General features: G+C 34.4%; 4 protein-coding genes and 1 long non-coding RNA gene across 12 annotated transcripts; 3 read left to right on the forward strand and 2 right to left on the reverse strand.

The window, feature by feature from the left end:
* Positions 1 to 8,526: 8,526 nt before the first annotated feature.
* LOC127874997 (uncharacterized) lies at positions 8,527 to 22,165 on the reverse strand. 4 transcript variants are annotated; one of them, XM_052419722.1, is made up of 7 exons: positions 22,052 to 22,165; positions 21,384 to 21,713; positions 13,002 to 13,127; positions 12,682 to 12,712; positions 12,326 to 12,443; positions 11,958 to 12,174; positions 8,527 to 10,949 (listed from the first exon to the last, which is right to left on the reverse strand). In XM_052419722.1, the coding sequence occupies exons 1-6, from the start codon at positions 22,110 to 22,112 to the stop codon at positions 11,986 to 11,988; spliced, it is 855 nt and encodes a 284-aa protein (XP_052275682.1). In that variant the 5' UTR covers positions 22,113 to 22,165; the 3' UTR covers positions 8,527 to 10,949; positions 11,958 to 11,985. The 4 variants fall into 4 exon arrangements, 3 of the variants coding, with proteins under 3 accessions (XP_052275682.1, XP_052275681.1, XP_052275680.1); XM_052419721.1 differs by having other exon boundaries at positions 8,527 to 10,955; XM_052419720.1 differs by having other exon boundaries at positions 8,527 to 12,174.
* Positions 22,166 to 29,196: 7,031 nt separating this feature from the next.
* On the forward strand, positions 29,197 to 40,452 carry LOC127874998 (uncharacterized). 2 transcript variants are annotated; one of them, XM_052419723.1, is made up of 8 exons: positions 29,197 to 29,339; positions 29,560 to 30,207; positions 30,579 to 30,923; positions 32,120 to 32,422; positions 32,574 to 32,711; positions 33,060 to 33,072; positions 38,608 to 38,773; positions 38,933 to 40,452. In XM_052419723.1, exons 1-8 carry the CDS (start codon positions 29,279 to 29,281, stop codon positions 39,107 to 39,109), a joined length of 1,851 nt encoding a protein of 616 aa, XP_052275683.1. In that variant the 5' UTR covers positions 29,197 to 29,278; the 3' UTR covers positions 39,110 to 40,452. The 2 variants fall into 2 exon arrangements, with proteins under 2 accessions (XP_052275683.1, XP_052275684.1); XM_052419724.1 differs by having other exon boundaries at positions 38,647 to 38,773.
* A 9,095-nt stretch (positions 40,453 to 49,547) lies between these two features.
* On the reverse strand, positions 49,548 to 63,312 carry LOC127875007 (copper chaperone for superoxide dismutase-like). Of its 2 annotated transcripts, none has more exons than XM_052419737.1 (7): positions 63,246 to 63,312; positions 60,773 to 60,845; positions 59,908 to 60,042; positions 57,920 to 58,091; positions 52,438 to 52,474; positions 51,420 to 51,583; positions 49,548 to 50,978 (listed from the first exon to the last, which is right to left on the reverse strand). In XM_052419737.1, the coding sequence occupies exons 1-7, from the start codon at positions 63,261 to 63,263 to the stop codon at positions 50,843 to 50,845; spliced, it is 735 nt and encodes a 244-aa protein (XP_052275697.1). In that variant the 5' UTR covers positions 63,264 to 63,312; the 3' UTR covers positions 49,548 to 50,842. The 2 variants fall into 2 exon arrangements, with proteins under 2 accessions (XP_052275697.1, XP_052275696.1); XM_052419736.1 differs by having other exon boundaries at positions 57,920 to 58,100.
* On the forward strand, positions 63,263 to 116,505 carry LOC127875002 (uncharacterized). 3 transcript variants are annotated; one of them, XM_052419727.1, is made up of 10 exons: positions 63,263 to 63,309; positions 65,871 to 65,935; positions 67,487 to 67,590; positions 68,941 to 69,045; positions 88,656 to 88,780; positions 92,700 to 92,862; positions 93,133 to 93,239; positions 96,691 to 96,807; positions 102,938 to 103,059; positions 110,794 to 116,505. In XM_052419727.1, exons 2-10 carry the CDS (start codon positions 65,905 to 65,907, stop codon positions 113,385 to 113,387), a joined length of 3,468 nt encoding a protein of 1,155 aa, XP_052275687.1. In that variant the 5' UTR covers positions 63,263 to 63,309; positions 65,871 to 65,904; the 3' UTR covers positions 113,388 to 116,505. The 3 variants fall into 3 exon arrangements, with proteins under 3 accessions (XP_052275687.1, XP_052275689.1, XP_052275688.1); XM_052419729.1 differs by having other exon boundaries at positions 63,283 to 63,313; XM_052419728.1 differs by lacking the exon at positions 63,263 to 63,309 and adding an exon at positions 63,324 to 63,444.
* On the forward strand, positions 101,329 to 102,035 carry LOC127875008 (uncharacterized). The gene is made up of 3 exons (XR_008047215.1): positions 101,329 to 101,402; positions 101,558 to 101,711; positions 101,928 to 102,035. It is a non-coding gene; the product is annotated as an uncharacterized LOC127875008 (long non-coding RNA).
* Positions 116,506 to 144,179: the final 27,674 nt, after the last annotated feature.

Here is a 144,179-nt window from a genome sequence, read left to right on the forward strand (position 1 = left end):
GAAGTGATAAAAAGGTAACAAACCACTTGAGTTTAGCGGTTTAGTTAAAAAACAGTTGCAAGTCGTGTCAAGGTCACTTTTCATATAAATACGAAGACAGTTAACGGGTAGTCTCTGGTCTATAACATCAGTTTTCATCGACCATTCTTGATAAAACTTGTATGGACATCTAGCTTGATCATTTTTGCTGGCATCGTCAGCTGTGGCCAGTCAAATCAAGATCAAGGTCACTGATACCAAAAATAGAAACATTGTTTAACTTGAGTTTGGATGGATTTACTACAGCGACATTGTGTGTATATGTTGCTTTAATGCATACTTAGAATAATAGTTCATTTAGGGTCATTTGTGTCAATGCCAAAGTCAAGGTCACTGTTACAAACAAAGGTTTCTGTTCAATAACTTGAGTTTGAAATGAGGTATTGTGCTAAAGTTTTGTATGTAGGTAGATTTGATTTATACATTATTTGATAGAACAAAAATAGAACAAATCCGCTGAATAGCTTGAATTTGTATCCAGGTTTTGTTCTAAAATATATTATGTGTGTTGAAAGCTTGCATGCGAATCCACGGTAGTTTTGGAATGCATTTGAGACCTGTTGGATCAAGGTCAAGGTCGCTGTTGTTTGAAGTAGAAAATCCGTTATTCCTCAATATTTTGAATAACCTTGACTTCAAACCAAAACCAAAAATGCAAGTCGAGTGTTTTTTATTATAGGAATAGTAGGGTTTGTTATGAAGTTGCTCAGTGGGGCTCGTAGTGTTTGGCTAACCTGAGCACATAGTGCTTAAGGGGAACTTTAAGGATATTAGTTTGCTCATAGTCCGATATTGCTTAGGTGCTTTGCCTTTTTCATCTAACAACTTTTTGCAAATTTTAACGAAACGTCACATGAATGATCTTTGGGTGACCCTCTTTTAAAGTTCCTCTTATCATTTCAGCCCATGGAATATACCTATCACCAAAATAAAAAATAAATAAAACATAAATCTTCGCTAACACTATGGCTTTTATATTGAGTGTTTAAATTATATATTTGTCCTCTTATTTGTCTGTTTTTATTATGCCCCTTGGGTCACAACTTGCAACTCCCAATAGGTCACATGGTTTAAATAGCAAAATGATCCAAAAGTCTTCTTCTCTCAAATGAAAAGATTAAGTGGCGCAATACATTTTATTGTAGTCTTATATCTATTTTCTTCACATCATGACCGATAGATAAAACTTGCCCTGCCATATAGCTATCGTGTTTCCCTTACATATTATATTACTGTTATGGTTACTTATATGATACATTGATTTATCAACACTACTTTTAATAAATTTAACATTGTTATCAACTTTGTTTACATTTATGTAATCTTATTAAAAACCGTGTTACCGGTATAGTAAATAAACAAACTTATTTAACATGTAAAACAACTTTGATTTATATTCAATACACGATAGCCACAGTGACTCCCCTTTGATTGTAATGTTTTAAATGACTTGTGAATAACACGTGTGTGTTATTGTTATTTAAGGTTCAATTTATTGTATAAAACATTGCGAAGAAGTGGGCATATGCCAGTCGCACTGTCCGTCCGTACGTCTTTAAATCTTTTTAAGCTAAAAATAAATTTTAAAAAGGAAAACTTAAAAATATTTTCTGAAATAATAAGGTTAATGATTGTTATATGTTGTGTAACTTCGTATAGAGGTCATCTATTAAATTTTTATACCATGCCCCTGTATCAAAACAAGACTTAAAAATAAATAACTGAAAAAAAACTTGCAACTGAAATTATAAGCGGTTTTTAGTCAAAATATAAAACAAACATACCTTTTAAAAGAATATTTAGAAATGTTTTGAACGTCTTCTACGTGAAATATCCTAGCCTCTAAACATGGTTGTTTTGGAGAAAATTTTAAGTGCAATATCATACAGTCATTTACCGGTATAGTGTTAAATATTTGGCAATTTACAGTTAAAGTTTAAGTAGTTGAAAACAAACTGTGCATTTATTGTATTTATATTTCAAGTATTTTAATATATTTTCATAATTTCTGACAAGACCTTGGTTCCCCATTTATTTGCATTCTAACACTTTTCTATTAGTTGAAGTTTAAAAAAATCATTTTGTATTTTAATTGTTGGTTATCAAAATAAATTGTCAAATTATTTGTTTACCTTAATATACAAGCCGAGTATGATTCTGCGTCACGGGCGTCGAATTACTAGGTCACAAAGTCAAATGTTTGGAAGACCTCATTATCAGGATGAAACTTGGTCAAAAAGTATTTGCCATGTCACGTCCGTTCCAAAACAATGTCATCATGACAATTTTCGACAATTGGTTTATCTTAAACTCAGGTTAAAATTTAATTTCTATCAGGGCCCTCTTGTTTAAGAAGTAAGTTTTATGGTCCTCTTCACTGTGAAGCATAACAAAATATACCAAGAAGTTGTAATTGCATGACAAACAGAACGGTGCGAGATTAGACATGTCGATCTCCGATCATGCCATAAGTTATTAAATGCATCATAAACTTGCTGACAATCAGAAAACATGAGAACCTAACATAAAAATGATAATTTAATACTTGGAATTTATTATAAAAGTTTAAAATTATGGCGGACTAATATATCCACCATAGATTTATGAAACGACTGACAATTTGGTAATCAAGCGTTTAGCCTGTCGTGTCTGACATATTTCGTAAATGCTGTAGTCAGGTAGCATTCGATGATAGTTTGGGTCGTAATATACATAACAATATCCAAATATCAAATTACTTGCAGACTGCAAAATAATTGTCCCAACTAGAAAATGTATTTGTTGATAACACAACTGCCAGTCAAATATTCGTGTTTACATAGAGCATGACTGAGGACAAACATTGTGATAATACACTGAAATAAATAAATGCACGCACGTATCAATTTACTTTAAAGACTTGTTTTGGAATGAAAGTAAACCACATACCACAACATGCTCTTTTCTGCTATTTGCCGTGCTATTTAGAATAAACCCTTCACCTTTTGAGATGTTATTACAAACTAAATCATTACAAAAGCATAACTTTAAATATTTAATATTAATAGTTTTGATTATGATTGAGTTTTAGTTTTGCCAAGCCAAACGAAAACGGATACTGTGATGTAAGAGATAAGCTTTTACACAATGCCTCTCTCGGTCCTCTGATACGCAATCTTTACTTTACTATAGACCTGTAGATTGTAACAGTCACGTATTACATATGCATAAATGGATGCGTTCAGTTAATAAATTGATAAGAATTTACGAAATAATAATTACGACGCGTAAGTTGTAATAAGCAGATATTATATTAAGTTCCAATATTGTATATTTTAATAAATATATTTTTATCCTCATAAATATACGAGTAAGTAATTAGTTTCTTTTATCATTTCTGCAGTTAAATAAAAGCAGTTAAAATAAACAAATCGTTTTTTTTACCGATGAAAATAACAAATTTTCGGAACTTCTATTTCGATTTTATATATATTCTATCATCACGAGTGAATTAAAATCGATATTCCACCGAATTCAAAAAATTTTCTTTTTATTTTAATCTTTTTACCGTTTATTAACATTTTATTTAATGCTTTCCGGTGGTTTATAGAGAAATATCAGTGAATTAAAACTGATAATTTCACTGTTTCAAACAGTGAAAATTATGAGTGAGAATAATCGATAATTTTCATTGTTTACTGTGAAATGACGTCATTTTTTTGACGAAATGACGTCATTATCCCAGCAAAATTCGTTAGTTAAACTCTTGAACAATGTATATAAACTGTGAAAAATGCATTAAATAAAAAGAAAATTTGTTGGATTCGGTGGATTATCGACTTTAATTCACTCGTGATCATAGAAAACATATATTTTCACTCGTGGCTGCGCCACTCGTGAAAATATTATTTTCTATGATCACTCGTGAATTAAAATCGATAATCCACCGGATCCAACAAATATCCTCTATGTAAAAGAGTTTAACTGTACAATTTCGCTGGTAAAATGACGTCATTTCGTCACACTAATGACGTCATTTTGTGTTTTGAAATTTATTGAGGCACGGGAGAAAGAGTAACTTTTCAGCGAAAGGGAACAGCTGTTTTCTTGAAGAAGGGGCATAAAAGAAACAGAAAATGTGTTCATGTAAATATAAGATCGTTTGTTTTTTCATCACACGTGAAATAACAAACGATCTTACTCTGACATGAACAAATATCCCCTATATCATATTAAAGGTTTTCTCTATAATAATAATAAACATCAAATTTTCACTGTGGTAACAGAATAAAATAAAGTAGCCGTACTATTTTCTGTACAAATAATTCAATATATTAAATTACAGAAGACAGAACAACATGTTATGAATTTTGAAAATATAGATGCTAGAAATTAAAGGGACTGTCAACCACGACGAAGAAGAAAAGAAAAATTGTAAAATACCGTATTTTTTTTACAATTATTAGTTTATATTGATTAAAATATCATGACTGGAATATTACATTACTTGAAAAAAGTCGTTAAGTTTTCATATTTTCAGTACATTTGGTGATAAATTTTACTGGGTATGTCTACCAGGTAACTATTAGTTAACTATAAATAACGCCAGTAGATTGATAATCATCGACACGTGGTTAACCCAGGAATGCAAATTGTGCATGCGTTGTGAATTGTATATATTTTATATATAAAATGATCAATCTACTTGCGTTATTTACAATGTGTATATCGTTATGGTCACCTATTTTCGCGCTGTACTTTCGATTTCACATCGCGAAATTTTATAACCAAATATACTGAAAATATGAACTTTTTTCAAGTAATGTGATATACCAGTCGTGATATTTTAATGAATATAAACTAACAACTGTAAACAAATACGCTATTTTACAACTTTTCTTTTCTTCGTTGTCGTGGTTGACAGTCCCTTTAAATTGTAATTATCAATGTACCGGGAGTTATTTCTTCATTAACGATCGAACGTGTAAGAGGTTCATTGTATCAACCATATAAAGCCCTATAACATACAAAGAACACAACCGTTTTTAAATGCGCTATAAACAATCTTTTACAATTTATTATAAGAGATAAAGTATTTTAACGTACAACAGAAGTTATGTCAAATACGGACCCTAGTACTAAAGAATTTAACAAGCTCTGTTTGGTTCAGGTCTACAAACCGACCTACTAAGTGACCAAAGAAAAGTTTCTTTTAAACATATTGTTTGTTTTGTATTGATAGGATCCTCTCTAGACAATGCTAACTAGCATGTTTTAGGATATTTTGCGATTTTCAAAATATTCAAATTAACAATTGCATTAAATAATAAACTGTTTATGCACGCGTCCTTATCTAATTTCCTGGTCGTCCTTAACGAAAGAAATATGTTTTCAAGTTTGGCCTTTTTTGACTGTTTATCAGATCTTAAACAATTTGGTGACGGTTTCTTACTTAATACGGATATGTGACTTTGATTTACCAGTTCTAAACAGGAAGTACGGTATCTGTGACTGCCAGAGTGATTTTCCTTCTTAATACGATGGTTGTAGCAAGGGCCTGCGGGGTCGTAAGTTTTCTATGACATCCCTATGTATGTAAATAAGATACAAATAAACAATATAGTCATTCTTTTTTCTTATCTATATAAACCCAGACAAAACATACTGGTTGATGAGTACATTTGAACAAGTATGTACATGAGGACATAAGAGGTTATTTCTCACCACTTATATCTTCCATTTAGGGCGTTTGAGGATGTACCATCGTTTCCACTTTACTGTACTTTATTTATTTGTTATTTAGGCTCAAATAAACGTCATAATACTTGAAGCCTTAAAGTAGTAATGATTAAGGTTGTTGCCTATAGACCAGTTGATTGTTATTTATTACAGTCAGTATTTTCCGCGCATGCGCACTGACTGCTTATATAATTGTTTGTCGTGTAGTTAAGTGATAAGTTGTTAAAACACGAATGTAAAGAAACTCAGATTGTTTATCGAATGTTCGTTAAACATCGACTCATACCGTATGATAGTAAAGAAGGCTGATTCGCCTCTACATTATCCACATGATATTTGGTATTATTGTCTAGTTGTTAATACATTAAACGATTTCTTTGAAAATTCAACGTTTTATTTACCTGTTATGCTTTATTTCATATATACGTTGTATTATTAGTTTGATAAGAAAATGTTATGTATTCATTATCGTATGAATGCAATACCTAATTACCGGCGTATTACAAGCGCATTCTGTTTTAATACATATGGTATTATATATTAAGTTACGCTATTCATCGTTGATGTTGACGCGTCTTTGATTGTTTATAATATATTAACTTGTACGATAATTCAATTCCATGAAGATGCAACTGCAGTATAGTACACTGTATATTGATTAATTTCATGGATGAACGTCATTTATTACATATGGTGTATGGTTTCTGTCATATGTTTCTGTTCGTCCACAAGCATACACGAAAGAAAGACAAATAAACCCACCGGATCGACAAAAAAGCGCCGATACGACATTAATGGCATTTTTCGTTTATCGATTGACCCATGAATCGCTAGCACGCAGTAAAGTATTGCCAATTTGATAATTGCATTCATTATCGCATTAACATTTTAATCCTTAAACATGCAGCAGTTATATGAACATGGAATTAACATTACATATGAATGGCGTTTATTTGCATTTGTTGTGCTAAAGATGTGTATCGTGTATGATATGGGACAATTTGGCATCCATAAAACAGTCAAGCCCTAAATGATCTGTTGTCAGATACAGGAATAAATATGTAGACATTGTTTTGGTACAATATCTACCCTAGGAAAAGTATCAGTTGGTGATATCAGTTATAATTAGAGATTATTCACCGGACAAGAAAGGCTTGTAAGTCATATTGACCCTGCATATCACTATCGACCCGAGAGCTTTCGCTTGAAAGCCAAAGTTGCGACGACGGGCCGATTTGGCCACCCGACCTTGCTTTCACGGTGTATAAACTTTTTATAGCATAAAGTGAGCATGTTATATGGCACGTTCGGTTCAGTGAAAATCATGTAATCAAGCATTTTCACCGTTATTTGGTACTTAAGTAGAACAAATAATGATAGTTTGTGTTCTAACGGGAGTGTAAGTCTTTGATTACTTGGGAACTTCATAACTTTTCTGTCCGTTATAACTGTAACAATCTCCTGTCGCAATCTTCACAGATATTTGAGACTTATTGAAATATACCTTTCAACAAAACATAACATGTGACATCACTGTTGTATTAAAGGAATACGGCATTAAATTGCGCGAATAAAGTGACGATATGTTGTGTTACTTCCTGATATGAATCTTTTGTCCGGGAAATGGACTTCGAACTCTCGCCCACCGACCCGAACGAAACCACGCTCCCGATTTAAAACGCTCGCATACCCGAACTAAAACGCTCGCCCGCTCGAACTAACACGCTCGCCCGCCAAAACTAAAACGCTCGCCCGCCCGAACTTAAACGCCAGCTCGCTGCAGATGTTCCCATAAAACGGCTCGTCCTGTATAACGAGCGTATAAAAATACTGGTATTGTATACATGTAGAACTATGGCGACATGTAAACACAAATCAAAAATTTCTTTCCTAAAAATGTTTCTTGAGTTGAATTATTCCTATTTTATGTCAGAAACAAAGTTCAAGTTCATAGCAGTAGAATCAAGTTTTTTTCATAGCTATTTGCAGAATATCTCCGTTTGATCCGATTAATTTGGTATACGCATAAGACTTAAATTGATGCACGACGAAACAATATGTTTACGACGTTTACGTTTGTGTTTGCCGAAAGAAAAGTTGTGCAATGCCATTGGCAAGATATGCGGCGCCCGAACAACGAAATCGAGTCGTTTCAAGAACCTTATGACAAATAAAAATCGAGTATTTTGTTGATAAATTGTATTTGGTTTACTTAGGTATAATAAAGAACATGCTTGCATAATAATACATTCGCAAAATATGTACTCGCTCGAAAACATTATAAAAATTCACAAAACACGTCCTTTTGACTCAGTCCACAAACCGATAACAAAGTGTTCAATTTGGTGAGGACTAAAACACTATTGACAGATTTGTGTAACGGAAAATAAGTATTCTTTAAGGAAAGCCTTACAAAACGACGGCGCAAGTTGAGAAAGTCTGGAACCCGGCCATATGTATCAAAACAGTTCGCAAAAAAACAGGTGAGTTATGGTCACGCACAAGGCGTGTGAAACGTCATGAGTCACTTAAATGTTACTTTTTACTCAAATAAACGTTGTTTTGTTATTATTTAAATGCATTTTGGAATTTCGAGTATCTTATTTCGTGAATTTATGGGTACACTATTGTAGTAAATATTTTGTTAAATACTGTGCATTTATAATAAAATCACTTTTTAGATGCAACGTCTCTATCATCAGCATTCGGTAATGCTGGACATCAAGAAACAATACGAAAGTAGGTTTTAATAAAACAGCAACACATATCTGAAGTATTCTACCTGTTTTATTGTGATCATGTTATAGACATGAGTAGTAGATTAGATATAATGAAGCTTTGTATAATAAACTAGATATATAAAACAACAACAACACGAAATACATTACATAATTATGAAAGCTGATTGATTCTGGTAATAGAACTCATGTCGTTGATGAACAACTTGACAGTATTGATGGGTGGGTGGGTGGTTGCGTTTGGGTGTTGGGTATTTTGGGTGGGTGGGTGGATGGATGGATGGATGGATGGATCGATCGATCGATAGATAGACCTCTTCATTAAACAGGCATGCGAACATTTAGGAACACTTGTAGCAATGTTACTGTAAGATGTAGGTTTGTTTGAGTGATACAAATGGGTGACATACCGTTTTATCTTCTCAAGTCTTACACACAGGGCTCAGAAAAAACATTTATATATGAGTATATGATTTCACACACGCAAACATAATACAGAAAAAGGGACTTGTCCACTGTTTTACGAAATTTTGAAAAAATCATTGAAAAATGTTTTAACAAAACGGTGTTCCGAGGAGCAAATTCGGAACCTAAAGTAGCAAAAGCCAAATCGTTATCTCTAAACCACACATGATTGTAAAGTATTTAAACCATGTGTCTGTAATACAGGTTTAAGCTTAATTCATCGATGAAAAAACGTTAAAGACGCTTTATAATTATTACAATTTATGTATTGTTATTATAATGTATATATATGTATGCAAGCACTCACATCCTAATAAAATAAACTGAGGACCGTATCAGTCACATATAAATACTTAATTGTCTTTTTAGATATGCTAGGACAACAAAATTGGAAACACTTAACACTAAACGTATGCAATTCTTAGTTAATTACACTATATAATATCAGGAGTCAAAATATTTAATTGAATGAGAGAAAACCTCGAAACACTAATTGCAATAACCGCTAAAAAAACACATGCAAAAACAACACTGGTGTTCATTCAAGTTAATGTTAGCAAAGTACTTCATAATAATTGATGCACAAGCAAACATTACAATCCTGAAATCACTGAAACAAACATTGGAAAAGCAGGTTCCACCATAGAAGCAAACTTGCATATGTGTTTTTAATTGCAAAATATAGGAAAACCATAATTGCTTTCAAGAAAGTGTAGACACGCATATCTTATAACATAACCGAAAGACAAATATAGATAAAATACTTTTCTACATGTATGTCTGCAATAAAAATACAATGTGTAATTTGTAAGCACTACATATCCTTTCAATCAATTTAATATAAGCTTTACATTAAAATTCCTAAATGCAAATGAATGCAGCATATAAAATATTTCAGTCAAGCAAACATAAACATACATAGACAATACATAATTGTAATATACAAAACAACAGAACATTTGTCCTTAATTTTTTAAGTTATATTGTCGCAACTTTGATAACACATAATTAAATATACCAACAATAAACTGTGAATTTTCTTTTCTTTAGAAAACCAGTGGCAGGAATATAATTATTATCATAATAATACTTTATAGCAAATGTAAGCAAATTAAACTAGAAATGGCGCGGCAGAGGCCGACGCGTATCCCCACGCCGCATGTTTGATCCAGGGGCGCCCCAAGGTTGGTAATAGGGCCATGCATAGTTGAGATTGACCGTATTGTCATGAGAGATGTTCAGTATCAATTTGAAGTAAATCGGTGTCGAAATGAAGAAGTTAATGTAAAATGACATAAAAAAATGAGTGAAAATCTTTGACCCGGCCCCAGCCCAACCCCCATAACTTTTGACCAAGGGATCAAATCAAAATTCCAAATAGTGCTGTGTCGCACATATGCTCATAGCTACCATATGTGTAAGTTTCAAGCTTCTAGTGCTCATAGTGTAGGAGGAGAAGACATCACGGACGGACGGACAGACGGCGGAGATAAACACAATATCCCCACGCTTTTCAAAAAGCGTGGGGATAATAACCGTAACACAAATCAGCAGTTTTTTATGCGATTTATCACTATTTAAATTTTTAAGCACCCGAAAGCAACTTTTCAATGCATACATATGTTACACAAGAAATGCGTCCATAGGACACATATGCCCACTCTTTCCACTTTTGTCTAAAAACTCCACATAAAAACTCAATCTTAGTCTGAAAGTCATGCAGGTAGACTCACTTACCAATAATCAGGTAAATATCTGTAAGATTATCGCAAATAATAATCCGAAAACGCGTTATTTAAGATAAATTTGTTTGGAGAATAAAGTCCTAGATCCGTAACTTCGTCAAAATCAATGGGCCGGAATGAAATTCAAACTTGGTCTGTATGTCATGTAGATAATGTCCCACGCCACAAATAAGGTAAATATATGCAAGTCCAAGGCCCATAACTTCGCCAAAATCAATGGACCAGTACACAAATCGAACTGTATCTGTAACTCATGTAGGAAGACACAAATACCAAAAATTAGGCAAATATCACAAAGCGTTTCGGAAAAAAATCCAGAAAAGTATTATTTTAAAGAAAATTCCTAAGTCCAATTCCCGTAACTTCGTCAAAAGTCAATGGACATGAACGAAACTCTAACTTGATCTGTGCGGCATATAGATATACTCACACACTATAAATAAGGTTAATATGTGCAAGCGTTTAGCAAAAAAATAAATCAGGAAAACATTAATTGTCCAGAAAATGTCAAAGTCTAAGGTCCATAACTTCGCCCAAAATCAATTGACCTTAACGAAACTCGTACTAGATCTGTAATTTCACATATCTAAAATCAACTAAATGTACCAAAGCGTTAAAAAAAAACACTTCGGAAACGGAATTTCAGACAGCCAGACAGACGGAATTACGAACATTCCGACTACAATATGCCGCCCTACCGGGGGGGGGGGGGGGGGCATAAAAACCTAAACAACGGCAACAGATAGTTGACGTTCGTAAAAAACAACAATAATCACTAGATTCTGAAGGGCTGAGCATATAGTCAATAAGATCTTATCACATTACAGTCCCACGAGAATTTGATTTTGATTTGAGTGTAACATTACACTCAGCAAATGGGGGGATAAGTGATTCCACAAATACTGAAAACAATGTGTGTTGATATCGAGTGTATAGGCGATACATAATAAAAAATATAATATAATTATGCATTGGTTAAGCATAAACAAATCATTTGGGGTAATCGATTTGTCTTTTTAAATCGTGAACAGTATACTTATATTGCACACTTATATTTAGTCTCTTAAATGACTTCATGCTAACATAATGTACAATATACAATCAAGTTACAAAAAAACACATATGGATTAATGTTTGGTTATTATACATATAATAATTTTTAAGCATGTTGTGATGACGACCGTACAGAAACATACTTAAATTATTTCATTGTTATTTTTTATGTATGTGTTGAACATTGAAATGGCCTTACTTTGTTCACCATGTCATTGATGCACTCCTCACAAACGATTGTCCATCGGCGTCAAATACCCATCATCTACATTTCTTCTGAGTGGCATTCCCCTGTCGCCTTGAGGCGGAGGAAGTGCCATTTTGGGTCGCAGACCGCTCTCAATTACATAGTCATACGTATGAACGTAGTCATGCGTAATATCGGGTTCCAGCTCAAGATGAGAGTGAACGGGAATCTGTAAACATATTCTTTTAGGTATGAAATCTATTATTTGTCATGAGATATATTATTCCCATGCCTACACGATGACAACAGCAATTATCAATATATCTTTCGTTATCGCCTATAGTTTAATACCCCAGCGGTCTGATCGAATTTGCGCTTACCGATGGGAGGTCCACATCCGGATTAGGAATTCGATCTATCATGGCCTTGCGGTTGTTTGAATCTGCGGCGTTAAATGCGCTTGTATCGATGGCGTTTGCAGGGTCACCCGCTTTCTGTCTTTGAAAATATCGTGCTCCAATAATTAGTTGCACTTTAGCTCTGCACATGCAAGTGAACACTTTTATCGTAAACCATACTTTGAGAAATAGTATGTACACTTTGAGACTTTTCTACCGAAACACGTAATTGAATACTTTTTAACGCAAAATACATTTTGCGTTATACTAATCAATTATCGTGTTTCGTACGAATATTGTTATCGAAGTCATTTTATTAATAATTAAACAATACATACGGAGAAGCTGATGACAATCCTTCACAGACTCCTGTAAAAGCGCACTTATTTGTTGAATTCCACATGATAAATATTTTAAATATTTGTTCACGTGAAACATGTTTTAATAATTGCTGCATACAATAATAGCAATATAACAACGAGCGAAATAACAGTAGGGCGGTAAAGGCACAGTTTATAAAATCCATTCTAATCAAGAACATCAAGAGAAATGACTAGCGCTTAACTAACGGTTTGTTGTTGCGCGAATGATCAAATGCACAACTGTCTCACTAGAAACATGATAGTAAACGCTATAGAACTCTAAACTTGGAAACAACCTTTCTTTTTGAAGTTGCCAGTCAGACGTTTGTAAACCAAACCCACTAACACGACAAGAAGAAGAATCCCTGCCACAGCTCCACCAACAATTGGCCCAATCTGTGACATCGATTGTTGGGTGACATCTGAAAAATAGATAAACAAAAACTAACACATTTGCGAGATAACTTAACCTTCTTTTTGCTGATATGCATGCTTCTTTTGAACATGCTAACATTAAACGATAACATCAATGGAAATGAATATCTAATTATTTCGCAAGACTGCTTTGCACGCACCGTCTAATATTGCGATCGTTATAGGTTCGGAATTTTGTTATACTCAGATCGTGCTCTTGACATACATCCTTGCTTGGTATTCTGTTGATGGGCTCAGGTTATCAACAGTTACGTTCATTAATACACACGATGTGGATTTCTCTTCGTCAATGGAAACATTATTCCAAAATAGTCGAGTCAACTTTCCTGTATTCAATGTAAACGGTCTACGACAGACCCTCGTGATATCCAGTAAGCCAATACAACTTCACCGACGCAGCGGTTTGGTTCGCACAATGGAATTATTTCGGTGTTTCTGGTTTTACTGTAAAAAGGTCTAATGTTTATGTTCGAAAATATAATTGAGACATTGACCATTGGAGACCATTGAAATATAAAATGTATTTTACAAGGTGTTAAATCTGTGCTGGTCATCAAACATTTGTCCGACGTGTATTGTGGCACTGGAAAGGCTTAAGCATGAAAGGCTAATATACATATACAGACAATATAATATTCACTTCTTGTATTATTTCAGATTTCTATCGCCGAAGACATCCTTGATGCACCTGTTCCAATCGTCACCATGCAAAATATTATTTGCATAAACAATACAACACATAGATACAAAATTTAGTATATTTCGAGTTGTGTTATTGTTTTTGGATTCTCTTTTGAGTTAAGTAAATATATTAACCATATTAATAAACTCATATGCTTAACAATATATAAACATGTATATGTTATATAATTCCATCATAATCCATCATTACTTCATGATATCAATTGTCAAGTTATTATGCCCGTTTTTTTTTCAAAATAAAACTTGAGTTTTGTTGTGATTTTAAAACAAGTTAATAGTGTTGTTTGTGATTTTGGTTGAACAGAAATACATTATTAAAAAGAAGCTTGAAAGGAGTATCAAGTTTTTTCCGCCCATTAGATTTCTCCATGGATATGCATTTTTGTACATGTACAATTAATTTCCTTTAGTCCAAATAAACAGACACACTGTTTTTTTTTAAATAAACATACTATCATACATGTATGGCATTTCTATTCCTTATTACAGTGAATTCGTTAACGTGCATCCCGTTAAAAAGCATAAATTTCAGTCAAGAAACTTACGTTATAAGATGGGAATGTCCGATAGAGCAACGTGATAATTGCAGCGCTCTATATTATATTAACTTTGACCGGACGTGTATATGTCGGATTGGGAGGGGGATACACGAATGACAGTGTTGTTTTCGAATGCATTCAATGTGCACAAATAGACCAACAATAGTTTTTATTATATAATTGTTACACTGGTGGTATTTATATAATACTTATACCTACTTATATTGTTCCACGAGTGCGGGTTCGTTAATGTTCAGGAAGATTTAAGACATGTAAACCTTTTATAAGGTTGTTTTATACTTTATTATAGTGCTACATATTAAATATTCAATATTCAATATTGAATTCCAGATATGAAGACAACCTGAAATTAATAATAACACAAATTATAGTAAGATAACGTACATAATAATATGATGGTCATCTAGTGGCTTTTATACAAAGTTGCATAGAAAACCATATAATGATCAATATAAAACATACATATCCGCTTTTATAATACATTCATGACTTTAACAATATTTCAATATTATTAACATTTATGGAATGGCTGCTTTACCCTCACACACTGATCTTACACACAGGATTCTCCGTGAAGAAGGTAATCTCTGCAAGTTAAATGCATGTGCTTATAAAGCATGCAGAAATAGTGACTAAGATAGGAGAGAGCTATTCTGAGAAGTGCTGCCATTTTTCCAAGTCGCGGAAACACATTACAAATTAATATAAATGCATAATATATTAGATAATTACTTGTACAACACAAATCAATTATCCACAATCATTATAAAAACACTATTGCAACCAAGAGACTTATACTAACCTCAAAGAAGCACGGCTCTTAAATTACATTTGAAAAAAAGATGTCCTTCCAGCTCAACCCATGAAATACTACTGCCAGAGCGGGAAAGAAAAACTTGCCCAACAGATTCAATGTACAAAAAAGAAAATAGGCTAAAAACAACTATGCACACAAGGGAGACAACTTTTAAATAGAATTTGTGACTGGTTAAATAAAAAAAATCACAAACGTCGTCGAGTCATGCCCTAGTGCTCATCCCCAAAAGAAACCTTACCCGGTTGCTTATATCTACACCGTACGTACCTGTGCATCTTGTTTAAAACATGTTTATTTAAGTACTATTTTAAATTTGTTGACAGAGATTCATATTTATTGTATACATTTAGGTAGCTAAATATTATTAGTTTCAGTTTTTTGGAAACATGCAACACGATTATGTATTAATTCTACCAACGTAAGGGTTTCTTCCTGTTAGTGTTTTTAAAAGATCTTAATATTTATCTGTATGATGCTTTATCGCTTGTAAATTAAAGACTATATGAAGTTTTACTTGTTTTTGCTTAATTTCATTGCGCTTCATGTATTTCCATTTACTATATAATTAGTGTCCTGATAAATAGATGAATGAGGGTATAGATTGGTTCTATTTACAATTGTAAAATCAACATTTTTCAAAACAAATATTCAGTACAAGGGTCCAATTGTATTTGAAGGTCTCAGTACAAGAAATACATATTGGGAGAGTTCGAACAATGATAACATACAGAAACAAATGTGTTATTAACTGGTTGACCTGCTTATATTCCCAAAATATATGTTGAATTATTTCATATTCAGTTTTGTAAAAAGATACAGTTGGCTGAATTGGCATATTCAATTTCAAATAAGAAAATGTGTTTACCTACGTTTCGTACTCAAACTCTGTCCTTAAACCTGTGTGTTTACTAAGATGAACCGTAGATTAATTTGAATAAACGGCACACTAAAGAAAGTGTCAAATCGCAACCGAAATGAACACCTTAGCCAAACCATTTTAAAGAAGTGAAAATCTATCTGCTATAGCAGTATTGCATTCTAATTATATACAATGTTTTGCTTATTTATTTCTTTATTTAAGGCAAGTGACCAATTGCCAATCCAGTACGAAACAGCACAATACGAAACAACATACACACATAGAAGAATAAAGCTGGGGTCACCGCCTTGGAACGGTCAATGCAAAGCATTGGGGGTTTGAACCGGTTTTAGAGCGCTCAACCTCACACTTGGTCCAGCAATCTTCATGATACATGTAAGTGTAAATAAAAGTTAACCTCATAGCACTGCAAATCAGATAAAATAATGACAAGAGTTCCGCGGTCGGAGACATATGACTCCCAAACAGTGCTTTAATTTAAACATATTTATTTCAAACAATACACATTGTGTTACATTGAATTACATACAACATTTATACAGTTAAAATGTTTTAATAGGATGGGAACGAAAGACAATGTCCTCCATATACAAAAACAATAACATGTTGTTAGACGAACATAGTTGGTTTTTTATGATTACACAATAATATTAGAATGCAAAAATGAAAGAGAAACTCCGAGTATAGAGTTTCATTTATTAGAAAGAAAACACACATGTTATAGGTTTACATTTTAAAGATGAAGGGAAGAGACTTGCAGAGTTATTGGGAGAGAATATAAGAAGTTTTGAAATGCATGATTATTGCAAAAGAGGAAAAGAAGGTTGAGAGCCGTTCTGTAGCATATTTACGAATCGAATCGATTGCTTTTTACAATATATTTGTGAACTGCATCAGCTATTTTAGTATTTGTTAAGAAGGCACGAGTGTTGTCTCCATATAGAATAATTTCAATTCAGGGGACAGAATATACGGATATTGAGTTTAAAAGTTCGTCGCGAATATGTGCATACTGAATTCATTCGAGAAAGTAATGTGACGTCGTTTCATGACGTCCGCATTGACATAACGCGGATGTAATAATATTGCGTCTGAAAAGATGTTCTTTAAAGGCACTACACTTTGTTCTTAGGCGCGTGTGAAACATTTGAGATCGTCTTTCGCCGTTTGAAAATAGGGAATTTGCAATTGGTCGATCTGTGTTAATGAGCCTTTTGAAGGAATGGATCGATTCAGCGTTTTTGACGACATCGGGAAAATTATTCCATTCAGATACAGTGGACGGAAGAAACGAATTTGAATAAAGTGACGTTCGCGCTTGAATCGTTCGGAAATGTGACGAATTTCTTAATGAGTAATTGTTACTCGACCCAACTGTTGCGGGCAAGAGAGACTGTAAGTAGTTTGGAACATTGTTCGAGTTCATATTGTACATTAATATAAGTTTATGTCTGTGTGTTCGCTGACTGAGAGTTTTCCATCAAAATTCATTATAAAGTTCTTCTAATGAGACTAGACGTTTACATCCGGATGTAATTCGAGGGGGTTCGATTTGGATTATTTCTAGTCAATTTTTTTCATATTGCGTACAATTATCAAATACAGCGTCTGAGTACTCAAGAATTGGTCATATAAACGATACATATATTTTCTCGAGTGTTTTTCTATCAAACATTATTTTTAATCGACACATTATATGAACTCGTGTCCATGCCTTTTCCTTTACGATGGATATATGTGCATGCCATGTACAGTCATTGGACACAAAAGCACCTACAGCAATTTGGACAAGTGACCCCAATTTCAATAAGGGTCATCTACTGCCCAAGGCAAATGCACATGTGAAGTAGCAAGCCAATCGGTCAGTTCGTTGACGAGTTATTGATCGGACATTTGTTTCACAATTATTTTGACAATCACCAATGACCTAGTGACCCCAATTTCAATAGGAGTCATCTACTGTCCAAGGCCAATGCACATGGGCAGTATCGTGCCAATGGGTTGATTCGTTGACGAGTTATTTATCCGAAACGATTTTCCCACTTATTGTGACAGTGACCATGACCTTTGACCTAGTTACCCTTATTTCAGAAGGGGTCATCTACTGCCCAAGTCAAATGCATATCGGAAGTATCAAGCCAATCGGTCAAAGCGTTCACGAGTTATTGATCGGAAACGAGTGTCACACTTATTGTGACAATGACCTTTGACCAAGTGACACCAATTTCAGTAGGGTCATCTACTGTCCAAGGCCAATGCATATGTGAAGTATCAAGCCAATGGGTTGATTCGTTGCCGAGTTATTGATCAGAATCGATTTTCCCGCTTATTGTGACAGTAGCCATCACCTTTGACCTAGTTATTCCAATTTCAATATGGGTCATCTACTGTATAAGCCCAATGCATATGGAAAGTATCAAGCAAATCAGCCGATTCGTTGACGAGTTAATGATCAGAAACACTCTTAACACTTATTGAGAAAGTGACCTTGACCTTTGACCTAGTGACCCCTTTTAGAAGGGGTCAAGTATTGTCCAATGCCAGTGCACATGTGAAGTATCAAACCAATCGGTCTATTCGTTGACGAGTTATTGATCGGAAACGATTTTTACACTTTATGTGACAGTGACCTTGACCTTTGACCAAGTGAATACTATTTCATAAGGGGTCATCTACTATCCAAGTCCAATGCACATCTTAAGTATAAAGCCAATCGGTCAATTCGTTGATAAGTTATTGATCGGAAACGATTTTCACACTTATTGTGACAGTGACCTTGACCTTTGACCTATTGAGTCCAATATCAATAGTGGTCATTTACTTCCAAGGCCAATGTACATGTGAAGTATCAAGCCAATCGGTCATTTCGTTGATGAGTTTTTTATCGGAAACGAACTGGTCTTCCGACAAACCGACCGACATCCTGCAAAACAAAATATCCTCTCTTCTTCGAAGGGGGTCATAATAAAAGGGAATAAAGACGCATTCAATTTTATTACCATTTAATAACGAGATTGTAGGAAAGATACCAGGGCAAGAGATTTGCAACTTTTTGAGGAACGATGAAATGAAATTACGAACAAGTGCCAACTAAATCCATTCTTTTTAGAAATAGAGTTCATAATATAGCATCATATAGTTAATATTTCAGATCGTCATCGTGCAAATACATGAATAAGTAGCAAAATTGGTTGTACAAGATCCAAATTATATAGCTTGGTTGTTTATGTGATTGTTTAAAAAATACATAAATCGAGAAACGAAAAAGAAAAAATTTAAAGAAAATAAACGATATAAACCCGATGACCTATGCATGTGAAAGTGATCGGATGACGTAATAAAGAAGAGATTAATCAAATATTATTAAAGGGGCAGTACTGTAAGCTCAAACATTATTGAAGGGGCAGTACTGTTAACTAGAATTACCAATAAAACCAGCTTTGTTTATTAAATATTTTAGAAGCAAACGTATAAAATTGTCATTCCATTAATAATTCCAAATTATAAGAGAAGAAAGATATAATGAATCGAAAACCAACAAGCAAGTGTTTTAAGTATGCTACGTCAGCATCATATCCTTTTGATAAAAATGAGATCATGACATTGAAAAAAATGATATGAACATTTATTTCAGATGTTTAATTGGCGAACAAACATCCCCATAAAATGATGGGTGGGAAATTCCATTACTTTAATGCCATTTTAAAGAAACATTATATTTTGAATCAAATGCTGGTAATTAAAGGGTTCTTTTCTATTAAGCTAAACAAACGACATCAATGTACCTTTTCAAAATTCCGTTTGTATGTTGTTAAATAAATTTTTACGATGGTGACTTCCACATTTGCATAATTTTTGAAAATCAATCATTGTGTTGGTTATATAAATTTATTAACCATATCTGTCACATTTTGACGGATCCTTAAGGACGTCATAGAACAGACAAAATATTTTCATAGTATTGCTAATTTGTGGCTAACCATTCCACACAAAATAAAAAAAAATAGTTCATTTATCTCTGCTTACAAATTATGTGTTGGATTTGGCAAGGGAACACAGAAATGATTAAACACCAGTTATGCTCAAGTTTTATTAACTCGACTTCTTCCTATTAGTGTTAAAGTCTGTCCTTCTAGACCTTTTTTCTAAAGTTTTATTAAAACTATTTTGTCACATAATTTTGTTTTATAACTATTCAAACATCAACGTTAATTGTTAAGCCATGTCGAATGTTTGTTTGTTCCAATTTAGTTTCCATCTTCTTTTGATGCTTTCGGAGTTAAACATTACTTCTATAGTTTTGTCGAAATTACCATTTTACCCTGAGAAGTTGGAGAAGTGTGACAATACATCTAAAATTATACTGAGAGATGCAGAAGTGTCATCCAGGAGTATGGACGTGTCTTCGGCAATTATAACAATTTGTATTCTACGTCGTTAATGTTAATTCCCTTAATTTCAGGATTTGACCTTAGTTTAATATATATTATTTAAGCACAAAGTATGATAATGTAGTAACTAGCTGACACTCATGTCTCCAACCACGTTTTATACACGTTACATTATACTTAAACAATTTTATTTTGTCACTACACAAATTAAAGAAATATAGAGTCCGATTAAAAAATGCCCATGACAAAAAGTCATTTAAAACCTATTAGCAACAGAAGACCCGAAATAGCGTTTTCATATGTGTTATTAAATTTGTCTGGTGTTCATTGCTATAAAACTAACCTTGATAAATCCCAATTAGGCATTATTTAATGTATGTATCTGTATAAAGTGTCAAGCTGTTTGCAATGCGTACACAACCGATTTTATAAACAGTAGTTAATTAAGTTGTAAAGTACTATGAGGTCGATAACGTTTCAATAAGCCTAAGGCTTTCGATGCAATCGAGCTAAAATAAATAGGTTTAAACTAAGAGGTCATAGGGGAGATAACTTTCTATTTCTTGATCATAGCACTAACCTTGAATTACATCCACTTTTTATGATTGATACTAATTATTATACGTAATATTATAAACACAAATGTTACTTTAATAAAATTGATACAATTTTCTATTTTATTGTAGTATGATTTTAATTGTGATGTGTCACGAGCTCAATTAGCAGAAGTAACATTTGCAGAAGTTATAAGGGTAGCAGCAGCAGGTTGAGTAGTAGCAGTTGTTGAAGTGCATATTAAACAAAACTTAAACAGATTTTTTCAAAACAATAAATATCATAATTCTTTTATATAACACTTACATGCAATCTAGAATACAAATTAATATGTTTACCTTGAACCTTGAGGGTAACGATGTTGCTATATAAAGTTCCACCGTTTATCCAGGAATCGCACTTCCACTGATCCCCATTCTGTTCACGTTTCACCTGAAGGATGGTCAAAGTGAAGACAGTTGAACTGACACACGTGTAGATAAACCCCTGTGGTGGTGGAGATGGCTTATTGCATGTCCCGTCATCCAGTAGCGCCGTTTCTGTCCTTACACCATTCACAATCCATCCCGTATTTGCCCCATTAGAAGGCAGGACACAGGTCAATTTCATTGGATTGTTTTCTTCTACCACAGACACATTAGACGTCAGCAGTAGGTGTTGACACAAAACTATAATAATTACAATTACAATAATAATAATAATAATAAGATTAATAATAATAATAATAATAATAATAATAATAATAATAATAATAATAATAATTATTATTATTATTATTATTATTATTATTATTATTACTATTTAATTATTATTATTATTAGTATTATTATTATTATTATTATTATTATTATTATTATTATTATTATTATATTAATAATATAAATAATAATGATAATAAATAATAATAATGGCATTAATTTCGTATCTTGTGTGCGTTTTGTTTCATCTAATATGCGATAACTCTTACGATCTGAAAAGTTACACGAGTATAACATAAAGAAAATACCTGATGAATAAACACATATGCAACTACAAAATAAATATATTTTCAAAAAAGTTCTATCCATTTTGATTTTTATATACACATATTGACTTCTTATGATCAACCATATAACACGTAAATTCAAAATAACGGATGTAATCTGTTAACATTCCTCGTACATTATTAAACTGTGCTCCTATCTATGGCGTTCCGTTAAGGTCACTCGTTGTTACAAATCGCCGATCTTTGGATCACAAATGCGAAAACACGAAAACATTATACGAAGGAGATAAATCACGATGCAATTCCACGAGATCACGATGCAAGAACGCGAGGTTACGATGCAAAATCGCGATAATAATACCGAAATATCGCATCGTATACTTTTTTTTTCTCATCATGTTTTCGCAACCTTGCCGTTGATTTTCAAAGTCGAAAATACGGAAAAAACGATGCGAGACCGCAATTTCAATATCGCGATCTTGCATCGTAATGACGCACCTAAGCATCGTAATATCACAACCTCGCATCGTGTTTTCTGGCCCTTCTTATTCTAAGGTTGATATATTACTATAGTGATCTCGCGTCGTGTCTTCGTGATCTTGACTGAGCATATCATCATCATCATCATCATCATCATCATCATCATCATCATCATCATCATCATCATCATCATCATCATCATCAACATCATCATCACCACCACCACCATCACCACCACCACCACCACCACCACCACCACCACCACCACCACCACCACCACCACCACCACCACCACCACCACCACCACCACCACCACCATCATCATCACCATCATCATCATCATCATCATCATCATCATCATCATCATTATCATCATCATCATCATCATCATCATCATCACGATGTTTACTTAATACCTGATGAATAAATACTTATGAACATTACAAATAAATATATTTCGAAAAAAAGTAATATCCATTTCGATTTTTCAATTGCACACATTATCATCTAATGCTCAAGCATAAAAACACGTACATTCATCATAACGTGTGTAGCAGTGAAGCATACCTCGCGGCAACGTTTATTAAACGATGTATAGCAAGAACGTGCTCAACGAAGCGTATTGCTCAATTCAAAACCTAACTTATTCCGCTTTAATATTATTAATGTAGACGTTTACCGGCGTCTAGAAAAAATTACCACATTATGTAGTACAATTTCTGAATGCGTTAAATAACTGTTTGTTTGTCATTTAAGAATGATTTTCTGACAAAAATATTTTCGAATTTACGAGCAAAGCCGTGAGCCTTAATGTTCCAATAAAATACCCAGTCTTGATTATGAATTGATATATATCGCAGTATTGTACACGACGCTGTTGAATTTTTTTTATTACATAACATTCATTAAATTAATTGAATTATTGACATTCGATATACATTTAAGCATCAAGTCCGCGAAAGAGCGCGAGCGTTCCCGTCATTTGATAACGTTGTGTCACTTAAGCTGTAAACATGTGTTTCTCAAAAAAAGTCATCAGAGTATATACAGAAAGTTTAAGCATATCGACATTGGGGACTTATTATTCAACCAAGTAATCGCGGGTCTGCAATAAGTCTACATCAACAACATGTAGAATAGACCTTTTTCGTTAATGAAGGGCAACGTTCGGACGTGACTTGAACATTATCGATTATACACGGCTCGTCCAATACGGAACATACTGGACGCACATGCTTCCAAAAGGAAGTATATTTGGCGGTCACGTCTTACGAATGACGGAATATGTTAATAACACAACTGCCAGTCAAATATTCAAATATTCGTGTTTACATAGATATTGACTCAGGACAAACATTGTGATAATATACTGAAATAAATCATTACACACAAATATCAATTTACTTTAAAGACGTTTTGGAGTGAAAGTAAACCACATACCAGAGTTTGTTCTTTCTGCTATTTGCCGTGCTATTAAGAATAAACCCTTTAACTTTTCAGATTTTATTGCAAACTTAATCATTACAAAAGCATAACTTTAAAGACTTAATATTAATAGTTTTGATTATGATTGAGTTTGTTTTTGCCAAGCCAAACGAAAACGGATACTGTGATGTGAGAGATAAGCTTTTACACAATGCCTCACTCGGTCCTCTGGTACGCAATCTTTACTTTACTATAGACCTGTTGATTGTAACAGTCACGTATCACATATGCATACATACATGCGTTTAGTTAATAAAATTGATAAGAAGTTACGAAAAAAGCATTAAAGCACGTAAATTGTAATTAACAGAGATCATATTCAGTTTCAATGTTGTATATATAAATATATATATTTATTTTAATAAAACTGTAAGGTAGCCGTTTTATTTCTTGTGCAAGTAACTCAATTAATTAAGTAACAGAAAACATCAAAAACACATTATGAATCTTGATAATATAGATGCTAGAAATGAAATTTTAGTTATCGATGTACCGGCTGGGCTAGTATTAGTTATTTTTTCATGCACGATCGAAAGTGTAAGAGGTTAATTTTATCAAACATAAAGAAAAGCCTCCCAAAAAAGAACTCAACACTATTTAAAGGCGATATCAAACATATTTTACAATGGATTATAAAAATAAAGTATTTTAAGGTACAACTGAAGTAATGTCATATACGGACCCTAGTACTAAAGAGTAACACTAGTTCTGTTTGGTTCAGGTCTACAAACCGACCTACTAAATGACCTTTTTTCACATATCAACTGTGTTTTATTGATAGAATCCTCTTCGAAAGATTTATATAACATGTTTTAGGATATTAAGCGAGTTTCTAAATAGTCAAAGTATTAATTGCATGAAATAATAAACTGTTCATGCACGCACCCTTATCTAATTTCTTAATCGTGCTTAACGAAAGAAACATTTTTCAAGTTTGGCCAGTTTTCTATTTATCAGATCTTAACCATTTTGGGCGGTTTCGTACTTAATACAGATATGTGGCTATGATTCATCAGCTCTAACACAGGCAGGACGGTATCTGTGACTTTGCCAGGGCGATTTTACTTCCTTAAGATGATAGTTACAGCAAGGGCATGCGGGGTCGTTAGTTTCCTTTTACATCCTTATGTATGTTAATACGATACAAGTAAACAAGATAGTCATACTTTTTTCTTATCTATATAAACCCAGACAAAACATATTGGTTGAACAAGGATGTACATAAGGACCTAAAAGACCACTTTTCACCACTTATACCTTGCACTTTGGACGTTTGCGGACGTAACATCGTTTCCACTTTACTGTACTTATTTGTCATTTAACCTTAAACAAACTTCATATCACTCGAAGCCTTAAGTGAGATTGATTTTAGGTTGTTGTATGAAGATATTGTCTAAAGACCAGTTGATTGTTCTTGATTACAATCAGTATTTTCCGCGCATGTGAATACGTCCATTAAAAAATCGAAATAAAAAATCAGTAATACAACTTATATAAATATATCATATTTAGAACCATCGTCAAATGTATTTATTTTAATTTTTTATGCGCATCACTGTAAATGTGTTTTCAATACTGCATACCGACAATTTCCATGTTTACTGTTGTTTAGACAAAAATCTAAGAAAATCTATAATTAATATGACAATTACCATGACATTACAATTAATTATCATGTATTTTGTAAAAATGAACTGGCAGATGTCATCCACCTGTGGTTTATAACATCATGTTGTTATTAAGTGTGTGAACAATAATACTACTTTATAATGGCTATATAATTCGTTTGTGCTCAACAATGGGGCAATTAAACTAAGGATTATTAATGCTCTAATGAATGGTGTCAGGAATGGTGGTGACAGCAATTTATTCTAAGACAAAAGTCAAACACACAAGTCGAGAAAATTGTTAAAATGTGTGTGGGGGTAGGGGGGGGGGGGGGGGGGGGTTCAGCAAAATCGAGGTTTAACTTACTTAGTATTGTGTACATAAGATCGATCTATTAGCTGTTTTTTCTTCCATTATTTGTTATACTACATTAACGTTACTTTTACTGAATCAAGTTCGATGTCTGAGTTTTTTCTTGTAACAAAAAAGGTCGCGAAGATAAGTAAGCTAGCTACAGAGAGTTTTGTGGTAACTTCATAAATGCCGATCACATTGTTTTCAATGAATAGTTTAGTATCAGAAACAACAACAATAAACGTGTCTAATGCTTTTTCTTTCACTTTTATACTTTATACATACGTCAAATGTCCGATTTTTTTTATAATTATTATGAATAAACTTTGATTTGTTAACACTTTTTCCATGCGCTTAAATTAATACCACCACGTTTTGCCAAACAGTGGACGGAGCACTATGTTGTATAGTCTGTGTTGAATCGCTCACAAACGCATGTGTATGGTAGCACGGAACAGCCATAAAGAACTTGTTCACTAGATGGCAGAACGATTATTTTTTAAACTAGCTAAGAACGAAGTTTAAAATATATGTTCATTTATTGATTATCTTACAATTTCAATCGGAATAATAATAATAATAATAATGTGTAACGCTCATCGATAACATTAAAAAAAATGTATGCCGACATACGTTTCAATTTTATGTATATTGAATTTCTGACATTTTTACTCGTTCACTTGTTGTTATAACCCTCTGTATAATAGTATCATATTCGTTAGGTGGTTTAAAGAGATCTATCCACGGTATTACCCCAACATTAAGTCACACCTATTAAACATCAAATGGAATATAATCCTAGCATTCCAATCACCTGCAATAAGTACTTTACCATACCGGTCGTAAAAAACGCATTTTTATATAAAACATCAAATAGGTCTCTATTGACAATATTAGAAATAAGTGAATCGTCAGACCATAAATAATGACCACATACGTTAGTATAAGAAATTAAAGAGTAAACGTTTTGTTAATTTTAAGCAAATATTATCCAAATTGTTTTAACGATCGAAATACCATCGGATAATTTTTAATTTATGTAAACCACAATTCCTCCACTATTTCTTTTATCATTTCTATGTTTAAACTTGATACTTGATATAAATTATAGCATAAATAATCATTATCTATCATTATATATGGCGGAATAATTATAAGTCCATGATTCAGACATAACAGAAATATCGCTAATTTGTTATCAAATCAACATATCTTAGTGAGTTGAACCTAAGTCCACTCTCCAACAACGGTAACTTCTGTTGAACTGGAATGTCGTTGACGTACAGGCTGTCGTGAGCAAGCCATGCTCTCGCTCCTGCCGCTGCGCCGCACGTAACTTTGGAAACAGTTTGCGCCTGCGCTCGACGATCGCATGTGTGAACTCATATGTGAACAGTTCTCTGTATAGTTAATGTCTTTCAACCGGCGGCCCTGTTTTCGAATGGTCGCCCTGTCATTGAAGTTCGCCAACTTGCAGAAAATCATTCGTTGGCGAATTCGATTCTGGTCTAAATCATTGGCTCCGACCCTATGCTGTCGTTCAATCACCATCGAGTTGATCAGCTCTTGAGCTAGCTGAAATATGTCAACAACAAACGATAGAACGTTCGCTTCCACATCCTGTGTGCGTTTATTTTCAGGTTCGTCTATGCCCCGAATTAAAAATTACTGCGCATGCTCTGACACCTAAATGTGAATGTTCTCCGGGTACTTCGGAGTTATGCCGTGACAAATGCTAGATTTCAAACATATTTGAGATTGCCAATGCTTGACTAAAAATGCTTACGCGATCTTTGAAACCTTTATTAAAATAATCAAGTTTGCATCACAATTTGTAAAACTCCTTCTCAAAGATTTCATTTTTTTGCAATCGTATTTAATGTTTCTAACTTTGATTCAATCACAGTAAGCCAACAAAATATAGCCTGTAGTAAGAAACCCGAATCGCCTTTATTCAGGGCAGTTGATGTTAAAGTTGTTAGATCGCGGGTTGCGTTGCTAGCCATACTGGTAGACTTTGCAGGAACGCCCGCCGCTTATATGCACCGCCAAATCGTCAAACACTGGGGCGTTTTCGTAGAGGTCAGTGATTGCTACACCGAGGATATCACTAACGGACATCTCACTGTCATCACCAAGCGATACTCCAGACGGGCCTCCTTTCGCCTATTTGCACCATTGTTAACTTAATCTTCATCAGTACTACTGCCTTTTTTACATTTACTTTTTTTAATTTCAAGAGTTTACATTATACTGTATAATATCCTTTAGTTCAATGCTTAATTTTGGAAGAAAATATTTTAAATTATGCTAAAACTCTTAACAAAAGTATCTACTAAAAGTTTAAACATGTCAGCTCGCTATGTCATGGCTTTGACCGACATGTTCCGTTCATACGAAATTCACTCTCCTTCCTTGCATATTGTATATACAACAAGAAATATGAATGTTCCACACTGTTACGAGATATTATTAGGTATAATATTTTCCATCCGAATTCTGAATGAGAAAACGAAACATATGTTGCGTCTTTAACTGCCTATAACCTATGCTGTTTTCTCATTGTTTCGCTTGTTCAGTACAAATACATTATTTTTATATATGGGTATTTCAAAAGTGGACATTGGGCCTGAACTGATGCATTCAATCGACAATTAATTAATGTCAACACCTTACACAAATATCCCTAAATTTTGATTTGTATATCTTTTTTATCAATTAAGGTCCACGTATTAAGTGCGTCATGAAACTGTATAACAGAACTTTATGACAAAAATACAATGATATTACATGTCTGCGCACATTAAAACTGAAAGGCGAGATTGCAAAGCTTATATTATCACGAAGACACGACGCGAGATAACTATATTAATATATCGACATTTGAAAGGGCAAGAAGCCGAACACATGACGCAAGGTATTACGATACGAAGGTGCGAGATCGCGATATTAATATCGTGCTCCAGTATGTTCGACTTCCACACAAATGTGAGATTGCGAAAAAACGATGAAAATATATTACGATGAGCTATTGCGCTAATAATATCGCGATCTCGCATCGTAGTATCGCGTTCTTGCATCGTGATAACGTGTTATCGGATCGTGATTTCGTTCCTTCTTATCTCGTTTTCGCTTTTTTGCCATTGTGATCCAAAGGTCGGCGACGCGAACCAACGAGTGACATTAACGGAACACCGTAGCATTGAACACAGATTCATTATATACAAGGAATGTGAACATCCTACTTACATTCGTTATCATAAATGTACGTGTTTACATGATTGAGCATAAGAAGCCAATGTGTTCAATTAAAAAATCGAAATGGACATTACTGTTTTAAGCATATATTTAGTTTTTATTTGCATAAGTATTTTTTCATCAGGTATTTGCTTTACTTTATGCACGTGTAACTTTTCTGATCGTAAGAGTTTTCGCGTATTAGATAAAAACAATTATTATTTCTTGAACACAAAATAAACAGTTATGTATATTATAATAGTTATAATAATAATAATAATAATAATAATAATAATAATAATAATAATAATAATAAAAATAATATAAATTATTATTATTATTATTATTTTTATTATTATTTATAGTTTGGGGTCAAAACCTACTGCTGACGTCTGATGTGTCTGTGGTAGCAGAGAACAATCCACTGGTATTGACCTGTGTCCTTCCTGCTAAAGGGGCAAATACGGGATGGATCGTGAATGATGTTAGAACAGAAACGGCGCTACTGGATGACGGGAGATGCATACAGCCATCTGCACCACAACAGGGATTCGTCTACACGTGCCTTAATTCAACTGTTTTTACTTTGACCATCCGTCAGGTAAAACGTGAACAGAATGGAGATCAGTGGAAGTGCGATTCTTGGATATCAGGTTCTACTAGGTATAGCAACACCGTTAACCTAACGGTCAAATACCAACTTCTGACGTCTAATGTGTCTGTGGTAACAGAAAACAATTCACTAATGTTGACCTGTGTCCTGTCTGATAAAGGGGCAAACACGGGATGGATCGTGAATGGTATTAGAACACAAACGGCCCTATTGGATGACGGGAGATGTATACAGCCATCTGCACCACAACAGGGATTCGTCTACACGTGCCTTAATTCAACTGTCTTCACTTTGACCATCCTTCATGTGAAACGGAAACAGAATGGTGACCAGTTGAAGTGCGATTCTTGGATAAACGGTGTAACTTTATATAGCAACAACGTTACCCTTAAGGTGCAAGGTAAATCATATTAATTTGTATTCAAGTCTGCACTCAAGGGATACGTTATGAAATTATGTTATTGGTTGCTTTTAAGAATAATCTATCTATGTTCTGTTTATGTGTGTATTTCAATAACTACTAATACTCGTTCTACTGCTAATGCTGCTTCTGCTGATTAAGTTCGTGAAATCACAATTCCGATCATATTGGTAAAATGGAAAGAAGTCTGCAAAATGGGATATATTCTATGATGTACTATGCAAGATTGTGTTATGGTCGAATAACCCACGGCCGAAAGTTCTTCTTTATTTATATGAAATTTGGCACGTGCCGTGTTAGAATATGTTGTAGTGTTCAAAATGAAAGGTGAATTCAATACTTTTTTTCAGTACCAATATCGAGCGTGTCCTTGACCGATCCTGCAACAGACAACGGTGTAGACGTAGCTGAAAACGGCACTCGCACATTCACATGTCAAACATCTGGAGGAATACCATCTGCTAATGTCACGTGGTACATGAGAAACGGATCGTCTGAAACACAGATCCTGACGAGCGCGACAATTGGCATGAGCTCATCCAGGTACACTTCAGAAGACAATTCGTACATTGACACCAGCACTATGACTTACACTGGTATGCGAGTGGATAATGGAAGTAGAGTGTTCTGTAGAGCGAGTAATATACAGGATGAGGTGAATAAATCTACGAGAGAAATACTGCTGAATATACTATGTACGTATTTCTATTATAGTTCAAGTTGATAATATGTTACCACTGATTATGAGTCAATTAATAAGTCAATATATAATGAATGATTATCTATAACACTGCTACATAATGGAAAAGGACTCATTGCAAGACTCATTGCAATATGATCTTTTGGTTAACTGTTTAAATTGGAATTGTTAATCATTTCGACCTGGAAAATTAATTCGTAAAAATTCATGCCTATTCGATGAGAATCGTCTTACACGCTGTAAAATTTTGTAGAGATATTTGTTAGTTCTATTGTATTATGTATAATATGTTTGCCCTTTTCATGTTCATTAAGTGCCTCGAAAAAAGACGACCTGTGCTTACGTATATCTCCCTCCCAATCCGTCATGAACACGTCCGGTCAAAGTTAATATCATATAGAACGCTGCAATTTTCACTTTGCTCAATCGAAATTATTACCGCAAGAAATAACAATTTCTCAAATGATATTTTTCATCCTTTACGGGAGAACGTTCATTTTACACATTCACTTTAATATGAACTAAACAATTATTACATGTATGATCGTATGCTTATAAAAACAAATTTTGTGTGTGGTATTTGAATTAAAGGAAATGCAATGGCAATGTATATGCTGACACACAATCAACCCCTCCCAAGCTGTTGATGTATAATATTTTAATTCAGCGAAAATCGCAAACATCAGTGTATGATTGCTTTAAAATCACAACAAAACTTAAGTTTTCTTTTTCATAAACAGGATAAACCACTAGACCGAGGATATCCTGAAGCGATGATGCGATTAGATTGCAAATGAACTTTGACATATTTGATATAAGTAAACGCGTCTATTTATATGGTGCTTTTATTTACTTCACACAAAAGATAATCTAAATAATATCACAATGCGAAATATATTTGATTGTATATTATTTAGACCTAATTTGTATTGTTACCGTTAGAACAGTGGAACCAAGGAAGTCACAGTCGATAGCAGTCTACAACATTATTAGCAGCCCATTGTCTGACTATTTAATAATTGCTTTTCATGTTAAAGTCTATCCGGTGCAATCATTGAAGTTGCCAAATGTTTGATGACCTGTACACATATCAACCCTTGTTCAAAATACAATGTATGTTTCAATTTTCTGGAATAATATAGTGTTCGTCGCAATTATGTGTTGATGCAAGCATTTGACCTTTTTTTACAGTAAAACCAGACACACCGAAATATTTCTTTTCTACGAACCAAGCCGCTACGTCGGTGATGTTTTATTGGCTTACTGTATATAACGGGGGTCGGTCGCAGACCTTTTACATAGAATATAGGAAAGTCGACTCGACTTTCTGGAATAACGTTACTGTTGACGAAAAAAAATCCACATCGTGTGTAATGATGAACCTGACAGTTAACAACATGAGCCCATCAACAGAATATCAAGCAAGGATGTATGCCAAGAGCACGATCGGAGTATCTCAGCCTACCGAACCTATAACGTTTAGAACATTAGAAGGTGCGTGTAAAGCAGTCTTTCAAAACAATGAGATATTGATGTGCATAAATTGTACGTTATTAATGTCAGCATGTTTAAATTTAGTATGTATATCAGCAAAAAGAAAGTTAAGTCATCTCACTAAATTGTTGTTGGTTGTACTATTTTCCAGACCGCATCGACAGTGCCAATCAAAAGTCGATGTCCCACACTGGGCCAATTGTTGGTGCCGTTGTGCCAGGAGTACTTCTTGTTATCGTCTTAGTGGGCTTGGTTTTCTTATGTCTAACTTACAACTTCAAAAAGAAAGGTGGGTTTCGAAATGTTAAACGTTTTATAGAGTTTACTATCACGAAGTTTGTGAGACCTTGAAATAGCTGCTATGGAAAATGCGGTAAAACGCCGCAACGCCCCAGTACAAGGCTCTTAGTAAGAAACGCATTTGGTTGTCTTTTAAACAAGTATTCGTCAAATATACACATAACAAATACATGTTTGCCTTGCATGTAACTAGAAGTAATACGCAAGTTAATTGTGATTGTATTTAATTTGAGTACATGTAAGATATCGATTTACATAATCCCAAGTGAAAGGCACAGTCATGATAACATTATCCATACGTTTAAATCTTATTATGAACTATTTTCTATCTTGATAGCACCTGGCGAAAGGTGAGTGTATTTCTAACCACACGTATGTATTCATTGTAGATTATTATAAACTGAAAAACTTGGTTCATTATCGCATGATAGTTTGACTGCCATGTTTTGCACGTTTTGGTTATTATCGCATGTTAGTGTGACTCTCATGTTGTGAACTATTTGGTCATACTCTCATGAAACATTTGCTGCCATGTTGTGAACTGTTTGGTAATTATCGCAAGGTAGTTAAATCGCCATGCTGTGCACTGTTTGTCAATTAAAGCAAGGTAGTTTGACTGCCATGCTCTGCACTATTTGGTCATTATCGCGTGGTAATTTGACTACCATGTTGTTCACTGTTTGATCATTATCACACGGTAGTTTGACAGCCATGTTTTGCACTGTTTGGCCATTACAGCAAGGTAGTTTGACAGCCATGTTGTACATTGTTTGGTTATAATAGCATGGTAGTTTTACAGCCATAGTGTGCACTGTTTTAGCATTATCGCAAGGTAGTTTGACTGCTATGTTGTGCATTGTTTGGTTTTAATCGCATAGAAGTTTGGCTGCCATGTTGTGAACTGTTTGGTCATAATCGTACGGTAGTTTGACCGCCATGTTGTGCATTGTTTGATCATTATCACACGGTAGTTTAAATGCCAAGTTGTGCATTGTTTGGTCATTATCGCATTTTAGTGTTATTCTCATGTTCCGGATTTAATCTTCGATATCACGGATATTGTTACATACTTATTCATAGTCTGATATTGTCATTCAAAAACTTTAAGAGAATAAAATAACGGTTGGATTTTTAAATTTGATCTGCTTTGATTACTTTGAACATATTGGGATTTTTACGCAATTGGGTAATTTCATTCCATCCAATTCAAACGAAGATTGTATAAAATATACATTCCGTTTACTTTACTCCCCGCATATGTATAACAATCGTATTTTCTTTGCATGTTTTCTGTTCAGATTAAAACAATGTAGCATTTTGAGTCTTCAACAAAGAATTACATATTAAATCTATAAAAGGTGAACACAATTGAGCTTTAACCCTATTTGTGGCTGTTCAAATGTTTTTCTCTGTGGCACCCGTCAGAAACTTCAGCAGGTTGTATTAAACAACACAAACATATATTAAAACATTTCTACTCTCCAATCGACCATAAGAAATAAGCCTTTTCTTTTATACCTAATACAAAATATGACATTCCTGCAGTGAAATAACAGAAGTGAAAATAAACAAATTGTTATTTTCACCGGTGCAAATTACACATTTTCATAACTACCTTTTCTATTTAAAGATTATCATTTCAAGATTTACTTCAAGATTTATATATATTTTTTATGGTCACGAGTGAATTAAAAACAATATTCCACCAAAACCAACAAATTTTCTTTCTATTTTATGCTTTTTCACAGTTTATTTACATTGTAAAAGAGTTAAACCGGAGAATTTCGCTGGTATAATGACATCATTTTGTTTATTGAAATGTTTTGAGGCACGCCACAGGAGAAAGGGTAACTTTTCAGCGAAAGGGAAACAGCTGTTAATTATTTTCTTGAAAAAATGGGCATACAAGAAACAGAAAACTCGTGATCATAGATAAAATAATATTTTCACTCGTGGCTGCGCGACTCGTGAAAATATATGTTCTAAGATCACTCGTGAAATAACAAACGATCTTACACTGACATGAACAAATATCCTCTATATCTTTTATATGGACTGTAGCCTAAGAAGACGATTGCAAACCGGTCGTAAAAGCAGCTATTTGGTTGAAAACAGGCTCTAACCGCACGTGCACCACATGTTTAACGCAAGAATATCGATATTGATGTGTTTAATTATAATTCATTTTATCAATATTCAAATCGAATACAATTTATACAAAACAATAAATATGATGTATTTTGTAAAAATTCAAATTTCGTTATTTTTTTAATAGAGATATTTACAAATATGTTTCGTAAGAATACCATCATGTGTATGACTTTAAAGCCTCTATAACGCCCAAAATCAACGAAAATTTCATAAAGTATTTCGTAAAATAAAGTTAACACCTAAACAATCAGTGTTCCTTACAGCAATAGCCACAATTTCAGTGCTAGATGTGGTATGATTTTTGTAGATACAAAATGTTAGTTTTTATTTATTTGTGACACAATTATTTCCATTTTAATTTCCCGCGAATATATCTTTTCATACGACACACGAACATCATGTTAGTGTTCATGTGTCGTATGAAAAGATATCATTGCGGGAAAATAAAATGGAATTAAATATGCAAAACGAAAACAAAAACGAGCATTTTTTATCTACAAACATATATTTTACCAGACCACATCTGGCGTTGAAATTTCGGCAATTGCTATTAGGAACACTGATTTTTAATTGGTTAAGTTTCTTTTACGAAAAATTTTACGAAATTTTCGTTGATTTTGAGTAGTAATGTTATTTTAAAGGCAAAGATGCAAAGTTAATAATGTGAACATGTATTTACTAATAATATATCATTATATATAAACTACGACAAGAATCGTTCCACGACTTTGGTTAAGGATTCTATTACTAAAGAATGCAATGAGTTTTTAAAAAGCAATGATTCAAAGGGGTAAATGGTCACTTCCCGGTAAGTATTTGTCAAATATATTAAAAAAGCTTGAGATTTTGCAGGGTCGTATCGACGGTATTTCTACCTAAATATTTACAATCATTGTATAACATTTTATATCATCAAATCATCTGTTGATATTCGCCCCATGTGACCATCCATTATTTTACCGTATTGGGCGCGCATTTCCTAGTTTACTCCGAAAATATCCTTCACGTACAATCGGTAAAATCTAAATGCTATTTAAAATTAGACATATTGCAGATCTTTAAAAAGTGGTTAAATAATTAATTCAACATTTAAAACATGACTTAAATATAGTTCTGCATATGATATGCATATTTCTCGACAAACACGATATCTGCAAATATTTACCTCCCGAATGTCATTAAATGACGTAAATGTTCGCGCTCTTTCGTGGATTATTGTTGTTATATGTAATGAACATGGCTAAGGCAAATATAAATTGGTTACCTCCCCATATCTATCGCATACTCTATATAAATTATTATCTTAATTGTCGATAACAAAAATAAATGCAGATCTTTAAAACGTGGTTATATAATTAATCCAAAATTAAAAACATGACTCAAAAAACTAAATATAGCTCTGCATATGATATGCATATTTCTCGACAAACACGGTATCTGCAAATATTTACGTCCCAAATGCCATTCAATAAAGTAAGTGCTCGCGCTCTTTCGTGGACTTAATGTTTTTATTTGTAATGAACGTAGCTACGGCAAAACAGTTCAAGATTATCTTAAATGTCGATAACAAAAATATAATTCAACAGCGTTGTGTTCATTTATGTTTTACATCCCGACCTGTTTACAGCTCGCGTATCGAGCCGGCTCGTCCAATATGGTATGTGAGCTGTGTACTCGTCCAAATATGGAACCAAATGGTACGCAGCGCTGTTAAACATACTTATAGTATTTAACAATGACTAATCTCTTTTTGAAACATATATATGCATGGTAACAATATTGCATTAATGAAATCGTGAATTCAAATATAGATCATGCCAAACCTTTTTTCAATACATGTCTTCAAATGGAATTCGAGCTAACGTCTACAAAATAGCCTCACACTTTTATTGCATTTTTGTTCCTTCATCCATACAACGCATGCGTTTGGCTATACTTTAAAAACGTTTTATATGGCACAACGATTGTACTACAACTACTACTGTTTTTTTCCGAAACCGGTTGAAGTGTCCCCTTGAAAAACATGTAATTGTGAATATATTCTAAATATGTTAAAGAGCGTTTATGAAAACGAGATATATGCATAAAAAACTATTAAATACGTAGTGTTTAAACGATAAGATTATTTTTGACAATATTACACCGAGTTGGCCGTCTATATGTCCCTATAACGCATCGAACGAAAGAAATATAAAATAAATGTTGTTGTTTTTTCACATTGAAAATAAAATTATGTACACTTTAATATTAACATCATGAATTATAAGCTATTCAACTTAATAAGCCTATACATAACTTATTTGAGACACGATTTGTAGTCAATTTTGACCCCGTTGTTATCCCCACGCTTTTCGGAGAAAAAGGGGATTATGTGGTTATCTCCGCCGTCTGTCCGTCCGTCCGTCCGTCCGTCCTGGCCACTATCTCCTCCTACACTATTAGCATTAAAAACTTGAAACTTACACACATGGTAGCTATGAGCATTTGTACGTCGGTGAGCTATTTGGGATTTTGATCTGACCCCTGGGTCAAAAGTTATGGGGGTTGGGGTGGGGCCGGGTCAGAGATTTTCCTGCGACCGCGATTCGAAAAAGGCTCATAACTACTGTGTCCCTTCAGATATTCATTTCATAGTTGGTACGCATGTGTATCTAGACAACACCTTTCCATGCGCATACATTTTTTCACCCCTGTGACCTTGACCTTGAACTTTAGGTCAGTGTTCAGGTTTCGAAATCTGCGTCCGCGATTCGAAGAGACTCATAACTACTGAGACCCTTCAGATATTGCTTTCTATTTTGTATGCATGTGTATTTGGACAACACCTTTCCATGCGCATAAAATGTTTGACCCCTGTGACCTTGACCTTGAACTTGAGGTCAGCGTTCAGGTTTCGAAATCTGCGACCGCGATTCGAAAAAGGCTCATACCTATTGTGTCACTTCAGATATTGCTTTCATATTTGGTACGCATGTGTATCTAGACGACACCTTTCCATGCGCATACAATTGTTTACCCCTATGACCTTGACGTTAAACTTTAGGTCAGCGTTCAGGTTTCAAAATCTGCGAACGCGATTCAAAAAAGCTCATTACTTCTGTTTGTTTTTCACATATTGCTTTCATATTTGGTACGCATGTGTATCTGTATTTGACGCCTGTGACCTTGACCTTGAACTTAGGGTCCGCGTTCAGATTTTGAAATCTATTATGTGGTTATCTCCGCCGTCCATCCGTCCTGGCCACTATCTACTCCTACACTATTAGCACTAGAACCTTGAAACCTACACACATGCGCATATGTGAGACAGTGCAGTTTTTGAAATTTTGATCTGACCCCTGGGTCAAAAGTTATTGTGTTGGGGAGGGGCCGGGTCAGAGATATTCACTCATTTTTTAGGTTAGTTTACATTAAGATCTTCAACTCTACACCGATTTACTTCAACTTGATATTGAACATCTCTTATGACAATACGGTCACTCTCAACTATGCCCCATTACCAACCCTGGGGCGCCCCTGGGTCAAACATTCGGAGTGGGGATCCGAATCGGCCTCTTCCGCGCCATTTCTAGTTATTATAGTAACGAACTTGTAGAGAAGAACGAGGTTTTACTTTTCAAATCTTTTCATCTACGTGTGTATTAAAAATTGTCCCCCGCTTTTTAAAAACAAACACACACATTTATATTTCTCAAAGTATAGTTTGCGATAAACGTTTTTACTTGCACGTGCAGAGCTAAAGTACAGCTTCATAGCGGACCACGATATTTTAGGAGGCAGCCCAAAGGTGACCAAGCTAACATCATCGATACAAGCGCAGAAAACGCCGTAGACTCAAACCTTTACCAGGCCAAGTTGGATCACATTCCTGAGCTGACTCGCGATGTGGACCTCCCAGAGGTACGCACAAATACGTTCTCTCCGTTGGGGTTTAAACTAACGGCGAAAAAAATTAATGTTTTGGTAATTGATGTTAAAAGTCTGCATTAACCATATATACATCTTAAATAACAAATAATGTCATAAAAATATTCGATAGCTATAAGAATATGTTTGCAGATGTCGAATGATGGGAGTCCGTATGACTACATTGGCGGTCACCCGAATCTGCAACCCAAAAGGGCACTTCCGCCGACTCCTGACAGCAAGGGAGGGACACTCACGGGTAATGTAGATGGTGGGTATTTAACTGCGGTGGACACATGTACTTCCAAGAGTGCTTCAATTAAATGGTGAACGAAGTAAATCCGTTTTAATGTTCCACGCATTAAAAATAAAACAATTCGAATAATATAATTATTTATCTATACTGTGTTGATTAATAACGCTGAATGTTAAAAGCCCTTGTACGGGTTTGTGTCAGCTCAATTATGCATATGTTTTCTTAATATGATTCGCAGTATGAAAGCAACCATTTAACTACAGATCATTATTATTTTGTAAAAAATTGTTTGAGTACTTTGTAAAAAAAATTGAAACAAAATCGGAGCGCGCGCTCCCGACAACAAGGCATCAATGGTTTGTTTAATGAAATTATTTCTGCCAGTGATAAGTTTGTTCGTGTTGTTGTTGTAACTAACGTAATTTTGTATGACTGTTATATGATATATAATCATATATGTAAATAACTAATACTGCTAAATGTACCTGATATGTACTTTTATCGGATATGAAACACTTTGTCATTCCCACGTAAGTTTTTCTTTATTTTATCTTTAAAAAAATAATTATTGTTTTAATATTGATAAAGTCACCTAGATTTAATACACTTTTGTGTGCGTGTTTACTCATCTAATGATTTTATTCCGATCTATACATTTTTAGCATTTAACATATATTTTTTAAATGTATTCGAAAAATACTTTTCAAATTTTTAATTAACACTTTTTAATATATAATTCCATGTTATTACGCTATAATTTACATTTTTCTTCGAAAGAACCCACTCTCTGATCTTTTATCATCTTAGTCAAATAAATTTACACGTTTTAATATAAAGCAAATGTATTCATGTAAATGCTAAATGTAAATGTATTTGAATATACTCCAATATTACTTTATTATAATTTAATTATTATTGTATTTTTATCTGATTCTGAATATACGTACTTCAAATAAATGATCTTTTATCATCTTAGTTAAATTTAGAATTTACACTTTTTAATTATTAATTCCATGTTGTTAATCTATAATTTACATGTTTCTCCGAAAGAACCAAATCTCTGGTCTTAGACAGATAAAGGTTAGATTGTTTCCTACCATTGCTTCCAAACGTGTTTTATAATCGAAAAAAAAATTTTGCTGTATCTTTAAGTTACCATATGTATGTACAGATACCTAACATGACGTAACATGCCTCACCATTAACTAGTTACAAATTTCTTTGTATTGTGTTATATGACATTGTGGAATGTTGGGCATATTGCCTTTTTCCCGAATAAAGCATATCTATCTATGTAAATGCAATGTAAGTGTATTTGATTATACTCCAATATAACTTTATTATAATTTAATTATTATTGTATTTTTTTCTGATTCTGAATATACGTACTTCAAATAAATGATATTTTATCATCTTAGTTTATTGGTGATGTTTATGACCTTTGCATGCAATGTGTGTAAGTACATAGGAATAATATTATGGTGCATTGTACACGACGCGTATTACTTGATTTCATTAAATGTTTAAACTGCAATTACAGTTCCAAATTAAGTTTCACATAAATAATTAAATTTAAAATTATCGCATTGAAAAATCAGTTTCAATATACGTTCCTCCCCACTACTGTAAATTCTTCTAATCGCATGTCTTGTGAGTAAATTAGTAAATATTGCATGTGCAGTTGCAATATTAGATGCAATTATTTATTCCCTTCATTACTTACCATGTTAACCAGTTCATAACGCTATCGTCAAAAATGAAATTGAAGTATCGTCACAAACATGACCAACAACCCGCACCGATTTGTCCTCTATGTTCAGGGGAAAATAACTCAGGAATGATTGGATCGCAGAGGATGAAAATAAAAGTATTTTAAAAGTGTAAATTATAAATTGAAAAAAAATCGGAGCAGGCGCTCCCGACAACCAGGGCATAAATGGTTTGTTTACTGATATTATTTCTACCAGTGAAAAGTTTAGTTTAAACCTATTTATTTTAGCTCGATTGCATCGAAAGCCTTAGGCTTATAGAAACGCTATCGAGTCCGTTTCCTGGGCCCTAGAACCAGTACTTGGTGTCTTTGGGGAGGTCTAAAGAACGCTCCCACGGTGGGGATCGAACCCGTGACCTCCCGGTCCCTAGGCGGACACCATATCCATTACACCACGGCGACTGATAAGTATTTTTTTGTAAGTAAATATTTATATGTGTATATGTGTAAATAACTAACGAAATTTTATATGACTGTTATATGATTTATTATCATGTATGTAAATAACTAATACTGAAAAATGTACATGGTATGTACTTTTAACTGAAATGAAACACTTCGTCATGCCCAAGTTAGTCTTTCTTTATTTTTGGCTTTCTCATAAGGAATATACAATTCAGATCTGGAAAAAAAATTATTGTTTTAATATTGATTAAGTCACCTAGATTTAATAAACTTTTGTGTGCGTGTTTACTCATCTTTTGAGTTTCTTCCGATCTTCATATTTGGAGCATTTAACATTTATGTTTAACATGTATTCGAAAAATACTTTCAAATTTTAAATTTTTAATATATAAGTCCATGTTATTAAGCTTTAATTTACATTTTCTCCGGAAGAACCCAATCTCTGATCTTTTATCATCTAAGTCAAAATTTAAATTTACACTTTTTAATATAAAGCAAATCGATGGTCCCAATTCAAAATGCCGAACCTACATTTTTTGGCATTTCGCGATTTTGATACTGTGCAAAGCGGGAAATCAATGCGCATATACCCCCAAAATAACGAACTAGTTAACCAATCGCAACAGCTCAAAAAAGTCATGTGATGTAATGACGAACCGCAATTGAATGAAGTCAAAATGACGAAGCTGCAAACAATTGTAACTTCGGCATTTTGCGCGCTAATTATATTATTTAAGTATCAATATAGCCATGTATGTTTAAGGTAAATTGACGAAGCTATGGATCCCAGGATTGAGCCCCTGTTTGAGCACTTGCCTTGTTAGCGACTGGGTTCAGGATTCCATCCCTGGTCTGAGAACTAGCAACGTAAGCGTCGGATCCCGGTTTCGAGTCCCGAAGCACTCGCTTCATAAGAGAATGGTCCATGGATTTTGGATTCGAACCCGGGACCCTTCTTGTAAAGGGCGATTGCTCTGACCGGGGCTCGATCCCGGGAACCATCGTTTACGTGGGGAGAGCTAGATGCCTAAGTTTTCGGCGGTCCCTGGGTTTGAATCACGGTGGAGCATTAGCCCTGAAAGCTTTGGGTCTCTAGATCGAGCCTCGGTGCACCAACAGTGACAGGTCCCGGCTTCGAGCCCCAGTCTGAGTACTAGCCCTGAAAGCTATGGATCCCGGGTTCAAGCCTGTGTCTTACCACTTGCCCAGTAAGGGAAGGATCCCGTCTGCGAACCTCAGTCTGAGCACTCGCACCGAAAGCTACGGGTTCACACAGGGACTCGAACCAAACAGCCGTCGCTAACATACCATACTGAGCACTCGCCTTCTAAGCGACCGGTTGCCGAAATGAGCACTAGCTCCGTAAGCAACATTTCCTGGTTTCGAGTCCCGGAATAAGAGCTCGCCTTGCAAGCGATGGGTGTTCGGGTTCGAGCGCCGGTCTGAGCACTAGCCCTGTAACTATAAATCCCGCATTTTTCGGGTCCGGCGCTTAGACTATGACTTGGATCAGGGTCCGTTCGCATAAATGGTAAGTACTTAGCCGGGATTTTAGCCCGGGGCCCATAGCATACAGGATGAGTGCTCGGGCAGGGCCTCCAAACCGGGACCCGTTACGTAGAGTGCGAATGCTCAGACTGGGGTCCCAGTCGCTTACAGGGAAAGTCCTTGGACTGGGGCTAAAACCCAAAGACCCATCGTTCAAAAAGGGAGCTATCAGGCCTGGATTCGAAACCGGAATCCGTCGCTTATGTGGCTAGTTTTCACACCAGCGTTCGAACCCTGAGCCCAGTCGCTAACTTGGCGATTGCTCAGATAGGGTCTCAAATCTGGGAACCATGGCTTACATGGCATGTGCTCAGACAGGGTTCGAATCGGGGATCTATAGCTTACAGGGATAGTGCTCAGACCGGCGCTCGAACCCGAGCACCTAGTAGTATAAGGGGTACTAATTGTGATAAAACGGTAAAGATGAAACGCCGATCTGATTGGTTAAACTTAAAGTAGTGGCCTCAACTTAGTAGGTCCCACAAGTTATTTAGTTGAGGCAACAACTAATAAGTTGTGGGAACAAGTTATGAAGTTGTCTCCACAAGTTTCTAAGTTGAGGCCTCAACTTGCAAAGTTGTTCCCGCAAGTTATTAAGTTGAAGGAATAACTTAGTAAGTTAAATGAACAAATTACAAAGTTGAGGCTTCAACTTAATAAGTTTTGGGAACAAGTAAGGAAGTTGTGGCCACAAGTTACTAAGCTGAGGTCTCAACTTAATAAGTTGTGGGGACAACGTACTTAGTTGTTTCCACAAGTTATTTTAAAAGTTGTTTCCACAAGTTATTAAGTTGAAGCCACAACTTATGAAGTTGTTCCCTCAACTTTATAAGTTGTTCCCACAAGTTACTTAGCTGAGGCCACAATATAAATAAAGAATTGCGGTTGTCACCTCTGTGCCACCGTGTAAAACAGAAAAACACGCATTGCTTTGCTATATCTAATGGAAAACAGTGGAATAATTTATTCTATTGAAACGATATCTATTACAATTAGCTGTCCAATTTGCCGAAACATCACATAAATGCAAGTCTAAATGACGAAGATACATTTTACAGCAGATTTATTAACTTAACGTCAAATTAATTCCATACGAACATGCTCTATCACGAGACACTTTTAAAAATGTTAAAAATAATATTTATTTGATTTTGTGCAAGAAATGTTTAACAAAAATACGTCTCTTGAAAACTTGTGTTTTTGTAAGTTCGGCATTTTGAATTGGGACCATCGAAATGTATCTATGTAAATGCTATACAAGTGTATTTGATTATACTCCAATATTAATTTATTATAATTTAATTATTATTGTATTTTTTCCGATTCTGAATATAAGACCTTCAAATAAATGATCTGTTATCATCTTAGTCAACTTAAAAATTTACACTTTTTAATACATAATTTCATGTTGATAAGCTATAATTTACATTTTTCTCCGAAAGGACCTAATCTCTAGTCTATGACAGATAAAGGTTAGATTGTTTCCTCCCATTGCTTCCAAACGTGTTTTATAATCAAAGCAAAATGATGCTGTATCTTTAAGTTATCATATGTACAGATACCTAACATGACGTAACATGCCTCACCATTAACTAGTTACATATTTCTTTGTATTATGTTATATGACATTGTGGAATGGTGGGCATAGTGCCTTTTTCTCGAATAAAGCACATCTTTCTATGTAAATGCTATATAAGTGTATTGATTATACTCCAATATTACTTTATTATAATTTAATTATTATTGTATTTTGTCTGATTCTGAATATACGTACTTCAAATAAATGATCTTTTATCATCTTAGTTTATTGGTGATGTTTATGACCTTTGCATGTAATGTGTGTAATTAAGTTTCACATAAATGATTAATTTTAAAATTATCGCATTGAAAAATCAGTATCATATATGTTCCTCCCCACTACTGCAAATTCTTCTAATCGCATGTCTTGTGAGTAAATTAGTAAATATTAAATGTGCAGTTGCAATATTAGATGCAATTATTTATTCCCTTCATTACTTACCTTGTTAACCAGTTCATAACGCTATCGTCAAAAATGCAATTGAAGTATCGTCACAAACATGACCAACAAATCGCACCGATTTGTCCTCTATGTTCAGGGGAAAATAACTCAGGATTATTTGGATCGCAGAGGATGAAAATATAAGAATTTAAAAAATGTAAAAAAATAAATTGAAAAAAAATCGGACCAGGCGCTCCCGACAACCAGGGCATCAATGGTTTGTTTACTGAAATTATTTCTACCACTGATAAGTTTGTTGGTGTTGTTGTTTTTTGCTGTAAGTAAATGTTTATGTGTGTATATGTGTTAATAACTAACGTAATTGTGTATGACTGTTATATGATTCATAATCATATATGTAAATAACTAATACAAATAAATGTACATGATATGTACTTTTAACTGAAATGAAACCCTTCGTCATGCCCAAGTAAGTTTTTCTTTATTTTTGGCTTTCTCATAAGGAATATACAATTCAGATCTGAAAAAAATTAGTATTGTTTTAATATTTTTATAAAGTCACCTAGATTTAATAAACTTTTGTGTGCGTGTTTACTCATCTTTTGAGTTTATTCCGATCTTCATATTTTGAGCATTTAACATATATTTTTAACATGTATTCAAAAAATACTTTTCAAATTTTAAATTTACACTTTTTAGTATATAATTCCATATTATTAAGCTATAATTTACATTTTCTCCGAAAGAAACCAATCTCAGATCATTTATCATCTTAGTCAAATTTTAAATTTACACTTTTTAATAAAAAGCAAATGTATCTATGTAAAATTTATACAAGTGTATTTGATTATACTCCAATATTACTTTATTATATTTAACTATTATTGTATTTTTTTCTGATTCTGAATATACGTACTTCAAATAAATGATCTGTTATCATCTTAGTCAACTTTAAAATTTACACTTTTTCAATATAATTTTATTATAATTTCATGTTGATAAGCTATAATTTACATTTTTCTCCGAAAGAACCCAATCTCTGGTCTAAGACAGATAAAAGTTAGATTGTTTCCTGCGATTGCTTGCAAACGTGTTTTATAATATAAAAAAAATGTTGCTGTTTCTTTAAGTTAACATATGTATGTACAGATACCTAACATGACTCACCATTAACTAGTTACATATTTCTTTGTATTGTGTTATATAACATTGTGGAATGGTGGGCATATTGCCTTTTTCCCGAATAAAGCATATCTATCTATGTAAAGCTATATAAGTGTATTTGATTATACTCCAATATTACTTTATTATAATTTAATTACTATTGTGTTTTTTTTCTGATTCTGAATATACGTACTTCAAATAAATGATCTTTTATCATCATAAATAATTGGTGATGTTCATGACCTTTGCATGTAATGTGTGTAAGTACATAGGAATAATATTATGGTGCATTGTACACGACGCGTATTACTTGATTTAATTACATTTTTAAACTGCAATTACAGTTTCAAATTAAGTTTCACATAAATAATTAATTTTAAAATTATTGCATTGAAAAATCAGTATCAACATATGGTCCTCCCCACTTCTGCAAATTCTTCTAATCGCATGTCTTGTGAGTAAATTAGTAAATATTAAATGTGCAGTTGCAATATAAGATGCAATTATTTATTCCTTTCATTACTTACCATGTTAACCAGTTCATAACGCTATCGTCCAAATTGAAATGTTGTTCTTTCTGTAAGTAAATGTTTATGTGTGTATATGTGTTAATAACTAACGTAATTGTGTATGACTGTTATATGATTCATAATCATATATGTAAATAACTAATACTGATAAATGTACATGATATGTACTTTTAACTGAAATGAAACACTTCGTCATGCCCAAGTAAGTTTTTTTTTATTTTTGGCTTTCTCATAAGGAATATACAATTCTGATCTGAAAAAAATATTATTATTGTTTAAATATTGATAAAGTCACCTAGATTAAAAAAACTTTTGTTTGCGTGTTTACTCATCATTCCGATCTTAATATTTTGAGCATTTACCATATATTTTTTACATTTATTCGAAAAATACTTTTGACATTTTAAATTTACACTTTTTAATATATAATTCCATGTTATTAAGCTATAATTTACATTTTCTCCGAAAAAACCCAATCTCTGATCTTTTATCATCTTAGTCAAATTTTAAATTTACATTTTTTATATAAAGCCATTCATTTGATTGTATCTATGTAAATGCTATACAAGTGTATTTGATTATACTCCGATATTACTTTATTATAATTTAATTATTATTGTATTTGTTTTCTGATTCTGAATATTAGAACTTCAAATAAATGATCTTTTATCATCTTAGTCAAATTTTAAATTTACACATTTAATTTTCAATATATAATTCCATGTTATTAAGCTATAATTTACATGTTTCTCCAAAAGAACCCAATCTCTGGTCTAAGACAGATTAAGGTTAGATGTTTTCCTCCCATTTCTTCCAAACGTGCTTTATAATCAAAACAAAATGTTGCTGTATCTTTAAGTTATCATATGTATGTACAGAGACCTAACATGACGTAACATGCCTGACCATTAACCAGTTAAATATGTCTTTGTATTGTGTTATATGTGGAATGGTGGGCATATTGCCTTTTTCCCGAATAAATATCTATGTAAATGCTATACAAGTGTATTTGATTATACTCTATAATATTATTTTATTATAATTTTATCATTATTGTATTTTTTCTGATTCTGAATTTATGGACTTCAAATAAATTATCTTTTATCATCTTAGCTTATTGTTGATGTGTGTGTGACCTTTGCATGTAATGTGTGTAAGTACATAGGAATAATATTATGGTGCATTGTACAAGACGCTTATTACTTGTTTTAATTAAATTTTCGAATTGCAAGTACAATCTCAAATTAAATTTCAATATGCTCCTCCAACTACTGCAAATTATTTTAATCGTATGTCTTGTAAGTTAATAAGTAAACATTAGATGTGCAGTTGCAATATTAGAAGCAATTATTTTTTTTATTTTTTTCCCTTCATTACTTACCATCGCATGTGTTAAATTGTAATATATTGATAAACAAGGGCTGTTTGTAAAACATGCATGCCCCCCATATGGGCTGTCCGTTGTAGTGACAGCCATTTTGTAAATATGTTTTTTGTCACTGTGACCTTGACCTTTGACCTAGTGACCTGAAAATCAATAGGGGTCATCTGCGAGTCATGATCAATGTACCTATGAAGTTTCATGATCCTAGCCATAAGCTTTCCTGAGTTATCATCAGGAAACCATTTTACTATTTCGGGTCACTGTGACCTTGACCATTGACCTAGTGACCTGAAAATCAATAGGGGTCATCTGCCAGTCATGATCAATATACCTATCAAGTTTCATGATCCTAGGCATAAGCGTTCTTGAGTTATCATCCGGAAACCATTTTACTATTTCGGGTCACCGTGACCTTGACCTTTGACCTAGTGACCTGAAAATCAATAGGGGTCATCTGCTAGTCATGATCAATCTACCTATCAAGTTTCATGATCCTAGGCATAAGGGTTCTTGAATTATCATCCGGAAACCATTTTACTATTTCGGGTCACCGTGACCTCGACCTTTGACCTAGTGACCTGAAAATCAATAGAGGTCATCTGCTAGTCATGATCAATCTACCTATGAAGTTTCATGATCCTAGGCATAAGCGTTCTTGAATTATCATCCGGAAACCATTTTACTATTTCGGGTCAGAGTGACCTTGACCTTTGGCCTAGTGACCTCAAAATCAATAGGGGTCATCTGTGAGTCATGATCAATGAACCTATGAAGTTTCATGATCCTAGGCCTAAGCGTTCTTGAGTTATCGTCTGACAACCACCTGGTGGACGGACCGACCGACAGACATGAGCAAAGCAATATACCCCCTCTTCTTCGAAGGGGGGCATACGGACCGACCGACAGACCGACCGACCGACAGACCGACCGACAGACCGACCGACATGAGCAAAGCAATATACCCCCTCTTCTTCGAAGGGGGGCATAAAAATATGTTACAATAACACAAAATAATCAAGAAAAATTATTCATTGAAGACGAATTTCATAAAATGCGGCAAAGACAAATAAGCGCCGCGAGCCGATTGAGACGAAGATAACTATTTGACAAAATTGTATAGTCTCGCTTTAATGCAACGTTATTCCAACCAGTGTGCCATCATGCCAAGCAAAACAGAAAAAGCCAAAATCCAATTAAAACAAAGCTGAAATAAATCGATGGGGGTATATTAATACCAGTTAGGAAATGTGTAATTACTTACTTTATATTATTATTAAGTGACAGAAAAACCTCAGTTAAAACTGAAGGATTTTCGTTACATAGAGGATATTTGTTGGAATCGGTGGATTATCGATTTTAATTCACGAGTGATCATAGAAAATAATATTTTCACGAGTGGCGCAGCCACGAGTGAAAATATACATTTTATATGATCACGAGTGAATTAAAATCGATAATCCACCGAACCCAACAAATTTTCTTTTTATTTTATGCTTTATTTCACAGTTTATATACATTGTTAAAGAGTTTAACTAAAGAATTACGTTGGGAAAATGACGTCATTTTGTTCAAAAAATGACGTCATTTAACATAAACAGTGAAAATTTTCGATAATTTTCACTGATAATTTTCATTGTTTGAAACAGTGAAATTATCAGTTTTAATTCACTAATATTTCTCTATAAACCACCGGAAAGTATAAAATAAAAAGATGCAATTATTCAACAAGTAAAGTCATATATGTTTATCTGTTAAATCATTTATCTTATATATCAACATGTTTTTGAAGCAAATGATTATTCCTTGGTACCGCCAGAATACCGGGTTTCAGGCCACACTCTAACTGCGTCTGTGGGATATAATAACAATAATCACTATGTTTCAATATTTAATATATTATTTATTATATATTTAAAACAAGAAGTAACATATGACGTTCAGTATAAATAGATATAAATATACATGACGTTCTGTATAAAATATAAATTAACATAGAATTTTGTCATCAATAACTTAGGAAATACAACAACATGTTACTTAAAATATCAACATTTAAAAACCCACTATGTGTTTAAAAAACACACTGACATCAATTTTCGATTGTACTTGACATTAAGTGTAATTTTTATCGAGTTGGTATTCACAAAAAAGGTCAATCGATGTAAACAGACACAATTCTGGGACATATCCATAGAAGAACATGTTAAATAATTGTTGCATCAATACAGCTTTAGTGCCCCCAAATTTAAAACACGTTTTTATTGTCGTTTAAATTGTCAATAAACAGTTTTGTGAACATGTGGCCAGAATTGTTTTTAAAATTCGGGTAACCGTGGCCATGTGCAGCGTCATAACATACTAAACATTTGACAAACTCTTCTAGTTACAATAACAGCAAATTCATCTTATAGCTTGTGTCAAATTATAAAGTAAATTATCTGGACAATTTTTAATGAACACATCGAATTGCAATAAAATTCAACCCAGAGTTAAATTTAAATTCTTGTTTACACTTTAGGTTTAATTTTTGTGCATGTCCTCTTGAATTTGCCATAAACATACAGTGTACATATAAACGGTCGAGCTTGGTCGTCAGACATTTTTCTTTATGGAAGTAATTCTTGTTTACACTTCATATTTTATGTAGTTATACAATATGTCCTCTTGACTTTGCCATGAGCATACAATCACATATAAGCGTCGAGTTTGGCCGATAGACATAATTATTTAGTGATGTGTTTGCGTTGCAAGGAGTGATTCATTCTGCATTCGTCTATTTTGAGTTACCTTCGTCACGTTTCCGATGAGTGTTTTAATATATATGGTGGCTGAAATCAAGCAGTTAGTAAGTACACCTCAGACAAACAGAGAGATCGGATTCATTTTCTTGGTGTCACTAGGTCCGCGATGGTCTTGTTTGTATTGTGTTGATTACAATATTTTTCAACTTGGAAAGCGTCGTGTAAATCAACAATTCAACAAGTTGTGTTTTTACGCCATCGCATTATGATACATATGGTTACATCACAAATGTGCTTGCCGCGAGTGTCCAGCTGCGGGGACGTTCCTCTCCTCCCACTGTGTCACCCCATCACATGCGCATATCTTCTTGGAATTCTGGAACAAGCCAGCTGATCTAGCGATTATACCACACGTCAGCCTAAATTGATGAAAAATTATACCATGAAAACAAACAGACCTTGTCGATGATATTGTGTAATTCTGAAGCTTCAGTTACCATAGCATAACAACACTTGCTTACACAAAATATTGTATCCATATAAAGCACCAGTATTAACTCACAATACGTTCTTAGAACCACAGTACTTCCAACAAAATTGTCATGACAATATGCTACAGCAATCTGATTACTAGTACAACAAAAGAGTGCTTAAGTCGCAACTTCAGCTAATCCAATATTTTTCAGAAAGTGTTGATTAAGTCTACATTTTAGCAAACCCATCATATTACACACATTATTGGTTCAACGTAAAGTACAGCACATGCACCGTTTTACACAAAGCATTATTTCAAGCAAAATTTTAGCAAATCGAAATACCTTTAAAATTTCTTATTTCAATCAAAAGCACATCTGCAATACCTTTGGTCTCTGCTGTTGTTTCTTTTGATCTCATCGATGCTGCCGTTGTGAATGATCAAAGACCGACCAATCATCTCCCATACCTTCAGCCTGTCACTCACAATTCGAAACTCCGCCCTCCCATCTGGACCCGCCTTTATGTCCCCTAACTCGCCCATGGACACCTTAAAATGTATATAAAGCATTTTCATCAGAAAGTTTGAAAACAAATAAACTTGATTTACACGTTTAAATAATGTATCAAGTTTAAGGGACATATGTATAAATACTTACTATGACTGAAATAATTTGAACAAAGTTTAAAGACAGTATATATAATTTTAAATGTCAACATTTTATTTTTGCAATATCAAACCAACACTTGAATATAAATGATTGCGAATATTAGTTCCATTCGTATAAATCTCTAATTTTGTTGATGGTCTGTTACTTTTCATTTTGAGCTTTCATTTAAGTATTTTTATACATCATCTTTTTATCTGCTGAGAAAAAAAGATTGCAATTATGCTTTTCCTTATACAAATGACATAAATACATAATAGTAATACATAAATTCAAGGATTAACATATTTTCAGATATCAAACATCATTGAAATTGCAGTTCGATGTTGAAAAAAGCATTAGTAAACATTTATATATATATATATATATATATATATATATATATATATATATATATATATATATATATATATTTGTTTCCTGTTGACTTTGGTACATATTCTGGAGAAAGAAAAAAATAAAAAAATACAGATGTTTATAAAACATTATATAAATTATATATTTCTATATTTATTAATGATGATTGTATGCATGTTAAACTTGTATCCACAAGAAAACTACCATTTACTAAATTCATATTTACTCATACTAGATAAACTCTTAATTTAAATATTATACACATGCAAATATGCACTGGTACATGCTAGCACATGCCGAAATCGTAATTATCCAAAACATGTTTTTTTCATGTACATGAACCAAATGGTCATGTATAATCTGACCATTGATAACATACCTGTCCAGACACATCACGACCATATATATCACCACAACTGAAATAGAAAAAGGGATGTATACATGAAATTCTAGTTATTCAGATCAACTGAAAAACACACTGAGAATATTGGTAGAACAAACGGATATTTTTCTGAAATAAAAATCCAAAACAAGAGGGCCATGGTGGTCCTGGGTCGCTCACCTGAGTAGTATTAACGTTAAGCAGGGTTGTTAACGTTGTTTGTTGTTTCGGCAGATATATACATATATGCGTTATTAGTATCTTTGTGTGAATGTGTGTGTTTATGCATTTTTAAAATAGACTATTGTTTCCTGTGGTGACAAAGCTATATTTTGGATAAAAGTAATATGAAGGCAGTAATTTAATAATGGAAATCAGCAAAAGAAAATGGAAGTACATTTGTCCACAAATTGTTGTCCAGCTTTGAGATCATGAGATAAGCATTGCAGCATCGTTGGATGTTATATGGGATGATTGATTACAACATGTTTTGCAAGAACACTTTTAGATACTGAAAACAACTATATTTTTTCAATACATTTAGTTTTTATGAAATAGTTTTTGCATTATTAACTACAATATTTTTAATTGTTATCATATATCAAAGTCAGTTATAAAAAAGTAAATGAGTATGAGAATATGTACTTGAAAGTCAACATTGATCTTCTTTTAAGGTACAAAACGTCACTTGATCTTTCCCATAGATACAAATGTGTGCAAATATACAAGTAAACAAACACAAGACATCGGAAGAGCTATCATATCAAAACATTTGTCAATCTATTGTAATTTAAATGCACAAAAAAATCTGTAGCATGAATACATTATTTTTGCAAATTAACTGCAAAACAACTTTACTTTTAAACCAAACAGTTTTTGTGCTTCTAAGAAGATGCGTTAAATTGCTGTTTTTCTCAAACAAATTGTTCAGATTTTTGACAAAGTGTTTTTAAACAACTGGAACAATTTTCAGACTCATCTTGCAATGATATTTCAAATTGAAACAACAATAAACCTGCTAAAATCACAAATCTTTGATAATCACACACAAACTACTGACTGACTAAAATCTGTAAGCCTAAAACATTTCCAGTTGTAATCTATCTTATGAATGGTGTCCAACTGACAGCAAGACAGAGGTCTTTTATGGAAGTGCTCAGTTAATTGGGGCCAAGTTCCAATAGTGTTACATAATCACCACACGACAACAATGCAAGCCAAGGTATAAATGAGTTTTTTTATTGAGTAGGATAAGTGAATGAAAGGTCAAATAATATTCATATGTAACAATTCTTGTTGTTGTATTGGTTTTACAACTATGTTGAATTTTGTGCAAAAGAATATAGATAACAATCTGAAGTAGTTATGCAATAATTATAATTAGATATATGGGTTGTGGTAAATTTTTCTGAATCCATTACCAGTATCATCAGTATCATCATCACAATCATCACCATAAACATCATCTTTATCATCTTTATCATCATCATCATCATCATCATCATCATCATCATCATCATCATCATCATCATCATCATCATCATTGTGCACCAATATCTGCATTACAACTAGAGTGTTAACATGGTTTTAATATAGTAATATTAGAAAAACTGCACCGCCCCTGACGGCCATGTTTTTCAAAAGACCGGAACCATTTTCAAACTCAGCCAAGATATCATAAGAACAAATCTTCGGACCAAGTTCCACGAAGATTGGACAATAAATGTAACATCTAGAGTTTTAAGAAGGTTTTACTATAGCCATATAAGGAAGACTGACCCACCCCTTGGAGGCCATATTTTTACACAGACCAAAACCATTTTCAAACTCAGCCGAGCTATCATTGAGACAAATAATATGACAAGGTTTCATGAAGATTGGACTGTAAATGTGACTTTCATGAAGATTGGACTATAAATGAGTGTTCACAAGGTTTAACTATAGCCATATAAGCAAAACTGCCCTGCCCCTGGCCATGTATTTCAACGAACTGGAACCATTTTAGAACTCAGCCGAGATGTTTTTAGAACAAATGAAGATTGGACTATAAATAATACTTCTAGGGTGTTAACAAAGTTTTACTATAGCCAAATAAGGAAAATTTCCCCGCCACTGGTGGCCATGTTTTTCAACTGACCAAAACCATTTTTGAATTCAGCTCAGATATTATTGGGACAAATGTTCTGACAAAGATTGATGAAGAGCAGACCATAAATGTGACTTCTAGAGTGTTAACAAGCTTTTTCTTTAATTTGGCCTTGTGACCTTGTTTTTGTTCTCTAGTGACCCAGTTTCAAACTCGACCAAGATATCATTGGGTTAAATCTTCTGACCAAGTTTCATGAAGAGCAGACAATAAATGTGGCCTCTAGAGTGTTAACAAGGCAAAATGTTGACGACAAACGACAGACGACTGACAAAAGGTGATTCCAAAAGCTCACCATGAGCACATTGAGCTCAGATGAGCTTAAAAAAATGTATGTGCAAGAATTATGCTGTTCTAATACACAAGTATGTGTTGTCATGTTTCAATGGCCAGAATATTTATTTAAACGGCTTCAAAATATATATATATATATTAAGAGTCTATAACTAGATTGCTAATTGTAACAAAAATGTAGTCCTTCCAACATGTTAAGATTTTTATTGATCAAAATATCACAGTTTATATAGCATACCTTTTTGGGTGATTGATTTGAGAGTATTCATACATCTATGGAATTAATTATGTCTTGTTTTATACAATTAATGACGTATCATCACATCAAAATCTATTGACAGAAGCTCTAAGAATTAATATATCAATAGCATACTGTATCTTACATTTGCATCAAGGGTAGATTTAAAGAAATTTTGATAATACTTGAATATTACATATAGGATCTTGCATGAGTGGTCGTTTTGTATTGAACTTATTAAACAAGTCTTTTAAATAAAGATAAAAACGAGGCTTGCCGAGTTTTTATCTTTATTTAGATGACGAGTTTAATAAATGCAATACAAAATGACAACGATTATACCATTCTATTTATAACATCACTAACAAATTTTATTTTTAATTCTATGCTCTTTTCACTGTTTATTCACATCGTAAAAGAGTTGAACTGAAATAATTCATTGGAATAATGACGTCAATACTTCAAAAAAATGACGTCATTTCACATTTATAGAACTAGTGCAATAACACCCGTGTAATAAACAAAATTGAGCATTACATTATTTCACTACTTGAGGTCATGTTATAAACATTTTTATACAAATGTACAATACTCTCAAAAATATCTCCTGCATGATGAAATCAGTCAACATTGATACTGGTTATACTAAATTAAGGGAATCAGTTTTAATGCTTATGATGAAATAATTAAGTTACTAATACTACAAGAAATAAAAAGAGCCTTTAAATGAGAAAATGGGGCTAAATGCATATGCAAAACAAGATATGTGTTTGTCAGAAACACTATGTCCCCTTTTGCGCCGCTTTGAAGCTATATATTTTAACTTTGACCTTGAAAGATGACCTTGACCTTTAACAACTCAAAATGTGCAGTTCCATGAGATACACATGCATGCCAAATATCAAGTTGCTATCTTCAATATTGCAAAAGTATTCATTAAATGAGCAATTTTGACCCATTTATTTGACCTTTAACCTTGAAGGATGACCTTGACCTTTCACCACTCAAAATGTGCAGCTCCATGAGATACACATACATGCTAAATATCAAGTTGCTATCTTGAATATTGCAAAAGTTATTGCAAATGTTAAAGTTGGGGCAAACAAACAAACAAACAAACACACAAACCAACAGACAGGGCAAAAACAACTATAGTGGTGGGGGACATAAAAAGGCTTAATGCATAAGCATTATGTGTTGTCCCATATCAGCCTGTGCAGTTAGAACTGGCTTATTGGGAACAACACTTTACGCTTTTATGGATCTTTTGTTTTTAGGAATTTCCTTCAAAATTTAGTCTTATCCAAATGTGTCGTCCCTGATTAGCTTATGCTGACTGCACAGGCTAATCTGGGACGACACTTAACGCTTATGCATTAAGCCTTGTTTTCCCAGAATGCTGAACAGATGAAATCAGAATAATGGCACTGCTGAAATTATGAAATCGGTCAAACCTGAAATGATGATATTATTTAAAGGGGCCGTCCAACAGATTTTGGCAAGTATTTAAGCTTGTCATTATATGCTTTAAATGCTTTATTTTGATAAATTGAAACATTTGAACTAAAAATCTCCAGTAAAAAAACAAGAATAGAAGTTACAAAAAGGAAAAAAAGTAACCCTCAACAGGGCTCCAACCACTGACCCCTAGCTGGATTCCTGGAGTAAAAAGCCTCCTGCCTAGACCACTCGACCATCCACGCTCATGTTAAAAGCGGATTTTTTTTTATAGCTATATAAGCAATACTCGTAGTTTCCCAAAATATCGTTTCGCGTCGATACAACGCTTTATCTGTTGGACGGCCCCTTTAATCTGCTTAACTTATAACACTGGGAATACACATTCAGTTTACCTGATGAATCATGATGCTTAAAAAATATTAATCAGTTTTATTGGTAAAACTAAAAAAGCAAAATAAAACATGGGAAAGTGATGCTTTTATAAAGATTAGTTCTGATAATTCTGAAATTAAATGAGAAAATTCACAACCATGTCTTTATACTCCGCAACTCTATTTCAACTATGCTCCAGAGTCAGTAACACATGTGGATCACTTCAGTTGATGACATATTTTTAAGTTTTTTCCTTAGTTAGTTTAACAATTTACCGCTTTGATACCTATTTTGACGCATTTGCAGTCCTTAAGACAGTTACATTTAATTAAATACCTTTATAACTAAATTCAAGTTTCATTTCCAACCCTTAGTTACTGATGAGCAGCAATCAGCATAAAACCTGAACAGACTGCGAGTTACTCGCGACTGCGAGTTACTCGCAGGCTGTTCTGGTTTTATGCTGGCTGCAAAAGCCATTTTCACATTGCTTCTTATTGGGAAAAGGTTTAAATCTATTTATTTTGGCTCAATTGCATCGAAAGCCTCCGGCTTATCAAACGCTCTCGAGGACACCATATCCATTACGTCACGGCAAACTGTTTTTTCTTGAAAAACGTAACACAAACATTAAGGATACTGTCATGCTTAAAGATTAAGTTTGAGGGAACAACAAGAACGTGTTTTAATAAGGCATGAAGAAAACGTCATGCACTTCTACACTTAATTTGATGTAACATACTTTAATTTCCAATTTAATCGGTTGAGAAATGTGGCAGTAATTTGCTTCATACACTCATAACATTTTTTTTTTGAAAACCAAAGAACCCATCGAGGAACTCAATATACACTCCCTTGGTGCACAATAACATCAATGTTACAAGTATCTCTTTTACAAGAAATGAGACATTAAAGAAAACCCTATAACTGTAAATACTGAAAAACTACCATCGTTGTAATGCTTATACCTGTTACAGCCCTCGCTGATGTCCCCACACTCGTGAACACACAGGCCATGCACACCTGGGGTAAGTCCATCCAACGTCCCGTCAATGACCAGTTGGCGTTCGTCTGTCTGTACCAGCCTGATCAGTCCTCGAATAGCCTCACTCCCTACATCCATGATTGAGACAGCAGCACCTAAATGACCTAAGACATATGACAGATATATCCCTTTGATTTACCTACATCCATGATTGAGACAGCAGCACCTAAATGACCTAAGACATATGACAGATATATCCCTTTGAGTTACCTACATCCATGATTGAGACAGCAGCACCTAAATGACCTAAGACATATGACAGATATATCCCTTTGATTTACCTACATCCATGATTGAGACAGCAGCACCTAAATGACCTAAGACATATGACAGATATATCCCTTTGATTTACCTACATCCATGATTGAGACAGCAGCACCTAAATGACCTAAGACATATGACAGATATATCCCTTTGAGTTACCTACATCCATGATTGAGACAGCAGCACCTAAATGACCTAAGACATATGACAGATATATCCCTTTGATTTACCTACATCCATGATTGAGACAGCAGCACCTAAATGACCTAAGACATATGACAGATATATCCCTTTGAGTTACCTACATCCATGATTGAGACAGCAGCACCTAAATGACCTAAGACATATGACAGATATATCCCTTTGATTTACCTACATCCATGATTGAGACAGCAGCACCTAAATGACCTAAGACATATGACAGATATATCCCTTTGAGTTACCTACATCCATTATTGAGACAGCAGCACCTAAATGACCTAAGACATATGACAGATATATCCCTTTGATTTACCTACATCACTGATTGAGACAGCAGCACCTAAATGACCTGAGACATATGACATATATATCCCTTTGATTTACCTTCATCCATTATTGAGACAGCAGCACCTAAATGACCTAAGACATATGACAGATATATCCCTTTGATTTACCTACATCACTGATTGAGACAGCAGCACCTAAATGACCTGAGACATATGACAGATATATCTCTTTGATTTACCTACATCCATGATTGAGACAGCAGCACCTAAATGACCTAAGACATATGACAGATATATCCCTTTGATTTACCTACATCCATGATTGAGACAGCAGCACCTAAATGACCTGAGACATATGACAGATATATCCCTTTGATTTACCTACATCCATGATTGAGACAGCAGCACCTAAATGACCAGAGACATATGACAGATATATCCCTTTGATTTACCTACATCCATGATTGAGACAGAAGCACCTAAATGACCTAAGACATATGAAAGATATATCCCTTTGATTTATACACTTAATTTAACATTACTTTAGGAAATATTTGTTTTGTTTTGAATTCAAAAGCAAGAAATCAAAAGGTATGATAATAAGGTATTCTTGAAGACATCTATAATTCTCAGACATTTTCCACTCGTTTTAATTGAGGATGCATGCACTGTTTTGTTTATGATCTTTAAAAAGGCAGTAATGTGGGAAAAAAGGATAAAAACTTATTAAAAATATTTTGCTTCTGTCTAGAAATTCCATATGATGAAACATCTTTTAAAAATAAAATCATACTCTAAGAATCAAAATCATAAATGATTTTCTCCTTTTACTTATTCCGTGTATGTATTTTATTACGCACCAGTTTTCATCTTATGCTGAGCTATTATCAACAAGTCTAAAAATCATTGGTTTCGATATTTCTATTCTACAGTTACCTGCCCCTTCTCTTCTGTCAATATTTTGCATAAGAGAATATCAATATTATTATAAAATATAATATTATTTTGAAATATTCTATACACTGCCCATAAGATATATTTGACACAGTCAGCTCTCAATCTATAGTGGTAAGTTCAGTTTTAAAGCGTTCAGAGCTTTGATTTTAAATGAGTATTTAATATGAGGAAAAACATATATTTTTGTTGTACAACACAATACCTTTGGAGCCACCCATGCCTTTGAGCACAGCTTTCTTTCCAGTGCTCTCAATCACTGATTTAACTTTCTCTGTTCCAAGGTTACACTCCACTATAACCTGTCCCCTCAACAAATTGACATCCAGTGATTTCACACCTGCAAATACAGGTGGTCAATAGCAGTAGTATTATAATTTTTCAAAATTATAAATAAATGTATAATATAAAACTTTTATATAAATTATTTGATAACAATTTAAATACTAAGGACTACCTGAGGCTTACATTTTCTTTAATAAAATTTACCATACAACATTGAAGTGCTTTTGATTTTGGCTGTTTTTTTTAATTTATTGCGTAACCAAAGATTAATTACTTTAGGTAAAATTTTCTAATGTGATGCCATTGGCTAATTTGGCAAATAAAAGTAAAACCTGAAATATCCTAAAGAAAAGTAGTTTTTTCAATTTGGTAGCCTTCAACAGTAACAAAATAATTGATTACAATATAATTATGTTTCAAATATCATACTTCATCTTGATTGCGATAATAGTATTGCATAAGCATAACTGAAGTCCTGGAATACATTGACAATTCTCTTGCATACACGGGTTAATTACAGCGAAATTTGTAAGTTTTGTGTTATTCAGAACTTCATGGGGATATAAGTCAAAGATGTACATGTAAGATTGAATGTGTACACGAGAACAAAATTATACTATGGCTATATTCAAATCAGTTGTTCCAATTTCATACTGCTTTAACCACATAATTGTACAAATATTTGAATAAACTCTATTAACAACACTGTAATACTTCTCATACGATAGGAACTCAACAATATTATAACATTATATACTATTTAAAGTGCACACATTTTTAAATACCTTCTATGCCCTTGAAAGCATTTTCAATTTTTTTCACACAATTTCCACATGTCATGTCAACATCAAATTCGAGCTGAAAAAAATATAAGTATGTGTTTGTTGTTTATTCTTGATATTTTATCAACTATTAAATATACACAGTCACACGTTATATATGACAATTATGAAAATCAATACATATAAGCCTAGCTTTGGGAAAATGGAGCTTAACGCATGTACAAAATTTGTTGTTCCTGATGCCTGTGCAATCTGTCTAATAAATTGGATTTTTGCTTAGAAGGGACATTATTTAAACAAACAAAAAGGCACACAGTGCATGTACATGTCAACAAGTTATTATTTTGCCTTTACTCTAGTTCAACATTTTCAGAAAACATGAAATTTTGGGAATATTATTTATATTTCACAGGCAATTTCATTAGGTTTGTAAGTCATCGATTCTCATATGAGAAACATGTCACCATTCTTTTGACAACAAATCAGCAACTTTTCAGCACCTTATGCAATATGTATGCATGATCGGTATTCATTTAAGATATCTTTTTTAGTTCCATGGTATACTATACTGCTATCTGCAAATACATGCACATACATTACAATAAAATTACTTCATAAATCCAGCACATCACAGAGATTTCATCAAAATAAATAAAGGTGATTTTAAAAGGTGTGTGTGGTGGGGGGTGGGGGGTAACAAGGCAAATGCAGGGGGGGGGGGGGGGGGGGGGGGGGGGGTGGGTTAAGGTAAATGCACTCCTTTGAACTGTATTCTAGTGTGAGTAAGAACAATACCACAATAAGCACATAATTTTTCTTTAGTATTTAGTTTAATGGTGCTATAATGAACTACCTAACGTGGATAATATCTTTTGGAAAAGTACCTGCAGCCAGGTAAGCTCAGTAAAACATGTAACAGTGCTGTGGTTGTGTTATGGAGGTGGTTATTTAATAAGCAGGGCATCCCTGCACCGGGCATACTATATTATAGTATATAGCTTCTTCACCATGGACCACTATCTAGAGCTTACAGTGAAGATTGAGCAGATATCTTTTTTTCTTGTTTGAAATATTGTTCCGGTCAACATAAGAAAATCTAATAAACATGTATTCGAGGGATAAGAGCATCCTTATCCACACCGTACGGAGTTGACAAGTTATATCTGCATATTATAGGAAATTGTGTATGTTCTTCTTCTTCTTCTTTTATAAAAATGGCTATGTTCAATACTGATACATTATGGCCATGCGTGGGGGGTTAAAAAGAAATAGATTGATATGTTTCCCGAGTTACTCAATCCACTCAGGAAAATCCTATCAGCAGTGATAAAAAAAGGTGCAAAACCTAACACCTTAAGCCCTTAAGACTTAAATATATACATATACAACTGTGCATGTGGTGAGAATATTAGTCGAGTTAAAAACAGGATAAAAGCAGAAACATGTGATCTAAGGAAGGAACACTGATGTAGACAGCACTGATTTAAATCCTGGGATCGCATCAGCGCTGACTACATAAGATGGAAGTGTGTTCCATTGTACAACTGTTCTTGGAAAGAAAGAAAATTTGTGGTAATCAGCTGTACTTGGTGGTATTTGGTATGCCATTTGATGGTGATGGCGTGAGTGTCTAATGTATGGAGTGAGATAGTGAAGGGGATTGACGTCAAAATAATTATATCCTATTTTATAGAACAAAATGAGTCTAGCTTGTTGTCTTCTTGATTGCAATGTATTCCAATTCAAATCCTTAATTATATTTGTGACCGTGCCCGGTGTCTTGCTGTAGTTATTCGTTACAAATCTGGCAGTTTGACGCTAAAATTTTTCAATTTTATCAATATCTTTCTTATTGCAAGGGTCCCACACACTAGAGCAGTATTCCAAGGATGGTCTAACAATGCTGTTATATGTCGCTACCTTAGTTAACATTTTAGAAGAATGAATGTTTCGTTTTAAGAATCCTAAGCTCTGGCTTGCTTTACTTCTTATTTTGTTTCCGTGAGGTGACCAGTTTAAAGTTGAGCTTACTTCAACGCCAAGATAAGTGGCTTGGTTTACAACAGACAGAGGTTAATTGTGAAGAGTGTAGGCTGTTTTTAATGGTATACGGTTTTACAAATAAAAGTGTTTACATAACAATATAAAATTAACAATTTTTTTTAATTAACACCACAATACTTATTTAGTCTAATACAAAACCTATCGGAGAAGAGGTAACAACAAATTCCTTTTACTTTAGTAGATGTATTGATATCACTGTCGAAAACATGAAAGGAACAAAAATACAGGATCGAAATGTATTGGTACGAATCTACAATTCCAATATGTTATAGTAAATATATCATCAGACTCTTTTTTAACCATTTATCTTGTTTAAAAAAGAATGGACTGTTTCTTCTTCCAATTTCACATACAGACAAAGACAATTTAATAGTTTTACACTGCATATAATTTTTGTTCTTAATTTACCTACCTTAGTGGGCGCCGCCATTTTGAAATGTGGTATCACGTGAGCCAGACATCCGCGCGGTTTGAAAGTTGGTAAACTGCGTATTTACGTTTATTCTATTAAATGTGAAACCATCGCCCACGGTCTGATCGAAGGGTAACAATCTAAGAGTGAATCATCTTTATAAAACAGCTACTCCGCTAAAAAATCGAGATTCTTTCAAGTATGTCAACTTTTACATTGTCGCATATTCGCCCTCGTGTTGTTTCGAACCTTGAATCTTGTCTAACCCGTTGTCAACAAATCCAACTGCTGCATAATAATATTTAACACTATACTGCAGATAAAAAGTTAAGGTTCTATATATGAAACAATGCTATTTACGCCATAGATATTGTTATGAATTTTGAAATAAAATTAGATTGGATTTTATGGAGGTTGAAAGTTAAAAAAACTTGAATAGGTGATCTGGTGCCTTAAATATACTTTTGTTTTCCAAGTTTACAGAGATCGGGCACATAGAGCAGTAATCTGTAAAAAAGCTTTATCACTAATAATAGGGCTCTAGTCAACTTGATTGTATATCATGCAGGCCCGCCAATACGGTAGTTCAAATAATTAGACATAATCTACCCACAGGTACTTGAAAAAAAATTTTTGTCCTTACATATATAATAAGAGTAAAGGTATCCAACGATGATTTCACAGGTGTATTGAATAACACAATGCAACAGCATAAATGATCAAACAATGCACATATATGTCATTGTGGTTGCCAGCAGGAAGGGTTAAAAAACCATTTCCCCTTCAAAAATATAATATTTTGCCTTCAAAGAAATGTGTTTTTTTCTTTTGGGAAGTCGACACTTATCCAATTTGTACCATGTACAACAATCTCGCTCTCTCTCCCGACGAACACTCAAATCTGGGAATCCCAGTGATTCTATATATAGCTCTTAAATTACGTCATGGAAACCGGGCAACTAATCGTATTAATCATGTGACTATTTTACTGGATTCCGGTCTTGCGCGAGAAGGGTGTTTCGTCAATTAATTACCGGAAACCAGTCGAATTTTCATCCGGGTTATGTGAAAGCCAAGATATAAACGTTAAAACAGAAAAAAGTCTCACAATTGGCGTTCATACACGAACAAAATAAAACGTTCCGACTCGGAAAATATTAATTGCGTTGACGCATTTTTTAAGAATGAATCTTGAAAAACCGTTGAAACCCAGCAGGATTCGGAGGTACATGTAATCAACATCGATTAATACTGTCGGATTATTGTGAAAGTGAAAGTAGACAATCGGCAGCTGCCGCACCTTTCCCTTCCAATACTGTAGCAGATCTAGATCGTCAACCCATTCATCATGAAATTGAAATCATAATATTGACATCGTTCCCCGGCCCCAGTTGAAAACATGTCTCATTATAAGATCTACACCTGCAACTTTATTTAGGACTTTGACTTTAATATCATACTTGTTCATGTGTTTAAGAACAAAAAGGTCAGAGACACGCCTCTTTTTCTAAAAAAAAACCCTGAAGTCTGTAGGTGAGTTATAGACATTGAAATGAACAGTTTTTTATTTTTTCCCCAAATATGTCTCTTTCGCGCTCTATTTTCCCCTTCTACCCAGCGTCCAGCGTCTTCCCCTTTTTCTAAAAAAAACCCCTGATCTACGATAAAACACCTTTTATTTGATGAAAATCGTCCAAGTATGTCCAAAACAGCCAAAAGTTTCACAACTAGCACCCCAAAATGAAAGTGTGTAATTCCTGACGTCCAGCTGTCAGTAATGAATGAAGGCGATTTTCGGTCGATTTTTCACAATAAAATAAGAACATTGCTATAAAGTCCACGAATGTTTTTCATTTACTAAGTTTGTCTTCGAACTACGGCGTTCTTAAGTCCCAGTTGAACGGTAAAAAGTTGGAAATTCAGAAGAATCAACACATTTAGTGTACTTTCACTTTCACGGCCATCATTTTGAGGAAGAAATCGGTGTTACGGACAGAAGACGTTTCCATTGGTTGAAAATAAAATTGGTAAACTTGTTCTATAATTTACGACTTATTCAACCAATCGATAACAAGATAAAAATTTACCGCGTTCCATCAATAAAATGGATTCAGTTTGAACATAAAATACAATATTTGGTGTATTTTCTACTTTTTCTGAGTATTTTTGTTGTGCTGTTACCAAAGAACGACGTAGTTTGATGGCAAACTGAGTAAATGACAATGAACATGGAGTTTATAGCAAAGTTCTTGTTTAAGAGTGAACAATCGACCGAAAATCGCCTGCATTCATTACTGACAGCTTGACGTCAGGAATTACACACTTTCATTTTGGGTTGCTAGTTGTGAAACTTTTGGCTGTTTTGGACATACTTGGACGATTTTCATCAAATAAAAGGTGTTTTATCATAGATGGACCCTTCCTGCTGGCAACCACAACGACATATGTGTGCATTGTTTGATCGTTTATGCTGTTGCATTGTGTTATTTAATACACCTGTGAAATCATCGTTGGATACATTTACTCTTATATATATAAGGACCAAATTATTTTTTTTCAAGTACCTGTGAATCTACCAGTGTATATTGACCTCATATTTAATTTCAATATGTTTTTTGTTTACAGCCTGATTTCAGTCAGATGTAGAACAAAGAAGCAAATGATGTCTGCAACCCCCTCTGAAGAGAAAGGTAAAAATGGCCATGCTAGAAAATAAGTTCAGAATGAGTAGCAACCCCTGTTAAATTTTAATATTTGCCATACAATAGTTTTATTAATTTAGCTAGATAGATAATTGAGAACGCTTTCCAAATCAGTTTACAAAAAGAACCATGGTCACGCGCGTTGGTCATGAAATCATACTATCAGGGGGAGGAGCGTAGTATTGGTTTTCATTGTTGTTGCGAATAAAAAATAATCCCCGATTAAAAGACAAATAAACGATTTTTAGTGCATTCAAAAGAGAATTTTGTCAGCTTTAAATGCATTTATATTTAGTTGTTGTTGAAAAGAAAATAAGACTTTTATGAAGAAAGAAGTCGCACTGGTATTGGAATTTCCCTGAATTTCAGACCGATTAATTATCTGAGTGATTATCCGTGATACGCAGGGGTTGCTAGAATGAGTCATTTAATTTGATTTCTTGATGTAATGACCCCCTGTAACTTTCTATAGATGCAACTTTGAAATTTATACGTCTGTGTGTGACCCTATATTGGCACAATCTTAAATTGGCACAAGCTTAAATATCAATGAATGCCAACTACATGACTTATTGTATTAAGCCCACCTGAGAACAACATGCTCATGGTGAGCTTTTGTGATTGCTTGTATATATTGTGTCGTCTGTTGCCTACATTTCTCTTGGTACATGTAACACTGTAGAGTTCGCATTTATTGTCCACTCTTTATGAAACTTGGTCTGAAGATTTGTCCCAATTAACTATACATTTAAATTTATTTGATTATTTCAATTTGTTTAATGTTATGATTTGATATAAAGAGTGGCATGTGTGCGCAGATAGGGTTATATTTAGACGCAATATTCAATAGGAATTCCAAAGTCCAGATTGGTTATCAATAACATCAAGTAGTTACCGGTATTTAAAAAATAAAATCTTTAGAAATATGCCAAACTTGTGTGTTAATAAAATTTGCAAACACATTTATTGTCAATATTAGATTTTTTTATTGTAAATATGCAAGTGGATTGTTTTAATTATGCATTATTATTTTATTATGTTATTGTTTTTGCCCTTTCTGTTGGTTGGCTTGTTGGTTGGTTTGTGTGTTTGTTTGTGCAAACTTTAACATTTGCAATAACTTTTGCAATATTGAAGATAGCAACTTCATATTTGGCATGCATGTGTATCTCATAGAGCTGCACATTTTGAGTGGTGAAAGGTCAAAGTCAAAAGTCAAATATATGGGTCATAATCGCTAATTTAATGTACACTTTTGCAGTATTCAAGATAGCAGCTTGATATTTGGCATGCATGTGTAAAAGGTCAAGGTCATCATTCAAGGTCAAAGGTCAAATATATGGGGACATAGTGTTTCACAAACACATCGCTTGTTAATTTAGTATCTCACCTCGAGACAAAATGTATGGCAATTTTAATGGAACGTCCTTAATTTGGCCAAAAAAACTTTGGCATAGATCTCAAATAATCTCAATATTTTCTTTCAATGTATTAGCATTAACTGAGAGCTGTGTGACACTAGTCTTATGTACATTTCAGGCAGTGGGAAGATCTGTGTATTCTGTGACAGGGCAGACAACAATGAGGCTGTCTATGGGAAACTGCTCTCCAAACTGGGCCTTACGGCTCACTACTTTTGCATGGTATGGCTAAATCTTATGTTTTAGCTTATCTTAAATCCGTTGGGAATACAGGGCTTAATGCAAGTGCGATAAGTGTCATTTCAGATTAGCTTGTTCAGTCGGCGCAGGCTACTTTGTCAGGGAAAACAATTTCTGCTTAACTTTTATGTTGTTTTTTTGTTTAAAGGAATATCTTCTCAGTGAAAATCCAGTTTAGGGGAAAAGTGTCATCCCTGCACTGGGGAAAGTGTCATCCCTGCACTGGGGAAAGTGTCATCCCTGCACTGGGGAAAGTGTCATCCCTGCACTTGGAATAATAAATATGAGCCATGCTCTGAGACAAGGAGGCCTAATGCATGCATTAAAGAGAGTGTGCACAATTTTGTCAAATATTTATGAATTTATATAAAATGTGTAAAAAAAACAACTTATTATACATATATTTCAATATAAAATAAAATAAACGTTAAGAATAACATGTGTTGAAAAATGTGAAATTATCCAGATATTTAATTATGAAATAGAAAATATCTGTACCGTCGAATTCGCCAGCATGTAAATCATGCATGTACGATGTGAATCTAAATTTAGTTTTACGGATCATTTTAATTTCCTGCAACAATATCTATTCATACGACACACAAACACTAACTCCAATCCTAATAAAAAGACGAATGCTTCGGTTATTGTAGAAAAATATGTACAAAATATCTTCGTCACAATCCGCTCGGGGCGCTAAGTTGTCTTTGCTGCATTTTATGAAATTCGTCTTCAATGTATAATTTTTCTTGCCTATTTTGTGTTATTGTAACATCTTTGTATCAATATATTACAATTTAACTCGTATAAAAATCGTATCATCTCACTTTAAATGATACTTTTCACCTTAACTGTATTTTCATGAAGATGACAGTTCCCTAAGCTTTTAAAAGACAAATACCATTTAACCGGAATGTGTTGTCCCTGATTAGTCTGTGTTTACATCACAGGTTAATCTGGGATGAAATGTTATGCACATAAGTGAAATTCTTCACTTCCTGGCCTCGACTTTTGGATTATTTGGTAAAAGAAATTTAAGTTTTGACAATTCACAACTTAAACCAAAATCTTTTTTGAATTGAAATATTTGTTAAATTCAAGTTAACTTAAATTTCAGTTCTGTTTGAACTAAAGCTTATAAATGTATGCAAATTTATTCCGAGAAACATTCAATTTCTTAAGTCAACTTTTGGTAGTCATTGAAATGTTGGCAATGCTATGATAATAAGGCTTTGACCAAACTTGGAGTAAATTTATCCCAAACTTGTTTTAATGCCAGGCCTGATGAAGCTAATGTTAATGTTGTAATAGGTACATATTTTTGTTTTACAGCTGTTTGCCAGTGGACTGAGTCAGAAAGGAAGCTCAGAGAAGGAGGGTATTTTGGGATTTTTGCCAGATGATATTCGGAAGGAACTACGGAGGGCTAGCAGACTGGTGTGTATACTCATGAATTTTTAGCTCACCTGAGCACAACGTGCTCATGGTGAGCTTTTGTGATCGCCATTTGTCCGTAGTGCGTTGTGCGTCCGTCGTCAACATTTGCCTTGTGAACACTTAGAGGCCACATTTACATGTATTGTCAGATCTTCATGAAACTTGGTCAGAACATTTGTCCCAATCATACCTCAACCGAGTTCAAAACTGGGTAAAAAACTAGGTCACTAGGCAGGGCCCTCGTTTTGCACTTTTTACCGCCTAATATCGGCGGCTTCCCCCATGAAAAAAGTATACTTATTTCCTCTATTTAAGCTATTACCCCCTTCAAAAAAGAATTTTTTATTTTATTTTATACCTATGTTGCCAGCATGTATTGTGCTACTAACCTTTGATTTAATGTATATTTATGTAAATCACATTAAAATATAGCAATTTTAGGTGTTGAATGGTTGGTGAAAAGATCTTCTAAAATTCCCCTTTTCGCCCAAAACGACGCGAAATTCCCCCCCTCTAAGGACCGCGGCCCCAATCCCCCCAAAGGGTAATAAGGGCCCTGCTTGGTCAAAAAAAAGAAAAACCTTGTTAACACTGTAGAAGTCACATTTGATGCCCAATCTTCATGTAACTTTGTCAAAATGTTTGTCTTAATGAAATGTTGGTTGAGTTCAAAAATGGTTTCGGTCCATTGAAAAACATGGCCACCAGGGCAGTACTCCTTATACAGGGTTCACACAGACCTTGAAAAGTGCTTATATTTCAATATTCTCCTTGAAAAGTGCTATAAAAGCTGTGCAGTGCTTAAAAAGTGCTTATTTGCATATAAAACCTAAAAAAGTGCTTATTTTGGGCTTCAAAAGTGCTTGAAAAACATTTTTTTTTCTCATTTATTACTGCACTCTTATGAATTCATCATTTACACAAAGTAGAAATGTACACAAATGAGTGGTTTAACATTTTCATAAAGTACCTAACAACACGCATGCACATATACGCAAAAACATACATAAACATGCACACATACATAGACAAGAAAAAAAAACGAAAGTAAATGAACATAATATATATAAAAAAAAACATATTAGAATTATGCATTTCTCTTATAATAAGTATACTTCTTTTCTCACCTATGTTCATTAACACAAAACAATCACGCACACACTCACATCACGCACACTCTTTCACACGCATCATATATTCTATTACCTGTTTATCGGTATGTATTATAGATAAATATAATATACATATGTTCATAAACACACACAATTTCACGTACACTCACATCACGCACACTCTCACACACACATCAAATATGTTTAACAGTATGTATTATGGATAAATATAGAAACAAAAGTAATTCTTCCATCCTGTGTTTCTGTACTTTATAATTATAAATAAAGTTGATAAAGAACAAAACGAAAAGGAGAACAAATACGACAACGATAGTTTAGTAATTGTATGGGCATTGTCATTTGAAAAAAACAACTGTATATGAATATTAATTCTTACTTGAAAAATATTGGTTGATGTGGATCCATTTTTGTTTGTGTGTTTCAATTTTGTTTTAATAAGGGCAATTTCTTCTTCTGTTTGTATCTTTAATTTCAAATAGTTTAAGAATATGTTAAATTTTGGAATGCATTTCTTTATTTTCATATTGAATATGAATACTTGCATCAAAATGATAATAAAATTGAGAACTTTACTGTGTAATTTAATTTCTGTATTTCCAAGGAAAGCAGTTGTTTTATTTATTTCAATGTCAATTTTCACTCGTTAAAGGAACTTTTGCAGTTCTGTCCAAAGAGTTTGGCTATATTTACATTCCCAAAACAAGTGATCGATTGTTTCAATGCTTTCTTGACAAAAATCACACAGACTGCTATTTGTTAGTTTACATTTTGTAAGAAACTTATTTGTTGGAATGATTCTGGATAAGAATTTGAATTGAAAGTTACGTAAGTAAGTATCAATTGTTGACTTAAAGGGATCTTTTCACGCTTTGGTAAATTGACAAAATTGAAAAAAGTTATTTCAGATTCGTAAGTTTTCGTTTTAGTTATGATATTTGTGAGGAAACAGTAATACTGAACATTAACCATGCTCTAATATAGCCATTATATGCATCTTTTGATGATTTTAAAACCTAAAAATTATAAAGCGTTGCAACGCGAAACGATTGAATAATTTGGAGAGTTCTGTTTTTGTCGTTAAATTTTGTGAAACTACAAAGATTGCTTATATAAGGTATAAAATACGTCACGAATGTGTACTCGGCGGAATAGCTCAGTAGGCTAGAGCGTTTTTACTTCAGAACTCTGGCAGGACTCCAGGGGTCGCTGGTTCGAAACCTGCTCCGGGCAATGTTCTTTTCCTTTTTTAAATTTTTTTCTTGATTTTTTACTGGAGCTTTTACGATCCAATGTTTACATTTATCAATATAAAGCATTTAATGAATAAGTTAAAAAAATGCCAAAATCTGTGAAAAGGCCCCTTTAAATGGAAGTGTATATATTGTTCTCCAGTTGAGGTTTTCTTTTAAATTAAGGCATGAATTCCACTTTCTTTCTATACTGTCATCGATTTTACTTTGTGATTGTTACTGTATATTGTAGAGAGTTTTGTTTACCTGCATAGAGTTTTCTATTATATCAACAAAAGTTTTCTCTGGTATACAGCGATTTTCCTTGTCCAATTGGGAAAAGTACCCGTACCGGTCCGATTGGGAAAAATTGAGTCGTGAAAACCTCAAAATTGGGAAAAATCGAGTCGTGAAATCCTGAAATTGGGAAAATCGCGTCGTGAAGTTTGGGTCTTATTGAATACATCATACAGTTCATACTTAATTGAACATACCCATTTAAATAATCATTTGCAGGCATGCCTTAATGACCATTAAGTTATAAAGTTTATATAAATAACAAAATATTATAAAGAACACACCAAATCAATTACTAGTTGTTTTAATCTCTTTTAAAGCAATGTCTCTCTCTTTCATTTTTGTGAAAATTTCAACAATCTTTGATGTTTGATCATCACTCAGTTGCTTGCATCCCTCCCTGCACAGCATCATTATTGCTGTCAATGTGTCCTGTGATAGATGGTTCCGATTGGTTTTTTGGCATAATATTTGCTATTATGACTCATTTCAAACTGCGATAAGGTTACAAACCGACGTAAAACAGTACGCTGGCTGCCTGGCAAAAGAACCGGAAACAGTAACAACTCTATTGATTGAATGCGCTGAATAATAAAACCCGAAATTAATCGAGCGCGTGGTTACACACAACTATACGATTTTCTTTGTTCGCTCGCCGAAAGTTGGTTTTTTACGAAACTTTCTATCGTTTTGAGAAAAAATTCGGACGCTGATTGGGATTTTTCCAGATGCCGATTGGGAATTTGGGAATTTTCGCTTGATTGGGAAAGTACCGTTTTGGGAATTTGGGAATTTTCGTTCGATTGGGAAAGTACCGTTTACCGGTACTTTATAAAGAAGGAGGAAAATCGCTGGGTATAGTTAATGCATTGATTCCTTGCGTATACAATATTGATTTATTTGGTATACATGTAGCAGAAATTAGTGAGTAGAAGTTTAAAAATTCATGAGAGTCAATGTTGTATAAATATTTTAACTCATCAAATGTATAATAAGTATTTTTTCGATAATTGTACAATTGACCGATAGTTTTTATATTATTGTTATACCAGTTTGTCAAAAAGATAGAATTGTTATTTACTTTTATGCATTTATTGTTCCATATGACATGTTTACATATGGGAGAACTTTTTGAAACATTATATTGGTTCTTAATACTTTGCCAAGATGTAAGTACATCTTTTAAAAATACATTATTTTTACTTACAGTTTGTATTATAGAATCATCGAGATTGTTTTCAAATGTAAGACAGTTACCGAATTTGTTTAGTTTTTTTTCCAATAGAGTTTTCCATTTACTTTTATTATTTTTATCCAGATATCGTTTTACCCAGCTCGCTTTAATGGCATTTAGAAAACAATCAATATCCGTAAGTTTAATGCCGCCATTTTCATAATCTTGTGTAAGACGTTTTCTTTTAATTTTGTCTGGCTTATTGTCCCAAAAGAATTCAAATATTGCTGTTTTTAATCCTTCTATTACTTTTGTAGATGGGTTAGGGAGAACAGAGAGAGGGTAAATTAGTTTTGGGAGCGCAAAAGTTTTTATTACTGTGACCTTCCCCATAAGAGTCAGTTTCCTATGTTGCCATTGTTTTAAAACGCATTCAAATTCTTTAATTTTTGGCATTAAATTGTTGTCTATGTTTAATTTATGTTGATTATAAAATGTTATACCTAACGTTTTTGCCCCATCAGATGTCCAAATGAATTTGTTTTCTGTGCTGTATTTGATGTTTGAGTTTTTTAGTGATCCGATTCTCATGACTGTAGATTTTGATGCGTTGAGTTTTAGTCCTGATATTTTTCTGAAATTTTTAAGAGTTTGAACTAATGTTTCGAATGAATTAGGTGAACCATCATTAAAAAAAGTTGCATCATCTGCAAAGAAGGTCTGTTTTATTTCGGCCTCATGTATTTTTATTCCTTTAATATTATTGTTTTTATTTATGTAGTTTGACAGTAATTCTAGACATATAATAAAGAGCGACGAAGACAGAGGACAACCTTGACGAACACCTTTTTCTATTTTAAAATTTCTAGAAAGATGGCCATTGTTAATAATGACACTACTTATATCATTATAAAATACCTTGATCCACTGAATTATATGTGGCCCGAAATTAAGATGATTTAGACATTTTATTATAAAGAGATGGTTCAAACTGTCGAATGCTTTCTCAAAGTCTGCAAAAAATAGAAGTCCAGGCTTATTATGATTCTCTAGATATTCAATAACATCGAAAATTAACCTAACGTTTTCGCCAATATATCTGTTTTTCATGAGACCTGTTTGATCAAAACTTATTAGTGGTAGAACCTTTTTTATACGATTTGCAATTGCTTTAGTTGCGACTGTAATCTATGTTCAACAAACTTATAGGTCGCCAATTTGCAATATAATCAAGGTCTTTATCTGATTTAGGAATAAGAGTTATAATACCTTGTTTCTGTAATGCAGTAAGTTCACCATTTTCAAAAGAGGAGTTTATTAATTTAATGTAGTGTTCTTTCAAGGTAGACCAAAATATTTTATAGAACTCAACGGTCAGTCCGTCAGAGCCTGGACTTTTATTGTTAGCCATTTCTAATTATGCGCACCCACACTCATAGTCAGTTAATTTTCCTTCACATTGAAATTTATGTTCTTCACTGAGTTTTGTTATTGGCAACTGAAAGAAATCAGAATTGTCGTCTCGTTCATTTGTTTTTTTATAAAGTGATTCATAATATGCTGCTTCTGCTTCGAGTATTTTATCTTTTTCTTTTAATATTTGTTCATTAACAATTAATTTATGAATCGTTTTTTTCTCAGCCTTTCTTTTTTCTAGGTTGGCAAAATATTTTGTATTTTTTTCATTTCCTTCTACTGTATATGCATAGCTTTCGATCTTAAAATATGTCCATTAACCTTTTTTTCAAAAAGTTGTTCTAATTCTTCTTATTTAGTTTTGATGTTTTCTATTATTTTATCAGTCAAATCTGAGGAGTTATTTTTCATTAAATTCTCTTCTAAATGTTTAATTTCTGAAATTAATTTTTCTTAGTTCTTTTTCGTTGCTTTATTTTTTGATGAACGATAGCATATTGTTTCGTTGCGAATATTACTTTTTATAAGCTCCCACATTGTATTTGGGTTGCAATTTTCGTTTAAGGATGTTATGTCATCTATACATTTTTTTATTCTATTTTGATATTCAGTGTCTAAAAGGATTGAATTGTTTATCTTGAAATAACCAGAACCCTTTCCTAATAATAAGTTGTCTACACTCAATTGTACAAGAGAATGATCTGTTTTATACGCAGGTTTAATATTACATTTTGATATTATGTTACACAGGTTTTTAGATATCAAGAAAAATTCAAGTCTACAAAAAAATGCGTGATTTACAATAAGAGTGCCAAGTGAACTGTTTTTTTCCTGGGTGCTTTATTCTCCAGATGTCACATAGATCATAAGTGTCAATCAAGTTGTTTAAATATTTCCTGCATTGTATATGTGTTCTTAAATTGCCATTCTTTTTGTCCAGTTCTGCATCTAAGACAGTATTGAAGTCCCGGCCTATGATACAGTTTTTATCGCTGTTCGCAAACAAGAATTCGTTTAATTTTTTAAAAATGTATAAATCATCTTTATTTGGCCCGTAAATATTTATAAGTGTGATTGTTATGTCTTGGATTTTGATATCTGCAGTAATTAATCGTCCGATTATTATTTCATTGAAATTTGATAGTTCTATATCACTATTTGGGTGTAGAAATATTCCTACACCTTTGCTGTTGGTTTTGCTGCCACTATAGACAAATCGACTAGGCCAGTCATGCTTCCATAGCTCAATATTTTGTTTTGTTAAATGTGTCTCTTGTAACATAAAAATAGAGTAATATAGACCTCGAAGCCATTCAAATACTTGGTTTCTTTTCTCTTTATTTCCTAAACCTTTTACATTTAATGTTAATATTGCCGTTTCCATTTGCTCCTAAAAAAGCCCATTTCAGTTAATAGTTTCATTTGTTCTTGAGTCGTTATTTACTGCAATGCTATGCAGAATCTTAAAAAGGTAGGTTGTGTCATATATATGTTTGTATAGTGCTATTTAAGTTGTATTTGAAAACAATGCATGGTTTCATTTTTTATGTTGTTTGAAATTTGTAGTTTTTTGTCTAGGGCGAAAAGAAGGCGAAATTTATACAAAAATCTACTAGGTAATGCATCAACAAGAATGTTCGATGTTTGAATACAGTTTTCCTCCTTCGACCTGTTTTTTATATTAAAATAAACCAAAATTGGAGCTCATGAAAGAAGAAGGTTTTGTATCGATTTTTTACGCAGTGTTTTAAGTGTATTTTCCCTAGTTAAGTTTTTTTTTCGTTTTGTTAATCAGTACATGATGTTATTTAAGATTTGTAGAACATTAGTCATATAAACTTTCTGTATCGAGAATAATAAAAAAAACAAGAAAAAAAACACGACAATACACCGACTTTCTATTTGTTGAAAATCAAACAGTGTTCATTGTAGTATGTTAAAGATATTTGATTTTGATAATGTTTAAAAAATATAGTTCAATTTGATTAGTGATTGATTTACACTAAAACACAATCACTATTAATATTTATCAATGAAGATTTTGATATGGTATTATTTGAAATAAAAATTAATATAAAGGTGCAAACAAAATGTACAATAGCGTGCACTTACTTTGCATATAAATACATTTATATAAGCATTGTTTTTGAAATGCCTAAAGTACATGTACCTGTTTTGCAAGTGAAACAAAAGCATACAAAAGATATTCACTTATTTTGCATATAAAGCACTAAAGAGTAATCAAAAGGATCATATATACATATAGTGTTATTTTAATTAGTACTGTTGTATGAATGAATAATTTTTATATATTTATATTGTCGTCAATGCAAAGACATAAATAAGTATTTTGTTCTGGTTTTAAAGTATCCAAATTAACACACAATATTAACACGTATTTAACAGCAATTGCAAAAGGACATAAATGCACATAAACATGTTTCATGTTTTCCTTATGGACTCATAAAGTATCCAAATTAACGCATAATATAAACATGTATTTATCTATAAATCTAAAAGGACCTATAAACATGTTCAGGTTTTCCTTATGGACTCATTCATACAACAAGTATTACTACTTTTATTATACTATTATAACATAATTTTTAATTATATTATACATGTACAAACATAGTTTTTCGCTAATATATACATACATCTATACATGTGTCATTTAACTTATCTAACTATATGCCTATTTTATTAATATACATATGCATTAAAAAAAAGACACAAAAAAGCTGTTAACATGCACATAAACATGTTTCAGGTTTTCCTGATTTTTTCATAAAGTTCCTAAATTAACACATATTATGAACATGTATTTAACTACATCTATAAAAGGACGTATATGCAAATAAACATGTTTCAGGTTTTCCTTATGAACTCACACATACAGCAAGTGTTACTACTTTTATAACACTATTATAATATAATTTTAATTATATTATACAAAAGTAATTGTTAACAAATGTATACATACATCTATACTATACAAAAGTAATTGTTAACAAATGTATACATACATCTATATATATGTCATGTAATTTATCTTAATATATGCATATTCTATTAAAGGAATAGCTATTTTGATACCCAAATATATCCACTTATACAAGGACAATCATATATATACATATACACATATACATATATACACACATATACATACACATACATACACATATACACATACATGCACATATACACATACATACATATACATATATACACATAACATACATATACATATATATACAAATGTATGCATGTACGCATACATACATACATACATACTATGTTTTGTTGTAGTCATAAGTTTTAAAAGTAGTTTCCCATCTTAGACAAGTTGATTCAGATGTAAGTAAAGGCAAACTTTCAATTTGATTGTACTACATGTATAAAGATAGACACGCATCTGTGCAATAGTGTCTATAATTTACATGTCTTTAACATTTGCCCTTACTTATACTTTAATTGTACTACATGCATAAAGATAGACACACATCTGTGCAATAGTGTCTATAATTTACACGTCTTTAACATTTGCCCTTAATTATACATTTATACATAGTGTTTAATTTTGTAGCTATATTTCTTGAGTCATGTACAAGGGATACATTAAAAGTGGTTGCCTGAACAAACATTCCATATTCATTGGTTGAGTGTCCTATATACCTATGATACATATGATAGCAATCAACGAACACAAGCACGGGGGAATCATGGTTATGTGTTTATGTTAATTCGGTGATCAGAAACGAGAGGAACATATTGTCATATGTTTATGTTAAATTTGGCAATCAAGAAACACTGGGATATCATGATTAACTGTTCTTTTGAAAGTGTGCAATAAAGAAGAGGTGATCTACTTCTTACTTAATATAATTAAAAGAGGTGAACGTTAAAAAACCTGTTGATAAGTTTAGGCCAGTCCATTCCCATCCACTGTTTGTAGTCTTCGTAAGCTATTGGTCGAATATCGCCTTTTGTTGTTTTGTGAAATAACTTGCCATCCCAGGACCAGACAGCTTCATTTTCAGGCAGTGCCTTTTTAATTGTCATCAACACCTTCTGGTTTATGTTCGTGAGGTCTTCATTTATAAAGAAGTTTGTGCCCTTAAACAGTTTTCTACTGGACATCACAAAATTGCGTTTCTGTCTGGCGAAGAACTTGACGATGATAGGTCGTGTGTATCCTTCTTTGAGCTTACCAAGCCTGTGTGATATGTCAATATCACTCAATTGCAGATTCAGCCCTTCTTTTTTCTGATTTAAGTGCTCAATAACTTTCTGAGCTGTAGTCTCCGCCGTTTCGCTTGATGCTGCCACGTTGTTGTTTTGTGTTGAATTAGGACTTTCTGGAATCCCAAATATGCGGACATTGTTCCTACGGCTATTTTGTTCCACAGAGTTTATTTGGCCCGAATGAAAATCAACGTATTCTTGTATGTTAACTGAATTTTGTTTGTCTTGGTCTCGATTGCTTTTAATTTGTTTCTCTAGCCTATCAACCTTCTCCTTAAGTTTGTCGTTTTCCTTTTCTTTCTCGAACAGTTTTCCTTCGAGGACTTCAATTATGTGTTCAATTGACTTTAAAAACTCATCCTTAGTCTGATTTATAATTTCAACAATCATTTGCTTGAAACTTTTGTCCTGTCCTGAAAAAAGGTTTTCAAGTTTTTTATTTATATTTGCAAGTTCTTGCTTTATATCAGCCATTGCTTCTTCAGATGTCTGACCACTTTCAATTATTTCGCTAATTGTCTCCTGTTTTGGGTTTGCTTTACCTTTCTTCTTTTTTTGTTTTACCGTGCCTTTACTTGTATTTGTTAAACTTGTATCTAGTTCACTGCTACTCGAGTCACTGTGTTTTCTCTTTGAAGCATCAGACATTGCATTGTAACATCAAAAACTTTTCAGGGGTTCCACTGGCCCAAAAAAAGTTGTCGCCACTTTTTCGCGGCGTGAATACTGTCGGTTATTCCACCTTATTAATAAGAACAATCATTTTAAGAAACCTTACTAAATTAATGTCATTAACTATATTTTCACTTTAAAAAGTATGTTATTTCATAAAAAAAACAATAAGTACCTTCATGAGTCATACCTTCATAAGTCTTAATAAGCTTTATTTGTATATAAATAACATTTTTTTCAACTTGATAAACTTTAACAACACAGATAACCAAAATAATATAATAATGTTCACATCTATGTATTAAACAGTATGCTGCATAAATGTTTCGAAATTAATTATTTAAACATAAAATCACACCAATGTTCATCATTTGAAAGGGAATCAGAAAATAAAGCATCTCACTTCAAATTGTTTAACAGTTATATTTGGTCATTTGGACATGATATACATCAGCTTCTGTTGTTAACAAGTTTTCTGTCAGTGGTGGATGATTTCCAGGTTCAATTAAATGACTGTTGTTCACGCCTTTTTCCTGACAGAAAGGCCCAGATAATTGCCACAATCCATTCTAGTTGCCTGAAATAACATAAAACATATTTTTACAAACTATCAACATCAAACCAACACATAAATGTCCCTATCTTTAAATGTCCGAATTTAACATATCCGAAATATAGTACATCGAGTGAATATTTTATATTTAATTCAGAAATTGTTGTTATCTTAATCAATTTATATCCTTCCCAGAACATTACAATAATGAATCTATTAAACAGAAATGCTCACAAATACCTGTTGAAACAAGTTTTTATTTGTTGATGTGGAGAAATTAAATGCTTTTGCCAGCCCCATGGTTTTGATTTTAACAAAGAAATAGCAGCCCAAATAATCATTATAATTATTGATCGTCGTGACAGTTTGTCCCCGTGTCACTTAACTTATTGCTCAATATCATAAAGGAGCCGTTAATCCGATAATAACCCCCATAAAACTTGACAATAGCAGTAAAAACACCGTTTGTAACACTTACACACTTCGGTGATTTCTAATGCACTGTAGGTCGCTTACATTGTCGTAAATCAATATTTACAACTGACAGACGCTGGCCGCTAATTCTCGGTCGCGTGCTTTCTACTCGTAGTACATTTTCGGATAGGATTTTACGAATTTTTTTTAAATTCGCCACTTTAAAAAAATTGGAGCCACCTTTAAAAATTTAGCGCCATTTGGCGCCAATGGCGATCGACAGCGGAACCCCTGCTTTTTTGACGACTATACTTCTATTTGAACGTTGTTGAATTCTAAAGGCTAGGCATGTTTTCCTCGTGCATAGTGTAATAAGTGACAAACCAACATGGCTGCCTGTTAGCCTTCTACCTCTGAAGATTCGATTAGATAAAGAGTCGATTAAATCATTCTGTCTAGGGAGAGCGAAAAGAAAAGAATTTTTTAATGTTACCGCTTATTCGATATTCCGATTTATCCAATTTTTAACACCGAATTGTATTTTTTTTCACATTAAATCCAACAATTTTACTCCGGAGAAAAACACATGCCCTCACTCACTCACTCGACCTTGAACTCTTCCATGCTTGAAAAACATACCAAGGGTAAAAATATATAATTTCATATCTTTTCCATGAGTCCGAAGTCATGTTTTTTTTTCACGATTTATGAAGGTTCTGATCTTTTCATACTGGCAGGTACGGGATCGGTACGGGTTTTAGAACGTAAAGAAGGCAACTACTACTAATCTTCCGCCAATTCAGGTCTACTTAGGTGTTTTTTGTACGCATTATGACAAGTTGAAATATGCCAGCGAATAAGTGCATTTTTCAGAAAGGATGGCCTTTGAAGCACCCTTGGGTTGTTGACAATGCCAGTGCTTTGCACAAGCAATTTAACGGTCCCTCAGTGGAGCGCTTGAATTTCGAAATCCGAGTCCGTGGGGCGCCTGAAATTTTCTGATCAATATATTCTGACAGTTATTGCATCTTAAGATCAAAGCGATATTGACTTCGCCAAAAATTTTGAAAGCCGATTTAGGATCCTTTGTCGCTTTACCCAACTAAATCTAGTGCTGCAACAATATACCGGTATATCGGTATATATCGCAATACGCAATCCGCATATTGTTTTGCGATACGATTTTCATCATACCGGTACGAAAATTTTACAAAAATTCATTCACATTTCGTCCAGAAAAGCCATCCGATATAATGATAACAAGGTAAACAAAACAAAGCAGTGTAAATATTTTTTTTCGTAAAAATAGCATTCTGAAAGTTTATTATACGGAGGAGCGTTGTTACATCGGAGCATTCGTTCGATGCTTTTGAACAGATTATCGTTGAATTAATTGCGCACAGCTGTAAATGTTTCGTTTGATTCTGAATTGAGCATTATTTAATTTGTAATCTGAATTACAATAAAAAATTCTAGCGTCAAATAAAAAGTGCTTTATCCTTTGTCTCAATAAAAATCGCGCGAAAATTATACAGACATGTAGAACGTCGCATGGAAAGTATGGGTGTATTTTGTGTTGTATAAAAACGGGAACATCACGTCAGGTGAATTACGCGTGTTCAGTGGAAAAAAACGCCCCAGTTGGACGTTATTTCATCACATCTTTAAATAGTTATGAATGCCAAAATGTATTTGATACTTAAAAAAATTTGCGAATGTTTGTGTTTCTTGTTATTCTTGAGCACATCTAAAGTAAATATATACCAGAATTTGCTTTAAAACTGGAATATACGGGATTATTGGGTAATTGGCAAGTTATAATTTTGGTACAAGTTAGCAATATATTGCAATACGGTTTTTGGCGTATTGTTGCAGCACTAACTAAATCCCGCCTAAAGGCAGAGCGTCACTGTATTAGAAAATCAATATTGGCCAATGGGAGCGCACGCTTTGTATGAGTGACAGCAGTAGGCAGGCAATACCTGCAGTTAAATCATGCAGACGACTCGTGACGTACATGTAATTGACACAGAAATCTTTGTTACTTAGAAGACTGATGATGGCAACCAGCCTTATTCTCGTGGACAACGTGAATTTCATGCATACTTCCGTAAAAACATAATTTTACGCCGATTCTAAAGTCAAAGCATCTTGTAAAGTATGCAGAACATAATATATACATGTAGAGATCGCTAGTATTGGGGAATCGGCGTTGAATAGCAACCAGAAGGGTGCATTTAGAACATTTACAATACATATTCAATACAAATAACAGGTTTTGTTTTGGTATGTGTAATGCCTTTGGTCAAATACTATATTATAATGAAATATCATACTTTTGATCAAACAGTTGTTACTGTAGCAGGGTAGTGCAGACTGTTGTAAGTCACACAGAATGTTAAGCAAGAAGATGCCAATTTAGCAAAAATGTTGTCAGTATTGGACACATAATAATATACAGTTTTCAGTAGGTCGGACTAAAAAAGTGCTTGAATTTGGATTTTTTCCCCTTGAAAAGTGCTTGAATTTCATTGGAGAAAATCTGTATGAAACCGGTAATATGGCTATAGAGAAACCTTGTGAACACTCTAGAAGTCACAATTTTTGCCCAATCATCATGAAACTTGGTCAAAACATTGGTTTCATTGATATCTCGGACAAGTTCGAAAATGGTCCAGATCGGTGAAAAAACATGGCCGCCAGGGGGCGGGGCAGTTTTCTCTATATGTATTTAGTGAAAACATGTAAACACTCTAGAAGTCACATTTTTGGTCGGGGGGGGGGGTCTTTTTCCATAAAAGCTTGTGAACACTCTAGAAGTCACATTTTTTGCCTAATTATCATGAAATATTGTCTTAAAATCGATTTTATAGATATCTCGGATGAGTTCGAAAATGGCCATGATCGTTGAAAAAACATGGCCGCTAGGGGGCGGGGCAGTTTTCTCTATATGTTTATAGTGAAAACATGTGAACAGTCTAGAAGACACATTTTTTGCCTAAGCTTCATGAAATTTGGTCAGAACATTTGTTTCCCGGATGCTACAGTTGAGTTCAAAAATGGTTCGGGTCAGTAAAAAAACATGGCCGCCAGGGGGTCTTTTTCCTATAGTAAAAGAGCTTGTGAACATTCTAGAAGTCACATTTTTTGCCTTATCATCATGAAATTTGGTCAAAACATTGGTTATGTGGATATCCCAGACAAGTTTGAAAATGGTCGTGATCAGTGGAAAAACATGGCCGCCAGGGGATGGGGCAGTTTTCTCTATATGTATATAGTAAAAACATGTTAACAGTCTAGATGGCACATTTTTAGCCGAATCTTTATGAAATTTTGTCAGAACATTTGTTTCCTGGATACAACGGTTGAGTTCGAAAATGGTTCGGATCGGTAACAAAAAACATGGCCGCCAGGAGGGGGGGGGTCTTTTTCCTTAATTTATATAGTAAAAAAGCTTGTGAACACTCTAGAAGTCACATTTTTTGTCCAATCATCATTAAACTTGGTCAAAACATTGGTTTTATGGATATCTTGGTTGACTTAGAAAATAGTGGTGATCAGTGAAAAAACATGGCCGCCAGAGGTCGGGGCAGTTTTCTCTATATGTATATAAGAAAACATGTGAACAGTCTAGAAGACACTTTTTTTGCCCAATCTTCATGACATTTGGTCAGAAGATTTTTTCCTGGATACGACAGTTGAGTTCAAAAATGGTTTTGATCCATCTAGTAACATGACCGCCAGGGGGGAGGGTCATTTTCCTTAAAATTATATACTAAAAAAGCTTGTGAACACTCAAAGTCACATTTTTTGGCCAATCATCATGAAACTTGGTCAAAACATTGGTTTTATTGATATGTTGGATGAGTTTGAAACTGGTCGTGATCAGTGGAAAGACATGGCCGCTAGGGGATGAGGCAGTTTTCTCTATATGTATGTAAGAAGCATTTTCCTTATATAAACACAGTGATTTTTTGCCCAAAATTACCGCCGATATTCGGCTGCTTCCCAATTGCAAAAAATGATGTTTTTCCCCAACATCTGACCAAAATTTCCCAATAAAGCCAATAAGATTACAATGTCATTTTGCGTTAATTTCGTACAACGAGTGCCGATCGAGCTTGTCTAGTCGTCGCCGAACGATAACTGACTTACGTATTGTTCGCAAATGTAGCTGAATACGATTTTACGTTGCTATCCACACATCTCTCTCTATATACCGACGATAGTCGACGTAACCCGATTGTTAACGCCTGTTTTTACACAAGTTTAAGATGGCGGCAAGCAGACGGGAAATGTGCAATGAGCAGCGAAAATTATAAATAACATTCAAATTTACTACGGATATGATATGGTTATTAGGGAATAATTTCATGCGTGTGTCATTTAACGCAAAATACGACTTTTAAGATAAAAAACAACAAATATTTATTAGAAATCTTCACACAGGGCTCAGCCTAGGTTCAAACTTGAGGGAGAAGTGACTTCTCCCTGAGCTGAAATTAGGGAGAAGTGAGGCCACTAGAAGGAGAAGTGATTTCTGTTGGGCGTTTAATAAAATCTTCGCTTGTTTTATACCCCTCATTACACCAAGCCTTAGTATCACCATCAATGACAAACAAATACTATTTTCAAATTCAATAAATCCTTACAAATTAAGTCACATAAATCAATTCATACAAATAAAACTTGTGATTTCCATGTGCATCATAAAAATAAACAGTACTTTAATAATGCAATGACAATCCAAACCCTATTTACATCATAATGTATCAATACATGATAATTAGTCAGTGATTTTTTTCACCCAATTGGGAACAGGTCCGGTACCAATGCGATTGGCAATTCTTCGCTTCATGAAATCACCAAATTGTGGTAAAAACGAGTCTTAACAAAACACAATCTTAATGCATGGGACCAAAGACCTATAGATTACATATAGTATATCTATTACTGTTTATCCGAATTGTATACATATCCGAAATATGTACACTTGAGAATGTCACCTGTTTCATTTAATAATCCAAATTTTCCTTGTTGTTATCTGGTTTAACAAACCTTATTACACGTACATGTTTGTTAAATCCAGTTAATGCTTTCTCCATTATTGAATCACCATTAGTCTACTTGTAATTTGAATCGCCAGCTTTGAATTGAACGCGGGTTTAATGTTACAATACATCTGCCATGTGCAATGTCGAAGGTCATGAGTCATGACGTAGCAATTTTATTCTACTCGGATAATTTATATTAAATCGAGGAAATGTGTTTTCTCAATGTCTAGTGTGTAGTATAAGGACTTGTTGGTATAAAAATGAACTGTGATTCCAGTTTATATAAGATGGGTGTTACTCGTAATTATTGGTGGATTAACAAACTGACAAAACTCGCTGGACTTTTACAGTAGTGGATCTACGTAATTAATAGACCTTTGATCAATTTTGTTTTTCTTTAATAATTTTTCCGACTTTCTTTAACCGTGCCGTCAGCCAAAAACATGTAATTATCGAATGGTCAATCAATCATCACGTAATCATTAGACAACTTACAGCACGCGCAAAGAGGTTGCGGGATATTAAATAAAGTCGTTTACGTATGGATACGGTAGATAAAATTATGGAAATTAGCACTACAGTTTGCACGGGTGGGTTGTTAGTTTTCGTTTATATGGTTATGAATTAATGTCTGACAAAATAAATTGCACATCGACTGGATAATTAGTGTTTAAGAGTTTTGAAACATGAAACAAGTAAACAGTAGAACATACTAGAATAAATCTTATTCATATTTACTGTTGGAAATGTGTTGCGCGTGTAAACTTTTTTGAGCGTTAATACATGTCTATAACGACCTCATTTCATCGCTCAGGTAAACTATTGCATATGTATATACAATGCGCGCGTTCTCATTGGTAACTATCAAAGTTAATGTACCGCTTAACTCCGCCTGCAAGGCGTGTACTAATTGGGCTTGCAGAACAGAGAACTATCCAAACTGTCGGCGAAATGACACTCGCTATGATCTTTTGATCTAAACCGTTATTGTTTGGAGTGAATGCCCATGTATGCTAGTTGCCTGGATAAGCTTTCACAGCAGTCGATCTTTTGCTGTGATAATAAACTGATAACATAACAAGCGTCATCGGTGACTTTATGACATGTGAAAATAGAGAATTTTTAGATGAAAAAGTTGAGAGAAAAAAACGTCGATGTTGTAAAAAAAGAAGGCGAAGTCAACTTCTCCTTCATGTAATTTAAGGGCGACATTATTATGTCCCCAGCGAAGATGTCGCCCATGTCCCCCTCACGGCCGAGCCCTGTCACAGTGAATGTGCGGAAATCAGCGTTGGGAAATTGGAGTTAGTTTACTCACAAAGTTCAAGCATTTAAGATGAGTAGCGTTCGAAAAGGAAAAGAGACACACATGATTTGATTGATATGTTATTGGATCAGTGTATAATCAGATTCATATGCATATTCTGCTTTATTATGTTTGTCAAGCTGTACAATTTGCTAAAATAGCATGGAACTGAGGATGTCAAGTGCAAGATATTGAAAGGTAAACAGCGTGTTTGTTAATATTTGCAAATGTTTTCACCATTATATGATATTTAATTTTAAACAATGCTGAATTAAATTCATACTCTTAAAGAGGATATGATTAAATGGTATATCTAAGAATCTATAGATTATTGCAAGTTTAATATGCATGTGGAAGCATATTAACTAACTTGTATTCATTGTAAGAAGACATTAAAGCAACACTTTATAATATAAAAATGCTGTCAAACATGAACTTAGCAACTTTAATTCTGTTCTTATGATCATATTTATAATGTTTCCCAATTTCATGGTTTATTGCGCTATTTTTCCCAATTTTATGGTTTATCGCGCTAATTTTCCCAATCCAAATGATACAGGCTGTAACAAAAATAGCAAAATAAATCACTGAAACATGTATATTAAAAAAAAACTGGGTTTTAAAAACATGGCCGCCAAGGTGGGTGAGGTAGTTTTTCTATAGGCCCATTGTGAATACTTTGGAACACCTTATTTTTAAAGTCAGTCTTCTCATACCAATAATTTGAAATATTTGCTGAAGAGTTTTAAATATTGTTTCTTTCCATCTTAGTCTCTCAGGTGAGCGACCCAGGGCCCTTTGGGGCCTCTTGTTGTTGTTTTTTATTGGGCTGTGACTTCCAAAATTAATTGGGAGGAAGTTATGACTCACAACATTATCCTTAGTGTAAGCACTGTATTGCATTTCTCCTACCCTTGAGAAAATAAAAGTATATATATATCAATGGCACAATGTAAATATATTAAGGGCTAATGATGATAGATATGTAAATATATGATTTTAATGAAACACCAAATAGACTTCACGGAAATATAAGATTAAACCATATTTTAAGTATTAAGTAAACATGTGTTTGACTATTTTATTTAGTTCAGACTATGATATTTAGTTCTGTATTATTACCATATTGCAGGGCAACAGATAAGATTTTGGGTCAATTAGTTTTCACTGCAAACTTTTTGTAACAATTATTTTCTTTCCTCAAAACTATTTGTCAATTAGATTTTTTTACAATTTGATCAAAACGTACATATATTTCTGGATCTGATTAGCACTTCATTTTTGGATATTGATAATTCTCAGCAATTCTTATTCCAATTAAGTAATTATAAATTCACAGTGACAATGGTTGTTTGTAAATATAAGTATCAATTGTATATTATCAAATGGATGATGCATAATGAGTCATTTTGTTTCAACCAGTTTCAACACTCCTGCCTTTAAGTCTCAGTGCACACTCACATTGCCAAACCCTCTCAATCAACGACAAACCAGTGAAAATCACGATGTTATAAGTATATGACACACGGAATCATAGCCTTGTTTTGAGCTGAATATTTCAGAATCTGTCACCACCTGCGCTATTAAATCTGATAAGTATACTCTTCCCAATCTCTTTTCCTGACGGTTTGGGTCTCGTTACGAATTGTAAAATATTGGGCGCTCATGTCGTTTATGAAAGTTACCTAACCCGCCCGCGTTTAACGGAGAACATTTTCCCGAACTTATTTCGGCGGAAGTAACTTTATATATTGACACCGGCCCAAAACCAAAATATAACAGCCGCACTAAAGGTTACAATACACTAATCATAATTGAACACTGAACGGCGGAAAACGGGAAAAAACTAAAACACGAAGATTCTATTTCAATTCGATTTCCATTTTCATTATCGTTTTATGTACGATTGATTTTTAATACCAATTCGTTTTCTGTCAAATACAAATCGTAAAAATGATATAAAGAGCCTTATCTGTTGCCCTGCATATTGTATCAATTTTATCTTTAGTCATAACAATGTATTTATATTTTACTTTTATTTTATCCTAACATGCAGTTTACATCATATTTAAGCAATATAGGACTTAAGTGTGTTCTTCTGTTTTGCATTTCAGAAATGCAGTTTCTGCAAGAAGGGAGGAGCTACCATCGGCTGTGTGGTCCGTAACTGCAAGAAGATGTTTCACCTGGGATGTGGGCGGGAGAATCACACGCTCCACCAGTTCTTTGACACATTCAGGTGAACGCAGCTTGATGCAATCACCTTTAAAGCACCCGACAGGGCCCTCACACTACTTTGGGGGAAGGGGTCCGCAGCCCTTAGGAGGGGGAATTTTCGCGGCGTTTCCCTTTTTGGGGGATTTTTTTACTTACTCTCTCATTATTTCATTTGTACATGTTTGCACTATATTCATTGCATTTTTCATAATTTAGTATGTTTGAAAAGATTTAATTGAAATAGAATTGAGATATAATAATCATGAGACACATCTTTCTATTAAAAAAAATAAAAAAATATATATATTTTTTTTTTAAGGGGAATTTTTCCCCCCAAAAGGGGAAAAAAGTATACTTTTCAGGTGGGGGACTGCCGCCGAATAGTGGATTCTCATCTATTAGTTGCCCCATTTACAAGTCATGCAATGTTCAACAATAAAATGAACAGTCAGGAGCCATGAGACTTCTTGTTATCGTTCATAGATGATGTACATGTGTTCTTTGTGTCACATATAGTTCTCTGTGTATCAAATGCAAACCTAAATAGAAGTGCAGGACGTTCTTTTATGTGTCCTACTATTTGTTGTAGATTTTTGTGCACTTGAACTTATTCAATTTTTTTATTAAATCAACATCAGACTTTTTGTTTGTGTGATGGATTACAGAATAAATCTTTAAATTTGTGGTAATCAATACATAATAAGGCCATCCTTAAAAATTCTTTTGTTTGGCATAACCCGACCGACCCACTAAAATCGACCCGACTGAATTTTTTTGTGTGTTACTTTCCAAAAAAAATAATTTTTTTGCTCGCCGAAAATTCTTTCCGCTAAATTTTTCCTTTCCGCTTTTTATCCTTTTCGGTTATTTGCCTCATTTAATTGAATGCTCTTTCAAGGATATCTAGAATAGCAATGAACAAAACGCGTACCGGTATTTATTTGAGTCGCCTATTTATTAAACATATGCATATGCGATTAATTAGATTTGAAATACAATTAAACCGCTTCTGTTTTTCTCGTATCCCTTTAAATAAAATACGCTGCTGTCGTTCAGGATAGTTTGGGAGTAAAAAAAAATTAATTAATTATCACCGTTCAATTAAATTCGGCAATCGGCAGAGATGTGTAATATTATCGCCATATAACTAATTATTTAATTATCACTCTTTAATTCAGATCGGCAAATATTCGGTAGAAAGATAAAAAGTGGTCAGCTTAGAAATATTTATTGACGGGTATTGTCACGTTTTTGTTTCATTTGCTTATCTCTTTATACGACTTTCTGACCGGTCGCTATTTCGGAGGCAGACGGCGATATTAAATGTGTATTCAAATTATACAACATCTGCGCATGAATGACCCAATATTATCCGATAGCTCCACCCGTCCTCACGTTTCATTCGACAACGTCATGTCATGTGTAAGCGAGCTCAATGCTGATTGGTCAGCTACCATTTGCACTTCATTAACAATAAGGTCAAGCAATGTCTAATCGGGTACAGACCGGGTTTCGTTAACTGTTCGAATTGCGAACACTTTCATTGAAACAAAGAGACAAATATAGAAAACCAGTCTGGATTAAAATGGCGGATGTTTTCAACGAAATTTTACTAGATTTTCGCAATTGAGGTTTTTCTTGTGCCAAATTCTCAATTTTTTCGCAAATGGCGAACGACAGCGCGAGCATTGCGAATGTGTTATTATTGGAATAAATGCTCACTATTACAGGGCTCGCGCTTTGCGAAAGTATAGCGAATTTGGCTCAAGAAAAATATAATTTGCGAATATGCTTAAATCTTGTTAAATTTAATTGAAAACATCCGCCATTTTAATCCGGAGTGTTTTTTTTAAACTATTTTTCTGTTTGTTTCCATGAACAATTTGAAGCGCATATGGTAGCTGGCCAATCAACAAGGTGAGTTCGCTATCAGGTAATATTGGGTCATTTATGCGCAGATAATGGAATACACAGTTGATATTGTCGTCTGCCTACAATATAACGGGCGATGGCAAAAGTCGTATAAAAAATCAGCAAATGAAAAGAAGCGTAAAACTCAATAAATTATTTTTAAGCTGATCACTTTACAAATTTCTACCGACTATCGATCTGAATTAAAGGATGAAAATTAAATAATTAGTTACATTTCGAAGATGTTGCACCTTTTTGTTCTTGGTTGAAATTAAAATGTTATAATTACTTTGTTGTTTTTTGAACTCACAAACTATGCTTCTGTAAAGTAATAGGTCAACCAAATAGTATATTAATTACGTATTTGCTAGGTTACTTGTTTTCATTTTCTGTAGTCAAACGATATGCACATTTTATTTCATGTGCAAAATGCGTACAATTTTTCGGACTGTCGTTTTCAGATAAAGTATTTATCATCGATTATATTATATTCTGAAGTTCTTTATAGAAAAAATAGACTTACGAATACACGTGCAGTGATACGGACAGTGCAGAAAAATCTTTACCAGAGGCAGAAGACTTGGAGCTTTATTTGATAATTACCTTTCAGTTTGGTATATGTCCGAGTTCAATGTCAGAAAAAAAAACGAAAAAAATTAAATCCCTACCTACCTACCCACCCAAATTTACCTGGGTCGGGTTATGCCAAACAAACAATTTTTTAAGGATGGCCTTAGAAATTAAATGACCAAAATACAACAGCAACATATACTTTTAATTAGCCAAACTTTTGTAAAGCATTGCCTAATAAATGTTTTTCATGTTACAGGACCAATTTTAACATTTAACATTAATGTAAATCTAAAGTCCCCATTCGAAAACCTCATTTTCCCATTTTGGCTAAAAATAGCCCCAAACAACTTGGATAACAATGGAAAGGTGAGAAAGTCTATGTTCATTTACAGATGAATGTTGAAAACTGTGCCTTATACCCTTAATCTATACCTATTTGTTATTTGAATCTATAGGAAAATGGAGCTTAATGCATGTAATTTAAAGGCTGGGACTACACTCTCCACCTATATTATATTTTTCAGTTTAAGGAAGCCTCTGCTTTAATAGCAATAATCCAGGTTAGGCAGAAAATATCATCCATAATTAGCAGGCTAGTATTAGCCAACATTTAAGCACATGATTTAATATTTCCCTGTTTTCCCTGAAGGGGCTCATTTAAAAAACACCTATATGCAGTGATTTTTTTCATTCTTTGGATGGGTCTGGTAAACGGACTGCTTCCCAATTACCTACAGACCCGTTCCCACTTGACGTATTTTGAGACCGTTTAAACTTGCGGCGGATTTGAACATTTACGTTACATTCATACATTAAATACGTGTATGTTATTGCAAAATATAAACCAGTCTGAATTTTCTTACGCTTCCAGCAATATTCGCCATAAGTCAAAATAGTAAGTATTACATAAAGAAATTAAAGTCTAGTGAAGTCAAAAGCAAGTTGTTAAGAGATTTTGGCTTCGTAAAAAGTTTGGCGTCTGTTTCGTCCACCCATTCCCCTCAGTACAGTGCAACAAAAACTGTTGACACACTTAGTGCTCTGATAAGGCTATGCCGCCTGGGGGTGTCTGGACTCTCATCAGCCCAGAAAGGCGCCATTCTTGATATATTTAAAGCAGATAAAAACAGAGAACTCTGTCTGTAACAATCTGTGTTCCAATAGCATGTTGTTGTTTGTGCAAGACTGTAAATTAAAGTTTATGTTGCTTTCCTGTGTCATTTTAAGCTGACAAAAAGTTAAGCAAAGTCATTAAAATACCATTCTTCAATTGGTACAATTCACAACTTGATTTTTCCCAATTGGAAGATTTCGCAATTCTTTTTTTTTCCCAAGTTGGAAGTTTCATGGTGCAAAAAATTCTCAATGGCATTGGTACGGGACCCGTTCCCGATTGGTTGAAAAAAATCACTGTATATGATCATTTTGTGAACTATCACTTTGTATACATGTTCCAGGTCGTACTGTAGTTGTCACAGGCCAACCCAGGCCGTACCCAGCGACCCTGACCCCAGCCTGGTGTGCTCCATCTGTATGAACACCGTGCAGGGGCAGGTAAGCGTGGACACACTGAGAGCCCCCTGCTGCCGAAAGTACTGGTACCATCGGGACTGCATACAGGTAGGAGACTGGGAGCCAGGAGCCCAGCTAAGAAAACCTTGTATGAAAAGTTTAAATTATATATTACAATTTTTTACAAATTTCAATGGCTAAGTACCGTACATGTATGAACCATTTTGATTATTATTCCCCCCAGGGCCTTCAAATGTGACATAGCTGTTGCAGGTGGATTTAGTTAACTTATGATACTGTACATACAGTCAATAAAATACCAGTAGGCTTTTGTTGTTAATGATAAGTTATTATGAGACTTTCCTCCAAACATTACAGAGGTATGCATCATCTGCTGGCCTGTATTTCTTCAAGTGCCCTCTATGTAACAACAAGGAAGAGTTTCAAAATGAGATGCTGCAGTATGGCATTTATATACCTGATCAGTAAGTACCATGCACAAGCATAACATCTTTTTATGCCCCCTTTCGAAGAAAAGGGGGTATATAGTTTTCGCATTGTCCGTCAATCTGTCTGTCAGTCTGTCACACTTTTCGTGTCCGCTCTCTAATTCAAATAGTTTTCATCCGATCTTTACCAAACTTGGTCAGAAGTAATACCTAGACAATATCTAAGTTCGAATATGGGTCATGCCGGGTCAAAAACTAGGTCACGGGGTCACTTAGTGCATTTAAAGGATTTAGTATTTAGGCTTCGAAAAATGCTCATAACTTCTGCGGACTGCACAGGCTAATCTGGGACGACACTTTACGCACATGAATTAAGCCCAGTTTTCTCAGAACAAGACACATTTCATTTCTGAAGGATGCTGTGACCTCTGCTCATTTATCCTGGGTTCTAGGAAGAAAAGCCTAGAGTCTATTGATTTTCAGATTAATGGTCACATTGGCTTGTACGTTGAAATTTGTTTCACACCATATCTACAGAACACTAGAACACAATAGTCATCCACACTGGTACGCTGGTTACTTTTGTGGCAAGAATGGCGTCTATCAATTTCAGCATTTGTATGCCCCCAGATCGAATGATCGGGGGGGGGGGGTATATTGTTTTTGACCTGTCTGTCTGTCATTGTATGTGTCACAAAACTTAAACCTTGGTCATAACTTTTGCAATATTGATGATAGCAACTTGATATTTGGCATGCATGTGTATCTCATGGAGCTGCACATTTTGAGTGGTGAAAGGTCAAGGTCATGATGACATCCTTCAAAGTCAAATGTCAAAAAACAAATCCAAGGGAAGTAATAAGCTGTTAAGGGAGATAATTATCTGTATCTGCAAAATGATAAAAAATAAATGAATCAAAGCGGTGCAGTATTGGGCTTAGTGTTTCTGATAAACACATCTCTTGTTTTTTTTTGTCAAATTGGGAAAAGTACCATACCAGCCCCATTGAGAAAATTAGTAGAAAACCCTGAAATTGGGAAATTTCACATCATGAATTCACCAAAATGCGAAAATTGATGTTATTGATTTTTTTTTGCTAACAAATGCTTTCAAAATTGATAATTAAATGTTGTCAAGCTGTCAATAGCATATTTACTTAGGTTCTGTAGACAAGAAATTAACTAAATGTTGCATTTTATCTACCAAAGAAAATGACAATATGAAATTTGTATTTGTATTTTTTCCCCAATTGGAAAAGATCCGTTTGTCCGGTCTTTGTAAAGACAGTCTTGGTATTAAATTTTTTTAGGCACTAGCCCAGCCCATGTTTGTATTGAACAAACATAAAACAATAAAGATTAAACAAATAAACACTTGATTCTCCTTATACACATTTAATGTCTGACAAAAAATGTTACATAAGGTCTCCAGACTTCTCCATTCCACCATCATCATTGTCTGAAGTACTGACATCCAGGTCTGACATGTCAGGAATACTCTTAAAGGCGGCCTGAAAACAAAAACAAAAAATGTTATAACATGATATGAATTTTCCAATCGAATATCTGAACAAATTAAATGCAATGTCGAACTAGCAATAATACCTGTGCATAAGAAGTAGAATAAGAAGGTAACCTTTCTGCCATAACTTCTGAGTCTTCTTAATTTAAAACGACATTTGTAGCAGTAGTTCCATTGCCTAAGCCACATCTGTTTTGTCGCCGATTGTAACAGCATCTAAAATACCGTATGATAACACATTTGATTTTGAATTTAATGTCAGAATTCGTTGCTTGACAGATTAATTTTATCTGTTAAAAACTATACTTGTAAGTTAGAGCATGATATTTAATTGCATTTTGTTTTTTAGCTCACCTGTCATGAAGTGACATGGTGAGCTTATGTGACCGTGTGATGTCTGGCGTCCGTATGTGTGTGCGTGTGTCTGTCAACAATTTGGTAGTGTAGACAGTAGAGGTCACAGTTTTCATCCAATCTTTATGAAATTTGGTCAGAATGTTAATCTTGATGAAATCTGGGTTGGGATTGTATTTGGGTCATCTGGGGTCAAAAACTAGGTCACTAGATCAAAAACTAGGTCAAATAATAGGAAAACCTAGTGTAGACAGTAGAGGTCACAGTTTTCATCCAATCTTTATGAAATTTGGTCAGAATGTTTATCTTGATGAAAACTGGGTTGGGATTGTATTTGGGTCATCTGGGGTCAAAAACTAGGTCACTAGGTCAAATTATAGAAAAACCTTGTGTAGACAATAGAGTTCACAGTTTTCATCCAATCTTTATGAAATTTTATCAGAATGTTTATCTTGATGAAATCTGGGTTGGGATTGTATTTGGGTCACCTGGGGTCAAAAACTAGGTCACTAGGTCAAATAATAGAAAAACCTTGTGTAGACAATGGAGGTAACAGTTTTCATCTAATCTTTATGAAATTTGGTCACAATGTTTATCTTAATGAAATCTGGGTTGGGATTGTATTTGGTTAGTCAGGTGAGCGATTCAGGGCCATCATGGCCCTCTTGTTTACATTAAGTATGAAATGCACTTACCAGCCAGTTAGCAATGCTGGCTAAGAATCAAAGTCCCCAATACAAAAACGAAGCCATGACAGATTATTTTCCGTAACGGTTGGAATTTTCATTTCATTGACTGTTCATAATTTTTGTTGCAACCTTCATGATCATTTTGCAGTTGATGTTTGTGCGTTGCGCCCTCAAAATATCGTAGAAAAGACATTAAAACAAATTTATCGCTGCGAGTTCTCCTCCCAGTAATAATAATAATAGTTATAGCGTCTCGGGAGATTGACTTACAACACTGTTCAATAAGCTTCTATTCAATGATTGCTCAAGGGAAATAACAGTTTTGAATAAGCGTCTATATGAATCTATTGACGACAAGTTACTAAGTTAGGACACGAAAAAATGCACTCGACCGATAGGGCTACCGGCTTAGAATTTTCACTCGACCAACGCAAAATGCACTCGACTCGGTCGAAGGTCGAGTGGGTTACGTCCAAGACTGTAAAGAAGGTAAAACAATTGATGTCAAGGGTCCAGGTCATTGGATTAACACATGAAAACGGTAGAACAATCATTGTTAATGTGCAAAATTGGAAGTTACCACTGAATTTTAGATCAAGACCTTGTTATAGTGGAGTGGAACCCATTTGGTTAAGCTGTGTATTAGCCTTGCTCTCTGGAAAGGGGGTTTAAGGCATGTGCCTAGTTTTGTCCTAGATAAGCTTGTGCAGTCTGCACAGGCTGATCAGGGACAACACTTCCCACTTTAATGATATGTTTCATTTCAAGAAAGTCTCTTCTCAGCAAACATCTAGTTGAGGCGGAAAATGTCGTCACTGATAAGCCTGTGCTGGCTACACAGGCTAATCTGGGGCGACACTTTACGCACATGCATTTAACCCCGTTTTCATAGGGTGTGGCTCATACAATTTGTTTCTTTCAGAGATGCATCTTGGGAGACGGAGCCCCATGCTTTCGAGGAACTGCTGGAGCGATATGATCAGTGTGACGCAAAGACATGCAAATGTGCTGAGGGTCGTAAACATGATGTAGACAACACGTAAGGCTGTTGTTCGCTTATTAGAATGTTGTCTTATTGTCATTACAATGAAAAATTGTGCATCATTGAATTTTACATTAAATTTCTCAATTTAATAAGTAAGACAATATTTTCATAATTTCTATTTCTGACCATGACTTTTTATTCCTTTTGTGTGATGTTTAGCATGCAATTTTTGTCTTATTTTTCATTGGCTATTTTACCTCTTTTTATGTCCCCCACCACTATAGTGGGGGACATATTGTTTTTGCCCTGTCTGTTGGTTTGTTGCTTTGTTTGCTCCAACTCTTACATTTTGCCATAACTTTTGCAATATTGAAGATAACAACTTAATATTTGGCATGCATGTGTATCTCATGGAGCTGCTGATTTTGAGTGGTGAAAGGTCATGGTCATCCTTCAAGGTCAAAGGTCAAATTTATGGGTCAAAATCGCTCATTTAATGTACACTTTTGCAATATTGAACATAGCAACTTGATATTTGGCATGCATGTGTATATCATGGTGATGCACATTTTGAATGGTGAAAGGTCAAGGTCATCCTTCAAGGTCAAAGGTCAAATATATGGGGACATAGTGTTTCACAAACACTTCGCTTGTTGTTTCCAATTATTCATTTGTTTGATGTAATGTCTCTCATTTTGATGCCCCCTTTCGAAGAAAAGGGTTATATAGTTTTCGCACTGTCCGTCTTTCAGTCTGTCTGTCAGTCTGTCACACTTTTCGTGTCCCCTCTCTATCAGTGCTCCAGATAACATGCATATAGGCGTAAAAACGAATTAAATTTCTTAAGTAACGATTTAGATTTAAAATCTTTGCGTAAAGTCATTGAAAAAATAAAACACGAATTCCAAATTTTCGAAAGTGCGTAAATCTTCCAGTAGCAAATTATATACGGTAAACATTTCATCCCGGTTCTGACTCGTCTAGGCGCTCAATTAAAACTACAACTTTAAGTCAGCGTCACTCAATCGTTTGCTGTGAGGAAGAGCCACACCTAAGAACGGTCGAAAGGCCAAACGGTCTCGATTCTGTTCTCCTAGTAATGCAGGCGAGTTATTACTGTTTATTGTACCTTTTTAATTACACTTATCGTAATTTTTATACACAAGTTATATACTGTATACCTTTTCAAAATGTTATTAAAATTAAATGTTAAATATAGTTTTTGATATGACTTTAACGTCGACCAAAAGGCCATTATGACCACTGACCGTTTTACATAAAAAAATCAAAATGGCCGACCGAAGCGGTGTATCGAAGTGTGGAAGGCAAAAAAAGCCATTTCAGTGTCAAAAGTCCATGCTGCATGCATTCTTTCAATTAGATTCAAATACCCAAAGCATGGTTTCGTCAATTATTGATGAACTTATAAGCTCTTGCGTAAATGACTGCGAATCTAAAGCACTCAAAAAACATTCAGGTTCAATTTGACCGACGACAATTTAATTGAAGAAGTTAAGGAAGTCAGCTGTTTGCTGAATGAAGACAAGTTGCGAGAAGAGTGGCCAATGATAAGGGGCATGATAAGAGGTTCATACAGTAAACTGTCACTGCAAGATCTGTCCAAAAGAGTAATCAACTTACACAATGATGCACTTCCTGAGTTCACAAAGCTTTGCAAAATAGGACTTTGCATGGCTGTAACAAGTGTAGAGTGTGAACAATCATTCAGCGTGCAAAATAGAATTAAGAGTAAATACCGATGTTCTCGAAAAGCTGAAAGCCTCAATGTGCTGATCAACATTCAGATGAGCAAGGTAGATGTGGGGTCATTTGAGCCAGAAAAAGCTGTCCGATTATGGGAAAGCAAGAAAAGGAGAAGGAAAGCCAGGCTTTTTCAAGACTATAAACCAAAATGTTGAATTGTTGATGTGTCAAAAACAATGAATAACAAATTATTTGGTTATATATTGTTACGAATTAAATATATAAATAGGGGTTAAAATAAGAATTAATTTTTAACTCCTCTGGCCAGAGGCCAGTGGGGCTTATGTCATGGTCCTGTGTCCGTTGTGCGTCTGTGCGTTAACTTTTTCTTTAAACATATTCTCCTAAACTACAAGTTCAATTCTGATAAAACTTCTCACAAATGTTCATGGGGTGAACCTCTTTCAAGTTTGTTCAAATTATGCACCTGGGGTCAAATTTGACCCCGCCCTGGGGATCAATAAATTGAACATATGCTTATATAAAGCCTATTTTGTGCAAATCTTTTTGTCCATAACCATTGGGCCTAGTGCTACCACATTTGGTATGTAGTGACATTTAATAGTTCTCTACTTTGTTTGTTCAAATTATGCCCCTGGGGTCAAATTTGACCCTGCTCCGGGGGTCACAAAAATGAACATAAGCTTATATAAAGCCTATTTTGTGCAAACTTTAAAAATCTTTTTGTCCATAACCGTAGGGCCTAGGGCAACCAAATTCGGTATGTAGTGACATCTAATAGTTCTCTACTTAGTTTGTTCAAATTATGCCCCTAGGTCAAATTTGACCCTGCCCCGGCGGTCACAAAAATGAACATACGCTTAAATAAGGCCTATTTTGTGCAAACTTTAAAAATCTTTTGTCCATAACCGTATGGCATAGGTCTACCAAATTTGGTATGTAGTGACATCTAATAGTCGTCTACCAAGTTTGTTCAAATTAATCCCCTGGAATCAAATTTGACCATTCCCCAGGGGTCACAAAATTGAACATATGCTTATATTGGGCCTATTTTGTGCAAACTTTAAAATTCCTTTTTGTCCATAACCATTGGGCCTATTTCTACCAAATTTGGTATGTATTAAAATCTTAAAGTTCTCTACCAAGTTTTTTCAAATTATGCCCCTGGGGTCATATTTGACCCTGCCCCGGGGTCACAAAAATGAACATATGCTTAAATAAGGCCTATTTTGTGCAAACTTTAAAAATCTCTTGTTCATAATTATAGAGCCTAGGGCAACTAAATTTGGTATGTAATGACATCTAATAGTCCTTTACCAAATTTGTTCAAATTATTCCCCAGGGCTCAAATTTGACCCTGCCCTGGGGTCACAAAACTGAACATATGCTTATATAAAGCCTCTTTTGTGCAAACTTTAAAAATCTTTCTGTCCATAACCATTTGGCCTAGGGCTACCAGATTTGGTATGTAGTGACATCTTATAGTTCTCTACCAAGTTTGTTCAAATTTAATTATGCCCCTGGGGCCAAATTTATCCCTTGAAGGCTCCCATAAAAAAGTTGTTCAAGAAAATTTGATTCGTCAAAAAACATGGCCACAGAAAGTCGTTGAACTTTGCATTTTAATGCGTTTTTGCTATTTATTCATTATGGGATGAATAAACTATTTTCTTCTCAAACTAAAAGTTTATCAAAATACACTTGGAATAACTTTTTAATTATAAGAGATAAATGCAAACAACTTTGAAACCTACAAACACTTTTTGGAATTTTGGAAAAAGATTCATGATTGAATGAAGGAACTTTCATTAATCTTGTAGAACATGCATAGATTTGATCTTCAGCATCTAAAAATATGTGAAATAGAAAGAGCGACAATATCTTTTGGAGAGATAAATGTACCTACGTTATACGCAAAGGACCTGTGCGACAATTCCCAGGCTTTTTAGTCTGTTTAGTTAACACCGTAGTAACGTTTTCCATATATAAAAATGCTCACCCTTCCAACTTTAAGCGCCCAGTGGGACGAGGGATAGAAAGAGAAAGTCACATGCTTGAGTACATTTCAACCCATGTGCATCGCACGCTTTTTTGCGCATAAAAAAACAGTGGAGCGATACAGGGCCATCATGGCCCTCTTGTTAAAATAGGGAGTAAATAAGAATTTGACCAAATTTTTATCTGGAGCTCTGTCTAATTCAAATAGTTTTCATCCGATCTTTACGAAACTTGGTCAGATGTTGTATCTAGACAATATCTAGGTCAATTTCGAATATGGGTCATGCCGGGTCAAAAACACGGTCATGGGGTCAAAAAAACTAATCCAAGGGAAGTAATAAGCTTTAAATGGACATAATTATCTGACCTGCCAAATTATATATTTTTGTTAAATAAATCAAAGCGGCGCAGAAGGTGGCATTGTGTTGCTGACAAACACATCGTGGTAAAAGGTCAAAATCATCTTTTAAGGTCTAAGGTCAAAAATACAAATCCAAGGGAAGTAATAACAGTCGTCGAAATTCGCACTAGCCCGACAGCAAAAAACTAGTATTTTTTCTTTCGGGCTTGTAGGAAATCCAATATTACAAGCCCGACGTGCTTGTACAATTCATTAAACAGAAAACGAGTTCCGCTTTCATTTTAATTATTTGTAAACAAAGTTTTGAGCAGCTTAAATCAACAACCGCTTATGTTTTAACACACTGCACACACGTGCTGGGCAATCACTGCGCATACAGCGCATGGTTTTGTGGTTTCCGGATTGCTATTATGTACAATAAATGTTTTGCGTTGCATTTGGGACACAGAGAGTAGATCTAATGGCCGAACCATTTTGTACACACCGGTCTTACTGACCTGTGTACTTACGCGAAAGGAATTGTGGGTAGCACTTCTTTTACAAGGCAAAAGCGAAAGAAGGTCAGGTAATCATACTTTTAATAATCGCTATCAGTCTGGATAGAGATTAAAAATCACATTTTAACATAATTAAATAACATTTCTTAAAACAACATTACGTTTTAAACACACAATAAAGAACGGTTTTTCTTTAATTATTAACTTTTTCATTCCTACGCAGAACCATTTTGGCGGAAGCATAATTCCCCAAACCAGGGGAATGTGATGCGTCTAAGAATAGAGGTGACAATAACGTAGTGACGTCACCATCTATGTATAGAATGATGGCCGAACAGTTGTCATTCAAGTACGTCGTTGAGGAATGCTTATCTGAGGTAACTGTGATTGACGCATTTGTCAACTGGCTTTTTGTAGAATAACCTGGCACTTAATTGCTTATATATTTTCTGGTGGTTCACTAGGTTTGCTCTCTCTTTCACATGGATAGATGGGATAAATTTCTGCTAATTTTTTACCTAAACTTTATGTATCTATTTATAATTGTGATTAGATTGAAATCCGTTTGTGAAATTAATTTCTTCTTATTTCAGGATCCGAAAGAGGCTGGCTCAGATGACGAGGAAGCTAACTTGGATGGTGATGAAATTAATAAGAGATTTGTATTGTATTCTAAAGATTGAATAAATGAATGCTTCTTTGGATGTTTTATGTTATGTTTATCTGCATTTTTAACAAAAATGTTTGGGCTAGTAAAATCTGACTCGGGCTTGTTCAAATTCCCATAGTACTAGCCCGACTTGCTTGTAGATTTAAATCTGAATTTCAATGACTGTAATAAGCTTTAAAGGGAGATAATTATTCAATATTGAACATAGAAACTTAAAATTTGGCATGCATGTGTATCTCATGGAGCTGCACATTTTGAGTGGTAAATCTACAGTCACGGTAGTGGCTTAAAATTATTTGCAACTAAAAATAGAGATTTGTTAGAGACAATTATTTTCAAGGGAAGTAATTTATATAATTATAAATCTCAGATTAAATATTTCCTTACCAAGAATTTAAGTTCTTTTCACAGTTACTGTACAGATTTTTTATTTTGATTAATTATAACTCAAATGATTGATTTGTCAAGGTTTTTTTTTAATGATATAATTATCATTTCTTTCCTGTACTAATTTGTGAATGGAAGGGTTCATTACATACCTGTGGACTTATGTCCATAGATACACGATGAACTCTGGCTATGATTTCTTTGATAAACCACAGGCTTTTGTTGTCAGTGATGTCCCCCCCCCCCCCCCCCAACCTTTACGAGTCCACCCAAAGCGGCGCAGTAGGGGGCATTGTGTTTCTGACGAACACATCTCTTGTTTCTGTTAATTTTGCTGTTGTTTGATTTATTGAATATTGTCATGTTATATGTTGATAAACATATACTTCAATCCTGCTAAACCTAGTTAAAGTTAAAATCATCCCTCCGATTTGAAGTCTTTGTTTGGAGTCCAATATATTGAATACTTTTGAAATTATGAGCTTGAATCATGAATGACATTTTGAAATCATGTATATCCCATAACTGTGTTGATTCATGTTTTAGGAAATGGGAGATAATCCTGTGTGACTTCTGTGGCTCATCTGGCAGCCATGTTGCCTGTGGCCACCTGGTCAAGCTGGGAAAGAGGAACGTCTGCCCTGAGTGCTTTGAGCTAGACAAAAAACGTAAGTTCATTTCACATGGTGTTTTTTACCATCCAAATATGGGGCCCATATAGGGACCCATTCATGATGGAAAACAAGTATTTATTTTTTCAAACTTGAACCTAAAAATTAGCAATTTAAAGTAAAAAATAATAATTTTTATGTCCCCCACTATAGTAGTAGGGGGGGACATATTGTTTTTGCCCTGTCTGTAGGTCGGTTGGTCTGTTGGTTGGTCTGTTGGTTGGTTGGTTTGCGCCAACTTTAACATTTGCAATAACTTTTGCAATATTGAAGATAGCAAATTGATACTTGGCATGCATATGTATCTCATGGAGCTGCACATTTTTAGTGGTGAAAAGTCAAGGTCAAGGTCATCCTTCAAGGTCAAAGGTCAAATATATGGGTCAAAATCGCTCATTTAATGTACACTTTTGCAGTATTTCAATATTCAAGATAGCAACTTGATATTTGGCATGCATGTGTATCTCATAGAGCTGCACATTTTGAGTGGTGAAAGGTCAAGGTCATCCTTCAAGGTCAGATGTCAAATATATGTGGCCAAAATCGCTCATTTTATGAGTACTTTTGCAATATTGAAGATAGCAACTTGATATTTGGCATGCATGTGTATCTCATGGAGCTGCACATTTTGAATGGTGAAAGGTCAAGGTCATCCTTCAAGGTCAGAGGTCAAATATATGTGGCCCAAATCGCTTATTTTATGAATACTTTTGCAATATTGAAGATAGCATCTTGATATTTGGCATGCATGTGTATCTCATGGAGCTGCATATTTTTAGTGGTGAAAGGTCAAGGTCATCCTTCAAGGTCAGAGGTCAAATATATGTGGCCCAAATCGCTAATTTTATGAATACTTTTGCAATATTGAAGATAGCAACTTGATATTTGGCATGCATGTGTATCTCACGGAGCTGCACATTTTTAGTGGTGAAAGGTCAAGGTCATCCTTCAAGGTCAAATATATGGGTCAAAATTGCTCATGTAATGTCACTTCTGCAATATTGAAGCTAGCAATTTTATATTTGAAATGCATGTGTATCTCATGAAGCTGCACATTTTGAGTGATGAAGGGTCAAGGTCAAGGTCATCCTACAAGGTCAAACGTCATATAGGGGGACATTGTGTTTCACAAACGCATCTTGTTTAAAAATAATTATCAACATTGAGTTTATCTCCTATCCTGCCCTATTATCTACTTTTAGCCTAAGTATAATAATAATAATATAATAACGTCTTAATGCCGGGCTAAGCCTCTATTTGTCAGTCAGCATTCTGCTGAAACATACATGTAACTGGCATGTATGTGCCCCGACCCATGATCAAACCTGCGACCTCTGGATTTCAACGCAAGCGCCTTATCCACTGAGCTACGGAGGCACATATATATATTAAATATAATATTGTCATCTTCAATAATTGTTCTCATTTTTAGCTCATCTATTTTTTGAAAAAAAAATGAGCTATTGTCATCACCTTGGCGTCGGCGTCCGTTTAAGTTTTGCGTTTAGGTACACTTTTCTCATAAAGTATCAATGCTATTGCATTCAAACTTGGTACACTTACTTACTATCATGAGGGGACTGGGTAGGCAAAGTTAGATAATTCTGGCTTGCATTTTGACAGAATTATGTGCCCTTTTTATACTTAGAAAATTGAAAATTTTGGTTAAGTTTTGTGTTTAGGTCCATTTTATTCCTTAAGTATCAAAGATATTGCTTTCATACTTGCAACACTTACTAACTATCATAAGGGGACTGTGCAGGCAAAGTTATGTAACTCTGACTGGCATTTTGTCAGAATTATGTGCACATTTTATACTTAGAAAATTGAAAATTTGGTTAAGTTTTGTGGTTAGGTCCACTTTTTTCCTAAAGTATCAAAGCCATTGCTTTCATACTTGCAACACTTACTATCGTAAGGGGACTGTGCAGGCAAAGTTATGTAACTCTGACTGGCATTTTGACAGAATTATGTGCCCTTTTTATACTTCAGGGTTCGCACAGGGCTTGAAAAGTGCTTGAAAACGAGTCCTAGGCTTGAAAAGCCCTTGAACAAAGGTTGGCCTTGAAAAAGTGCTAGAAAAGTACTTATTTCATGTAAAAAAGCCTTGAAAATCTTTATTTTGTTCAAAATTACTTTTATCATCGCCATAAACTTAAATCGTTCTTAAGGAAAATATTACGAAAATTTATCATAAATTCCTTCGCGCAAAAAATGTGTACCAAAATATAAGTTTCGTACACTATTGGGTACGAAACATTAAGTGTACACGTCACAGATTATGTGTACTACGTCAGAGGTTCGCCATTGTGATCAATTTTCGCGAGTAAAAATTCAGCGACGGGGAAGTGTCGTTTCCAACCAGAGTGGTTAACTGAATATTCCTGGCGCTACTTTCTGGTCATAAACACCGATGATATGCAGAAAAATGCTTAAATAATTACAACTTATACGATACGTCAACATTCTTTAAACATGAATATTCATGGCGCTATTTTCTGGTCATAAAGAAGTTGTCACAATGACGTTTATCGTTATGTTTTGCGCGAAACTTATGAATGTTCCTCGGAACAGAAAACAAATGACATTTGAAAAGCACATTGTTGGGTCTATATAAAGACCATTGGTGTCGGGGGGAATGGGTGAAAGTGCTTTGAAAAGCCATGATAAAGGGGAAACCCACAAAGAAAACATGAAATTGAGAAGCAAACAGGGGTCCTGCATTGTGCTTTTTGGTGAAACAGGAAGGTGCTATTGTTAAAACTGTGCAATCTAAAACAGACATTAACAACAACAGCCCTGTGAAATACAAAATGTTATAGTAACTGACTTCTGTTTAAATGAAATGAACTAGTCTGTTTGATGTGAGCATATAAAGAGACAGTGTGTTTGTTTGTAATAACTTTAAAAAGTAAATACATATGCGAGACTCATTGAGTTAAGGATGGATAACATTTATGTGTATGTAATAATTAGAAATAACACAAATGGTTTATTGTGAAATTAGTTTAATGTGTTAGAGCAAATAAATGATATATACTGTGTTAATCTGGATTGAAAATGCATTTTTTAAAGGAAACTAATATACGGTTCTCGGCCTTGAAAATGAAAATTTGGCCTTAAAAAGTCCTTGAAAAGTGCTTGAATTTAGGTTTGAGATTTTTGTTTGAACCATGTACTTAGAAAATTGAAAATTTGGTTAAGTTTTGTGTTTAGGTCCACTTTTTTCCTAAAGTATCAAAGCCATTGCTTTCATACTTGCAACACTTACTAACTATCGTAAGGGGACTGTGCAGGCAAAGTTATGTAACTTTGACTGGCATTTTGACGGAATTGTGGGCCCTTTATACTTGAAAATTTGGTTAAGTTTTGTGTTTTGGTCCACTTTACCCCTAAAGTATCATAGATATTGCTTTCATACTTGGAACACTCGCAAACTATCATAAGGGGACAGTAAAGGACAAGTTGCATAACTCTGGTTGTCATTTTTACCGAATTATGGCCATTTTTTGACTTAGTAACTTTGAATATATGGTTACATTTTGTGTTAAGATTCACTTTACTTCTAAAGTATCAAGGCTATTGCTTTTAAACTTTAAATACTTTCGTGCTATCATGAGGGTACTGTACCTGGCAAGTTGAATTTTACCTTGACCTTTGAATGACCTTGACTCTCAAGGTCGAATTATTAAATTTTGCTTAAATTGCCATAACTTCTTCATTTATGATTAGATTCGATACCCCTCCCCCCCCCCCTCTCAATCCCCCCATTATTTTTTTTTAAATTGAAGATCATCTAATAAATGACCACCACACCCTCACACTATACCCACCCCATCCCAAAAAAATAATTTTTATGCCCCCGGTAGGGTGGCACATAGCAGTTGAACTGTCCGTCAGTATGTCAGTCAGTCTGTCTGTCAGTCCGAAAAAAACTTAAACATTGGCCATAACTTTTTCACTTTTTAAGATAGCAACTTGATATTTGGCATGTATCTCATGGAGCTGCACATTTTGAGTGGTGAAAGGTCAATTTCAAGGTCATCCTTCAAGGTCAAATGTCAAATTTATGGTGTCTGTCCGTCCGAAAACTTTAACATTGGCCAAAACTTTTTCAATTTTGAAGATACATGTAGCAACTTGATAATTGGCATGCATTTGTATCTCATGGAGCTGAACATTTTGAGTGGTGAAAGGTGAAGGTCATCCTTCAAGGTCAAATGTCAAATATATAGCATCTGTCCGTCCAAAAACTTTAGCATTGGCCATAACTTTTTTAATATTGAAGATAGCAACTTGATATTTGGCATGCATTGTATCTCATGAAGCTGCACATTTTGAGTGGTGGAAGTTCAAGGTCATCCTTCAAGGTCAAGGTCATCCTTCAAGGTCAAAAATCAAATAAAAAATGTCAAAGCGGCATTATCATGAAGCTGCACATTTTGAGTGGTGGAAGTTCAAGGTCAAGGTCATTATTCAAGGTCAAGGTCATTCTTCAAGGTCAAGGTCATCCTTCAAGGTCAAGGTCAAACAAAAATTCAAAGCGGCGTTAACATGAAGCTGCACATTTTGAGTGGTGTAGGTTCATGGTCAAGGTCATTCTTCAAGGTCAAGGTAATCCTTCAAGGTTAAAGGTCAAACAAAATTTTAAAAAATTCAAAGCGGCGTTATCATGAAGCTGCACATTTTGAGTGGTGGAAGTTCAAGGTCAAGGTCATCCTTCAAGGTAAAATAATATATAAAATTCAAAGCGGCGTTCTCTTGAAGCTGCACATTTTGAGTGGTGGAAGTTCAAGGTCAAGGTCATCCTTTAAGGTCAAGGTCATCCTTCAAGGTCAAAGGTCAAAAAAATAACTCAAAGCGGCGTTCTCATGAAGCTGCACATTTTGAGTGGTGGAAGTTCAAGGTCAAGGTCATTCTTCAAGGTCAAGGTCATCCTTCAAGGTCAAAGGTCAAAAAAAAAAATTCATAGGGGCATTATCATGAAGCTGCACATTTTGAGTGGTTGAAGGTCAAGGTCATCCGTCAAGGTCATCCTTCAAGGTCAAAGGTCAAAAAAATAATATTTCAAAGCGGCCTTCTCATAAAGCTGCACATTTTGAGTGGTGGAAGTTCAAGGTCAAGGTCATCCTTCAAGGTCAAAGGTAAAAAAATAAATAAAAAAATTTCAAAGCGGCGCAATAGGGGGCATTGTGTTTCTGACAAACCCATCTCTTGTTTTTTTCAAACATGGTTAAAAAACACAAATATTTATTTTTATTATTTTATTTTTGAAATACCGTCCAACCATCCCACCCAAGAATTCCCCCCCCCCCCCCCCCCAAAAAAAAAGGAATTTTCTTTTTTTTTTTTGCATTTTTTTGTAATAAATGACCACCACTCCCCCACACTATACACCCCTCTCCACTCCACCACTCCCTCCTTTGTGATTGAAATTGAGATAGGTCCCTACACCTTTAAAAAGAAAAATAGATGAGCGGTCTGCACCCGCAAGGCGGTGCTCTTGTTGCTCTAATGGGTGTGGAGTACTAGCAAAATTATTTTCAATTTTAGTACATATTTATAGATAAATTTTAATTGTAAGATTTCAGCTCTACATGTATCAGGCCTCGACACTAACAGTGTCCCAGGAACCCGAGACCCACAAATTTTGGTGAGGGACACCAGTTTTTTCAAGATTTTGCTCTAATTTTAATAGACAGGGTTCCCTGTGGACACCAATCTGTAGAAGTTAGTGTTAATCCCTGTATATTAAGCTTGAAATGCTCAAGTCTATGTGAGCTATTGTGGCCAGTCACTGTCCAGCCTCGTGAAGTGTGCAGTGTCAATTTCAACCTTGCTACCTCTCTTGAGGCCACATTTTTCACCCAAACTTAATCAGACTGATCAAAATGTTAATTTTGCCGATATCGACGTCAACTTTAAATCTGGGTTAAGATAGTCCAGGCCAGTTATAAGAAAACCATTGTTACTACTCTAGAAGCTTTACTAATTACTGATTCTTGATGTACATTGGTCAGAAATTTTTATATGAACAATACCTAGGCAATATATTTATCTGGGTCATTTTTTTCCAAAAGAACTAGGTCATTAAATCAAAACTTGGAATAACATTGTTGCAACTCTAGAAAATCTAGAAGTCAGTCTTTATGAAACTTAAAGTGATATTATGGGCATTTTTCACTGTTGAATTGAGCTGAAAAGAATTAACAGGTCAAAAGAGTTAGTTAAAATGTGGTAACTGACCAATTATCTGCAACTCATCTTGCTACCAGTTGTTTATAAAAATATATATTATATTCGATATTTTACATGACTCACCCAGTCCTCTAAGCTGAAATGATCAGTAAAACAAAATTGTGTCTTTGTGTCGTTTGAACGAATCTGCACTAAAACTAAATTTAGATTCACATAGTACATCGAATCATTTCTATCGTCAGTTGTCAAAACAAAAGTACTTTTGATATTCAAATGCATTATTTTTCTCTTTACGGGATATTGTTTTAGTTTGTTGATGCTGCATTAACAAATATAAGTGTATATGAAGTGAAAACACCAAAAATAAACAACGGTTGCAATAGACCCATAAAAACATAGCATATACTGTTAGATGCCCATAATATCACTTTAATTAGAATGTTTATCTTGACCATATTAAGGGCAATTTTAAATCTTGGTTGAGTGTGTCCAAAAGCTAGATCACTCGACCAAAACTCGAAATAACCTTGTTATCACTATAGAAACCTCATTTATGGCCCAATCTTGATAAAACTTGGTAAAGAAATTTATCTTGACAATTATTAAGGCCAATTAAAATCTTAGGTGTTTACAAAAGTAGACCTCCATGTCAATTTATTGAAAAGCCTTAGCTCCACTGTACAAGCCACATTTATGACTCAAAAACTAGGTCTCGAGGTCAAATCTTGAGTATGCCATGTGACCACATGATGCCATATTTATGATTCATTCTTGATGAAACTTGGCTAGACAATATCTAGGCCAACATCTAATCTGGGTCAACTGGAGTAAAAAAAACTTGATCACATGAATGGCATGATCGAATCTTACAAGAACTTTTAACCACTTTAGACTCCACAATGATGACTCATAAAAAACAACATATTAATTTACTAGAAGCCATATTTCTAACTAATCTTGATACAACACCAGTGTTTTTTTAATTCAAAATCAGCCCCATTCCCAATTGAAAAAAAGTATATATTCCCCCCCCCCCAAAAAAAAAATAAATATATATATCTTTTTTTAGATTTTGTTCATCTCCCATCCATTTAAGTTCAACCTTAGTAAATGTAGTACTGCAAACAATTCTCAATTTTGAAGCATTTTTTAGCAAAACACCACCACCACTAATTTCCCAATGTTAGTCAAAACTCCGCAAATTGTCCCAATCCAAAGGAACCCGGCCCCATTTTCAAAATGGTGAGAAAAAAACCCACTGAACACGGTAAACTGATTGTCTTGATAATGTTCAGGCCAAGTTTGGTCATATGGGGTAAAAGTCACCAGGTCAGGTCCTTAACAATGGTTGTACCTTGAATTCAGATGAGTGTTGCAGAGCCATCATGGTCCTCTGGTATAATGTGATGATAAACTAATTGGGAAAATTAGGCCACATTCTTCTCACATGTTCTTTGCCAGGTTGTAAAAATATGAAATAATAAAAAAGCACCATGAAAATAACATTACGTGTATTATTTTTGTTTGTTTCAGTAAAAGTAAGTGAGCCAGCCTATAAAACACCACCAAGGAAGGGTTCCCCTAAAATGCCTGTGCTTGACCCTGTGACCTCCCCAGAGTCGCCCAAAGGAACCAGCCCCTACCCTGGACCCTCAGGCTCCCTCAAAAAGAATAAGCTTGCAGGCAAAGTGAAGTCCCCAGCTGCATTATCACCGGTACCCAAGACAAGCCCAGTATGTCAGTCTGCTAAGCAGCCCAAACGAAGGTACAGGAAACGGTGTGCAAGTCCTGCCTTTACAAGTCCACCCAAGCTGAAGAAGGTATGTACTGGGACTGGGAAAGCTGGGGAAACTGATGCCGCGGGTGGGGATATCAATGTGACCAGTAGTACAGCTGAGCAGTCGTCTAGTCCTTCATCCAGCGAAGGTGAGATTCCACTGGCATGGATGAAAATTGAGGAGGAACGTAAACAGAATAAAATGAAAAAAAGGAAGTACAAAACTAAATGGTCAAAAACGAAGAGTGTTAAATCTGTTACAAATGGCCAGGGTTTGGAGGCACCTGCTCTTAATGCAGATTCTACTGCTAACAGTTACATGGCAGAAGCAGAAACATCCACTCAATTAGCACTGGAAGCTAAAATATCACAGAAAGACTCGACCCCCGGAAACGGAATTCTAAGTTCAACAAAGCAAAAAAGAAAACAAATGTCTTTAGGTGCCCCTTTAGTTGTATCTGACAAAATGTTTCGACCAGGGCCTGCTTCAAAGACTAAGAGAAAATCCCTTGATGAAGATAAGAAACAAACTCTTTTAACCAATTGGTTCACTAAGGTCCAGCAAAAAAATAAGGAAACACCACCAAAAACAAGAGCTGGTGTTGTAAAACTTAAACCTAATGAGCTTAAGCCAACAAAACCAGTGCTCATCGAATGGAAAGGGAAACAGTTGGTAATCCTCTCTCCGAAAGTATTGTTGAAGCGAAATGAAATATTCGACAAATTTAAGCCGAGAAATCTTGACATAGATATGAATGATCGCAAGGGCTGTATTGATTCCAATAAGGAAATCAGCATGTTAGCCTGTCTGGAATCTGATGTTCGGTTGACAAGAAAGAGGCTTGATTTGGGACTTCAAGAAAGTGGTGACTGGACTGAAATTGAAATACCAATCTTGTCAAAACCAAAAAGTCTTGAAATGGACAAAACTGGAAGTAAAGGTCTGTTTGAAAAGGAGGTGGAACTGTTAGCGTCACTTGACATAGAAAAAAGAATCACAAGAAAAATGCTGGATAGCGAAATGCCTACCTTGACAGCTTTATGTCATGATCAAAAAGAAATGTCACCTCAGAAACCCAAACGAAAAAGAAAAAAGCACAAGGTTGTTAGCAAAGAACCAAGTTTATTCCCGGAAATGGAAATTCTAAATGAAGATAAAAATAGTGTTGATAATAAGTCAATTGGTGCTTTAGAAAACAAGGCAGAGAAAGTGTTGGGCAAAAATGTCGATCTAGCTCAGAAAAATAATAGATTGATTGTTCCTGCTGAAACAGTTCACAATGCGAAGGAACAATTTCCTAAATTAAAAAGTCTAGAGAAAGATAAACTTAGCCTTAATTGTGGTGCGGACAATAAAAAAAATGCTGGATCCAATTTTGCAAGAAAAGGTTTGGATGGCTCTACTAAAACATTGTCTTTGCCCCACACACCGCCAGCTAAGAAATCAGAACAGTTTGTCTATCCTGATAGAAGCAAATCTGATTCTAAGAAAGAAGCCATCTTGCTTAGTCAAAATATCTCATTTGTATTACCTAAAAGTTTCAGCTTCATTCATGATTCACCCGCAAAAAATCTCAGAATGAGAAAGACACCAGAGGCCATAGCACAGGAATCATCACTGGAGTTGTTCAACAAAACAGAGGTGAAGATCAAGACAGAGACGACAGAAATGGAGATAAAGCTACCCATTGACGCAAACAGAGGAATACCAAACCTTTGTGTTGCTGAGCCTATGGCACACAAGAACAAATCACAGGATATTTCTGGCCGTGACTCTCCTTCTAAGAATCTTCGCAAGAGGTCGCACATTTCATATTCTGTTACTTCTCCCAGACTTACAAAGAGACAGGAAAACATGTCTGGTTTGCCTGTAAAACGGATGGAAAATGAAGATCAACAAAAAAGGACGGTGCAGTGGTATTGTGAAGGAACCCGTCAGATTGACACGGTGCACTTTGAGTCAGAGAATGTCTGCCCAAATATCCAGCTGTCTAACCACCAAAATGAATTGCACATGTTGAAAATGCCTCTGGAATCCTCAGATCAGACAAAGAAATGCATCCCCTACAGTTCTGTCTCACTGAGCCCTGATTCTGAAAATGGAGACAAGAGCAGTGACTGCAAAACGGCCATGAATCTCAGTCCATCATATTTCACAAAGTTTCGTGGAACAGACTCGAAAGCATTGGACAATTCAGGGACGAGCACATCTTCTGAAGGGGAGGAGATAGCTGGGATAGAGAATGTGCCAAAGGAATTCTCTGCCAGGAGACACATCAAGGCTCTGTCAGACTTGCACAAGAGTTATATGAACTCCTTGTCACCAGACCGATTCATTTTAGACTTTTAGCTCAAACGGACAGGTACCTTTTTCTTGAAATAATTTTACCCCCACAAACAAAGTCGGTCCTTATTAAGTGTCCGCTCTCTAATTCAATTCATTTTCATCCGATTTTCACCAAACTTGTTCAGATGTTGTATCTAGATGATGTCTAGGTGAAGTTCGAATATGGGTCATGCCGGGTCAAAAACTAGGTCACGGGGTCACTTGTGTTTTTAACATTGAGCATGGTGTCCGCTCTCTAATTCATGTAGTTTTCATCCATGTAAGTCAAGTTCGAACATGGGCCATGCCGGGTAAAAAAAACTAGGTCATGGGGTCACTAAGTGCGTTTTAAACATTGAGCATGGTGTCTGCTGTTTTTTGTGAAGACAACATGCAAAATATTCTGTGTCAATGCGGCATGTGGGGGTATTCGTCATGTCTGTGACAAAGCCCTAGTTTATTCAAGAATGGTAACTTTAACTTGGAAATCATATAAATTTATTTGAACAAATATGCCAGATTTTTTAAGTTTTCAATTAGACATAATTCATACAGATATTATTTGGTATAAAAGATCTGTAGGAGAAGGTGGATCAGTTCAATATTTGTATTGTGCCTGTTAGTGAGTTTATTTACATAACCAATAACATGAGCGAAGATGGATTCATTTTCATTGACATGATATTTCTTTGATATGTAAACTTGGTGATATTGGTTTGATCTTAAATTCTTCTCATATTGACACATTCCTAGTTTTGTTGGGCACTGTGTCTCTTGAGTATTACAATGTTTTTAGTAACTTTTTGTCAGGTTTGTCTCACTCCGGGATAGGTTTTGCATAGGTCTGAGTTTGTAATGCGCTTTTCAAACAAAGCTATGGAAAGTTTTGATATTAAATATAATTTGCTTCCAGATAATGTATATTCTGATATGAGGCTGTTTAGTCAATTTTACTTCAGACCTTTTATCATGAAAATCGTATACATATTACCTATGTTAGACTATTATGTTAGAATTTTCATACTCTTATGTTCAATAGCATGTTTTGCTTTCAAGATTGTACTTCAACTGACCATGATGTGCTGGCGACATGTTGTGCATGTAGACAACTTTAAGCTTGTTACCTATCTAAAGACAATAGTTTTGGTGGAATCTTAATGGAATTAGAATATTTATGTTCAAAAAAACTAGGCAAGATTCAAGGTCAAAGCTTGGGGAGACAAAACATTAACCACTTAGGAGCCAACTAAATGATTCAATCTTCATGAAACTTGGTCAGAATGGATATCTTACATTATTTTGCAGAGTTGTGAACAAATTGGATTAAAAACCAGGTCTGCATGTCAAGTCTTGGAACAACGTTTCCACTATAGACACAACAGTTTTGTCTTAATATTTATGAAACCAGTTTTTGTCCCCTACCGGTGAAACTAGTGGGGACTTATGGTTTGCGCTCCGTCCGTCAGTCAGTCAGTCTGTCTGTCACACTTTTCTGGATTCTGCGATAACTTTAAAAGTTCTTCATATTTTTTCATGAAACTTAAAACAGGGATAGATGGCAATATGGAGATAATGCACATTATTTCATTTTGTTCCTATGTCAAGAATTCTGGTTGCTATGGCAACAAATGTATTTTTTTCAAATCTTGCAATTGTGGAGTTTCACCGGTAGGGGACAATATTGCTTGGCGATCTCTTGTTTTATCAATGTCAAGACTTTTAAACCTGGTTACACGCTAAGAGCTCAATTTTTATGTCCTCCAGTCTTTACTGGGACATACTGTATTTGCTGTGTCTGTTTGTTGGTTTGTTTGTGTCAAACTTTAACATTGGCCATAACTTTTGCAATATTGAAGATAGCACTTGATATTTGGCATGCATGTGTATCTCATGGAGCTGCACATTTTAAGTGGTAAAAGGTCAAGTTCATCCTAGTGTTTCACAAACACATTTTAAATTATTTATTAGATGAAACTTATATAACGTATAAATCGTTATTATATCAACAGGGAGACCTCAAATAGTATGTTATGATTACTCTGTTTAGTTCTTTATTTTTATAATGATTTTGCATTAATGTATATAAGTTTAAAATAGTTTGCTATTTTGCACCATACCTGAATGCATAATTAAATACTAGTGTATACATTATTGCACATAGCGATGTTAATGACATTTTATGGCATTTTAATGTAAATAAATTCATTTATTTCATATATAAGCTTTTTGACAACCAAATCACATGGGCAAACATGTGAACGTCTCATATTTGGTATAAAAGAGTGCTAATGAAATCTTCAAGTGATGCACTTATATGTATTATGGTCAATTCATGGAAAGTGATGCGCTTAAGGAAGGGTGTTATGCACATACCCAGTCTATACTGGGGGACATATTGTTTTGGTCCTGTCTGTTGGTTTGTTGCTTTGTTGGTGTGTTTGCGGCACACTTTAACATTTGCCATAACTTTTGCAATATTGAAGATAGCAACTTGATATTTGGCATGCACGTGTATCTCATGGAGCTGCACATTTTTGAGTGGTGAAAGGTCAAGGTCAAATATATGGGGGGACATAGTGTTTCACAAACACATCTTGTTGGACATTGTTTAATATAACATGAACAGGCCATTAAAATCACCATTAACATTTTGTAAGTTTTATTAAACCAATATTTCTTATAATTGTATCATGTTTTGTGTTCTAACTACATGTGCTAGCGTTTTGAAGTCTTTGGTTGGGGCTTCAAGTTTGATTCAATTCTTTTAATTGTATGATTTTCTGGTACCAAATCATAAAGTAATTTTTATTTCAACAGCAAGTTACAGTCATGAATTATAAACTTGAACATACTATTAAAGCACCCAGTTTATTTACCACTACATGTCTGTAGTATTTGATTCCTAACCACTAATGTTTTGTTAACTTAATTGTGTAAACTAATTGTAATGTTGGAAATTGAAACTAGCATAACCGATTGAGATGCTGAAATGTAATGGACCATAACTGTGTAGCAATTGTACAATAACCAGAAATTTAGACTTGTATTTCTGTTAATCAATTATACGCATATAAGATGTTGATGGTTGAAGTAGAAATGATACAGTGTATTGACTTTATTTAATAAATTTTATTATTTGAAATGTGTTGTTTAATAATTCACTTTTATTTTCTTTCCTTCACTTGCTTATTCTTTCATTTTACTTATTCATCATCAATTTATTTTCTTATTACTTAATTGTGTCAATATAAAGAAGTGAAACTCCAGCTGCTGGAGCAGTATTGAATTTTCATTAAAAACAATTAGTTGGTCCTTTATTTAAAGCGGGTATATACGATTTTGTCAAATATTTATGAATTTATATAAACTGTGTAAAAAACTTATTAAATATATATTTCAATATAAATTAAAATAAAAGTTAAGAAGAACATGTGTCGAAAAATGCGAAATAAGCCAGATATTTAATTCTGAAATTGAAAACGGCTGTACAGCCGAATTCGCCAGCATGTATACCATACATGTACGATGTGCATCTAAACTTAGTTTAACGGTTTATTTGAATTCTTGCAACGATATCTATTCATACGACACACGAACACTATCTCCGATCCTACTGCAAAGACGAATGCTTCGGTTATTGTAGGAAAATATGTACGTCACTATCGGCTCGGGGCGCTAATTTGCCTTTGCTGCATTTTATGAAATTCGGCTTTAATGTATAATTTTTCTTGCCTATTTTGTGTTATTGTAACATATTTTATCAATATATTACAATTAAACACATATAAAAAATCGTATATACCCGCTTTAAGGCAAGTGACCGATTGCCCAAACAGTACAAAACAGCACAATACAAACCAACATAAACACAAAATATGAATAAAGCTGGGGTCACCGCCTTGGAACGGTCAATGCAAAGCATTGGGGGTTTAAACCTGGTTATAGAGCGCTCAACCTCACACCTGGCCCAACAATATTCATAATACATTTAAGTGTAAAAAAAATTTAACGTCATAGCATTGTAACTCAAATTAAACAATAATAAAAGGGAATTAAAACGCATTTTAATTTAATTACTATTTAATTACTCAATTGCATTAAAGATACAAGAGTAACAGAGTAACAACTTTTTGACGAACGATCAAATAAAACTATTAACAATTGTCAACTACATTCCTTCTTTATAGAAAAGATTTGAGAATATAGCATCATGGAGTTAATATCTCAGATAATCATCGCGCAAATACAGGAAGAAGCAGCAATAATGGGTGTAAAAATTCCATATTACATAGCTTGGTTGTTTATGCGACTCCTAAAAAAATAAATAATTAAATCAAACAAGAAACGCCTATCAGAGAGAAAATATAAATAAAATGGAACGTTATAACCCAATGACCTATGCATGTAGATTACAACTGGGAAAGTCGGTCGTATGACGTCACAAAAATCCATAATGACATAATGACGTGAACAAATTCCAGGGGCAGTACTAAATAAAAATATTAATGGGGCTGTGCTACTAATAAAACAAGTTTAGGTGATTTAATATTAAGAAGCAAATTAATAAAAATGGTAATTCTATTAAAGCGACATTATTGGAATCAAACAGTATATAGGTGTTTTGACAACTGAAGACAGAAATGATTTGATGTACGATTTGAGTCCAAATGTAGTTTACATGCAGATTTGTTCATACGACACAATGACACAATTTTATTCAACAGTGAAAAATGCCTATAATGTAGTATTCATGCAGATTTGTTCATACGACACAATGACACAATTTTATTCAACAGTGAAAAATGCCTATAATATCACTAATGATTCCAAATTTTAAGGGAAGAAAGATATAGTGATTCGAAAACCATCAAACACGTGTTTTTAAGTACATAAGCATCGTATCCTTTTGATGAAAACAAGTTAATTAAATTGAAAAGTTTAATATGGACATTTGGTTTAACATATTTTAATTTGCGGACACGCTTCAAAACATCTCCGTAAAATGATGGATGGGAGATTCCATTATTTAAATGCCATTTTAAAGAAATATTAATTAAATCACCATACTTAGAGTAAAATCTAGCAAATTTATTTCAAAGGTTATGATACAAAAAGCCTTGTTTTAGCAATTTTTTAGTTAATATTAGATTCCGATCATTAAAATCTTTAATACACGAATATGCTCTGGCATAACGTACCAACTGCGAAATGTAAATACCATAGGAAGGTCCTTTAGGGATGTTCCCATCTAGAAACGGAAAATTCACAATTTCAAAGTTAAAATCGTCCCGTTTGTCGTATAAACTAGTTTTGATCAAATTATTATTATTAGTTAAATGTAAGTCTAAATACGCAGCGTCTTTATTGGATATACACGATCTATTTAAGACTAGTTCTTTTGGGTAGATTTTGTGAATATATTGTTCAAATAATGGATTATCTAAATTAAGTATGTCATCAATGTACCTACTAGTAAGGTTAAAACAATTAATCAAATCTACTTGCTTAGTTTAGATAATTCCAACATAAATTCGCTTTCATAACAATATAAAAAAAGGTCAGCTATAAGTGGTGCACAATTAGTACCCATAGGAACGCCAATAATTTGTTTAAATATTTTACCATTAAATTCAACAAACAAGTTATCCAAAAGAAAAGTAAGTGCTGCACAAAAGTCATGACCAGTCCAAATGATGTAATTATCTAATATCTGATTAGTAAAAAAAGCTGTTTTAGTGTTTAAAGCTAGATACAAACACTTCTCTCTAGCAAAAGTTTTTTCAAGCCCGCTTTTTTGTTTGCTCAAAACAGGTGGCGCACAGATTTGATGGATTTTCATAGTGTTGAAGTGCTTCTGGGCTCCAGGCTTCACTTCATGATTCAATTTTAAAATAATAAGTTACCACAATGTTCAACATATTGAGACGTCTTTCAAATGTGTGCTTAAAACAAATTGTCCAGACTGAAACTTATTTCCTTGTACATGAATTTAAAATAACTTGCCACATGTTCACTATTTTGAAGCAAGCCAGTCATGCAAGGTTTATTTCATTTGATTAAAAATTAATGTCCAACTCTAAGATAAATGCTAAAATATGGACATGATGGACCTTCTGTAGACTGTTACTTCATCATCTGCATTTTATTAGACCTGGCTCAAAGACACAAGGCCAAGTTCAGCCTCATTTTAGAATAATTGCAGTCTGAGTACATGAAGCCGTTTTAGCAACAGGCTTTATTCTTGTATAATTGATTTATTTTTATCTTTATTCGATCATGTTCTCCAAAATCCATCCATTTTTATTCGATCATGTACTCCAAAATCCATCCATTTATAACGCATGCAAATATGCAGCCCGAATGCACATATAGATTGTAACACATATTTGTCGTCGGGGCCCGATTAAGCTGTTTTGGGACCAAGGCTGCACATGTATCGGGGGCCCCTTTCCCTCTGGTCCCCTATAGAAAATCATACTTGATACGTCACCTACAAAGATCAGAAAACTTGCTTTTGTACACGGTTGACTTTACATTATATGTATATAGCCAAACAAGTTAAACAATGTATAACTATGTTAAATGTAACAGATTTCAAGGTTATAAGTCTCTTCTACGGCAATTCAGTTGGCCAAAGTCATCAATCAGCTGTGTGAAGTCTAGTTCTGGGAGGACTTCACATCCAATAGACAGTAGCCCCAATGCTGTCAACCTTTCCTTACACATGGCGCTCCTCAGATAGTTTTCAAGCGTGATTATGTTGAAAATGACCTAACCTTGACAGTTATTAACTGGAATTGTGAGATATCCTTGTGGCTCTTTGTCAGTAATCCTAGTCAGTGAAATAGCCATAGGTTAGTGTGGTAATCAGTCCATAGACATATCGAGGAATGATACATGAACACAATTGTGCAGGGAATAAACATAGGGTCAATTGAGCATGAAAACCGTGACATGGTTTTAACAACATAAAGAAGCCAGTGATTGTCTTCACTACTATTGGATATTATACATCAGAGGCCCGATTACACAAAGAAGCAATTTTGTGCTACATATCTTTAAGTAGATAGAAATATGCGCGGCTGGCTCATCTAGATTTTTAACCATGAATATGGTTGAATTTAGTTTTTTAACCATCTCATGTTCGAATATAGTTTTTAACCATATTGTGGTTGAATTTAGTTTTTAACCATATTGTGGTTGAATTTATTTTTTAACCATATTGTGGTTGAATTTAGTTTTTAACCATGTTGTGGTTGAATTTAGTTTTTATCCATATTGTGGTTGAATTTGGTTTTAACCATCTCGTGGTTGAATTTAGTTTTTAACCCTATTGTGGTTGAATTTAGTTTTTAACCATCTCTTAGTTGAATTTTATTTTAACCACGTTTATGTAATTATGGTCATTTATGGTTGAATTTTAATTTCAACAAGATGTGTTTGTGAAACACAATGTCCCCCTATATGACCTTTGACCTTGAAGGATAACCTTGACCTAGACCCTTTACCACTCAAAATGTGCAACTCCATGAGATACACATGCATTTCAAATATAAAATTGCTAGCTTCAATATTGCAGAAGTGACATTATATGAGCAATTTTGACCCATATATTTGAACTTGAAGGATGACCTTGACCTTTCACCATTCAAAATGTGCAGCTCCATGAGATACACATGCATGCCAAATATCATGTTGCTATCTTCAATATTGCAAAAGTATTCATAAAATGAACGATTTGGGCCACATATATTTGACCTCTGACCTTGAAGGATGACCTTCACCTTTCACCACTCAAAATGTGCAGCTCCATGAGATACACATGCATGCCAAATATCAAGTTGCTATCTTCAATATTGCAAAAGTACTCATAAAATGAGCAATTTTGGCCACATATATTTGACATCTGACCTTTAAGGATGACCTTGACCTTTCACCACTCAAAATGTGCAGATCCATGAGATACACATGCATGCCAAATATCAAGTTGCTATCTTGAATATTGAAATACTGCAAAAGTGTACATTAAATGAGCGATTTTGACCCATATATTTGACCTTTGACCTTGAAGGATGACCTTGACCTTTCACCACTCAAAATGTGCAGCTCCATGAGATACATATGCATGCCAAATATCAAGTTGCTATCTTCAATATTGCAAAAGTTATTGCAAATTTTAAAGTTGGCGCAAACCAACCAACCAACAGACAGGGCAAAAACAATATGTCCCCCACTAAGTACTATAGTGGGGGACATACAAATTCAACCAAATTAAAGCCACATTTGAACCATGAATCGCGAAATACATGAAAATTCAATTTTCTTAATATCGTGACGGGGCGGCTGGAGGACTTTCGGCCGTTTAGGCCTATGCAAAATATTCTCCTTTTATATGTTTAATTTCAAAGTCTTGGTAAACAATGTCGTTTGGTTTGATTATTCCGAGTAAGAATGTCGTGGTAATAGCACCTTTGCGATAATTTTTCTCCTCCATATCACACTCTAGTCAATCAACCTAAATTGATCCCGATTTTAACGTTGTTCCACTCTGTTTTTGACTTTTTAATGGTTGCTTCCATCTTTTCAAACTCATCGTTTTTAGTCCAGAGCATTTGATTAAGTTCATCATGCAGTTGGACGCTGTATGTTTTTGGTATTTTAAACGTTTTATTCAATTTTAATAAGGTAGACGTTCCATCGTCATTTTCAATAATCATATTTTTTTATTTTATATTTTTTTATTAAATTTTGATACTCTTAAATCAGGTTGATAAAACATACAACTGCATAACTTGAACTCCAAGATCTCCAGCTCCAGAACTTGCTGTTATATTGAGTCTATAATACTGGTATGCTTTAGTAGTTGAAACATCGAAAAACAAAGGAGCATTAGCAGATCCAAACAATTTAGTTGTAGATGTCAACAGTGGTTCAAATTCTTTTCCATGATGGCTTCCGCTAAAAGTCCATCCAGTTATATTTTTACCATCTATAGCTCTAGCTTTTAACTCCAAATTGTCACGGGTTCAGGACATTTAATTTGAAACCAACCATTTTTTGAAGGTGTAGCCCCGCTTCCATTAGACACATCATCGTTAAGGCTATTAAATGCACCGTATGCTCTAAATTTATCATCAGTAACTGAACTTGCAGTTGTTAAAATCCAGTTCTACTAATATTATCCTCCAAGATTGGAACATAACCCGAATAACATTTTTTAGTTAAATTATTAGCATACTATTTAGTAATAGCATCTTGATCATCTATAAACTGTTTATTATTGTAGTAGTTGCTTCATTCACTAAACTATTGACTTGTGACCAACTGGGAGCTTCATTTCCACTGTACAATGTAGGATAATGAACAGGTAATCCTTTAACCATCCTACCACCAATGTTAAAATCACCAGTCATAGAACATGTTAACAGACATTTTATATACACATTTTTTTATATAATACGTGACAACTATCCACGTCATCCCAATATGCCGGGTACACACTGGACGGCATGGATCAAAAACGGTAATGAAAAAATATACTTTGACACTTATAGTTTAGAGCCACCACTTGATTTTGTAACGTATCTAAACGATCAAATAAAAACAAAGCATTTATAGCACTATATAAAATGAGTTTTAATACCGAAAAGTATATTAATGTTGAAGGAGTTGTATTACCAAACGAACTTCTATCCAATTTTCAGTTGATAAATGCTGCTTAAAAGTTAAAAATTAAAAACTTTAGGGATGTCTATGTTCGCGATGAGCTTCCGAAAAGCCCTAAAAAGGTAGAATGTGGAATTCTAAATTTATGCGACTCGCGAGGAAATGGTACACACTTGACTGCATGGATCAAAAACGGTCATGAAAAACTGTACTTTGACAGTTATGGGTAAGCACCACCAGTTGAACTCGTTAGCTATATAAGGAATTCTGTGTATTATAATAGCGAAAGAGTACAGACGGATGGTGAGGTGTTTTGCGGACACTTGTGTCTTTACATTCTTAAACAATGTGAGAGCGTAAGCTTTAAACATGTAATAAACTCATTACGTACATACCTTACTCTAACGTTTGAGCTTTTTAGTTGCTTTGCAACGTCAATAAGTTGTGCTGTGCTTGAGAACGTGCTGTAAATGGGTACGACACGCCCTCCCACGCCCTTAAACTTCTTCATTATCTTCTGATTGTCTGTGAGATTATTTCTCATTTTGTTTTTTTTCTTAGGAGTTTATTTATATAAGCCATTGTGTTAATACCGTCTTTTTGTATAATACGTTTATCATCATATGCGTTTAGAGCTACTTTGTTAACCGTTACAGTATACATTTCATGCGCGTATGATCTGATAACGTTCATTGACCTCAGCAATTCTTGGCGAGAAAACAGCGCGTTCTTATAATCGTCGTGCGTAATGGTGTCTTCGACAACGCCTTTTTTTACCCCCTTACACTTTTTGTTTTCCTTCCCTTCATACATTTTACACGAATACAGTTTAGCTCGGAGTCGTACAAATTCCTCTATTTGTTTTTCAGCTGCCTCATCTTTGAACATTCCGGGAACCTTTTTATTTACACCAGTTTTAATTCCGGAGGGGTGATCTTTTGGGTATTCACTCGTATCAAACAGTCTTTCAACATCGTTTGAAATGTCTGCATAAAAATCTTTAGTTTTAATTTCGTAGACAAGACTGTCTGTGTCCGTAAACAATAGCTTTGTCCTTTTTCCATATTTAGCTTTAATGTAGTTATAGTGGAACTCGTACATTATTGTCTTGCTTAAGTCTAGAATAGACATTCCAAGATAAATGGGTTTGTTATAACATAATTTGGTTCTTTTCATATGTATAGCTATTAAATTCTCATCAAATATAGTACAGCCTTTATAATTAACCTTTGTAGCGAGCTTTTCCGCTTGTGTATGATTAGTAACCAATCGGGTATCAACACAATTCTCGATGTTCTCCATTGTTTTTTCAAACACACTGTTGTTCATCAACTTGAAGAAGTCTTTTTCAAAGTTGTTAGTTGCAGCTGTTCGCAATTCAGTGTTCAAGTCGATATATGTTTTTAACCAAGGGCTTTCATCAAACTTAATTCCTCTATGAATGTTGGTAACTCTGAGCCCTAGCTTTTCGTACTGCTGCAAGTTTTCATAATGTACTACATACAGTCAATCTTGTATTAAGAGACCACTCAAGGGAGTAATCAAAAGTGGTCTCTTAATAAAACGGTCTTTGAATACAAAAGGCCATTCTGGAAGAATGCTTACCCTCAATTTTAATCTATATGAAGGATTATCTCTTTTATCCACAATAATTTTAACTTTTATAATAAAATGAATATAAACACAATACATAAACAATATTTTGCTTATAATGTGTTTTATTTTTCACTTATTATAAATTATCATTTATTATAAATCAATTGTGTGTACATATTTATTTGCAAAAACAACATAGACAAGGAAATATTTTTCCTAAGAACAAAGAATTTTGCTAAAAATGTGTAACAGTCTACATATACATGTGTACAGCTAAAACTAGAAATAAATGTCAGAAGCCAAAAGCTATGATATATTATCACATGTATTTCTCTTTCCGTTTCTATATTGCGCGTTTTTTTTCACCTGACACATTATTTTCCACGTCTTCAAGCACCTCGGCTTTACGCTTAAGAATGTTCTGAATTTGGGTTTTTCCGACTCCAATCTCGTCTGCGATTTTACGTGCACTTATACTCTTTGACAATTACAAAACCCGAATTTTCTCGTTCAACGTTAACACTTTTTGTTTTGACATTTTAATTTCTGCATGTACGCTTAAGGAAATCTAACTCGATTATGATACATAATGAGCTGAAAAAATTAAAACACGTCAATTGAAAACAAACAATCAGACCTGGTTGGAAAATTTATTAAGTAAATAACAATGTAATTGGCTTACAAATATCTACTAATTAGCATTATTACAAATTGGTAATGTACGGATTTCGACAGATGTTGCCGATTAATAGTTTATTTTCCGCACTTCTCAGGAAATGTTTGTCGCGTACAGTGCATTGTTTCTGCACCTGTTATATATACTCGAGAAAAATCGGCATTGTCTCTTAACGATCCACATAGTAAAATAATTTAAGCTGTAGACTGTGCGCAATACGTTCCCCTATTATTCAACTCAATAAATTAATACGCAGTCTACAACAATACCGGTCAGAACCGGTCAACGAGACAAAGCATAATCATAATGGTTGTGAAAACAAAGCAGAGGTGTAACAGTACATCTTATCGGCTTAGATAAACAATTAACACGGATTTGTCCCTGAAAGATCGATAGATTAACCACTTTTACCTCCTAGTGGTCGCTTAATACAAGATTCGGACATCAAAATACACACAAATCAGCGGTCGCTGGTCGCGTAAGACAAAAGTCGCTTAATACAATATCATTATATAGCGAAAAAGCTCCGTGGGATTTCAAAATGGTCGCATAAGACAAAGGTCGCTTAATACAAGTGGTCGCATCCACAAGATTGACTGTACTTGGTTATGTTGTTCAAGTTTGGAATAAGCTTTTTAACTTTTGATCCCTCAGGTATAACGTTTTCAGGAGCTAGTGGATAGTCATTATGAAGATCATGTAATTCATCAGGATATTCCAAGTCAACTTCTAAAATACACCCCTGTCCTTCTGTGCCTGAAATGTTTTTCAAATCGTTAAGCTCATTTTCATTCATCCACTTAAACCCCCTTATTGGAAGTGGCTTACTTATCGCGCACCCTTAGAGATTGTTAGCATCCAGATAAATTATAAACGATGAGTCTTTGCTTTCATCATAATCATCACCCATATACTTATTGTTTCCAATACCAAGACGCATTGAAATTGTACTAACCCCACCTCGAATACCTTGCCTTAACATTAGCAACACGTCATAATCGTTTATAAGCTCAAGTTTTACCTTTGTCAACTTAAGACACGCATCCATAGATAGTCCTGGCCTTGTTTAATACCATGCTGGATCTAGTTTATAACATTGATTGCTAGCATCTCTGAAGTTTTCGAAAACGTCGGCTAGCAGCAACACATCACTTTTTATGTAGAGTTCAAGGTAGTCTCTTATTGTTTTACAGCCAAAAGCCTTCCATAATTTGTTTGCTAATTCTTAATCATCGTTACTAATAGCTTTACCAGTGAGCATTAAGTAGAATCCTTTGGGGGTAGTGATGTTTCTTCGAGCTTTTCAACAGAGCTCACATAATCATATGGAAAGAAAAGCCTTCCATACTTTGTTTGCTAATTCATAATCATCGTTACTAATAGCTTTACCCGTGAGCATTAAGTAGAATCCTTTGGGGGTAGTGATGTTTCTTCGAGCTTTTCAACAGAGCTCACATTATCATATGGAAAGATTCCCTTTTGTTTCAAGAGTGTAAACTCATCACCGCTATAGACCTTAGCCAATTCACGAAACTGATAATCGGTAAGATTTCCTGATAAAGCATCCAAACTCGATTACATAAACCTATAGCTATCGATAAACCTTATTTCATAATAACTACGTGTTTCATTTCCTTTTTTGTTTGTATACGTGTCAACAACAATCATCTGTTTGATTCTTAGCTACATGCTCTCGACTATACAATGAGCCATCAGAGCATACCACGTGATAGCAAAACGCGTTCGGGGTATGCTTCTGGAACTTGTGTGTAAACGACGTCGCTGGATTCGGTTTACAAGAACTAATAGGCTCGATAAACGATTCGAAGTCTGCATATATCACAAACGGAACCCTCATTGATCTACAGTAATGCTTGAAATACTCTGTGGTTTCCTCTGCTGGCATTACTATTTTTGTGTGCTGTGTAATGTACAATATTCATTTTGTCTTTGAAGAGCCTCAACTGTTCGATGTCCTGTTAAGCACCTTTTACAATAATGCATAGTGTGGTGACCTGTCTCGGTTCGATCTGCTAACAATCTATTAAAGTTTCTAATCCAACAGTAATGCTTTGTTTTTCCATCTGAAATCAACAACAAATCAATCACCTTTTCACTTTCGTTTTTATTGATAATTAGTTGGTAAATATCATTTTCTTTAGAATCATAACCGAATATATTGATGCTCAAGTTGTTGTTTCTTTTAAATTTACTTATAACATTTTCATTCACTGCAACTGGAAACTCAATACCATCCCAATGAAGCAACTTTGCTTGTTCTTTTAATTGTTCGGTTATTCTTTCGTAATTTTTATAAAACTGGATTTAATGCTCTCGTGACGCACCACTTGAAACATTCGTTATCTTCATTCTTCATGTTAATAATTGCCTTTTTAGCAGCCAACTTACCCGGCAATGGAAAGTAGGATTTACCTTTTAATGGCTTATACACCACAGTGTTAATTTCCAATCTAATGACGGACTTTAGTCTCCAATTGCTTCCCGTCATTTGAAACATGGAAACGGATTCCAAAATCTTGTCTGATGCTTTATTGTACAATTCGTCTACATCAGTTCCCTCCAATACTAATTCAGTTTTTGATATAAACGGCACATCGTCTTTAATTACTTCTCCACTTTTTATATCTACTCGCTCCATTTCACACACGAGCACTAGATTCATTTTTATTTGACGAGTGTTGCTTAGGAAATTTACAATTTCTGACTTACACCACTTTAAGAATGTCATTGCATCAGTTCCTTCAACTCCATCCACAACGTATTGCTTCGCAAAACCTCTTATTGAGGATTAGCTTTCTATAATTCGCAACTTGTTTTTGTAATATTAATTATAAATAAATTCGACTTGCGCTTAAAGAGCGTCCACCTTTTTGTTTATCGCTTTCCTTACAGGCTTTGGCGTATGATTAGGAATCCAATCAAAGTTACTTTGTATCGCTCTCTTTATCATACTAGGCGTTTTAGCCTTAACAGGCTTTGTAGCCTTAACAGGCTTTAAAACAGGTACTTTAATAAATGGAACAGGATCGTCGAGAAGTATGTTGCTAACAGCCGGCACTGCATTGCCGCTTAGCAACGTAATCAGCTCATGCTTTCTAATTCGCGAATATCTGCGCAGACCCAGATCTTTTGCGGCTTATCACGTCTTTCACAGTTTAAGTATTCATTTTATATAGTAATTAAAATACTAAAGTCATTTTCATTTTTTTATAAGCATATAATTTTGCTTATAAAAACGTTACCTCATACCTCATTCCATTTACCACTTGTCCGTTGTTTTTCTTTAATATTACAACCAAGCGCTTTTATTGCTTGGTATTTTGAATTATAGGTTGTTTCCTCTCCAGTTTCAACATACGTTAATTTAACAATTACTCTTGGCGAAAACTGTCTAGGTCTACCTCGCGGTCTTTTTTTATCGGCATTAGGTTCTGGAATAACAATATCCTTTCGATTCCAATCTAATCCGTTCTCCTTTGCAATCAACATCAACTCCATTATACTCTTCTTAGTCGTTGCAGTAATGTTGATATCCTTTAACATGTTAATTAGCACTTTCTTCGTGTATCTCATTTTTATAGTAAAAATAAAATACTTTAAGTCGTTTTCATTTTTTAAACTGCTTCAGCGATTCTACAATACCTTCATCACCAATTAAGGTTTTGTCATTTCATCATCATTAACTTCTTCAATACTTTTCTCATCCCATTGTCTTTTTCTTGTTGCCATTGGCCGTTGTATGCACAATCTTGCCATTAAAAATAGAAATCTTTTTTCTTGTCTAGCCAAACAAAATATTCATATTTTCCTTTTCTATATGTTTGTTCGTTCTTTTTCTTTTCTAGCCATTCCAATAGTCATTTCTTTTCTTTTCTAGCCAATCCAAATATTCATCTTTTTCTATCATGGGTCTGCCCCCGTCTAGCCATACCAAATATTCATTTTGTTTCTTTTTTATTATTATTTTTCCTTCCATTTCCCATTCCCTACATTTCCAATCATCATCAAACCATATGGAGGACCACATATACCTTGCCGTGCCCCAAACCGTTGGCGCTACACCACGAAAACTTATTACAATTCGATTCATGTTTTATATAAAAAATAAAATACTTATGTCAATTCATTTTTGTATATATTTTTATGCAGCACCGGGCATACAACGATTTGAATCCATATTTTTTAGTAAATCAAAATTTTCTATTAATTGTGTTGCCCACTCACCATTGGTTTCTTGAACTTGAATCATATTAAAATAAACTGACCATAAACTATGTCGTCGATAATTACCTTGAAACAAGCCAGTATCATATTCAAAATCATCATCCTCATCGGTATCATATTCATACATGCTTTCGTCAGCTCTAAAGGCGCCTCCGGTATAAACCTGAGGGGTAGGATGGTAATAAGATAGCGAAGCCGTACTTTAAAGCATCTTGTATTCTTGCTGCGATAGCCTCAACTGAGTCATCGGATCTTTGTAAATATTCTATGTTACTCATTTTTACAATGGCAAAAAATACTCAAAAGTCAATTCATTTTTTTTATTTCAACACTATATACATTTTAGATCCGTCAGAGGTAAATTTTATCATTTGGTCGGAAAAATTAACTGCGTACGCTTCTGTTCCCGCTGGCACATTCTGGTGGAATGTCGCATGGATTTGCATCTCTACCGATGCATATTTTAACCGCTCACTTTGTTTGCTGACATCAAACACCATAATTGGAAACAGGTCTTTGAAATCCGCCGGTGTAATGTTACTTTGTGTTATCAGCGGATCCATTCCATAAAACTTTTCGCTAAATCTGGCCGCTTCATAGTAAGCTCGTGAGAACTTTTGGTTTGGAAAAGATAAGTTGTTATCAGCCTCAGGGTATCGCTTATTGTTAACAGTCACATATATGTTATTTAGATTGCAATGATCGAATATCGATGTATTTCTTGTTTGATTATTTTTGCGATCAGTTTGGAATCCTACCAAAATGTATCGCGGTTTTTCGGTTGGTGTTCTAACACTTAGTCTCCAGTTGAACGACGTAGAATGTGGAACTTTAATACTTACACAATGTTTAGAACTGAAAGCGACGGGTACTGTTACCTTTGCCTGTATGGATTTGTACAGCTGGAATTTTTCCATATCTGCAGGTAAAATATGAGGCACAAACCATGACATTTTATCATGGCTTACTTTACCCTCTTCTTCGTCATTGTGTCTAAAGATGGCATCGTTGTCAGTTTTTCTAACAAGTGCGAGCGTATGTTTAATTCCATACACAATCTTGTCATAGTCATCGCAAAAGCCGAAAATGTGTTTCAGCGGAACAACGAACGAGAATGTTCCCTTGGGGTTAGGCTTCTGAATAAGGTATGCCTGCCTGATAGCAAAGCCTGTGTTATTTACCAAATGAGCTGTTGCCGCCGTATCTTTAGTCCAAAGCTGATTGAGTCCTTGCGCTTTTGAAAAACCATCCGGATACTTGAGCATTCCAATAATGGTCGACGCCTGTCCAGGATGATTCAACGATTCTACTTGTTGATCGGATAGCTTATACGTAATATTAGAAAACACATGCATAAGCCCATTGTTTGTTAACGTTACTACATCATCGTCTGCGTATGCATCCCCATTAACTTAAGTAAGTCTACCTTCAATAAGTAGGTACGATTCCGCAGGATGAACAAATACATCATACAACCCGATATCGATAGTTATGGTAACCGATGAATTTAAATTCGTGCCATTTACAGGCTTATATGCCTTAAACTCATATTTTTCAATGGATTCGTCAATAGGTGCAGCTTCCGTAAAATTAAATATTTCACTCGACATTGTTGCTATTTTAATTATAAAAGAAAAACAATTCTTAAGCCAGGCGAAGACCGGATCCTGTGTTCAACCTTTTTACAAGATCTTGAATTGTTATTGCGTTTGCCCTTGCAGTTACTCTCTTCACCCCAACGCCAGAACCCGCAATCAAGTTGTTAATGTTTGTTGCTTTATTAGAACCCATATTTATGAGAGACGCTAACGCGTCCCTCGATTCTTGCGGTATTTCCCGATTTTTTGGTGTATTATATCCACCAATCAAAGCTTTAGCTTTGGCTATAGCTACATCCTTTCCAACATCAATAGCTTTAAAACCAACTTCTTTTACAACCGATTTTCCGGCTTCGATAGCCGTTTTACCTATTTCTGTTTTCGATGCGCTACTCACTTTTGATGCCACCGTTTTTGCGACATTTGCAGCAGTTTTCGCAGCCGTTGATCCTACCATTCGCTATAAGAAATTTGAGACGGTATCAAACATTCCAGAACCGCCGATAACGTGTTTTTTTATACCTTCGTTTAACAATCATTTTTTAAAAACTTCACATTCATTGTCTATAATATTCTTTGTCTATTACCGCTTGTCTCACCAGTTCATCTGCTATGTCTATGATTTCATTTTTTACTCCAGTATTACCTGCATTATAACTATTAACTCGTAATGTAAGTATTTCAACGAGTCTGTTTGGATCAGAAGGCATTAACGCTTTTCCTTCTCCTTTCTTCCTGAAAAATGAAGTTGTTTACGTGCCTTTTTAGGTTTTAAATATGCTTCATAGATTGGTTTAATAATTTTTCTGTACTTCTCTCCAGAACTTGATTTAACCTTACCCGTGTCAGGATTCACAATAGCATTGGTGTTTAGTAAAATTGTTTTGTAGGATTCAATGTCGTGTGAAGTATATTTATCGGAATCAAGATATTTCGAAGTTATAAGCTCCCAAAATCCATGGGTTCCATTATATTTTGTTTCTCCAACAATAATATCATCTCCAGATAGTTTAAACTCGGAACCTTCAATATAAAAAGCGCCACCTTTATCATACAGTCCAAATGGTTTATCGGTTAATTGTTTGCCTGCCATCGATCTCAAGTATTCAGTTGCTATTGAACCTAGTTCTTTTAATGTTTCTTTCGGTCTTTTATCCTCTTCTGCTTGTATGCTTGGGTATTGAGGGAAAGTAATGGCATTAGGTGTTGTAGCTGCTAATGCTGCTGGCAGTGCTTGTATCGCACTTGACGTTGCTTCTTTTAACTCTCTTTGCGAATCGGTGATAGGTTTGTAAAGTTTTGTTAGTTCTCTGTGTTGATAAATGTCTCCTAGCTTTTCAGATAAAGAGTCTTGACGAATTTTATTTCTTAACATAAGATACTCATGCACCATGGGGTCCCTTTTTTCCGGATCTGTTATCTTTAAAAACTACATTTTTAAATAGAAATAATAATGTTTTTAGACGTGAGTTTAGACGTGATTTGAGACGTAATTTTTGACGTCATTTTAAACGTAATTTTGAACGTGATTTTAAACGTAATTTTCAACGTGATTTTAGACGTGATTTGAGACGTGATTTTAGACGTTATACGTTGATTGGGAGGTGTTCGTCTTTTTTTTTGCTAAACATGTTTTGAAACGATAAAATTGCATCTTCACGTCCTTTTGCAATAAGAGACTGTTTTGTTTCCTCGTCTATACCTACTCGTATTTTAGATCTGATTTCCTCTTTCATTTGATTGAATTTATCTAATTCACTTAGATACAGTGAGTATTCTTCATCCGAAATTTGATCGTCTGCTAACGCCTTTGATATAATATCACTTATTGTTTCAACTTTGCATCTGCAAGTGCTTGAATTTTTTCGTGTTTTTTAGCTTTCATTGATAGCTTTTTATTAATTTGACCTCCAACGATAGACAATAGTCCTAAACCTAAGGCAGCACCTTCCATTGCTATTGCAACTGGCGCTGCAATGATTGTACTCAATACTCCTATCCCCGTAGCACCTAACACCATTGAAGAAACAACAAGAGCGTTGTCTACTCCTGCTACAATTCTCCCTGCTCTGTGATACTTTTTAGACAAGTTTTCACGCTTGTCTCTTTCTGCGCCAATTTCTTTCTAAATTTCGTAAAACTTTTGAAGTCTGCATGACTGAGCACTTCTTTCAACTCTAATCAGTTCGGGATCCGACGGAACGACAACTGGTGGTAGAGATGGATATAGTTTAGCGTCACTAGCATACGTATCATATGCGTTACATTTAGAATCTTTGTACTCCATTTTTATATTTAAAAAAATATTTTTTTAAACGACTGATGTGTAACAAAACATATAGATTCACCTTCATCAATATCTACTGCAGCGTCTGAGTTGTTTTGTATTGTAACAATTAAGTCGTTAACAGATTCAGCAATAGTTCCATCTTGTAAACTACATCTCTTTTATTTTAAACTTTGTCTGAGCGATACCGAACAAACACCTTGAAATAGCCGTACACCTATTCCTAATGCAATAGTTAGTGCTTCTTTCGGTTGAAAAGCGAGCGATTGTTGCGCAAAAATGTTCCACTTACCATACAGAGGTTCTGCAGGATGTGCAAGATTATCGTGTGGCAACCATTTACCTGACGCTGGTGGTGAGCGTTTAGACTTATGGATAAACTTGTGAATTGGCATACTATATCTTTGCATTTGTATATATGTAAATATTTTTATAGAAGCATCCCTAATATTGGAATACTGCTAAATGGTGAATTTGGTCCTAGTAGCAATCCTGTTCCTGTTCTCATGTACATTCTTTTTCCAGATTTAAGATACAGCCCCTCTCCTAACGAACTACCTTTCTTCCACGGAGCTAAATACAATCCTTTACCTGCTTGTGTTACTTTACAACCTCTTCCGTTTTTCTTTAAACGCATAACACCCGAACCACTAATTTTGTTAACAACTTTAATACCGGCTGCAGCTCCTACGCCGGTAAGCAAGCCGGTTGCAAGTCCTGGTAAAACGCTTGACATAAGAAACTTACCAGCGGTTGCCAACATTGGCAAAATAGCTCCAATAAATCCCCCTTCAACGTTTGCGTTTTGTTCTATTTGTGTTTTTGACATTTAAATCGTCATCGTCACTCCTTTTCCACTTTGGTACGCTTTTGTTATTTTGTTGATCTGTGCATGAGTGAGGGCTAACACATCTTCTCCGGATATATCCTTATGTGATAAACGGATAGACACTGCCTCTCCTGCTAGAATAGCTTTTTTAATTTTTTCCCCCTGACCTTCGCTAGTATTTACTTTTACATGCTCGTAACGACTCATTTAATATAGGTTTTAATTTATTTTTACTTTTCTCTTATATGAAAACATATTGAAAGATCTTCACCACGCAAATTAACAAGTTTCCCGCTTTGATCAGTGAGTTTTGTCTCAATTGACGAAATTGTCGATAAATTAACAGGTAAATAAACCAAATTAACTGGTGGTTTCCTCTGCTGGCATTACTATTTTTGTGTGCTGTGTAATGTACAATATTCATTTTGTCTTTGAAGAGCCTCAACTGTTCGATGTCCTGTTAAGCACCTTTTACAATAATGCATAGTGTGGTGACCTGTCTCGGTTCGATCTGCTAACAATCTATTAAAGTTTCTAATCCAACAGTAATGCTTTGTTTTTCCATCTGAAATCAACAACAAATCAATCACCTTTTCACTTTCGTTTTTATTGATAATTAGTTGGTAAATATCATTTTCTTTAGAATCATAACCGAATATATTGATGCTCAAGTTGTTGTTTCTTTTAAATTTACTTATAACATTTTCATTCACTGCAACTGGAAACTCAATACCATCCCAATGAAGCAACTTTGCTTGTTCTTTTAATTGTTCGGTTATTCTTTCGTAATTTTTATAAAACTGGATTTAATGCTCTCGTGACGCACCACTTGAAACATTCGTTATCTTCATTCTTCATGTTAATAATTGCCTTTTTAGCAGCCAACTTACCCGGCAATGGAAAGTAGGATTTACCTTTTAATGGCTTATACACCACAGTGTTAATTTCCAATCTAATGACGGACTTTAGTCTCCAATTGCTTCCCGTCATTTGAAACATGGAAACGGATTCCAAAATCTTGTCTGATGCTTTATTGTACAATTCGTCTACATCAGTTCCCTCCAATACTAATTCAGTTTTTGATATAAACGGCACATCGTCTTTAATTACTTCTCCACTTTTTATATCTACTCGCTCCATTTCACACACGAGCACTAGATTCATTTTTATTTGACGAGTGTTGCTTAGGAAATTTACAATTTCTGACTTACACCACTTTAAGAATGTCATTGCATCAGTTCCTTCAACTCCATCCACAACGTATTGCTTCGCAAAACCTCTTATTGAGGATTAGCTTTCTATAATTCGCAACTTGTTTTTGTAATATTAATTATAAATAAATTCGACTTGCGCTTAAAGAGCGTCCACCTTTTTGTTTATCGCTTTCCTTACAGGCTTTGGCGTATGATTAGGAATCCAATCAAAGTTACTTTGTATCGCTCTCTTTATCATACTAGGCGTTTTAGCCTTAACAGGCTTTGTAGCCTTAACAGGCTTTAAAACAGGTACTTTAATAAATGGAACAGGATCGTCGAGAAGTATGTTGCTAACAGCCGGCACTGCATTGCCGCTTAGCAACGTAATCAGCTCATGCTTTCTAATTCGCGAATATCTGCGCAGACCCAGATCTTTTGCGGCTTATCACGTCTTTCACAGTTTAAGTATTCATTTTATATAGTAATTAAAATACTAAAGTCATTTTCATTTTTTTATAAGCATATAATTTTGCTTATAAAAACGTTACCTCATACCTCATTCCATTTACCACTTGTCCGTTGTTTTTCTTTAATATTACAACCAAGCGCTTTTATTGCTTGGTATTTTGAATTATAGGTTGTTTCCTCTCCAGTTTCAACATACGTTAATTTAACAATTACTCTTGGCGAAAACTGTCTAGGTCTACCTCGCGGTCTTTTTTTATCGGCATTAGGTTCTGGAATAACAATATCCTTTCGATTCCAATCTAATCCGTTCTCCTTTGCAATCAACATCAACTCCATTATACTCTTCTTAGTCGTTGCAGTAATGTTGATATCCTTTAACATGTTAATTAGCACTTTCTTCGTGTATCTCATTTTTATAGTAAAAATAAAATACTTTAAGTCGTTTTCATTTTTTAAACTGCTTCAGCGATTCTACAATACCTTCATCACCAATTAAGGTTTTGTCATTTCATCATCATTAACTTCTTCAATACTTTTCTCATCCCATTGTCTTTTTCTTGTTGCCATTGGCCGTTGTATGCACAATCTTGCCATTAAAAATAGAAATCTTTTTTCTTGTCTAGCCAAACAAAATATTCATATTTTCCTTTTCTATATGTTTGTTCGTTCTTTTTCTTTTCTAGCCATTCCAATAGTCATTTCTTTTCTTTTCTAGCCAATCCAAATATTCATCTTTTTCTATCATGGGTCTGCCCCCGTCTAGCCATACCAAATATTCATTTTGTTTCTTTTTTATTATTATTTTTCCTTCCATTTCCCATTCCCTACATTTCCAATCATCATCAAACCATATGGAGGACCACATATACCTTGCCGTGCCCCAAACCGTTGGCGCTACACCACGAAAACTTATTACAATTCGATTCATGTTTTATATAAAAATAAAATACTTATGTCAATTCATTTTTGTATATATTTTTATGCAGCACCGGGCATACAACGATTTGAATCCATATTTTTTAGTAAATCAAAATTTTCTATTAATTGTGTTGCCCACTCACCATTGGTTTCTTGAACTTGAATCATATTAAAATAAACTGACCATAAACTATGTCGTCGATAATTACCTTGAAACAAGCCAGTATCATATTCAAAATCATCATCCTCATCGGTATCATATTCATACATGCTTTCGTCAGCTCTAAAGGCGCCTCCGGTATAAACCTGAGGGGTAGGATGGTAATAAGATAGCGAAGCCGTACTTTAAAGCATCTTGTATTCTTGCTGCGATAGCCTCAACTGAGTCATCGGATCTTTGTAAATATTCTATGTTACTCATTTTTACAATGGCAAAAAATACTCAAAAGTCAATTCATTTTTTTTATTTCAACACTATATACATTTTAGATCCGTCAGAGGTAAATTTTATCATTTGGTCGGAAAAATTAACTGCGTACGCTTCTGTTCCCGCTGGCACATTCTGGTGGAATGTCGCATGGATTTGCATCTCTACCGATGCATATTTTAACCGCTCACTTTGTTTGCTGACATCAAACACCATAATTGGAAACAGGTCTTTGAAATCCGCCGGTGTAATGTTACTTTGTGTTATCAGCGGATCCATTCCATAAAACTTTTCGCTAAATCTGGCCGCTTCATAGTAAGCTCGTGAGAACTTTTGGTTTGGAAAAGATAAGTTGTTATCAGCCTCAGGGTATCGCTTATTGTTAACAGTCACATATATGTTATTTAGATTGCAATGATCGAATATCGATGTATTTCTTGTTTGATTATTTTTGCGATCAGTTTGGAATCCTACCAAAATGTATCGCGGTTTTTCGGTTGGTGTTCTAACACTTAGTCTCCAGTTGAACGACGTAGAATGTGGAACTTTAATACTTACACAATGTTTAGAACTGAAAGCGACGGGTACTGTTACCTTTGCCTGTATGGATTTGTACAGCTGGAATTTTTCCATATCTGCAGGTAAAATATGAGGCACAAACCATGACATTTTATCATGGCTTACTTTACCCTCTTCTTCGTCATTGTGTCTAAAGATGGCATCGTTGTCAGTTTTTCTAACAAGTGCGAGCGTATGTTTAATTCCATACACAATCTTGTCATAGTCATCGCAAAAGCCGAAAATGTGTTTCAGCGGAACAACGAACGAGAATGTTCCCTTGGGGTTAGGCTTCTGAATAAGGTATGCCTGCCTGATAGCAAAGCCTGTGTTATTTACCAAATGAGCTGTTGCCGCCGTATCTTTAGTCCAAAGCTGATTGAGTCCTTGCGCTTTTGAAAAACCATCCGGATACTTGAGCATTCCAATAATGGTCGACGCCTGTCCAGGATGATTCAACGATTCTACTTGTTGATCGGATAGCTTATACGTAATATTAGAAAACACATGCATAAGCCCATTGTTTGTTAACGTTACTACATCATCGTCTGCGTATGCATCCCCATTAACTTAAGTAAGTCTACCTTCAATAAGTAGGTACGATTCCGCAGGATGAACAAATACATCATACAACCCGATATCGATAGTTATGGTAACCGATGAATTTAAATTCGTGCCATTTACAGGCTTATATGCCTTAAACTCATATTTTTCAATGGATTCGTCAATAGGTGCAGCTTCCGTAAAATTAAATATTTCACTCGACATTGTTGCTATTTTAATTATAAAAGAAAAACAATTCTTAAGCCAGGCGAAGACCGGATCCTGTGTTCAACCTTTTTACAAGATCTTGAATTGTTATTGCGTTTGCCCTTGCAGTTACTCTCTTCACCCCAACGCCAGAACCCGCAATCAAGTTGTTAATGTTTGTTGCTTTATTAGAACCCATATTTATGAGAGACGCTAACGCGTCCCTCGATTCTTGCGGTATTTCCCGATTTTTTGGTGTATTATATCCACCAATCAAAGCTTTAGCTTTGGCTATAGCTACATCCTTTCCAACATCAATAGCTTTAAAACCAACTTCTTTTACAACCGATTTTCCGGCTTCGATAGCCGTTTTACCTATTTCTGTTTTCGATGCGCTACTCACTTTTGATGCCACCGTTTTTGCGACATTTGCAGCAGTTTTCGCAGCCGTTGATCCTACCATTCGCTATAAGAAATTTGAGACGGTATCAAACATTCCAGAACCGCCGATAACGTGTTTTTTTATACCTTCGTTTAACAATCATTTTTTAAAAACTTCACATTCATTGTCTATAATATTCTTTGTCTATTACCGCTTGTCTCACCAGTTCATCTGCTATGTCTATGATTTCATTTTTTACTCCAGTATTACCTGCATTATAACTATTAACTCGTAATGTAAGTATTTCAACGAGTCTGTTTGGATCAGAAGGCATTAACGCTTTTCCTTCTCCTTTCTTCCTGAAAAATGAAGTTGTTTACGTGCCTTTTTAGGTTTTAAATATGCTTCATAGATTGGTTTAATAATTTTTCTGTACTTCTCTCCAGAACTTGATTTAACCTTACCCGTGTCAGGATTCACAATAGCATTGGTGTTTAGTAAAATTGTTTTGTAGGATTCAATGTCGTGTGAAGTATATTTATCGGAATCAAGATATTTCGAAGTTATAAGCTCCCAAAATCCATGGGTTCCATTATATTTTGTTTCTCCAACAATAATATCATCTCCAGATAGTTTAAACTCGGAACCTTCAATATAAAAAGCGCCACCTTTATCATACAGTCCAAATGGTTTATCGGTTAATTGTTTGCCTGCCATCGATCTCAAGTATTCAGTTGCTATTGAACCTAGTTCTTTTAATGTTTCTTTCGGTCTTTTATCCTCTTCTGCTTGTATGCTTGGGTATTGAGGGAAAGTAATGGCATTAGGTGTTGTAGCTGCTAATGCTGCTGGCAGTGCTTGTATCGCACTTGACGTTGCTTCTTTTAACTCTCTTTGCGAATCGGTGATAGGTTTGTAAAGTTTTGTTAGTTCTCTGTGTTGATAAATGTCTCCTAGCTTTTCAGATAAAGAGTCTTGACGAATTTTATTTCTTAACATAAGATACTCATGCACCATGGGGTCCCTTTTTTCCGGATCTGTTATCTTTAAAAACTACATTTTTAAATAGAAATAATAATGTTTTTAGACGTGAGTTTAGACGTGATTTGAGACGTAATTTTTGACGTCATTTTAAACGTAATTTTGAACGTGATTTTAAACGTAATTTTCAACGTGATTTTAGACGTGATTTGAGACGTGATTTTAGACGTTATACGTTGATTGGGAGGTGTTCGTCTTTTTTTTTGCTAAACATGTTTTGAAACGATAAAATTGCATCTTCACGTCCTTTTGCAATAAGAGACTGTTTTGTTTCCTCGTCTATACCTACTCGTATTTTAGATCTGATTTCCTCTTTCATTTGATTGAATTTATCTAATTCACTTAGATACAGTGAGTATTCTTCATCCGAAATTTGATCGTCTGCTAACGCCTTTGATATAATATCACTTATTGTTTCAACTTTGCATCTGCAAGTGCTTGAATTTTTTCGTGTTTTTTAGCTTTCATTGATAGCTTTTTATTAATTTGACCTCCAACGATAGACAATAGTCCTAAACCTAAGGCAGCACCTTCCATTGCTATTGCAACTGGCGCTGCAATGATTGTACTCAATACTCCTATCCCCGTAGCACCTAACACCATTGAAGAAACAACAAGAGCGTTGTCTACTCCTGCTACAATTCTCCCTGCTCTGTGATACTTTTTAGACAAGTTTTCACGCTTGTCTCTTTCTGCGCCAATTTCTTTCTAAATTTCGTAAAACTTTTGAAGTCTGCATGACTGAGCACTTCTTTCAACTCTAATCAGTTCGGGATCCGACGGAACGACAACTGGTGGTAGAGATGGATATAGTTTAGCGTCACTAGCATACGTATCATATGCGTTACATTTAGAATCTTTGTACTCCATTTTTATATTTAAAAAAATATTTTTTTAAACGACTGATGTGTAACAAAACATATAGATTCACCTTCATCAATATCTACTGCAGCGTCTGAGTTGTTTTGTATTGTAACAATTAAGTCGTTAACAGATTCAGCAATAGTTCCATCTTGTAAACTACATCTCTTTTATTTTAAACTTTGTCTGAGCGATACCGAACAAACACCTTGAAATAGCCGTACACCTATTCCTAATGCAATAGTTAGTGCTTCTTTCGGTTGAAAAGCGAGCGATTGTTGCGCAAAAATGTTCCACTTACCATACAGAGGTTCTGCAGGATGTGCAAGATTATCGTGTGGCAACCATTTACCTGACGCTGGTGGTGAGCGTTTAGACTTATGGATAAACTTGTGAATTGGCATACTATATCTTTGCATTTGTATATATGTAAATATTTTTATAGAAGCATCCCTAATATTGGAATACTGCTAAATGGTGAATTTGGTCCTAGTAGCAATCCTGTTCCTGTTCTCATGTACATTCTTTTTCCAGATTTAAGATACAGCCCCTCTCCTAACGAACTACCTTTCTTCCACGGAGCTAAATACAATCCTTTACCTGCTTGTGTTACTTTACAACCTCTTCCGTTTTTCTTTAAACGCATAACACCCGAACCACTAATTTTGTTAACAACTTTAATACCGGCTGCAGCTCCTACGCCGGTAAGCAAGCCGGTTGCAAGTCCTGGTAAAACGCTTGACATAAGAAACTTACCAGCGGTTGCCAACATTGGCAAAATAGCTCCAATAAATCCCCCTTCAACGTTTGCGTTTTGTTCTATTTGTGTTTTTGACATTTAAATCGTCATCGTCACTCCTTTTCCACTTTGGTACGCTTTTGTTATTTTGTTGATCTGTGCATGAGTGAGGGCTAACACATCTTCTCCGGATATATCCTTATGTGATAAACGGATAGACACTGCCTCTCCTGCTAGAATAGCTTTTTTAATTTTTTCCCCCTGACCTTCGCTAGTATTTACTTTTACATGCTCGTAACGACTCATTTAATATAGGTTTTAATTTATTTTTACTTTTCTCTTATATGAAAACATATTGAAAGATCTTCACCACGCAAATTAACAAGTTTCCCGCTTTGATCAGTGAGTTTTGTCTCAATTGACGAAATTGTCGATAAATTAACAGGTAAATAAACCAAATTAACTGGTGTTTCCATAATTTTATACCCGAGTCCGACTGATGGAAAAAACTATATATAACGTTGTTAACATATGATGAGTTAATTATATCACAGGTTACTCTCAAGCTACTAATACTTAATATTTTCTGACTCGTGATATCCTGATGCGTATACTTCTGCATTAAACCCCAATACCGTTCTGATAGAGTTTGCAGGTGTCAGGTCTATTTTATAATTTGGTGTTATTTTTAGTACTGTTTTAAGTGTGCTGTCGTTTGACTCTAGCGTTACAGAGTACTCGTCCAAGACAGAGTTGTTATGCTTATTTTCCACCATTATTCGTTGGACGTAATCGTTAATATCATCAACTTCGTATGAACCTTCGGGAATATTTATATCAAACCATTTTTCTTCGTTGACAAAACTATAGCGAAAATTATTGTTTAAAGAGTCTATATTTGGAAATGAATAGTAGGTCTCCAAATTTACTAAGGCCATTTCGTATTTTTTGTCTACATCTAGTTGAATTGTTGGACTTAATGAAGTACAAATTCGAGAGCTATTTCCTTTCAATATAATGTGAAAAGAATTCTTCGGACTTGTAATAATCCTAATTTGTTTTAATTCTGATAAAATGTCCTCAAGCACTCCTGTTTTCATTTTTATTAAGAAAAAAGTTTTTTCGGCGTAGCTGTATAAGCCAGCTTTTCACCTTACCTGACCTTTTAAGTATCCAATAAAATTCAAATAAAATTTCCCGCGGCTAGATACGAATAAATACACGTAATTTATTCAATTGGCTGATTTGAACATACCACCAGAACATTAGAAACATGGACGCGTCTTTGTAACACTGTTTTACTGCATAAAGCAATTTTATCTCTAATGAAAAGGCTTGATAGATAGAACAGTTTTACACTCAACTCTCGACATCAATGCAGTTTGTGCGTGCACCTTTTATTTTCAGAGGATTGCCAGAGCCAGAATCAGGGTCACTTCGCGGCCAGTGAAATAATCGTTAATATAGACGCTATCGCGTGAACTAGGTGAAGTGTTTGGGTTATCTGGAAGACTTGTGGTCAGCAGCAATAAATCACTCTCTCGGTTTAACCTTCTCAAAGGGTCAATCTCAGCATGTTATCTCATTAACAGATCAAGACCATTATTGTATTGCTGATAACAAGAATCTGGCATATAACCTGGATTGTGGAATTTTCTTTAGACCAGAAATATGTTAAATGAAAATATTCAGCGGTATAATTATGGTATGTCAATACTAGATTCTTAATGTGTTTTCAACAATAAAATGATAAATAATATTTTTGATTAATTTAACAAGAATTATTCCACCATATTGACTAATGTATTAAGCATGAGCGCGATGATTCTCGATACTGTTAATAATCGACAAACCACTAAAACAGGTTTGTTCGAAGAACGCGCGTATGAATATTTAAAATATTTACGGATACTTCGCGTGTGGCCGGTTGACTTAATGTTTTAATTTCACTTCCATTCTTCTTTTGGTTTTCTGTTTTGTATCTATAGGTTTATGACCAGCAATATGTAATAATGTAAAATAAGCCGCGAAAACTCCGCGTAACATCCCGTACTGCGTGTCATGCAGCTAAGAACTGCACAGAAAAAGACATTCGCTATCTTTGATCTCATTAATTGAACTCTTTACCTTTCACCAAATCCAACCACAATCAACGCCGTATATCTTTTTTTAAAGATATTTCTTATTTCAATTAGTGAGGTATGTACAAGTAGTCAAATCTCGATCTATACTTACCATTATTTTTTTTTACTAGTAAGATCTATAACAGCAAATCCATGAGGACGGTCCTAGGCTACTTTACAAAAATTTCTAAATTCTTCTTTTGACATATCAGTTGATACGTGATCGTTGTAGATGTGATTAATATTTTTCATGTCCTGTGGGAACAAACACATAAAACTTGCATTTTCATGTATTGTTTGTCTTGGAAGTTTAAAGTAGTTTTGTGCGAGATAAAAGCAGTCTACATTGCTGTGGCGTCCTCTAATGTAATAAGTTTCACATTTGTTTTGTTTTTCCAACTGGAGGTCGTCAAAAATCATTAAATTTATTTTAGAGCTACTCAAGTCTCTAGGATC

This window comes from Dreissena polymorpha, chromosome 3 (assembly GCF_020536995.1).
Source record: "Dreissena polymorpha isolate Duluth1 chromosome 3, UMN_Dpol_1.0, whole genome shotgun sequence".
Classification (NCBI taxonomy): domain Eukaryota; kingdom Metazoa; phylum Mollusca; class Bivalvia; order Myida; family Dreissenidae; genus Dreissena; species Dreissena polymorpha.

Bases quoted from the DNA above. Each gene is read 5' to 3' on its own strand.
- LOC127874997 (XM_052419722.1), bottom strand. From the start codon at position 22,112: ATGGATAGAACTTTTTTGAAAATATATTTATTTTGTAGTTGCATATGT. The intron at 12,444-12,681 runs GTATGTATTGTT...ATATTTTCAAAG, and splicing joins GGATTGTCATCAGCTTCTCC to ACAGAAAGCGGGTGACCCTG. The intron at 12,175-12,325 runs GTAAGCGCAAAT...ATATGTTTACAG, and splicing joins CGGATGTGGACCTCCCATCG to ATTCCCGTTCACTCTCATCT.
- LOC127875007 (XM_052419736.1), bottom strand. The intron at 60,043-60,772 runs GTATTTAAAAAT...CTGTATTTGCAG, and splicing joins TGCTTTCAAGGGCATAGAAG to GTGTGAAATCACTGGATGTC. The intron at 58,101-59,907 runs GTATTGTGTTGT...CATATGTCTTAG, and splicing joins AGGCATGGGTGGCTCCAAAG to GTCATTTAGGTGCTGCTGTC.
- LOC127875002 (XM_052419727.1), top strand. From the start codon at position 65,905: ATGATGTCTGCAACCCCCTCTGAAGAGAAAG. The intron at 69,046-88,655 runs GTGTGTATACTC...TTTGCATTTCAG, and splicing joins TACGGAGGGCTAGCAGACTG to AAATGCAGTTTCTGCAAGAA. The intron at 103,060-110,793 runs GTAAGTTCATTT...TGTTTGTTTCAG, and splicing joins CTTTGAGCTAGACAAAAAAC to TAAAAGTAAGTGAGCCAGCC.
- LOC127874998 (XM_052419723.1), top strand. From the start codon at position 29,279: ATGGACATTACTGTTTTAAGCATATATTTAGTTTTTATTTGCATAAGT. The intron at 30,924-32,119 runs GTACGTATTTCT...CTTTTTTTACAG, and splicing joins AATACTGCTGAATATACTAT to TAAAACCAGACACACCGAAA. The intron at 32,423-32,573 runs GTGCGTGTAAAG...ACTATTTTCCAG, and splicing joins AACGTTTAGAACATTAGAAG to ACCGCATCGACAGTGCCAAT.